The sequence below is a fragment of the Hemicordylus capensis genome, chromosome 1 (genome assembly GCF_027244095.1).
Source record: "Hemicordylus capensis ecotype Gifberg chromosome 1, rHemCap1.1.pri, whole genome shotgun sequence".
Taxonomy (NCBI): domain Eukaryota; kingdom Metazoa; phylum Chordata; class Lepidosauria; order Squamata; family Cordylidae; genus Hemicordylus; species Hemicordylus capensis.
The window spans coordinates 106093813-106237991 of record NC_069657.1 but is presented as its reverse complement, the minus strand read 5'-3'; the positions used below and the strand labels follow the sequence as shown (position 1 = coordinate 106237991).

At 43.5% G+C, this 144179-nt stretch overlaps 1 protein-coding gene across 3 annotated transcripts; it reads right to left on the bottom strand.

The window, feature by feature from the left end:
• Nucleotides 1-80639: 80639 nt before the first annotated feature.
• Nucleotides 80640-143886, bottom strand: BBOX1 (gamma-butyrobetaine hydroxylase 1). 3 transcript variants are annotated; one of them, XM_053285838.1, is made up of 8 exons: nucleotides 143863-143886; nucleotides 124394-124858; nucleotides 123994-124108; nucleotides 100888-101086; nucleotides 92455-92560; nucleotides 86719-86915; nucleotides 86328-86494; nucleotides 80640-81649 (listed from the first exon to the last, which is right to left on the bottom strand). In XM_053285838.1, the coding sequence occupies exons 2-8, from the start codon at nucleotides 124784-124786 to the stop codon at nucleotides 81489-81491; spliced, it is 1338 nt and encodes a 445-aa protein (XP_053141813.1). In that variant the 5' UTR covers nucleotides 124787-124858; nucleotides 143863-143886; the 3' UTR covers nucleotides 80640-81488. The 3 variants fall into 3 exon arrangements, with proteins under 3 accessions (XP_053141813.1, XP_053141812.1, XP_053141814.1); XM_053285837.1 differs by lacking the exon at nucleotides 143863-143886 and adding an exon at nucleotides 143304-143572; XM_053285839.1 differs by lacking the exon at nucleotides 143863-143886 and adding an exon at nucleotides 142972-142993.
• Nucleotides 143887-144179: the final 293 nt, after the last annotated feature.

Below are 144179 nucleotides of genomic sequence, written 5' to 3'. Positions count from 1 at the left end.
AGATAGTCCAGAAGGATACCATGGTCGATGGTATTGAATGCCTCTGGGTCCAGCACAACCAACAGGGACACCCCCGCTCCACACGTCTACTTCCCAGCGTAGGTAATCCACTAGGGTGACCATGGCAATTTCAGTCCCAAACCCAGGGTGGAAACCAGATTGAAAAGGGTCTAGATAATCTATATCATCCAAGATCCTTTACAGCTGCACAGATACCACATGCTTTATCACCTTGCTTAAAAAGGGAAGATTTGAAACAGGCTGATAATCATTAAAATTGGTGGAATCAAGGGAGGACTTTTAAAATAATGGTCTTACCACTGCCTGCTCAAGGTACAAAGCTAGGTGGGCAGATTTGGCTTTTTAAAAGCCAAATTCTGGCTTACAGCCCATTTGACCCACAAGTATACCCCTTAGGTTCTGGCCACCCTGGAAAGGCATCTTGCTCTCCCTTAGTGAAGCATTAATTTGACAGCAATTGTCTGTCAAAGAGACTACTATTCTATCAATCTTCAGTGTTTATGATGGTCTAAACCCAGCGTAAGATAAAGCAGTAGAGCATGATTAAAGCAAATTATGAAATTATAAAACTGTTTTAAACTTCAACTCTAAAGCTATAAAGCTATAATATAATACTAAAAGGCTACTACCCTTAAAAAAGAGGGTAGCTATAAAATTATTAATATCATAAGCATATAAAATGTGGAATATATAAAATACAAAAAGCAGTGGCTAAAACAAAGTATATAAAATAAAATATCTAAATTGATTAAGTGCTGTTAAATCGTTGTTGACTCTAAGCGACCACATAGATCATCTCCAGGATTATCTGTCTTCAATTTGGTCTTTAAGGTCTTTTAGTGGTGCATTCATTGCTGTTGTAATCGAGTCCATCCACCTTGCTGCTGGTTGTCCTCTACTTCTCTTTCCTTCAACTTTACCCAGTATTATAGACTTCTCAAGGGAGCTGGGTCTTGGCATAATGTGTCTAAAGTATGATAGTTTGAGTCTGATCATTTGTGCCACGAGTGAAAATTCTGGACTGATTTGTTCTGTGATCCATTTGTTTGTTTGTTTTTGTTTTCCTGACTGTCCATGGTATCCTCAAAAGTCTTCTCCAGCACTAAAGTTCAAAAGCGTCAATGCTTTTTCTATCTTGCTTCTTCAAAGTCCAGCTTTCGCTTCCATAGAGTGTCACAGGGAAAACCATTGTCCAAATGATTCTAATCTTTGTAGGTATAGACACGTCACAGCATTTAAATATCCTTTCCAAGGCCTTTATTGCAACGTTACCAAGTGCTAGTCTGCGGCGTATTTCTTGACTGCTGGATCCTTTACTGTCGATGGTCAATACTAAAAGGCAGAAGCTATCCACCACTTCAACATCTTCATTGTCAATTCTGAGGCTGGTCGCTGTACCCATTGTCATTAGTTTAGTCTTCTTTACATTTAATTGTAGTCCCATTATTTTCACTGTGCTGCTTGACCTTCATTACTAGAACTTGCAGATCATCCACATTCTCAGCTATCAGAGTGGTGTCATCAGCATAGTGCAGGTTATTGATGGCTCTTCCTCCAACTTTAAAACCATGCTCATCTTCTTCCAATCCAGCTTTCCTCAGTATATGTTCAGCATATGAATTGAATAAAGAAGGAGAAAGTATATAGCCTTGTCTTACTCCTTTGCCGATCTGGAACCAGTCTGTTTCACCATGTTCTGTCTGGAATGTGGCTTCCTGTCCTGTGTATAGGTTTCTCATGAGAACAATGAGATGTTCTGGGATGCCCATTTTCCTAAGGATATTCCACAACTTGACTTGGTTGACGCAATCGAAGGCTTCTCTGAAGTCAATAAAGCACATATTGACTTCTTTCTGGTATCCTTTGGCTTTCTCAATTATCCAGCATGCATCAGCAATAATGTCTCTGGTTCCTTGGCCTTTTCTGAAACCAGCTCGAACATCTGGCATCTCCCTTTCCACATAGGGCTCTAATGTTCATTGGATGATCCTGAGCATTATTTTGCTAGCTTGTGAAATTAAGGATATTGTGCGATGGTTTGCACAAACTGTTAAGTCTCCTTTCTTTGGTATGGGTATGTAAACTGACTTCTTCCAATCTGTTGGCCATTTTGTTGTTCTCCAAATTTGCTGACATAGTTTGGTTAGAGCCTTGACTGATTCTTCTTCTGTTGCCTGCCATATTTCTGTAGCTGTTCCATCAGTTCCTGTAGCCTTCTGACTTGGTAATGACTGGAGTGCTGATCTAACTTTGTCTTCCGATACTAGAGATTCTTGCAAGTAGGGAATATCTTCTAGAGTATCTTGGAATTGGACGTCCCTGCTGTACAGATTTTCAGTATACTTCTTCCATCTCTATTTGATCTTCTCTGAGTCAGTTACTGCCTGTCCTTTTGCATCCTTTAACATACCAATTCGAGGTTGGAACCTCCCTCTAAGTTCAGAGATCTTTTGGAAAACTTGCTTTGTTTTTCCGTGTCTATTTCCATTCTCAAGGTCTTTATAGATGTCATTGTAGTACCGGTATTTCTCCTTGTCTCTTCTAACTGCTTTCTGAAATTCCTTGTTAAGGTCCTTCCAGAGGTCTTTATCTTTTTTTACTTTGGCTTCTCTCCTCTTCTGGGCAATTTCCACCATCTGTTCTGATATCCATTTTCCTTTCTTCTGTTTCTTGGTCTTTGGCAGTTTCTTTTCACATTCATCCTTAACAACTTCTTTGATTTCATTCCACAGTTCCTCTGGTTCCCTATCAATGAGGTTCAGAACTTCAAAGCGGTTCCTGATGTTCTCCTTGAAAATGGTGGGTACATCAAGATCATATCATGGAAGCTGGATATCTTTGTTTTTTTGCTTTAGCTTGACTTGGAACTTGCACATGAGCAGTTCGTGACTGATTCCACAATCTGTCCCCAGCCATGTCTTTGCTGTTGTAACTGAGCTCTTCTACCTCATTGCACCAATAATGTAATCAGTTTGATTTCTGTGTATTCCATCTGGTGATTTCCATGTATATAGGCACCACTTTGGTTGTTTGAAGAATGTGTTAGCAATGAAGAGCTCATTGGCTTGGCAGAAACTAATAAGTCATTCTCCTGCTTCATTTCTTTTTCTTAGGCCATACAATCCGACTGTGTTTCCCTTCTTACCTTTTCCAACTTTGGCATTCCAGTCTCCAACCAGCAGCATCACATCTTGCTTGCATGTTCTCTACTTCAGTCTGAAATTGACAGCATAAAACTCATCAACATCCTCTTCTCCTGCACCAGTTGTTGGGGAGCTTGAAGACTTGAAGAACTGTCATGTTAAAGGGTCGTCCACGAAACAGGGGCATAACTCTAATAGGGCAAGGGGAGACAGTTGTCTGGGGGCCCACTGCCTTGAGGGCCCCCAGAGGCAAGTCACATGACTGACTCCCCTAGCCACGCACCCACCCAGGCTTCCTTCAGTTGTATTCATCCTCTGAAATTGATATGAGCGTTAAGACCTGGAGCTACCAGAACAGCATGTCCTTCTTAAATGACTTGCATCGTCTGCAATTTACAAAACCTTTTAAAAAATAATTTGGGATATGCTTTTTCTTACCACTATTCAGCCTCAATTCAGATTTTTACATCATGAGCTGAGCTTCAGTGAGGGGGAGGGCATTTTAAAATCTTGCTACACCCCTGCCATGAAATATAATTGATATTAGTCAGTCACTGACCTTATTGTACCCAAGTACTGTCATTGCTATATCCTTCCTGACTATGAAAGCAACACCGTTCCTTCTTTTGTTTTCATGTCCTGAGTAGTAAACAGTATGATTTTCTGACTGAAAGTGTCCTATTCCAACTGCCACACATTGAGTTGACACTTTCAATGAGCTGTCCACCATGACCCCAATATCCCTCTCCTGGTCAGTCACTGACAGCTCAGATCCCATCAGCATATACTTTAAGTTGGGGGTTTTCATCCCTATGTGCATCACTTGACACTTGCCAACATTGAACCACATTTGCCACTTTGTCGCCCACTCACCCAGTTTAGAGAGATCCTTTTGGAGCTCCTCACAGTCCATTTTGGATTTCACTACCCGAAAGGACTGTGCATCCTACCACCTGTCCCTTGCCCAACTTGGCTTATTTCATCTGCCAATAGTACTATTAGAGAGAGTCTGGAATACATTTTAAATGCTTCTCTGAGGGAGGGCAGGATGCCTCCTTGCCTTAAGGAGGCTACTATTAGACCTTACTTAAAGAAACCTTCACTGATTGCCAGTTATAGACCTGAGTTAGCCAATTGTAGACCTGTCTCCAATCTTACATAATTGGGCAAGGTGAATGGGAAGGTGTTGGCCTCTCAGCTCCAGGCAGACTTGGAAGAAACCCATTTCAAACTGGCTCTCAGGCAGGCTATGGGGTTGAGACTGTCTCGGTCAGACTGATGGATGATCTCCAGTTGGGTATTGACAGAGGGAGTGTGACACATCCAATCAACAGTGGATCTCTGGGTGGCTTTTGATACATCGACCATAATATCCTTGTGGATTACCTGAGGGAGTTGGAATTGGGTGGCACTGTTTTACAGTGGTTCTGTTCCTACTGCTCTGGAAGATTCCAGATGGTGTTACTTGGAGACTGTTGCTCTGCAAAGTGCAGGTTAATGTCTAGAGTTCTACAAGGTTCCATACTGTCTGCAATGCTTTTTAACATCTACATGAAACCACTGGGAGAGGCCATCAGGAAGTTTGGTGCAAGGTGTTATCAATATGCTGATGACATCCAAATTTATTTCTCCATATCAACTTCATCAGTTAATGGCATAACTTCACTAAATGTCTGCCTGGAGACAGTAATGGACTGGATGAGGGATAACAAACTGAAATTGAATCCAAATAAGATTTTTATTTTATTTATTTTTATTTATTAAAACATTTTTATACCACCCAAAACTTACGTCTCTGGGCGGTTTACAAAAGAATAAAAACAAAGTAAAACATCGGTTAAGACAAAAATGGAGGGGGCACACACATTACAACAATTTTAAAATTTTAAAATAATATTTTGAAACGGCATTAAAACCATTAAAACAACATTAATTAAAAGCCTAGGTGAAGAAATGTGTTTTTAAAGACTTTTTAAAAGCTGTCAGAGATGGGGAGGCTCTTATTTCACTAGGGAGCGCATTCCAAAGCCTCGAGGCAGCAGTGGAGAAGGCCCGTCCCTGAGTGGCCACCAGACGAGCCGGTGGCAGCTGCAGACGGACCTCTCCAGCAGATCTCAGTGGGCGGTGGGGTTCATGCAGAAGAAGGCGTTCCCTTAAATACCCAGGGCCGAAACTTTTTTGGGCTTTATAGGTTATAACCAGCACCTTGTATTTTGCCCGGAAACATATCGGCAGCCAGTGTAGCTCCTTCAATACAGGAGTTATATGGTCTCTCCGAGATGACCCAGAGACAAGCCTGGCTGCCGCATTCTGGACCAGCTGTAGTTTCCAGACTACGTACAAGGGCAGCCCCACATAGAGCACATTACAGTAATCCAGTCTGGAGATTACCAGCAGATGTACCACTGTTTTGAGGTCATTCATCTCAAGAAACAGATGCAGCTGGTGTATCAGCCGAAGCTGATAAAAGGCACTTCTGGCCACTGCCTCAACCTGGGAGACCAGGGAGAGGCTCTGATCCAGAAGCACCCCTAGACTGTGTACCTGTTCCTTCTGGAGAAGTGTGACCCCATTCAGAACAGGCAGATCAAAATTATCTCTTGAGTTCCGACCCCGGACAATGAGTGCCTCCGTCTTAGCCGCATTCAGTCTCAGTTTGTTATCCCTCATCCAGCCCATCACCGACTCCAGGCAGGCAGTTAGGGAGGTTATGCCCTCTCCCAATGATGCTGACATGGAGAAATAGATTTGGGTGTCATCAGCATAATGGTAGCACCCTGCACCAAATCTCCTGATGATCTCTCCCAGCGGTTTCATGTAGATATTAAACAACATTGGAGACAGTATGGAGCCCTGGGGAACACCATACAAAAGTTCAGATTTTGAAGAACAGCAGTCTCCAAGGGACACCATCTGGAACCTGCCCGAGAGGTAGGAGCGGAACCACTGCAAAGCCGTGCCTCCAACTCCCAACCCCCACAAATGCTCCAGAAGGATACTATGGTTGATAGTATTGAAAGCCGCCGAGAGGTCCAGAAGGACCAACAGAGTCACACTTCCTCTTTCAATTACCAGTTGGAGATCATCCATCAGGCCAGCCAAAGCAGTCTCCATCCCATAGCCAGCCCGATAGCCAGTTTGAAATGGGTCAAGATAATCAGTTTCATCCAAGAGTGTCTGGAGCTGGGAGGCCACCACCCTCTCAATTACCTTGCCCAGCCACGGAAGGTTGGAGACAGGCCTGTAGTTGTTAGATGGAGGTGACTGTGTGTGTGTGTGTGTGTGTGTGTGTGTGTGTGTGTGTGTGTGCGGGGGGGGGTGCGGTTCAGAACTTGAAAGATGGTTTAGATCTGCCTGTACTGGATGGGGTTACACTTCCCCAGAAAGAACAGGTATGTAGCTTGGGAGTGCTCCTGGATCCAAAACTCAGGTTGAGGCAATGGCTAGGGGCACTTTTCATCAGCTTTGGCTGGTACATCATCAAATGCCAAGTTTTGGAGTAAAATGGCCTTAAAACAGTGGTACATATGTTGGTACCTCCAGGCTTGACTACTGTAATGCACTCTACATGGAGCTGCCTCTGTACATCATCTGGAAACTACAGTTGCTGCAGAATGCAGCAGCCAGACTCTTCTCTGGGAGACCATATAACTTTGATCTTAAAAGAACTGCACTGGGTGCCAAAATGTTTGAGTGAAATATGAAGTGCTGGTTATTACCTATAAAGCCCTTGGGTCCAGGGTATTTAAGAGAGCACCTCCTTTGTCATGAATTGTCCCACCTATTAAGATCATCTGGGGAGGTCCAGTTACGGCTACCACTGGCTCCTTTGGTGACTACTCGGAACTGGGCCTCCTGTGCTGCCCTGGGGCTCTGGAATGCACTCCCTGTTAAAATTAGAGTTTCTCCATCTCTGCCTGTTTTTAAAAAGACCCTTCAGACACACCTGTTTTCTCAGGCTTTTAACTTAATTGGGTTTACATCATAATTGATATAATCATTTTTTAATATATATATTTGCTGCATTTTAACTTATGTACACTGCCTAGGGAACAATGAAGGAAGGAATGAAATATACCAGAAGCAGAAAACCTGCCAGGGAGGCAGCTGGACCCTTATACGATGAGGATGTGGAAGGGATTATTAAGGAAGATAAGGAGATTGTAGAGAAACTGAATGAGTTTTTTTGCATCTGCCTTCATGGTGGAGGGTACTGACGAATTTCGCTCTGGAACTGAGCTTCTCAGGCTTGTAGGTTGAAGAATTGGGCCAATTAGAGCTGACTAAAGAGGATGTTCTGAACTGTCTTGAGGGGAAAAGACAACAAAAATTTGAGAAATTGCCAGGGCCTGATGGCATCCATCCAAGAGTTACACAGGAACATAGGAAACTGCCATATACTGAGTCAGACCATTGGTCCATCTAGCTCAGTATTGCAGTCTATTGAGTACAGACTGCAGCAGCTTCTCCAAGGCTGCAGACAGGAGTATCTCTCAGCCCCATCTGGAGATGCCAGGGAGGGAACTTGGAACCTTCTGCATGCAAGCATGCAGATGCTCTTTCAAGAGTGACCCCATCCTTTAAGGAGAATATCTGACAGTGCTCATACATGTAGTATTCTATTCTAATGCAAACCAGGGAAGATCATGCTTAGCAAAGGGGACAATTCATGCTTGCTCCAAAAGACCAGTTCTCCTCCCCAATTTGAGTTCTCTTAGCAAAAATAGCTAACTTCTCCCTACAGTCAGGCTCTGTACCAGAGGCTGGAAAGTAGCTAACACAATCCTGATTTTCAAAAAGTGGTCCAGGAGGGATCCGGGAACCTACAGGTAGGTTAGCTTAACCTCTGTGCTGGGTAAATTGATGGAAAGCATACTTAAGGACTTGCGGAAGGAGAACCAGCATGGCTTCTTCAAGGGCAAGTCTTGCCTCACTAACCTTTTGGAGTTCTTTGAGAGTGTCAGCAGGCATGTGGTTAAAGGTGACCCAGTTGACATAGTATATTTGGACTTCCAAAAAGCTTTTGATAAAGTTCATCACCAAAGCCAAGGAAGTAAGTCTTGCGTAAACTTAGCAGTCATGGGATAAGGGGACAGGTTCAGTTGTGGATTAGGCACAGACCTTGGGGTGCAGGTCCATGGCCTTGATGCCTCTTTCCTGGAGGGCCCCAGCACACCTGCCTCCTTACCCTGTGGTCGGCGTGGGCTCTGCAATGTCTCCTCTGCATCCTGCACACTGGCAGCATGGGACTGGCTATGAGCAGGAGGCTTGCCTGCCATTGGAAGGCTCTCCACATGCTGGGGCAGGCTGCTAGCTACAACTGCCCCACCTGACTAACAGCTGTTCAGTGGGTGGGCAGGGCTTCCGGAGGCCTCTCTGTTGGCCTTCCTGAAGTTCTCCAGTGTGGGATGTCAGGCTGCCTGCAGCCAGCAATGAAGAAAAGAGGCAGAGTGGCCACCATTAAAAATAAATAAATTTAAAAGTCCTATAAGTGGCTTGCTTCATGGCAGAAAATGATAACAACTTTTGGACCTGAAGCCTCCCCTTGGACCATCATTCTACCCCCATGTGGAGGAATTTGCCCTTTGCCTTAAAAAAAAAAGGGTATAACTCCCCCTGGAATGGCTTGGAATAGGGCTTTGATATTGAGCACAGATGTAAGGCAGGGTGGGAGAGCTATGTGTATTTTAATTTGAAGTGGATCAGCCAATTCATTTATTTTTAACAATTTTTAACCTGCTGAAGTAAAGCTGCCAGAAAGAGTTATCACTATCCATAGAGTACATCACACCCTCTGAAAGTGGAGCTAACTACATATCCAAAATAAACAAACTATATATATTTTTAAAAATGTACTATGTTCAAGTTGGTTTGCAATCCAGAAGGTGTGACTGAGAACTGTGAAGCAAGTAGCATGTGTTGTGGTTTTAACTTTTTCCTTTACAAGAGTACTAAATTTCCAAGAGTTGCTGCCACATTTGGAGTACTGTATACAGTTATTGTCAATGTATCTTAAAAAGGATATTGTATAACTGGAAAGTGCAGAAGAGGGCAACTAAGGTGATCAGGGGCCTGGAGCACCTTCCTTATGTTGCAAGGCTACAGCATCTGGGGCTTTTTAGTTTGGAAAGAAGATGATTACGGGGAGACATGTTAGAGGTGTATAAAATTATGCATGGAGAAGAGAGAGTGGACAGAGAGAAAAATTTCTCCCTTTCTCACAACGCTAGAACTAGGTGTCATCCTATGAAACCGAAGACCAGGACATTTAGGACTGACAATATGAAGTACTTTATCACACAGGGCATAACTAATCTATGGAATTCTATGCCATAGGATGTGATGATGGCCACTAGCTTGGATGGCTTTAAAAGGGGCTTAGACAAATCCATGGAGGACAGATCTATCAGTGTCTACTAATCTGGTGGCTATAGGCTACATCCAGCCTCAGAGGTGAGATGCCTCTAATTGCCAGTTGTACGGGAGCAACAGCAGGAGAGAGGGCATGCCCTCACCTTTTGCCTGTGGGCTCCCCAGAGGTGGACCACTGTGTGAAACAGGATGCTGTACTAGATATTCATTCATTCATTCAATTTCTATACTGCCCTTCCAAAAATGGCTCAAGGCGGGCCTTGGGCCTAATCCAGCAAGGCTGTGCTTCTGTTCTCTTATGGAGAACTGTGGTGACATTTTCATTCCCCCTTCTTCTCTCCTCTTCAAACAGTTCATTTTAAAAATTTATCTGACCAAAATTGTAGCTTTGTTTTAGAGTTGTTCCATCAGTTCAAACTTACATTTGCATACAGATGTTAAGCACACCATTGTAACTTTTAATGAAATGACAAGTCTCTGAGTACTATTAACCTCCATTACAATATAACATAGTCAGTATTCAGTTCATTGGGTCTAAATGCCTTCACCTGAAAACCTCTCTCATTTGCCCACTTCTAATAACACGATAAGAGTCCTGTTGGATGAGACAAGAAGTTGCTTACCACAGGGATCTATCAGATGCATCTTAGAATTGGAGCCTGAAGACACTGAGATTTCATGAGTGCTTAAATTGTGTAATGCATCTCAGGCCACTGTGGTTAACCCAGGGCTAGCCCACAAATGACCCCTTGTTAAGCAGTCACCTCAGGAGGCAAGGTGGACCTCACTGCAGCTAATTTCCCCACTCTCCCTGTCTTCTGAAAAGGCAGGGGGCAAGGTATCGAGCAACAGGAATTGTGAACACACACTTCCTGCTGCTCATCTCCCTGGCTTTTCAAAAGGGAGAGTGGCAGATAAGTGGATGAGTTGGGTGGGGCTGCCACCATCAGATAAGGGGCAGTGAGAAGAGCGCTAGAGGAAGTGGCTGTGTGTGGGTGGAGGAGAAGAAATGGGTGGGAGCTGTGGGTTGGGGGGTGGGAGGAAGAGAGAATTCTGGGTTATGGTGGGAAGGATTAAAAAATGAGTGGCATGCTTTGCATTCTATGGGGATGGAGCTGTGGGTTGAGAAGTAGGAGGAGAGAGGTTTGGACTGTGGTGGGCAGAAAAGCATTTGTGTGATGGATGGGGTGGCTCACCAAGCTGCTTCAAGCCCTTTGGGTCAGGCCAGGATTGAGCAATGAGTAGAGTAGAGTGGTTGGGTTTGACAGATCAAGGTTCAAATTATAGTTTGACTAAATCCTCAGCTCACTATCTGTAAACCAGGAACATTAAGCAGGTGTCCTGAGGGTAAGTAGTTTGTTTTGTTTAAATAAAAAAAGGTTGTAAATCACTTTGCACATTAAAGGTGCTATGGAAATTAATGCTAGTTATGTTAGATAGTGTGCAATTCGATTTTACCTTCTGTATAACACAAGTGATAGACTGCTGCTGCCTTTAAAAAACAAACAAACAATACCCCCTGGAACAGATGAGCCATCAAACTGACTCATCTAAATTCTGAAATATTTAACACTGTTTTTTAATATTCTCCCTCTACATAAATTTTATAGTGTTATTTGTATAAATTGAGAGAGATAATAAAAAGAGACAGGCTAGATACATATATAATTTGTTACCCAGGATATGTGGTAACACAAATTGTCACAACTATGATCCTGTATCTGCATGGCGATTAGTGGCAAAATCATAAGCAAGGAGCTAGAGCAGAGAGAAAAAGGAAGGCTTGTAAATTCTGAGCAATATCTCAAATACATGTAACTTCCAAATCATTCTAAATTTTCCTCCCACTGATGAATAAATACTTGAGGCCGAAGATCCAGTCCATAGCCTTCCAGTTCTGAATTCCTTTGAATCATTTGTAATACCTGAAGTATTACCCCTGCTAACTTGGCAAAGAGGCACCTTTTAACATGGTGATTCTCTTTTATTTAGCAGGGGGAGAGTAACTGGCCCTATTCAGCCCCAGCACAGTACTTCCAGTGACTGTTGCTGGTGTCTTATCTTGTGTTTCTTTTTAGATTGTGAGCCCTTTGGGGACAGGGAGCCATCTTATTGATTTATTATTTCTCTGTGTAAACCGCCCTGAGCCATTTTTCCAAGGGCAGTATAGAAATCAAATCAATAAATAAATCAAATAAATAAATAAATATGAGCACCTGTTCATCCAGTCCCTGGAATTCCAACATGGCACAGGATTTTCCAACTGCTCATGAGTGGGGCCTATCTGTGAACAATTTATATATTATGCTTATGCATGAAATTGGAAAAGACCCTAGAATATGATTCATATTGGTAAAATGTAAAATCTGAATTGGCTTGAGTTGAGATACTTGTGCCTTTCACAGAAATATGTTTCTTCTGGTTGTTCTTTGCTCAGAGTATTAAGAAACTTTGTAAAGCAAGATCACACCCATGTATTTTCTATATTAACTAATGGGTATTGGAATCACTCTTTAGTTTTGTACTTGCTCTCTTTAATACACATTAGAATTCCTATTTTATGAGTATATTTTGAAAGAGCTGGAGAACCATTCCTGAATTGCCTTGATTGTGAGTGTGACAGAGTGGGCAAAGGGCATTAAGGAGAACTAACCTGCATTAGTTAATTGGAACTGAATGCACACTCAAATAAAGTAAAGCCCTACTCAACTATCCTAATTTAGTTGACTTATAGAACAGCATTTCTCACCGGAGATTCACAAATACCTGCTTGTGTGATATCTTTGAACTTTGGGGATCAGTCATTATGACAGGTGATTTATTTACACAGACACACTGAAGCATCAATGAGTACTCGAGATTTCACTAACTAAAAGCCTTATGTTGTTTGTTTAACCATTTGAGTGATGTTCCAGATTCAAATATATCAGTCTTGTTTTGTCCTTTTTTCCTCATTATAACACAGACTCTATTTTAGCAAGAGGTTAATAAACAAAGCTGCATTCTTACCTAGGAGTATGGTCCATTAAACACAATGGGACTGACTGCTGAATAAATATGAGTAGCATTGTGCTGCACTTCAGCATCTCTCTTCTTCAGTGGACCAGTTCAAGTGATACGGTTGGCAGCACATTTGAAGAAGAAGGTGCTGGTTTAAACAAATATTTGTAGTAAGGGTTTAGGGTCCATTTGGATGAACAGCCCCCATATATGATCAAAGGTTGCAATGGGAGGCCACTCCCTTTATGTGTGCTGCTGGCTGCATCATTTGAACTGGCCCACTATATATTTTTGGAAACCAGGAAGTTTTTCACATGGTGCTTTTAAAGCCCTTTAACTTGTATCTCTTCCAGAGTGGAAGGGGTACGTTCACATATCGGCGAGATTTCCCCAAAGTCTCTGCAAGCTATTGGGTAGCAGTTCACACACAATTTGGGTTTTTCACTGCACATTAGAGTGTAGCCTGATTTATATCCGGGGTAAAAAAAATCCACTCTTTGCGTCGATTTTTGGGGACAACTTCAAATTTGCAGTAAAGCCTCCTTGTAAACTCGTGGTAAAGCCTGCTGTATGTAAAAATCGCAGGAACTGGTAAAGGATTGTTTTCCTGTGGCTGTTTTTACCAAGACCAGAAAAGAGAGTGGCAGGTGTCTTATGTAGTATGGATCAATGTGGTTCAGGCTATGTCCCAAATATTAGCGCTGTATCCAGAGCTGCAGAGAGGTAACATGAGGCCCAGGGCAAAACACAGAAACTATTCACATGTGTGTGCAAAACTGGGCCCGGTTTTGCACGCACATGTGAACTGCCGGGATCGGGCCTGATCCTGGCAGGACCACAGTGGCAAACCCACTTGTGGAGCCTCCCTCCAAAATGAGGTTAGGAGAGTGAGCACTCTCCTAACCTAGTATTTTATTTTATTTTTTAACCTATCTGTCATATGCAACTGCAGCTGCCAGACTGTGGCACCCTCGGGGAGGAGAGATCCCACTCCCCATTACTGGAGCTCTGGTGGATGGGGAGATGTGAGGCAACGTGCCCCAGCAATAGCACTTACATTTATATACCGCTCTATAGCTGGAAGCTCTCTAAGCGGTTTACAATGATTTAGCATATTGCCCCCCAACATTCTGGGTACTCACTTTACCGACCTCGGAAGGATGGAAGGCTGAGTCAACCTTGAGCCCCTGGTCAGGATCGAACTTGCAACCTTCTGGTTACAGGGCAGCAGTTTTTACCACTGCGCCACCAGGGGCTCCTGAAGAGCTACTGGCAGCAGCCAGTGCTCATCTGGGTGGGCGATCTGCCCGCCCAAAGGAAGCCTAAGGATTGTCTGTAGGGAGCTAAGCTCTTCAGGGCTTCCTCCACACAAATCCTGCAGCCTTTTCTCACTGCTCGTGAGAAAAGGCTCACACAGTCAGATAACAGTAGTAATAGTACATTGAAGGCCCTCAGCTTTGTGAGTTCTTGGGACTGCCCCTCTACTCATGATGTTATGGACTCGAGTCCTGCAATTATTCTGGCTGATGTAGACGAGTGCATATAGTCTTTTTTAAAATAGATGGGAGCATCTATATAGGAGTGGCAAAGCACATGCTTTGCATACAGAAAGTCCTAGATCCAATCCCCAGCAGCTGCCATTAATATTATATTGGATAGAAGGACTGAGATTGGGAACACAGGGAAATGCTTTGTGTCAAGACAGATCCATCGATTTCTGTATTGTCTATATTAACTGGGAGAGACTCCCTGGCATTTAAGGAAAAGATATTTCCCAGCTGCCGGCTCGACCAGCCCATCTACTCGGCAGACCTAGATGGTTGCCTGTGCCACAAATTCATAGGGGGAGGGAGTGGGGGGTGAATAAATGGTTCCAGAATATTGCACAGCCAATTATTATTTTTCTTTCTTGTATTGCACCCCTGCAGTACTGCACAGTAGTATAAGATGTAATACTGTACCCTGCTTTCCACATAAGAACAGCCCTGCTGGATCAGGCCCAAGGCCTATCTAGTCCAGCATCCTGTTTCACATTGTGACCAACCAGATGCTTCTGGGAAGTCCACAGGTAAGAGATGAGTTCATGCCCTCTCCCCTGGATGGTTTTCACACATGGCTTTATGCCTTGGGGTATCTGAAGAGCATATCTGCTTTGCAGCAGATTTGAGGGATTAGATGGACCATTCGCATAGCCATCAGAGAAAGCAGAAGCCTTGGAGTTTTTTTTTCCAAAAGCTGCTGGAAATAGAGCAGTGTCTCTCAACCACCAGTCTGCAAGGTGTTGGGTACCGCTCCATGAGGCATCACTAATAAAAATCACCCACCCCCAAAAACCAATTTTGGGTTGGTGGGGCTGGCAGGAGCTCTCTGGAGCTCATTCCCAGGCAGCCCTCACTGCTGGATAATGTTCATTTCACTTCCTCGAAATGAATATCATCCAGCAGTGAGGGCTGCCTGGAAATGAGCTCCGAAAAGCTGCCGGAAATTTTTTTTTTTGGGGGGGGTGCCTGGGGTGGGGTTGGGGGTGAGGGGGGCAACCCCCTTACTGACTGCTGGTCCAGGAATCTGCACATGAATAACGTACTGGTCCATGACTCCAAAAACATTGAGAAACACTGAAATAGAGGAATTTTTTTTACCCCAGATCTAACTCAAGCTAAGCCAGAATCTGCAGCCTCCCTTCAGAGAGAAACAAAGCCCTGTCTGTGCTGGTCCCTGATAGCCCACAGGGAGGTTGGGTTAAATCCAGAGAATATGTGGACTGGGACATTCCAATCAGGAGTGGATTCGGTGGGGGGGGGAGCCCTGTCTGTAAAACCACCTGCTGTTGCTCCCCTGCAATTGGTATTTAGAGACGTCATCTTCCCCTCTGAGGCTGGAGGTGGCCTATAGCCACCAAACAAAAGATACTCTATGCCCCAAAATACACAATATGCTCATTGCACCTCAGCCCCTAACAAATAGCTAGTCTCATAAACTGCACTCTTGAATATGAATGGCCTGATTCACCATTCATTTCCAAAAAGAAATAGTTTCAGACTGAATTTCCAAATTGACAGCAGCATATTTTCATCTCTGAAGTGTTAGAGCTTTTACCCCAATAATAGCCTGGGAACTCTTTCCCACTGTCTCTTCAAACCAGCGTGGTCTAGTTGTTCATTGGTCATCTGTACAGGCTGATCATTTGACATGGCAAATGAGCAGTGTGTGTGGCTCAAGTTAAAGCCAGGGCTTCACAATTCTCAGTGGGCAGGGGGCAAAGTCAAACTTCACCCAGAGAATGAACCTGGGACTTTCTGCATGTAAGTCCATATGCTCTATCATTGAACTCCAATCCCTTCCCTCAAAAGACAGTCATCTGTCTTCCTGAGCCACTACCAATCAGTGTACCTAACACTAGGCATGATGGACTAAACGGCTGGTTTGGAATAAGACAGCTAGCTTCATATGGTTTATGTGACTCTCTATAAGCAGACTGCTATTTCAGACATTGTTTATGGAGCAATGTTTCCCATGACTGCTTCTATTAGACCTGTAAAGAGAGTCTGGAACATTAAATTTTTAAATCCTAAGGGGCAATCCTTGGGGCAAAATATGTGGAGAAGTTAATTTTGGAACCTTATGTCAAAAAAAGAAAAGAAAGCGGGGGGGGGGGGGAGAGATGGAGGGGGCCGGTTCCAACAGGCAAACTGGCTGAGTTTTTTTCTCTCCACATAATCACTGCTAGCTAACTTCAGATATGAGTTTTCATAGAGAAACCTTCATGTGAACTGGACTGATTGCACTATTTGCACGACCCATTAATACAATTAATCTGAAGAACAATTGCCTTGTAGTGGCCTGAGGAATTCATGCATGTTAGCACATGTACTGTTTTTTGTTTTGTTTTAAGACATTTGAATTTCCCATGTGAATAAATTACCTGGTTAGGCTGCATTCCTTTGATGCAGTTCTATGCACAATCATGGGGATGAAATACATTTTTAAAGCTCATTTGCTCACCGGAGAAAGCATCAATATTGTTTGACTTGGGCATGTTCTGGCACAAGCGATTAGATGAGTCTGAATTCAGAATGAAGTTTGATTTGTACACACAAGTTGAATGCCAGGGCTGATATGCAATTTGTTCATGTTTGTTTATCTGTAGCCCTGATATCAATAAAACAGCTGAGATATCCCCAGGACTGGGCATGTAAGTCTCCTGGGAAGTTTATACTTATTTCACTACTCAACTAGATGTAGTGTTGCTCTCATGTTAAATACTGTTTATGGATGGTTCCATACAAACTGTGAGTGAGAATATAAAGATGGACAACTTCCACCAATGTCGTCCATGCCAGCCTCAAACAAATGTGAAGTCCTCTCCCTAAGTTAATGATGTGTTCAGGCTGCAATTCTAGGCATACTTATTTGGAAAAAAGCCTTACTGGGTGCACCATGGGACACATTTCCAAATAAACATGCATAGTGTGGTGTTGGAAGGCAATAAAGAGTGACTCTAGATGGTGTTCCAAAATTGGAATACCAAAACTGGTAAATGCTGGTACTTTAGTTCCTCCTGGGAGTTATTTGCACTTGGCTTCAGGCTTTGGGGTAAACATTGAGCGAAGCCACTTCGAAGTACACTCACAGCAATGAGGGAAGCAGCCCCTCCCCTCTGCTCTCATTTTCTTTTGAAACAAGTCCACATGTCATGCTCTGTGTTTTCCTTCTAGGCAATGTGAATTCCTTCTAGGCAAGGTCAATTTCTGAATGATTCATTCACATATCACATCCACTTATGCCTCAAACGACATGCCATTTTTGTAAGTCTTTTGCCTCTCTCATTTTATGTTCCGGACACCAGAGCTCCCATGCTGCCTTTTGAGATGATGCTTTACGCTATGTGCAGTTTATTAAAGTTACTCGAGTGCACACAACAAACTTTCCTGTAGTCCTGCAGCCAAATGTTAACTTTTTATTAAGTTTTATTATCTTCTGTGTGTCCTCCCCCCCCAAATGTTTTTAGGATGAGCACATGGTAACCTTATCATATGGTTGTACTTGGAAGGTTTAACAGCGGTATGAGTCCCCATAGCCTTAGACTGCTTGTCTTGTATGCATTTCTGTGCAGTATTTTCTGTCTCTTTCAACCCCTAAAGTTGCACTGAGCAATCAAACCACAAAGAGAGGTGTGTTTATATTTAAGAGAGTGCTGCATTTCTGCATTCTGCAGCTGGGCTAACTTTACAATCCTCCTTACTCATCACTTTTTAAAAATTGAAAACATTGAGAGGGACTATAAACACAGACTGCCTGTTGCTTCTGCTTTTCGTGGATCCAGTCCTACATTCCACAGTGCTTGTGAGTACAGCACTGTACTATGAATGTTCTTACTCTTGGGTGGCCCACAGGTGTTGAGTCCATGAAATGCCTTTTAATGGGGGCTTTTCATACTTTCCATGTTCTGTGAACTTCTTTCACATCAACTTGTTTGCTGAGGAACCCTTGCATGGCTGCCTCAAGACTTTTGCATGTTGCAAAGGATTCTTGGGCATCTTATGAAATGCACTCCCAGCACTGTCTAAGCCTATTGAGCACATGAATTAAGGGCAACTTGGAACATCTGCAATGATAACTAGAAGCAAAGTGTTCTTCATGTGGGTGCATAGCAAGAACCACTTCTGGGAGTACTGTACCAGCAAATCACGGAAACATAGGACAGTAGACATTTTGAGGTCAGTTTATCATAAGAGTCACACCACAGTACTGAGTACAAGACTAGGTACATTATTTTATTTTCCCACCTCAGCCATCTGTAGAATCATTTCATAAGGCTTTCAGCAGCAGCAGCTATTCAAAGATCTCCTATAGACCCTATGGCTCTGTATGGATAAGGGGAAATAGTCACGGGCAAGCTATTTCTAAGGAAACTTGTTTGCTATTACTGATCTTCTCACTGAAGAACTCCTGAAAATGGTTCCCTGGAAAACTGTTTGAAAACCACTGTCTTCTTATCTGTTACTATTCAGCTAGATTTTGATTGGATCCAGAAACTGGCTGAGCATTATATTTGGGGCTGGAAGGGAATTTTCTCTCATGTCAAATTTAGCTAGTGACTCTGGGAAATATTGGGGCTGTTCTTGCACACAGGCTAACCCAGGCTAGGGATGCCCAGCCCAGGTTAAGGTGTGTGTAAGAACCACCAGGATCCACATGGTTCCAGGTGGCCCCTCTGCAGCAAACCCACCACAGAAGCTCGTGTGAGCTGAGGTTATGGATGTGCTCATGCCCATAACCGTGTTTAACTGCTTGTGTGTCAGCACCGGCACTGCGGGGCTGCTGGCTGGTGCTGGGGGAATTTCCAAAATGTATTGTGTGTTCGTGCAGTGCATTGTGGAATTTCCGGGTGCCAGGATGACATGTCCTGACCCCCATCCCTCCACACTGCCAGAGGCAGCAGCAGGATCACCTGCAGGGCCTTCCCCGCCACCTGCCCTCAAGCCCTCTCACGGGATCATGCGAAAGGGCTCATTACCTTTCCTCTGCAGCATTTAACGTCTTGCTTGCATGGAGTGCTTATTCTGTAATCATCTCTTGCACTAGATCTGGAGTGCACAAGTTGATCTGTGTGTTGAGGAGGGCTGATGGGTGGATCATCCTACATTTTGAACTACTGGTTGGATCACATGCTCTTCTAATCTGTTCTGACAGCAGTATTCTGACAGCAGTATTCCAGGCACTGCCACAGAAGGCTCCCTGAACCCACTATCCCAGATAATGTAAACTAGAGATGCAGTGGATGAACTTCAAGTGGCATGTGCAAAGCATCTGTTCCACTGTTCATTTATCCCTCCTACTGCAGCCTTAAATAGAGTTCTGATTTCAAAAATACTGACCCTGGTTTTCATGGTGATATGGTCTGCACTAGAGGAACATGGCTACTGAGAGGCAGAAGCAGAGACAAATTTGGCAAGTCAAAGGTGAACTTGGGATAGAATTTCATAGGTGGAACCTGGAAAAATCTAGAGTTTACTAGTGTTTCAGACCCAATACTGGTTACGTGAAGAACGGTTTTATATGTTGAATCATTAAAATTCTGGGTGCCAACCCAGCTTCAAAATATCCCATTGCCAACAGTTGCCAACGGTTGAATGAGCCAGTGGTTGGCTTGTTCCCTTGGCAACATCTATGAATGAAGTCATCTGTTTCATCCTGATACAATCTGCACTAGAGGAATTGTCTATATATGGTAGGGCAACCAGTTAACATTGATGGCTACACTGGACTCCAAATGGCCCATTCTAAAGGCCATAGTGATCTCTGCCTAAGCCCCACACTCTAACACAAGTTAGTGTTAATTTGTTTTCAAATAATAGCTGAGATTTCTCCTTCACACTTCAATTAATTCACAGTGTATAGGAACTGTGTCTTTATAATCCACCAAACACACACTTTCCATTCTCCTCAGAATTGAAATACAGGCTAGTACATGTTTTAAACAGGTTGTTAACGGAGCAACTGACCTTGAGTTTGTTTCCCTCTCACTTGCAGGAAATCAGCTTGGAAAAAGGAGATATCTGGAGGGGAGGAAATGATGACCAAACTGCTAAAGAAGCTGTAGTGTCATTTTTCATCTGGTGTAAATCAGTGTAAATCACTGGCAATTGCTGAGCCCATAACTTACTTTGTGATATTGTGGTAACGCTTGGCTGGCTTTCAGCCGGCCTTATCATTTTTCTTTTTTCTTTTCTGTCTTTCTTTTCTTCTTCTTCCTTTTTTTTTTTTAGGGGCAGTCAACTGGTTTTATTTAAAGAATTAGCTTATAAATTGGTTTTGTTTAAAAGCTAAGTCGTTCTTTTAAAGCTAACCTTCAGTAGTGAACAATAAGGGTTTATAGTCTGTATAGATGTCGATATATTAATATGTGCACATAAGTAGTAGGTGAGTTTTCTTCCTCTGGAAAATATAATGATCTACATTTCCTCATAGCATTATTCAGGCATTAGATACAATTACCTAAGCAAGCCTTGTACTGATGTGTTATGTAATTCTGAAGAGACACATGCTGTACCCAGGGATAAATGCTATTTACAGGTTCCTAAACGTGATCAGGAATACTGGGACACTCAGATGTCCTAGAACCCTGCCAGACAGAGATCTTAAGGGCAGGTGTGCTTTCACATAGCATCCAAATTTATGCCGAAGTGCCTGTGAGCTATCGGGGAGCACTCCATACACGATTTGGGTTTTTCATTGAGCATTGGAGCTTAACCCAATTTATGTCCAGGGTTAAATATTCCACTTTTTGTTTCAGGTTTTTGGGCAAATTCAAAATATCATTCTATATTGGGGAATCCGGTAGACCACTGAAAGATAGATATAACGGACATCTAGCAGATATGAGGCACTGTGTACAGAGAATGAAACCCTGGTCATTGCATATGAAGAAAAAGAATGAAGGCAAAATAGTGCCTACTAAAATATTTATTTTGTGGACTGAAATGGACCTACAAAAGAGGAAAATAAAGGAAGTGTTATTTATAGAGAAACTGTGACCTGACATTAATGCTCAGGAGGCAACTTTTAGTTTTTCTTTTTTGCACAATAAAGAGTCTTTTTATTGAGAGTTGAGGAGTTATGCTCATTGCATCGCCGACCTATCAGTTTATATCTGATATGCCCTGTAACTCACAGTATTTCACCCCTCGTAATCCTGCGGTAAAGCCTGCTGTTTGGGAAAGGCCCCGATAATCAGCATGAGGGAACATCTTCCTTCAAACACTAAATTCATGGTCAGCATGGGGAACAGGGCTTGCCTGGACAAGTTGTAACCACGTCTATTGGACACAGTTACAGTAGCCCCTGAACAGGGCTAATATGAGTCTAAATTTCAGAATAGGTCTCAAATGCATGCAGTGCTGTGAAACCAGAAATGAAGTTTACTGAAATAACAGAAGTATAATGCAGATTTTGAGTATTTGGAAACCTTGGCAATGTCAGGAATATAGATGCTTCCCAGAGATTATGCTGGCAACAATACAACAAAAATGGCTATGCAGCAGGCGAAGGGGAGGAAGAGTGAGAGAAGGATGGTTAAGTAGGCCGGGAGGTGGGTGAGAGGGAGGAATAGAATACATAGAGGCTATTCTCATGGCCACAGTGAAGCAGGCTAAGGGAGCCCAGCTTGCTTTCCTTCAGTCATGGGAAACGCCGGGAGCTGTGCGGCTCCTGGTGGTTAGACCGCTTAAGTTCCCCTCCCTTAAATAAGGTTAGATCCTCTAACCCCATTTTGGTGATCATGAGTTGTCACAGTGTGAATACACACACACACACACACACACACACACACTTTTCACAATATATAATCATGTGACTTGCCTCTGGGTGCCCCCAGGCAGCCGCCTCCCCTTGCCTCATAGTAGTTACGCCCCTGCCTTGCGCACTTGCACGGGGACTTCCGGGGGCAGGGTGGCCCCTGATCTCTGCAGGCCCTACTGGCTCCATGATGGAGCTGGTAATTGTGTGGGTACCCAATCCAGCTGTCTAGGGCTCCGTGGGTGCTTGTGTTGTAGGAGAGCAGGCTTGGACCACTCTCCCCGCCTAACCCCATTTGGCTCTCCACACGGCTCATGTGGAGAGCCTCATAGTCAGAAGTGGAGAGCAAGCTCTTGTTACCTCTCCTTAACCTGTGTCTTCTGTATGACATTAGGGAGCACTTCCCATCCATAAGGAGAGCTGGGTTCCCTCATTAGTTCTTCCTGGCATATCACAAGAATAGGCAATGGGGTACAGGCACATCACCCAAGACTGTAGCTCTATGCAAGGTTACAGCAATCTGGGGGAGCACTGTGATCCCCAAGCAGTCAGGCACAAGTGTTAAACTCACAGCAAACCTGCTTTGGGAGAGACTTGGCCTCAGAAGGGTTCTTGCCAAGTTTTCTGCTCAGGGACTCTGAGGCAGCCAAAACAGAAAAATAACCTTGTGGAAGCTTGACACTGGGAATTTCCCCAAGGACTCTGGCATCTGAGGATACCCAAGTGTCCCACTCAAGGTGCATCCAACGCAAGTGACTGAGTAATTCTGGATTCCACAATCCAGGTTCCAGCTGGGGCTCAGCAGTCTAGTAATTTCAACTCAAAGGGAAGGGTTTAAGAGCAAAGCATAGTCCTGTGCACAAACAAAAATATCAGATCAGATCCGATACAAAATAAAAATCAGAATTGGGTTTAGACCCCTTCAAAATGTTAGAGTCAGGCCTGGAAACACTTTGAGGCTGTTCTCACGACCGCTCGAAAATGGGCCAAGGGATCCCAGCCGGCCTTTGAGCGGTCATGAGAACCACTGGTCTTGTGGGTGATGCCGGTGGTTCAGCAGCAGCTAGCCCACCTAAATACCCCTCCCCTAAAATGAGGTTAGCGGAGTGAGCGCTCTGCTAACCACGTTTCTGTGATCGTGAATCGCCACGGCACGGCTCTGCACTGGGGCGACTCACAAGGAGACCTTTGAACAGGAGGCTAAAACAAGCCTCCCAGCATCGGGGGTCCCCCAGAATGCCCCGCACACTCAATGGGGCATTCTTGGACTTCTGGGGGCCAAGTGGCCCCTGATCCCCACAGCCCCAACCGGCTCTGTGATGGAGTCAGTACTCATGTGGGCGGCCGATCCGGCCATCCAGGGCTAGCCCCCTGATCCTCTATGGGGAGAGAGCGCTTGATCTGCTCTCCCCCAGAACCGTATTAGCCTCTACACACCAATTGTGTGTAGAGCCTCCATGTCTGAAAGATGCCCCCAGACCTGGTTTTTAGGCACTGCACCCACAAAATCAAGGTGTGAGAGGGCATAGGTAACCTTCAGCAAGCACCCACTGTCCCATTGGGAGTTTGTGGGGGGTTACCTTAGTTCACCACCCCTACTTTTTTGGGGGGGAGAGGCCTTAAAAACTGGGTTGGGAGCAGGCAAGATTGGGAGCAGACACTCTGAGGGGCGACTCTCATGATCAATAAAAATTGGGCTAGCAGAGGCTAGCCCAATTTTTGTTGACCGTAAGAACCACCGGGCTTGCAGCCGAGCCCGGTGGTTCTCGAGTGGGTAACCCGCTTGAGAACCCTTGCTAAAAAGCAGGTTTGCGGAGCAAGCACTCCAGCAAACCTGCTTTTTAGGATCATGAGTAGCCGCTGTGCGCCTTCATGCCTACTCATGAGTAGACCCCAGGCTGGGAGGCAAAAAGCCGCCTCCCAGCTCCGGGGGTCTCCCCAGAGCATATTCCCTAGAGCTCATGCAGGGCATACTGGGGCTTGCAGGGGCCATGCGGCCCCCGCTCCCCCCACACCCCGCCAGCTCCGCCACAGATCTGGCCATCATGTGGGCAGCCAATTCGGCTGCCCAGGGCTCCCTGCTCACTCATGAGCGGGGAGAGTGGGCTTAGCCCGCTCTTCCCGCTCACTGCTCCAAACTGGGTCTCACTGATCGTGAGACCTGGTCCTGAGGCTATTCACGTTCATGTGCAAAACCGGGCTAAGGGAGCCCAGCCCAGTTTTGCACACGCATGTGTACTGACTGGATAGGGCCTGATCCTGGCGGCACCACGGTGGCAAACCTGCTTATGAAGCCTCCCTTTAAAATGAGGTTAAGGGAGCAAATGCTGCCTTAACCTCATTTTTATGATCATCTGTCAGCCGTGGCTGCTAGCAGACTTGTGGAGGGGAAGGGGATCCCCATAATTATTTGAGCTTTGTATGGGTGGGATGATGTCCCGGCACCCCAACCCTCAGAGCTGCTGGCAGCTGCTGGTACCTGTCTGAGTGGACGATCCCACCCAGGGAAGGCGGAATGATAGTCTGCAGAGAGGTAAGCTCTTTAGGGCTTCCTACCTGCAAACCCTGTAGCCCTTTCTCACTGCTTGTGAGAAAGGGCTCTTTCTCTCAGAGTCACTAGGGTTTTTTAAGCAATATTGCCAATACCAGATCAGATAGTTCCAATCTGATATAGGCTTCCCAATATCAGATCGGAATTATAATCGATAGGATCCAAAACGGGGGATATTGGATGGGATTCCCAATCCAATATTGTAGGCCTAGCAAAGCGGGGTCTTGGCTGGGTGAAGCTCTGGTGCAGTAGTCAGCTAGCTTAGAGTACTGTGTCCCAAAGCAACTTAACAGGAATTGTGTTCACTTTTAAAATGAATGCAGGTACAGTCATTCACACAATAATATGTAGAAGTGTACAGACATCTTAACACTCATACAACACAATGAAACGCTTCTCACAATCAGTGAGAAGAGCTTCGGGCAGGTCTGCAGGGAGAGCGGGTTAACTTACCCCTCCCCACAGATGATAATGGAGCCATCCCTTGGCGGCCGGATCGGCTGCCCACAGGATTGCTGGCTCCTTCACAATAATCATGATGCTTGTTTTAGCTTCCTGGTCGCGAGTCTCCTTGTGAGTCACCATGGTGCGGAGCCATGCCATGGCAACTCATGATCAAAGAAATGGGGTTAGCAGAGCACTCGCTCCACTAACCTCATTTAAGGGGAGGGCTACTTTGGTGCGCTAGCCACCGTTGAACCACTGGGCTCTCCTGATGGAGGAAAACATAGCTGGGCTCCCTTAGTCCAGTTTTCCTCCATTGTGTGAATAGCCTCAGTGTCTTAATACATTAAGCTTTCTCCCTAATGTGGGAACTTCTGTAAGCTACATGCAAAACTGAGGTAGTGTAATCAATGCAAGATGGTTATTTTCAGTTGTTTTAAATGACAACTTTCCTCTCCAGAGGGTGAAGATTAGCCATACATTCTAAGTATATTGGAAGTGCACACTTTGTCCTGAAAACAAATGCCTCTAAATGCCACAACCACTTCCCCCCCACACTTTAGAATGTATAGCTGTCTTCACCCAACGGGAGTATTCCTTGAGGATCACACTCAGTATGGGAGCTAGTGATGATCTTCTTCCTCTGTGGTTGAAATCTCTGCTGTGTAACAGCCTAAGGCAAGATACTCTGCCACTGCACTAATCTGATTTCTGTTTAAAATAATTAACTCCCCGACTCTCTAAGGCCTTAGTTTAAGTCTTCTTCAGAAGGCATAATTATTCTATTGATAAGGAAAGAAGGTGTGAGGGAAGTTAACATCATAACCTGGCTTGTCAGCACCTCATTAGCCTCTGGTGTATTTTGATGATCACAAATCAGGTGCTGACAGGAGTGGCCATCAGGAATGTTTCAGTCTTCCTCAGAAAACTCGATTTCTGAAGCACATGAAGCAAAATAAATCTTGTCCAAGTATGTGATGGGGGACTTGTAAACAACTGTTAGGAAAATAAAAGTTGCTTGAGTGTGTTGCGTTACTTGCTATCAATACAGGTTTCAGTCTTGTTTGGGCCACAAAACTGAAGCAGAAAAGTCCTTTGTATTCTTTCACTTTCTCTTGTCTTGCAATTAAAAAACAAAAACAAAACACTTCTCACTGAAGTGTGTGCGTATTTGTCCTCCTCCCACCTGATCAGTTGCTGCTTATGTCCAAGAGTTGAGCCATTACTTACACCCTTTTTAGGTCATTCAAATTCTGCTCTGAATACCTCGTGCCATCCTGTTGAAAAAAATAAGGCAATAATTCTGATTGTAAGTACATCACTCTATGGTCGCCTTTGCACATAACCGGAAACTTCAGGTCCAGTGGACCCACAGTTTTCCCCTATTCCCCCCACAGTGCTTCCAGATGATCTGATCTGGAGTCTAGAAGATGGTGGGGGAGGTGGGACTGGTGGTGTGGGCTTCCTCCTTTTTAATGAAGGACAGCCAAGGCAGCCAACCAGATACAGAGAGAAGGAGGAGCTTCCTACCCTCATCTCTGGTTAGAAAAAGCAGCCGCCTGTGGATGACACAACACCACTTTCTAAACGGAGTTACTGCCTGCAAAACCAAAGATAAACCGAGGGTACAAATTTTTGGTTTGTGACCTGAAACCTCGGGTCACTTTTCGAACAGAACTGAGGGTTCCTGCATACAAACAACCAGAAACTCCAACCTCTGGCATGGTTGCCTGAGTTTGAGGCATGATGTGCTACGGCAACCTATATAAAATCAGGTTATTGCACTTTAATAAGTGAGGAGACGTCATTCAAAAACTTTGTTGCTGAGTAACCTTCTCTGCTTGCTGGCAAATGAATAATTTAAGGTGGAATATCTGGCCTCCGGTCTTTCATTTTCACCCACTTTTGTTTTTCTTAGGACTCCATGTTTTTGATGTTACCAATGCTTTTAACAACCCAAAGTTGTATGGTGTATCTCTTCTTAAAAACAAGCCAAAATCCTCACACAAATACAGTAGATAAAATTTGGCTTTATTAAACAACACAACAGTTGTGTTTTCTAGGTGTTTGACCATGAGTGTTTTAAAAGAAAGGGAAGTTTCAAGGTGAGTAGAGGCGAAAGGTGACTTTCTCATTACACAGTCCTATGCATGTTTACTCAAATGTAGTCCCACTGTATTCTGTGGGGCTTACTCCCAGCTAAATGGGCATAGAATTGCACTGTTAAGTTCCCAGAAATTGAAGGGATGATCCAATCTGATAACATTATTTGAACATCTCAATTCCAAATGAATATAAGCTATCCTGTCATTGTATACATACAAACTCTCTAGTTTGATAACCTAGAAAGTTATTCTGTTTCCACACAAAAGCTTTACTTTGTGCAGTACACCTCATAGTGGCTTGAAACATATGGAACTTTTAAGCTTAGCATTAAACATTTGTATTTTGATCTCTAGAATGTGAAAAATCAAGTTGATTTGCACTGCTTTGGTAGTGTGAACAAAAGGCGAGATGGGAAGCCATGGCAGCTTTTGCTTAGATCCATGCACATTTCATGTATAAGTTAAATACCTTCAGTGCCATAATATTTTAATTTTTAATCGGATTTGTTTAATATTTTTCACAATATTTTAATTGTGTCTTTTTTACCATCTTGTTTTTAAATTTTGCTGTAAACCGCCTTGGGATTGTTTCAATGAAAGGCGGTATATAAATTTAACAATCAATCAATCAATCAATCAATAAAATAAAATATCAATGTAGCCATTGTGTATCTCCCATACATGCTTTTAAAAAGTGCAATGAGTGGGATTCATTGGTCTGCTGGATTGCAAGCACGGCTATTTTGAATCATAAGTTTTCACGAACAATCTGTTATAAGAGAGTACAGTTTACATGTTGGCCCCAAGAGAGCCTTGCAATTCAGCACGTTCCCGTGCCATGAAGGTAAGGTCGGAACTCCCAGGCTGCTGGAAAAGACCATGCTGTGGCTCCTTTCTGTGCCAGCATTGTTCCTCAGAAATTGGGGCAGGAGCAACAGCACAGATTCCTCTCATGGAACCCGGGGCTTTGGTGTTACCTTCACAGCACTGGAAGAAGCTGTACTGCTTCGATTCCCCTGTCATGAGTGTAATGTGAAAAGGGGCCAGACAGCTGATCCACACATGGCATGGAATGAAGGGTAATGTTCTGGACTATGTGTCTGCAGAAGGGGGAGTTGTGGGATTTTTTATACTCTTCCCCCACCAAGCAAAGTGATCCCTTCATATAATATACCACATCAAAGAGGTGACTATTCACAACCTTTTAAAGTTCTGTTTTACCACATGTGATTTTTAATGTAATGAGCATTCAAAACTATGGTCCCCACATCTGCAGTCTGAATCAGTTCGATGCAGATTGCTGTCAGTGCAGTCTACAACCTCAGCCTGTGTAATGTATAGATGAGCTTTCAAATCAAGGTTTGGGTGAATGCAGTGGCAGCAACTGGTGAAGGGCAGAGGCAAAAAGCAGCTGCTTTTGCTGAGAGGTCACCAAGAGGAAGGGTGCCTTGCCCTGACCAGAGAATGTCTGTTGGAGGCAGCTCAGGCAGGTTTCACATGTAGTCAAAAAAGCACATACTGGGGCTATTCTCACGATCAACAAAAATTGGGCTAGGAGAGCATAGCCTGATGTTTGTTGATCGTGTGGTATACGAGCAGGTAACCTGCTCAAGTAGCCCTCCCTAAAGCCCGGGTTTGTGGAGTGAGCGCTCCGCTTTCTGATCATGAGTAGCTGGGCGGCTACTCACGAGGAGACCCCTGAAGAGGAGGCGAAAAGCCGCCTCCTGGTTCCGGGGGTCTCACCAGGCGGGCTTAGCTACAGTATTAGTATTGGCAAAAGCGGGTCTCACTGATCGTGAGACCCACCTCATTGACTTCTTTCTGGTATTCTTTGGCTTTCTCAATTATCCAGCATGCGTCAGCAATGATGTGTCTGGTTCCTCGGCCTTTTCTGAAACCAGCTTGAACATCCGGCATTTCCCTTTCCACATAAGGCTCTAATCTGCACTGGATGATCCTGAACATTATTTTGCTAGCATGTGAAATTAAGGATATTGTGTGATGGTTTGCACAATCTGTTGAGTCTCCTCTCTTTGGTATGGGTATGTAAACTGACCTCTTCCAATCTGTTGGCCACTGTGTTGTTCTCCAGATTTGCTGGCATAGTTTGGTTAGAGCCTTGACTGATTCTTCTTCTGTTGCCTGCCATATTTCTGAAGCTATTCCATCAATTCCTGTAGCCTTCTGACTTGGTAATGACTGGAGTGCTGATCTAACTTTGTCTTCTGATACTAGAGGTTCTTGCAAGTAGGGAATATCTTCTAGAGTATCTTGGATGTGGTTGTCCCTGCTGTACAGATTTTCAGTATACTTCATCCATCTCTGTTTGATCTCTTCTGAGTCAGTTACTGTCTGTCCTTTTGCATCCCTTAACATACCAATTCAAGGCTGGAACCTCCCTCTTAGTTCAGAGATCTTTTGGAAACTTTTTTCCTTGTCTATTTCCATCCTCAAGGTCTTTACAAATGTCATTGTAGTATTGTTCCTTGTCTTTTCTAACAGCCCTCTGAAATTCCCTATTAAGTTCATTCCTGAAGTCTTTGTCTTTCTTGACTTTGGCTTCTCTCCTCTTCTGGGCAATTTCCACCATCTGTTCTGATATCCATTTTGCTTTCTTCTGTTTCTTGGTCTTTGGCAGTTTCTTTTCACATTCATCCTTAACAACTTCTTTGATTTTATTCCACAGTTCCTCTGGTTCCCTATCAATGGGGTTCAGAACTTCAAAGTGGTTCCTGATGTTCTCCTTTGAAAATGGTGGGTACATTCTCAAGATCACATCGTGGAAGCTGGATAGCTTTGTTTTTCCACATTAGCTTGACTTGGAACTTGCACATGAGCAGTTCATGATCGGTTCCACAATTGGCCCCCGGACATGTCTTTGCTGTTATAACTGAGCTCTTCCACCTCATTGCACCAATAATGTAATCAATTTGATTTCTATGTACTCCATCTGGTGATGTCCATGTGAATAGGCACATTGGTTGTTTGAAGAATGTGTGTTAGCACATTTACCACTAGGACAGGCTTAATCCATGTTCAGAATTGTCTTGCAGCTTGGGAATGACAATGGCTAGATTGAGACGATTGCACTGAATTAATCACTTTTACCTTTGGAGACCAAACAGGGTTATAAATGCTATGTCTTTGCAAGTCACTGATTTTACTCCACCTATAGGAATGACATTTGTACCTTGCTTATCTCATCTTGTGTATTCCACCCATGCATTTACTATGTCAAATGACACTTCCCTACAATTCGGGCTCTTGAACTGTCTTTTATTTTTAAAAAGCAAAAACAAAGATAAGTCAGAAGAAGACTGTAGTTTAGTAAAAAATCTCACTATCTGTTTTGTTTGTTAGAATGCGTAAGTGTAAGTGTTATGGTGCTCTCCCCAGATCTATACTGAAATGAAAAATAAATATGTTGTTTAATTTTGATCACTGAATTTCATTCTTGGGGGAATTTTTTTTAGAGCCACAAAATGGCTCCGTGCTGCAAAATGATAGCCAGCAATGCCGCCAGAAGTTGTTTCCAGTGAATTTTGCCTGTTTTTTAAACACCACAGATCAAGAAACTAGGTCCCCAACCATACATGCGCAAAACTGTGGGTGTTGGGACCATGAACAATGAGGGCCACCTGTATACATATTTAACGGGGGTGGGGATGGAAAATTATCTACAGTGGCAGACATCCAGACTTATGCTGTATGTGTGCAGACAAGGAATCAAGCATACACCTGTTGCATTCCTGAGTAAAGAAGCGCATGTTTTCATGCAAGGGGGTGGTTTTTGCCCATCTCCCCTTCAGAAAGAAAGGCTTTTTAACACCTGAAACTATTCACAGCGGGTCACTCAGCTCACTTCCTTTGCTGCACTTACACAGAGCTACTCTGGATGTCGGCCATTATCATTGGATCAGAACAACAGGTTTCATTTAACATAAGAACAGCCCTGCTGGATCAGGCACAAGGCCCATCTAGTCCAGCATCCTGTTTCACACAGTGGCCCATCAGATGCCTCTGGGGGAATCCACAGGCAAGAAGTATATACATGCCCTCTTTCCTGCTGTTGCTCCCCTGGAGGCTTTACACACAGGGCTTCTGCCCTGAATCTCCTTTAGAAGTGTGTGTGTGTGTGTGTGTGTGTGTGTGTGTGTGTGTGTGTGTGTGTAAACTTACCTTGAAGTCCATTCGAGATTTTTGGACCCACTCCACACACAAACCGGGATTTGTGATGTGAATTCTAGCTTATCTTGACTATGTCCAGCTTTTTAAAATGCTGGTTTTAAGCTACTTTTTCTGAACACACAGGAGCAAATAGGAGAGGCACTGACGTACAATCATTAGCATGATAAGAGGGATACTCTCTTCAGAAATGCAGATCTATCTCTGCAGGAGCTCTCCCCATGCGTTGGCTAGAAGGAAAACACGGAGCATGCAATGTGAACTTGCAGAAACAAAACCTGAGAACAGAGGGGAGGGGCTGCTTCCCTCAGTGCTACTAATGTACTTCAAAGTGACTTCGCTCAATGTTTAACTTGAAGCCAAGTGCGAATAACTCCCTGCAATGGGTATTGAGAGGCATTGTGCCTCTGAGGCTGGAGGTGGCCCAAAGCCACCAGACTAGTAGCCACTGATAGACCTGTCCACCATGAATCTGTCTAAGCCCCTTGTAAAGCCATCCAAGCTGGTGGACATCACCACATCCTATTGCAAGAAATCCCATAGATTAGTTGTGTGCTGTATGAAAAAGTACTTCCACTTGTCGGTCCTAAATTTCCTAACCTTTAGTTTCATGGGGTGACCCCTGGTTCTAGTGTTGTGAGAGAGGGAGAAAAATTTATCTCTGCCCACTCTCTCCACTTCATGCATAATTTTATACACCTCGATCATGTCTCCCCTTAGTTGCCTCTTTTCCAGGGTAAAGAGCCCAGATGCTGTAGCCTAACCTCATAAGGAAGGTGCTCCAGGCCCTTGAGCATTTTGGTTGCCCTCTTCTGCACCTTTTCCAGTTCTACAATATCCTTTTTAAGATATGGTGACCAGCTGTAGGCAGTACTCCAGATGTGGCCACACCATAGAATTGTATAAGGGCATTATAATATTAGCATTTTTATTTCCAACCCCTTTCCTAATTATTCCTAGCATGGAATTAGCCTTTTTCACAGCTGCCACACACTGAGTCAACACTCAATGAGCTGTTCACCACGACCCCAAGATCTTTCTCCTGGTCAGTTACTGACAGCTCAGATCCCATCAGCGTATATGTGAAGTTGGGTTTTTTGCCCCAATGTTTTGCCCCACTTTACACTTGCTTACATGACACTTTAATGAAATCAAATTCTGGTGTTAACATTAATCTTAAATTTTATTTATTATTATTATTTCTACACCACCTGAAACGCAAGTTCTCTGGGTGGTTTACAAAACAATAAAAACAGCCAATACAAGATTAAAATATTTCAACAATTAAAATTAAAAAGTTAAAACTATTAAAACACAATTAAAACACAATTAAAACACAATTAAAACAGTGGGCCGGGTCTCACGGTCAGTGAGAACCGGTTTGGTGGGGTGAGCAGGGAGAGCAGGCTAAGCCCACTCTCCCCACAGATGATCACAGAGGGAGCCCTGGGCAGCTGGATCGGCCGCCCACATGGTTGCCAGTTCTGTGATGGAGCTGGTGGTGGCTGGGGAGCTCGGGGGCTGTGTGGCCCCCGGAAACTCCAGTATGCCCAGAGGCGTAACTAGGGAAAACGGCGCCCAGGGCAAGCACTGAAATTGTGCCCCCCCGCTGTGCCCCCCCCGCCACCCCTCCCAGCATACATCTGACTGACACACATGTTTCAGAAAACCTTTATTTTAAAAATTTAAAAAATTACCAAAATTACCAAAAATTTCAAAATGCGATAAATAACCAAAAATGCGATAAATAACCAAAAATGCGAACTCTCCCTCCAAGTAGCCCAGAGTGGTGCACTACATACTTAGGTTTTTCTTCACAAGCAACAACCCTGTGGAGTTGGCTTGTATCTCAAACAACAGAATTATGATGCAATGATGATACACACCACATTATACTTTGGTTTTTCCTCACAAGCTACAACCCTGTGGAGTTGGCCTGTATCTCAAACAACAGAATTATGATGCAATGATGATACACACCACATTATACTTAGGTTTTTCCTCACAAGCAACAACCCTGTGGAGTTGGCTTGTATCTCAAACAACAGAATTATGATGCAATGATTGATGATACACACCGCATTTATTTAGGTTTTTCCTCACAAGCAAGAGACAATCTCCAAAGGTCCTGGCATATAACCCCCTCCCCCATTTTTCTTGCCAAACTTTGTGTCTTTAGCAGGATACCACAGGCACTTGTTAAAGCTAACACTGCAGGTTTTTCTGAGATGGAGCTGTTATAGGAGCACTTCAGCGTAAACTGAGATCACAAGGCAAGCTTTCACAGTGCAAAAACGAGCAGGCCAGCAAGCAGAACTCATGGTAAAACTCTCTTGAAACACCTTGTAACAATGCACAGGCAGCTATGTTACACTGATTGAGTCACCTCACACTGCTGTACTACCCAGGCTGTGGGAATTGACTCTCAGTTCCATATACATGCATGCATTTAAGATTGAGTGCCAAAGAATCTTTATGATTGTTTTTATTTCTTTTGGGGCGGAGAGAGGAGCGTATAATGCAAACATTAACACCTGTTAGGCACCTGAGACCATAGTTGGGCAGCTAAATAAAAGCCTGATTCTTTAATATGTTTCTTTTTCACATGTGGCTTCTGTAGTTTTTGCAACTCATTCTCACCCTGACACTTGGTCTGCTGCTTCCACCCGCCCGCCGCCGAATCCTTTCTTCCATGCCAGGTGTCCATGTGTGTCCTCGTCATCCTGCCTGCGCCTGCTGCAGTGCAGCCCCAGCAATGACGCTTTCCTCCGTGACGGCGACCACGCCACCACGTGCAGGCGAAGAGAGGAGGACAGACGCACCGCACGCATGCGCAGCGCGACTCGGCACGCCGGCCGAGTCGCATGTGCGTGCGTCACTGACTAGAGACCACTAGAGGGCCTCTAGAGGCCACTAGAGGGCCTCTTTCTGGCTGTTCCAGACTAAGCGAGCGACGGAGTGAGAGAGCCTCAGCCAAGGGCAGGTGCAGTGAGCAGCATGAAAGGCGCCCGCCGCCAAGCCAGGCCACTGACTGGCTGCAAGCAAAGCAATGGGTGGGCACAGGCGGTGCAGGAGGGACCGCTTGTGGGGGAGGGGGCACCGACGCGCTCTCTTGACTGCTGCAGCACTGCTGCACTGAGCAGGAGAAATGTGTATTTTAAAAAATGTGGTTTTTTTTTTTAAATTGTCATGGCGGCGCCCCCCACGTGACCCGAAAATATGGCGCCCGGGGCACGTGCCCCCCCTGCCCCCCTATATTTACGCCTCTGAGTATGCCCTGCATGAGCATGCAGGGCATACTGGGGAGACCCCCAGAGCGCACAAACCCGAGCTAAGGGGAGGGCTACAAAAGCGGGCTAGCTACTTGTAAGCCACCAGGCTCAACTGCGAGCCCAGTGGTTTACACAATCAGCCAAAATCGGGCTAGGCTCTCCTAGCCCAATTTTGGCTGATTGTGAGTATAGCCCTAGTATCTAATTAAAAGCCTGGGTGAACAAATGCGACTTGACTGCCCTTTTAAAAGTTGTAAGAGATGGTGAGGCTCTTATTTCAGCAGGAAGTGTGTTTCAAAGCCTCGGGGCAGCAATGGAGAAGGCCCGTCCCTCTGAGGAGCCACCAGATGAGCCAGTGGCAAATGCAGACGAACCTCTCCAGATGATCTCAATGGGTGGTGTGGTTCATAGTGAAGACTGGTTTCCTCTAAAACAATTTACTAAATAGAACAAGTCTTTTAATATTTAGCTGGTATATTAATCAATAAGTGATGTGACACAAATTTATGTAAATTAATATTTCAAGAGATACGTGGTTGGTGCAAAAACCGGTTGTTTTGTTTTCTTTCTCAACAGTAACACCTAAGTAACACCTGTCCAGGCATTCAAGAGAATGCAAGCTGTCGCATGCTTACAAGGCTGAAAGGGGGTTGGAAATCCCACACTCTGTAGAGAGGAATGCTGTAAGTGTGTCTGCCTCCATTTTCATGATTGGGAGGCTAGAGTGCCCCAGTCTCCCAGTCCCAATCATGGGAATGGAGGGAGATATGCTGACAGTGCTCTTCACCTCAGGCAAATGCTGCTCTAAGTGTGAGGGGCGGGATAGTGAATGGCACGCTGTGGATGGGACTTCTGACCCCCTATCAATCTTGTATGTTCAACTTGAATGCTTGGTGACATCACATCATGCATTTTATAGCACTGGTCAAGAAGGAAAGAAATGTTGGAGGCGAGGAGTTTGGCTAACCCCAATTATAAGAGCCAATGCGAGCATTAAAGTTGAGCCGATTAAAGAGTAATTTGAGAGATGTTTAAAATCCAAAAGCAAGTAAGCTTTATTGGGGAAGTTACATTCTTAGATAGAAAGCCAGGGGCGCTCCACTATTGAAGGGGAGCTCCACTGTTGAAGGGATCAATGTATAGTCCTACAGCACCTCATCAAAAAATATTCCTCCTGTAGGATGACTTCCCTTTATGCTGCCTTCATCTACCTTAAGGCAGTTTTTGACTCCATCTCACATGTAAAACTATGGGAGAAGCTGGAGGCCTCCACTATTGACTGGCACCTGCTGCATCTCATTCGAACCGTGCATCTTAACACCTCACTCAAGGTGAGGTGTAGCCCACAAGGTCATCTTACGAGTGCCGCCCTAACGCAGAAGGGCGTCAAGCAAGGTTGCATTCTGGCAACCTATTTAATTTTTACATCAATTCAACTCCTATTTAATTTTTACATCAACTCAATGGTGGACCAGCTCAGCAACACTGACTTCCATCCTCCTAAGCTCGCTGGGAGACACCTAGCCACCCTACTATACACAGATGACGCAGTCATCCTCTCAAGAACTCCCATTGGCCTTAGAAGAGCATTGAGGGCTCTGACACTGCACTGCAAGGAAGATGGTCTGGAAATCAATTATAACAAAACTAAAATAATGGCCTTTGCTAGGAGGCCCAAGATCCATTCCTGGAGGATCGAGGGACATAAAATTGAACAAGTGACTCATTTTAAATACATGGGCGTAGTCTTTCATTCAAGTGGCTCCAGAAAAGCCCACGGAGATTATGTGGCCTTAAATGCCCAGAGAAGCTCCTCCGTTATTCTTCAGTTTATGCACACAAGAGGAGGCCACTATGTCCCTGCAGCTCTTGAATTGTTCCAATCCAAGTCATTAGCTCTAGAGTCATAGTACTCTATGAGTCATTAGCTCATAGAGTCATAGTACTCTATGGTGCGCAATTGGGTCCTTTTCCCAATATTGTGACTTTGGAATGGGTACAGTCCAAGTTCCTCAGGGCAGCGCTGCATGTACCAAGATGTGTTTCCAATGCTACATTACGCCTGGAGACAGGCCTGATCAATACTGATGCTAGGGTATGGGTGGCCACTCTCTCCTATTAGCTTAAACTATCCCTCAGTCCAATTGGTTTTGCCCCTCTAACCCTTCATGACGATTACCATTCTATATGGGCTCAGGCAATTGAGATGAAATTAGCCACCCTGGGCCTCGCCTCTCTGTCCCTGATCAACATGGGATATGATCAGGCAAAAGCTATCATCAAACAGCGCATCACAGACACTGAGCGTCAAGCGGATCTCAGCAGTGTCCCAAAGTTTTGTATAAGTGAGGAGCTTAGATATATGGCCTCTCTGGCAGCATACCTTTCTCAACTGGAAGCCCCAAACCACAGAAGGGCGTTCACTCTGGCCCGCTGCCATGGTCTCCCCTCAGCAGTAATAGAGGGTCGATTCAGAAAGATCCCGTACACAGAGCGATTATGCCCCTGCGGCTGAGAGCAAATTGAAACCATTGAGCATGTCCTTCTGTACTGCCTGTTCTACAGAGACATTCATGTCGCTCTTATTTCTCCACTGCTGAACAAGCTTCCGGGGCGTACGAATCACTTCTATATTCAAATGCTGCTATCTGACTCTAACCTCCACACCACAAAGATTGTTGCCAAATTCTGTGTGGCTGTGATTGGCATCCGGCGAAAGATGATAGCTGATGGGCTCCCCCAATTTGAGTCCTGATAACACTCGCCTCCATAGTCTTCGTATCATATTAACTGCACCATGGCAATGCATGATATTTTATTAGATTAATGCAGTGCAACTTCACCATTTAGCGTATTTTAGTGTATTGTAGCATTTAGGGCAATTCCATGTAACTTTATAGGGATGTGCGAACCGGTTCAAACTCGAACCAGTTCAAATTCACACCGGGGTGGTTTGGTGGTTTGAATTTGAACCAAACCAGCCATCAGGTTCGAGCTGCAGGTTTGAATCGAACCAAACTGGAGGTGCTTCGATTAAAACTGGTTTGAACAGGTTCAAACTGGTTTGAACCTCCAAAAGTGGGTGGGGTGGTATCTGGCACCCATGGGTACCTGCCACCCAAAACCCAAAGCAATCGGACACTCGTACAATTTTTTAATGAATTTTTGAAATTTATTTTTATTTTTTTCTCATAGGGTATAATGGGACTTGAACCAGATCATTATTCCCTATTGTGGAGCACCCATGGTTGCCAACAACCACCCAAACCCCAAAGCAATCTGAAACCCCTATGATTTTTTATGAATATTTGAAATATTTTCAATTATTTTTCTCATAGGGTATAATGGGACCCGAACCAGCCCATTATCCCCTATTGTGGAGCACCTAGGGGCACAAAAGTGGGGTGGGTGGTAGGCACCCAGAGGTGCCTACCACCCACAAAACCCCAAGGCAATCGGACACTCCTCTGATTATTGGTGAATTTATTGGGGATTCGAACTGGCAACCTCTTGTAACCACACATTACACGTGTCACAATAGCAATTTCAGGAGGTATTCTTTTGCATTCTTAACCTTTTCTCTGTAGCTTGGCATACAGTAGAAAACTGAGAGGCAGGGACAGGGTGTCACAACACTCTCAGACATGACTGCTTTATTGATTGATCTACAGTAATAACATGGTGGCGCAGTGGTAAAACTGCCGCCCTGTAACCAGAAGGTTACAAGTTCGATCCTGACCAGGGGCTCAAGGTTGACTCAGCCTTCCATCCTTCCGAGGTCGGTAAAATGAGTACCCAGAATGTTGGGGGCAATATGCTAAATCATTGTAAACCGCTTAGAGAGCTCCGGCTATAAAAGCAGTATATAAATGTAAGTGCTATAAAACAGGTCTCAAATAACAAATAGAAATCCTACACGTTTTCTGTGTCTTAGGCTCTGGGTGAACTGTATGAAGCAACTTAGAATTCAAATGGACCAAAAACTGAGGAAGTACTTTACGTTTTGAGCAACCAGTTATACATCATTTGATAAATCCTAACATTTCAGAGGGTTTCCCTTCCATGTTTGAGTGAAGTGCCACATATACAGGTATGTATTTGTTCCACAGAAAAACACCACCACCCCATTACGCTTCTTAGCATCAGCATCTTGGCTCATAACTAAGTTTCTTTTCCCTTGAAGAGAAGTGTATTTCTATTTGTGTGCTGCTGCAGGGGTAGGGGGAGATATTTTTGCTGATCTCCTCTGCGGCCTTCTGCAAAACAGCTCTTGAGAGATGGGAAGCCCTCTGGAGCAAGACGGGATGCAACAGGAGGGCTGCAACCAAGGCTGGCCTCCTCATGAGGTGGATAGATGGAGATTGAATCAGTTGGTGGATTGGTGGAGACCACAGAGACCACTGTCTGCTGTCATCTACTTCAGACTAGCTTTGCTTTGCTGCTGCTGCTGCTCCTCCTCTTTTTGAATTCCCTGGATGTAAAAAGGAAGTGGGGAACAGAAGAGGAGAGCCCACCACTCCTTTGCTCCATTCCACCTCTTCTGCTCCATTCCCCTTTTCCTCTTTAAATCCAGGGAACATGAGAGGAAGAGGAGGAGAAGGGAGTAAGGGGGTAGACATTCTGTGCCCTGCCTCATTTGCGAGCTGATACTGGGCTAGTTTTGGCAGCAACAGGATGGGGGATGAGTGAAAATTTCTGAACAGCTCTATCATAGAAGAACAATTTATGATACAACCCAATATCATTTCAACTTGGAATCTATCCTTAATATAGATAATGGTAGTGAATGATGGTGGTAAGTGATAGACATTTGGCACAGAAAGCATTCGGTAGACCAAAATCATATGCACAATTGCCAGTAGGCTTTCCTTCCTTAAATAGATGTTTATAGCACTGCCCTGTGATATTTCACTTCTGAACATTGTTTAACATAGTGCTTCAAAGATCTTCCACTGGTTAACCCTTGTTTCAACATGCCCTTTTGAAACAAGGCATCAAATAGTGGAGGTTCTGTTTGAGCTATGTTTATCATATGCGTGGAACATAAACCGGGATGCTGATAACAAGACCTTGCTTATCAAGCTGCATTTCAAGAACTCTTTTAATGGTAGCCTTTAAAAAGCTGGAAGGTAACTCTCCTTAATACTATGAACTTTCTGGTAGCCTATGCTTGCTTTCCATAAAATGTTAACATGCAGGTTTTCCTGGCACTCATGCTTCAGAATTGGAATTACTCTGGCAGTTGTCTTGTGTATTGTTCTAGCTTCATCTAATCAATGTTTGGTTATTTTCTATGGGATCAAGATAGGTTGTGACATTTTAGAACATAATATTTAGAAATAAACCTTAAAAATATAATTTATAGACTAAGATTAAGTCCATGTACACCGCAGCAAAACCAAAATTCCAGGGCAGCCAAGTTGCGGCATATATCCCGTATATTATAATGTGTCTGCCTGACTAATATAACTTTAAACAGTTTAACATTGTGGCCTTTCTTCTATAAATATGTAATATGTTTTGGCATCAAAGTTGTGGAAGGAAAGGCTTTAAAAGTCTGTTAATTATTACTGCTGTTTATTTGACACGGTTTTTAAATGGTTTTAAATTGTGAACTACCTAGAGCCATCTGGGTTGGACAGTATTTTAAAAATATAAATAAATAAATAATATAATATTAGAGCAACCAGACTCTCTAATAAGTCCCACAAATGCTTAATTTAAGTTAAGGAACCTTATTCTTTTTCTCTCTCCCCCCGCTTTTAATCCAGGAGATGAGAAAATGTTCCAATTAAATTTTTTCGGGAAATGTACTCATTGTCTTCTCTCATGTATGTATATTTTAAAAATGCTTGGTGAAATTGTAAGTGTACAGGTATAGCACCTGGAAGAATGGCTAGGAAAGAAAACAACGAATATTTCTATACCGCTACATTCATATGACCCATTTCAAACTGACGGGCTATGGGGTGTAGAATGCCTTGGTTGGCTTGATGGATGGTCTCTACCAAGGAATGGACAGAGGCAGTGTGACTTGGTTGGTCCTTTTGGATCTCTCGGTGGCTTTCAATACTGTTTACCATAGTAACCTTCCGAAATGTCTGGGGGGATTGATGGTGGGAGGCACTGCTTTACAGTAGTTCTGCTCCTAACTCATGGGTAGATTCCAAATGGTATCTCTTGGATACTGTCTGTTGTTCTTCAAAATCTGAACTTTCGTATGGTGTCCCTCAGGGATTCCTATTGTCTCCAGCTTAGGCCCTGGGTAGTTAAGAGAACATCTTCTTTGCCATGAGCCCCACCACCTGCTAAGATCATCTGGAGATGTTCGCCTGCAGCTGCTGCCAACTTGTCTGGCAGCTACTCGGGAATGGGCCTTCTGCATTGCAGCCCCTGGACTTTGGAATGTACTCCCTGTTGAAATAAGAGCCTCCCCATCTCTGGCAACTTTTAAAAAGGCACTGTAGACACATTTATTCACCCAGGCTTTTAATTAGAGTTATAGTTTTAAATAATTTTAAAATTGGGTTTAAAATGTTTTCAATCTTTTAAATGATTTTAATTGTTAATTGATTTGAAGTTTTAAATGATTTTAATTGTAAATCACTCAGAGATGCAAGTTTTGGGCAGTATAGAAATATTTAAATAAAACAATAAAACAATAAATAATATGAGGGAATGATTTACAGTTACGTCAAGATGGTGATAGAAAGTGTGCCATTCAGACAGTCAATGACATTATTCAGCTTTTCTCCTGACAACTTGCAGTTCCTGCACATTATATGCCTCCTAAAAAAGTAGCACTTTGGTGCAGTGCTCAAAATGGCTTAACTTTAGGCCCTTCCTGCCACAGTAAAGCTGCTGATCTGGGAAAGCCCCAAGAGAGTCTTATGGCTAAGTAGAGACTTGAACCTAGATCTCTGCATTTCTAATTTTATCCCCTAACCACTACACAATACTAGCAGGAGCAAACTTAAAAAAAAAAAAAAAACCCACAGAAAGCACAGAAAGCCCACATCCAGCTCACTCTCTTAGGTATGTAGCCCTATTGTCTTGCTTGGTGACTGCAAATGAAGCATAAAGAAGCTAGTAGCACCTATATGCATAAGATGTTCAGATCTACTCTGCTGCAATTAGGAGATGTGCAACATCATTCAAACCTGATTTGAATGTGAAATTCTCTGAAATGTGTTCACATTTTACTCCACTGGAAGAGAAAATGGAGTTTAACATATACTAGCTGGCCAGGTGCAGAGCTCATTCTTGGCCCCCTACCTTGGCCCCTTGTTCTCAGCCTTCCCCCCCTCCTCTTCCCTCTTCCCCCCCTCCAATGTTTTTTCTCTCTGGCCGGTCACCTGGCCAGCCGCTTGTTCCTGCCGGCCACTGCTTTCTCTCCCCGTCTGCCTGCCCGTTTGCTGGCCTGTCCATTGGCCTTATGTTCCCCACTGCCGTCACTTTCCTCTCCCCCTCCCCTTGTTCGTGAACTCTCATGAGAGCTGCCACGCATAGGATTAGCCAGGGGTACATCTTAGAGAATTATATATATTATAATTATACACAGAGAGAGAGAGAGAGAGAGAGAGATGTTGAATCTATTTCTCTTTCTTAAGGTATTAAGCTTGGATAATTATGCCACACCAGTTAGACAAGTTCCTATTTCGCTCCCCTCCCGCCGCCACCACACACTTACCCCAATGCTGAAATGTACCTAAAAAGTGAGAGGACAAATTCTGTCAATTAAGTGCTGCCATTTGATGATTATGAGATTTGTCTGTTGTGGTTTCAAAGCCCAAATGCCACATGATCTTGAGATGCAATATCTGATTTGCTTTGCACAAACTTTGGCGTGTGTGTGTGTGTGTGTGTGTGTGTGTGTGTGTGTGTGGTGGCGGGGAGTGTTGCTTTTAAAAAAAAATGTTTTCAGTCTCATGTTACTCTGTGGGATCATTGTTTTCTTGTTCTTGGAGAAATGTTCTCAAAAACACAATCCTTCAAAACTTTCCATTACTTTCCAGGCAGGTCTGAGGAGTCAAAAGAAATTGCATTTAGTGCCTCAAGGAAGCCTTGTGCAATTTGTCTGGCATGTACGCTGCTGCACAATGTAAAGCCAGTCACTGCAATTTACAGTCTATTTCCTTACTCTTTTGCCAGTGGAGTAGTAAAGATGGAAAAGGCCATGTTTCATGCCGCTTGGGTAGATTAACCATTAGCTAAGTATGAGATAGAGTGGGTTTTTAGCCTCAGCCACTCTCTGGTGTGAAGAATGTGTTTATCTTGTTCGCTGCTCTTGAGTGTGCTAAAATTTCCCACAGCACAAGCTGTTGGAAATTCTCTGTTGGTGAGAGAATCCCTTTTCAATATAGCAGAGTGCACAGAGGCACAAACACAGCGGATTTAGTTATGCATGCATGTGTGCTAAGAGTAAAGTAACTTGGAGCCAATTGCTAGTTTCAAATCAATATAAAAGGTATTTATTAAGGAACTCCATTCTAGATAGGAAAGTGAGGATTTAGGATCTCTAATCTATCTATCTAAATGGATGCAGATGGATTCACCATCTTCTCTGCACATATGGTGCAGGGCAAGAGACTTGCCATGTTGCAAGGTCAACAGCCAGGTAGGAAGAGAGAGAAGGAGGAAGGAAGTTGAATCCCCTAAGATTAGCAATCTACATTTCAAAGGGATAGCATCAGAGCAGCAGGAAGTGATGACCAAATGTCTTTGACCTTCTAGCCCTCTGACTTACTAGTCTGTCCTCCACTGTCTGAGGCAAAGAGACAGCGCAAAGTCCTTTCCTTCCAACACCCCCTCTCGTTGTCTCGTGACTCAGTTCACAATATTCATTTTCTCTCTCAGCTTTTCAAAGCAGGGTCTTGGTAGTGGCTTAGTGAGTAAGTCTGCGAGCATTTCATTTGTCGGGCAGTAGAGCAACTTGATTAGTCCATCTTTCTGCAGACTTCTCACTACATGGTACTTCACATCAATATGTCTGGTACTCCTCTTTACATCTTCTTGTTTGGAGAGTTGAATGCAGCTTTGGTTGTCTTCATACACTGGTATGGGCTGTGGTACATCTGTACCTAGGTCCTTCAGTAGTTGACACAGCCATTGTATCTCGTGACAGCCCTGTGCAGCTGATACATATTCCGCTTCAGTGGTTGATGATGCTACTATGTCTTGTTTTCTGCTTGACCAGCTTATCGCTCCATCTCCATAGAAAATTATGTGACCACTGGTGGATTTCCTGTCTGTTATATCTCCACCCCAGTCTGCATCTACGTATGCTTCTAGTTTTGGTTCACTATTAGCTGGCAGCTTGAGCTTAAAGTGTGCAGTACCCTTTAGGTACCTAACAAGTCTTTTCATTGCATTCCAGTCCTTGACTGTTGGTGATGCAGTCTTTCTACAAAGTAAACCAACAGCTGTACTAATATCTGGCCTAGTGAGTGTACTAATGTATAAAAGCTTACCCAATGCTTCACGATATCTATGGTTGTCAGATAGTGGCTCAGTTTGATCTTCTTGCTTTATGTAGTTCACTTCCATTGGAGTTGGTGTAGGATTTGCATTTTCCAGTCTGAGCAAGTTTATCAAGTCTTTAACTTTCTGTTCTTGGTTGATCAGGAAACTTCCATCTTTCTCTCTTTGTACTTGAATGCCCAAGTAGTGTGCAATGTTGCCAAGTTTCTTGACTTCCACTTCTTTGTTCAGATGATCCATTATTTCCTTGCTGTCATCTGGATTTTCATAGGCAAAAATCAAATCATCAACATACGCCAAAATGTAAGTCCATTTCCCATCTCTGCATCTCGTGTACAGGCAGGGATCAGCTTCACTTCTTTTGAAGTTTGCTTGAAGCAGCATATCATTCAGTTTTATATTCCATGCTCTGGCAGCTTGTTTTAAACCATAAATGCTCTTTTGCAGTTTGCATACATAGTCCTCTTTGCCTTCCTGTAAGAAACCTGGTGGTTGTTGCATGTAAATGTCCTCTTCTAGTTCACCATGCAAGAATGCAGTTTTCACGTCTAGGTGCTCAACATGCATTCCTTTGCTAGCAGCAATACTTAACAGAGTCCTTACTGTGGTATGTTTAACTACTGGTGCAAAGGTTTCATCATAATCTTCTCCATATTTTTGTGAATATCCTTTTGCTACTAATCTGGCTTTGTAGCGCTGAATCTCACCATCAGCATCATGTTTGAGTTTGAAAACCCATTTGCAGCCAATAACTTTTCTTCCTTGTGGTAACTTAGTAAGAGTCCAGGTTTTGTTTTTCTGTAGAGCCTCAAGCTCTTCAATTGCAGCCTGTTTCCACTTCTGGGCTTCTGGTTGTGGTAGCTGGGATATTTCCTCCCATGATGAAGGTTCTGGTTGTTCCGCTGTTCTTGCGAGGTAGGACAGCCTCGGAGCTGGAACACCTCTGTTTGAGCGCGTTGATCGCCTCACCTCACCCTCTGTGGTCCCTTCTATCACCTCAGGTGCGTCTGGTGGATCGCTGGGGGTCTCTGTGTCAAGTGTGGTTGGATCTGGATCTGCTGTCTCCTCCTCCTCCTCAGTTCCTCTGAGATCAGGAAGCATAATCCAGTCATAAGGGTGCTTGGTCTGGTTGCTTGCTTCAGTGTAGGCCCCCTCTGAAGGTGTAGCTCTTTCATCCTCTTCAAAACACACTGCTCTGCTTATGGTTATCCTGTTGGTGTCAGGATCCAGAATTCTGTAGGCTTTGGATTGTGCTGCGTAGCCTACAAAAATCCCTTTTGTGGCCCTAGGCCCTAACTTAGTCCTTTTTTCCTTTGGGATGTATGAGTAAGCCGTGCTTCCAAAGACACGCAGATGCGTCATGGACGGCTTATGACCATGCCAAAGTTCATAAGGTGTTGTTTCAATAGGTTTTGTGTTCATTCTGTTGTGTATGTATGTAGCAGTCATGATGCCTTCTCCCCAGAATTTCTGTGGGAGGTGTGCGTCAGCAAGCATGCATCTTACCATGTCCAGTAGAGTTCTGTTCATTCTTTCTGCGATTCCATTTTGGGGCGGGCAGTAAGGCACCGTAGTTTGATGCACAATTCCATGTTCTCTCAAGAGCTGCTGTGTAGCATTGGACATGTATTCTCCTCCATTGTCTGTGCGCAGGATCTTTGGCTTCCAGCCAAATTTGTTGCTTGCCATCGCCACATATTGTTTTAATTTCTCCAGCATCTCTGATTTTTCCTTCAGTAAATAAACACACGTGTATCGTGAGAAATCATCTGTTATAGTTAGGAAATATTTATGATTACCTATGGTCGCTGGTAGTGGTCCAGATATGTCACTGTGGATCAGATCCAAGGGTCCTTTCGTCTTCCTTTCACTCTGCTTTGGGAATGGCTTGTTTACTGCTTTGAACTCGAGACAAGAAACACAGTTAGTTACAGTGTCACATGGTACAAAATCAATGCCATTAGCTAATCCCTGTTCCTTCATGTTTTGAATTGATTCAAAACTTCTGTGTCCTAGTCTTCTGTGCCATAATTGTAAGCAGTTTCCATGCTGACACAACTTGGCTAGGTTCATTACATTAGGCTGGTATGCCTCAGGTCTGGACTGGGCTGGTCTTTCTCTGTCTGTAAATTGCTCTTCCACATGATAAAGACCTTGAAATTCCGAGCCCACAAGGCAAACTTCTCCATTCTGGGTAACAACACATTGTCCATTTTTAATGTACAATTCACAGCCTTGTTGCTCTAGCTTGGATATTGAAATCAAGGAGCTTGAGAATTCAGGGATATACAAAACATCTCTCAGAAAAAATGGTTTAACAGATCCATCCAGCAATTTGCAATATAAAATTCCTTCGCCCTTTTTCTTTGCTTTAATTGTAGTATTATTGCCCAAATAAACAGTCTCTTCAGGAATATCAAACAGTTCAGTATAGAAACTTAGATTTTTAGAAATATGGACAGATGACCCAGAATCTAAAATCAGCTTTTCATTATTTTTCATTAAATTAACACTATAGTTCTTGTTGAAATGTCTGTCTGTATACTTGGAATCTCTATTTTCATTCTCCTTTGTTTGACTGATATTCCCAGACCTCCTGGTCTGATTCTTGGGACAATGCGCCACCCGGTGGCCAAATTCGTTACATAGGAAACACCTGAAGGCTTTGTTTCCAGCTTACCTCATTTCAGCACTGGCGGTCATGTGACCTCTCTCTCTGGGCTGAGTTTCTCTGGTGTAATCTGCTCTCTTTGTATGCAAATATGAGGTGCCCATGCGGTTCCCTCTTGCAGCATTTCCTCCAGCATTCCCTCCCCATCTCGGGTTACGTCTGGAATGATCAATTGTTGCTTTAAGAGCAAAGTTGCTAGCCAGTTCACTTTCATAGCGTGAGTTTAAAAGGTTTCTTCGGTTAGCCTCCGAAGACAATGTTTCTACAGCCTTTTCAAAGTTTAGATTGGTGTGGGTTTCCAATTGCCCAATTATAGTGCTATAGGAAGCAGGCAAGCTCAAGAACAGAGTCTCCAGCTTTTGACTCTCTGTAAATTCCTCTCCTGCTTGTCTAAATTGAAAAAAGAAATCTTCCAAAGTCCCAATAAAAGTAGAGAAACAGTCCCCATCTTTATATTGGAGATCTTGCAATTTTCGGCGTAAATTAAACGTGTATGCCCATCCTTTCCTCATATGCATAGAATCTAGCTTGTTTAGCATCTCCTTTGAGGTTCCAAGATCACAAATAGCATAAAGGAAAGTTTTACTCACGGAAGCTGCAATCATCGCTTGTGATATTCGGTCCTTAATTAGCCAGAGTTCCTTCTCCTTTTTCTCAGCGTCCGAGGTTCCATCTGGCGGCGGGTCTTCCTCAGTAACTTGGTGGAGTCCCTCTGCTTTCAGTGCAATCCTCAGTCGAGTCTTCCATTCCAAGTAATTATCCGCTTCCAGGATGGTAAGCCTGAGTTTTCCCTCCAGGTATGCAGCCATGCTCACCGGCTCCAAAAGGCAGTTGCTGTAGATTAGCAATTCAAAGTGTCCACGCTAGATCTCAATGGATCTCCTGGAACAAACCTAACTCTCTAGTTGCAGCACACGCAGCTCAAAATACTGCTCCCATAACTGGCTGGGGCCCATAACCTGTTGGAAATTCTCTGTTGGTGAGAGAATCCCTTTTCAATATAGCAGAGTGCACAGAGGCACAAACACAGCGGATTTAGTTATGCATGCATGTGTGCTAAGAGTAAAGTAACTTGGAGCCAATTGCTAGTTTCAAATCAATATAAAAGGTATTTATTAAGGAACTCCATTCTAGATAGGAAAGTGAGGATTTAGGATCTCTAATCTATCTATCTAAATGGATGCAGATGGATTCACCATCTTCTCTGCACATATGGTGCAGGGCAAGAGACTTGCCATGTTGCAAGGTCAACAGCCAGGTAGGAAGAGAGAGAAGGAGGAAGGAAGTTGAATCCCCTAAGATTAGCAATCTACATTTCAAAGGGATAGCATCAGAGCAGCAGGAAGTGATGACCAAATGTCTTTGACCTTCTAGCCCTCTGACTTACTAGTCTGTCCTCCACTGTCTGAGGCAAAGAGACAGCGCAAAGTCCTTTCCTTCCAACACAAGCCACATCCAGTCATTCTTGTCTGTCTATATTGTGAAAGTGTGAAGAGGAATTAGGACCATGCCCCCAACACAGTGTTCAGCTAAATATATGGTTAGGACCCCCCACCCCCACTCATGTATTTAAGAAGTGGAGAGAATTTCAGGATAGCATTACCCAGTCTCCTAAGAGGGACTTCTGGCATGTGTAACTGCAGTAATGGGATGGTCATATTTTCCAACTCTCAGTTTTATAAAAGTATGGGAGCTGTATCCCTGTATTTAATCTAACAACCTAACATTAAAGGATTGGTTTTATGTCGAGATTTATCGGTATGAGTATCTGAGGAATGCAAATGTTAAAATTTGCATTGGAACTATTTCTCACAGTTGCAGCTTTGTTGCCACCCAAAACATGAACCACACACCAGCCAACAGTTGAAAAGGTGAAAGCGGTAGAGAGATATTTCTGCTTTGAAGCATGCCCTCTGATGTTTAAATTAAGGCTGCAATTTATTGGTTCAGAACTGCAAGTACTCTCATGGTACCCAAAAAGAAAAAGCTCACCCTGATTCTTGGAAGACAATGAGGCTCTACACATGATCCATTTGTAGAGCCTGGGAGGGTTCTGTGGGAAGAGCGGGCTTAGCCTGCTCTCCATGCAGACAAGCAGCCACTCATTGCTGGGCGGCCAGATTGGCCGCCCACACGACTACTGGCTCCATCATGGAGCCGGTAGGGGCTGCAGGGATCAGGGACCGTCTGGCCCTCAGAAGTCCCAGGATGAGTGCACGGGGCATCTTGGGGAAACCCCCAACACTGGGAGACTAAAATGAGCTTCATTTTAGCCTCCTGGCAGGGGTCTGCTCATGAATTGCTGAGGCACAAAGCCACACCATGGCAACTCATGATTGGGACCCCGATTAAGGAGAGGGCGTCTTTGGCGGGTTATCTGCCTGAGAACCACTGGGCTTGCCCACGATCCTAGTGGTTCTCCCATTGTGAGAATAACCTCAAAGTCTGGGGGCAGAGAGGATTGGCAGGATTACCTTGCTAGATTACAAGTTCACTCTAAGAGCTGTTGCTAAGTTTGAGGTGCTACACAGTAGCTACACAGTAGCCTTCGACAACTCCACCTGCATGAACTCAGCTCTATGTTCATCTGTCATGGTCATTGTATGGTGTGCTCCATCAGGATCAGAGAAATCTGAGAGAATTGCACATGCAAATCTACTGACTGGGGGAGGGGAGACCTTTTTGTAGCGTTTGTGTGAATTGGAAATAAGTGCATGTTTTATAAGGCACCAGGGGGTATTTCTCAAACTACATTCTCCAGTAGATAGTTTCTGGCAACTATATCCTGTGCCACCAGGCAGGTGCTCTAATTACTTGGCAAGCTCAACAGATGGATATACCCTTCAACATTTCAGTGATGAAAAAAGGGATGTGCCTGTGACTGTGTAGGATCATGGCCAAGCAACCTGGGAGGTATGGCATACAATTTTGACTGCAAGCATGTGTGCCACAAATGGAAAGCACGTAATAAAGTGCATGGAGAGCACCTTAGTCCATATTACCAAAGCAGATGAGCCAAGTCCATAACCGCCAATGATTTGCAGGTTAAAATAAAGATAACTTGTGACAACAAATTCTCGTACCAAGAATTACTGCCCAAGTCCCCCATGCACTAATATGCATCGCTGAAGACTGGATTTCACCCACTTTATGTTGTGCACTGCATAAATCCTTAGTGTTGTACGTCAATAGACATGAAGGCAAGGAAAGCTGGTATTGTGGTAGCAAGCATGACTTGTCTCCTTAGCTAAGTAGGGTCCACCCTGGTTGCATATGAATGGGAGACTTGAAGTGTGAGCACTGTAAGATATTCCCCTCAGGGAATGGAGCTGCTCTAGGAAGCGCAGAAGGTTTCAAAGTTCCCTCCTTGGCTTTTCCAAGATAGGGCTGAGAGAGATTCCTGCCTGCAACCTTGGAGAAGCCACTGCCAGTCTGTGAAGACAATACTGAGCTAGATAGACCAATGGTCTGACTCAGTATATGGCAGCTTCCTATGTTCCTATGTACTGCATGCTCAGAAGTTTGGCTAGTGAAGATGTATCCCCATATTATTTGGATTTTAAAACGTTGACATAACATGATGTATGTGGACTTTGCTGATTTTGTTTGCTTAAGCTATACTTAGATTGCACATGTGAAAGCCAGCATAGTGTAGTGGTTAGAGTGCTGGACTAGGACCGGGAAGACCAGCGTTCGAATCCCCATTCAGCCATGGAACTCACTAGGGTGCTTTCCAGACTGGCTGCTCATCAGCAGCCATGAGACTACTTGCGGTTCTGATCCAATAAATTGCAGCCTTAATTTAAACATCAGAGGGCACGCTTCGAAGCAGAAATATCTCTCTACTGCTTTCACCTTTTCAACTGTTGGCTGGTATGTAGAACCTGAGTTTAGAGCTAGCTCCTTAGTCTGATCAATTTGTCGGTGAGGGCAGTTAGAGTAGACCTCACTCTGCCTGTCTTCTCTAGAACTCGACCCTCAGCCTGGCCCCAATTATGCATCTGCCTCTTGAATCCTGATCTGCCTTGACCTTGCCTGTTTGGGTTGTGCCCTAGCCTGGGCAGTAGACAACTCAGGGCAGACCTCTGCTGAGGCCTTACAGTTTTGTATGTGATGCAACAGTGTCACAACGGTGTTTTTGTACACCACCCAGAGCCTCTGGATGGGGCGGTTTATAAATGTAATAAATAATAAATGTAATAAAATAATAATGACAGTGTGTGAAGTGTCTATAAATCTTCTCCCAAACAAGAAAACACACAGAGGGGTGTGTGTGTGTGTGCGTGTGCGTGTGCCCGTGCGCACAAACATTCATCTGTGTTCACTGTCATGCACATGCATGCAGACACACATTTGGATGAAAGTAAGGAAATGGGAGGAATTTCTTACTTAACTAATAATTGCAAGGTTTGACATATTCCTGTACTTCAAGTTTGGAGCAATTGCACTCAGTATAAGATTTAAAATAACTGAAATGCTATAAAGATGTCCAGGCAATGAAATATGTAATGTTGAACTGAGACACTGATATATTTGACTTGCAGCAACATTTTGGATAACAATTTTTGCTATGGTAATAGAGCTGTTAATGTACTTAGTAGCTTTAGCAGCCACAGTAAGCAAGTGCACAAATGCCCTCCAGTGGTGAAAAAAGAACATGTACTCTGTTTCCCTCCATACTCTTTGTTTGGTCTGCCCGTTGTTTGGTCTGTAGCTGTTGAAGAGGTTTTCCTGATTTTGATAGTTGCTGTTGATGGGGATTTGAACTTGTGTTTATTGTGGCAAAACTGTTGGTAGGATAATTTCCTTTGATGTAGGGAAGTTTTACTAGAAGAAAAACTTTACTCTCTTAAAGAAGAGTGATGTCCCGGGCAACAATTAGCAGGTAGTAGCTTAGTTTTTCTGATTTCAAGACTAATGTACTTTCTGTATGTATTTTTTCAAGTGCAGAACAATTGGGCCCAGTTACTAATTGGGGTGGGCATGTCTGTTTTATCTATTTCAAAATCTGGTTGCCATGTCTAGATCCAAATGGGTCTGAAAAGAGCCAAAATGACTTGGATCACTCAGCCTCTTTGCACACCCAATAACGTTGTTACTGGGGTCTAGAAGCTATTGTGCTCTTCCTAGAGCAGAGTCATTCAGGGTGACTGGGAGGACCTGATACACCCTTGGCGAGGTGCAATAAGTGAAAGGGCCCCTAGGCCTTTTCTCTTTGGGTGACTTCATTGGGATTTAGAGGTAGTTTTGTAATTAATCCATGATGCAGACTTCTGGGTAACTCACCCTGTTTTTCCAGATTCTTTATGAATCAGACAATGGGCACTGCTGTCTCTAAGATGATCCAGAGGTTTATTCAAACCTTACAAAATCATAAGACATGATTTGCCCAACAGATCTCTCTTTCCTTTGGCTAAGGGGCAAATGGATGAAAATAAACAAGGAGGGATCAGGCAGTTTCGGAGTACTTTTAATTTGCCTGTCAGTCGTGATGCTACCCAAGCCATATGCTTTAGAAAAAACTGCAATTACTCTCTTGAGTCTTCTTGGTGCAAGGGATAAGGTGTGCAATCTCCTGTGTGGAAAAAAAGTTCTGTGGCACCATGCATACTAGCAGATGTGTCATAGCATAAGCGTTCATAGGCAACAGCCTGCTTCATAGTTATCTGATACATCTGATACATGAGAATGATGCTGATAAAAATCACATCTGTCCAGAAAATGACTTGAGGGTTGAAACTTAAGTTCTATTTTGCCTCGAGCAGTGTCAAGGTAGAAGTAACATGGAAAGCATGCATAAGTTCTTTGAGATCATGCAAAGAAAAAGTGGAGGGCTAATATAAAACATGGGTTTTTTTAAAAAAGAAAAGAAAAGTTCATGCCATGCCAGTTTAATATTTAATGAGTTAAGGATAGATTGTTGGAGACTTATGTTTTCTTTATAATATTAGCATTAGTAATAGCAAGGTTGTTTCAAGCAGCAACATGGTTACATCAGATCCCAAAAAACCAAACCTGCAAGATGCTTCAGCAGCCTGCCCAGTTCCTCCATCCACGCTCTCCAAAACTCTGTCTGGGTCTGTTTCACACCTTCCCTGCAACAGCTGTTTCTTTTCACTAACCAAGCGTATACTCCTGGCTAGCAGTGGGGGAAAGAATGTCACATCAGCCCCTTCTATCTGGTGGAAGATACATACATGCTGATACACACACGCGCAAAACTGTGCTAAGGAAGCCCAGGTTGGTTTTGCATGCACATGTGTACTGCAAGGATCGGGCCTGATCCCAGCAGCACTGCGATGCGAACCCACCTATGGAGCCTCCCACTAAAACAAGGTTAAGGAAGCAAGCGCTCCCTTAACCTCATTTCGTCTGTCAAAATGAAATGAGAGACCCTAGAGCTCTCAGGGGAAGGAGGGGGATCCCCATAATGCACTGCACACTTGTGCAGTGCATTATTGGAGCTCGGAGGGGCAATGCAGAGCAATGCGTCCTGGCCCCCTGGCCCTCGGAGCTACCAGCAGCAGCTGGTGCTTGTCTGGGCAGGCGACCCGCCCGCCCAAGGAAGGGGAACCACTCATCTGCAGGGAGGTAAGCTCTTCAGGGCTTAATCCCCACAAACCCTATTGCACTTCCTCACTGGTCGTGAGAAAGGGCTCACTATCTTACAAGAGTTTTATGACTTGCCCTTCCAGGGTGATCTCTCAACCATCTGCTCACCTTGGAAGCATACACTGGCCTTCTGAACAATGAGACAGTGATCTGCCGTACGGAAGGGTAGCTAGCATTAATGACTGCAAACTTGTTACAATAGGAACACACAAAACTGTCTTCTACCGTTCATCCATCTAGCTCAGTGCTGTCTACACTGACTGGGAGTGGTTCTCTAAGGGTTCAGACAGGAGGCTTTCCCAGCCCTACCTGGTGCTTTTACAGACAGGGCTGTTACCCCAAATCTCCTCCAGAAGAGAGTGTGTGCATTCACACACCAGCCAAACATACCCCAAAGTCCATTCAAGATCTTTGGAAGCACTCCACACACAAAATGGGCATTGTCTTCTGAATTCTAGCTTATCTAGATGTATTTCTGGGTTTTTAAAATGCTGGTATCAAGAGAGTTTTACTGACAACGTCGGAGCAAATAGGGATAGCCACTGATATAGAATCATTGTGTTCCTGTCCAAGGAGCACTCTTTCACTTGCTCTCCCCACAACTGGCTAGAAGGAAAACATGGAGGCATGCAATGCGAACCTGCATCAAAAGGAAACTGGAGAGCAGAGTGGAGGGGCTGCTTCCTTCAGATGCCTTGAGTGTAATTCGAAGTGTCTTCACTCAACATTTAGCCTGCAGCATGAAGTCATGTGTGAATTACTCCCTGGAGATGCAAGAGATTGAACTGGGACCTTCTGCAGGCAAAATAGATGTTCTGCCACTGAGCTGTAGCCCCATTCCCAATACCAGCACCAGCAAACTCTTCTGTGGTCTGAATAGGACCAACAGGTGAGTCTCTACATAAGAGAATTAGCGAACACAAATGGAAAATGACTACATTAATGAATGTCAGTATTAATAAACATGTAGAACACTTCAAGTGCTCTGTAACTGACCTCAAAGTTTCCATAGTTCATCAAAGCAGAGATCAAAGGAAAACTCGGCAAATTCAATACTAATAGACTAATTAGTTCTAATCGACTAACAGTACCTCTAGTGACTGTTGCTGGTGTCTATCTTATGTTTCTTTTCGATTGTGAGCCCTTTGGGGACAGGGATCCATCTTATTTATTTATTATTTCTGTATGTAAACCACCTTGAGCCATTTTTGGAAGGGCGGTATAGAGATAGAATAAATAAGTAAGTAAGTAATTAGGACTGTAGGGTTTCCAGTGTGCGCACACATGCACAGTCACACACACACACACACACACACACACACACACACACACACACACTCTGTAGGTGTGAAATTAGCATAACATCACTAGAAAGATGGGATTACCTCCAGTGACTGCTATTAAGAATAGTCATGCATTTGGGTTCTGCATATGGCTATACCTTACATTTTGGCCCCACTGTTTACAACATCCCACCCCACCCCCACCCCCCTCTTTTCATGTATGTTTGTTTATATGGATGCATAATATTTCATGCATCTGACAAAGTTGGTTCTAGTCAATGAAGCCTTATGCACCGGTGTTTATCTTGGACTTTGACATGCCCCAATACTCTATTATTTGTTGATTTTTGTTGCAGCAGACTAATATGATTCTCTCGTTGGAACTTATGAAGTGTTTACTTCAGCAGAAGAGTCTAGCACTGCAGGTTTACCTCCTCTTTCAGACTGTAGACTTGTGTCCTAAATGGGAACAAGCTTCAGTCTGTTGTTCCAAAAAGCCTCTCTGCTGTGTCGTGCCTTCTACTTAGAACAGCAAAGCTGAATTATAATTGCATGGATCCATTCTTGTCTCCAAGAGCACATGGCACTGTAAGTGTATTCACAGGGTGATCAATGGGCCATGAATTAATTAGAATGGGAAGGGTGGATTGTGTGGATGTAAACACAGCTGCTCTTTTCTGGGTATGAATGCAATCAGTGACTGAACAAACTTGCCGGCAAATAGACTGCTCTCGTTGTTTCCATGCTGCCTTAATTTGACTTGACAGCAAATCATCTGGAGTGCGAGCCAAGGTCAATATAGTCTAACTTCCTGGAAAGCAGCACCAAGGATGGCTTCTTCCCAGTCTATTTTTGCTCCAGTATGGGCCATAAATTAAACATCTGAAAGTTGCATTAAGTGCAAAAGTCTCCAGAAACAAAGTACAATGGCACATTTTTAGTGCATAGCACACTCTCTTCTTCTTATATTATTATTATTAGCACACTTTATAATACTGTAGCTGTCACCTGCGTTTGATCAGTTTTGCCACTGAAAATACTTCTTGCTGTTTTCCTGGCAAGCTCTGCTTGTAAATACCTCGCTTAGATGATGGCTTAATCATGCCATGTTGTCACAGTTGAGCTCATTGGCAGTGGAAATTCTGCTGGAACATGAGAAATACCTATTCATTTGGTGTAAACCCTGAAACTAAACACATTTGATCCAACAGGGGTGATCTGTTTGTGGTTATAAGTTTATGCACATAGAGAGCCTTTCTGGATCTGATTCCATGCACAGAGATTGAGGTTCGCATATCCAGCACAACTAGGAGTGTGAAAGTAATTATTAATTAATTAATTAATTAATTAAATTAAGTTTACTTTAATTTACTTTAATAGAACCAGCCAGGAGTGTGTGTTCCATGCTCTTATATGCAACGTTCAGCAGAAACAACCTCTTCAGTGATGGACGAAAGGGAATTCTTATGATCAGCAATAGGCATGAAGCACGTAACTGCATAAAAGGAGTTTGTGGAAGTACACACTGTTAAATTTATGAACATTGCGCTCATATCATGCGGCTAGCATCAGGGAGCATATCACAGTACAGCAGTCATGTCATTTTTAATCAGACCATGAGCACAGCCCTGAATCTCTGAAAGTCTGCCTAACTCTTTAAGTATTTTGTAGTTTGTTTTGACTTTTAAAGTTTAGGTGGCAAAGCTGTCTGGCAGCCTAAAGGCATGAGAACTGGGTGGTGTCAACAGGCACTTAGTACACTCTGGAATCTTTCCTAAGATGGTGACAGTCCTGGCACAAGAAACAACATGCTGGTGGTATTAACATGCCCAATGGCCTGGCCTTGATGCTGTCTAGCCGGAGGTGTCAGAAACTTCCACTAAGTGGCATGTAATATCGTTGGAAGTTCTCCTTCACAAAATAATTTGGGGCTCATATTAAGTAGCTGTATGGAAAAAATCATGCTATGGAAAATGGGACAGTCTCAGGGACTTCTGAGATCCACCTAATGTCTGGCTTTCCTCTAAAGTGAAGGATGTGCATGGTATAAAGTCACATGCCAACTTTAGTTCCCAATTAGGAGTATTGCGCTACAGAGGTAGATCCCCCCCGCCCCGCCCCCGCCACTTTAGGGCTGCTGATCTGACCTGTGAGTCTCAGCCAGAGCCAGCCCTACCACGAAGCTGGGTGCAATGAGCTGCTTCAGCCAACCTTCAGGGGAGCACAGCAGTCCATCCAGTACCTGGCCCCCATGGATGGCCTGCAGATGAAGGCAGGTAAATTGCATTACCCTGCTCTTCCTCTTCCTCCCCCTCTATTAGAAAAGGCAAGAGGAGAACGAGATTCGAAAGACAGAAAGAATTTAGGGTGAGATTTAAATAGAAAAATAGAGAAAGGGGAGGAGTGCCATATGTTGCTCTGTTTCAGGCAGAAAAACGTCCTGGGCTAGCACTGCTCCCTCCCAGAGCAGAGGTGGCTGGATTAGGCCATCCGCAAGTGTCTGGTCTGGCCTCATGCACTTATTATCCCTGATCGAGTGGGCTGAGCTCTCTCCCTTCATTCCTTTACTTCTATTGGAAAATGGAGTAGAGGTGCAATGTAGCGTATACTGACTTTTTTACACTGAGCAGAAGCAAGGAAATAAATACCCCCTTGTTTGATGCAGTAGACATTTCATTATCTTTTTATCTTGCTCTTCCTCAAAAGATCTCAGAGCAGCACACAAAGTTATCCCCCTGCACCCACGTTATCCTGACAAGAACCCTGTGAGGTAGATGAACCAAGGTCATGGATCAAGTTACCGGTCCAAGGTCACACTACACCACACAGTGTGCTCCTGCTGCTTGGTTGGTGGGCCTTCACTCTAGCTTTACCTTTTAGCACTGAGCCACCACTTTAGCCCTTGTCATTATGTTCCCCTCCCTCTTGCCAAAGCAGCGCTTTTGTTGTTTTCTGTTAATCCCAGCTAAAGGATAAAATGCCTTGCAATTCGATTCACATCATGTTGCTTTTTTGCTGAATCCCTGTGAGGTGGCATAAACTAAAATAATCTAGATGCCCATCCAAGTAGTAACTTCTCATGACATACATGTAACCACAGCCAGGAACTCTAACATCCTGCCAGGTGATGAGGATAGTATTATCTATTTCTAGGTAATCTATAGAAGAGTATAGAAATCTACAGAAGTAGGGGATTTCCCTTCATCACAAGATGTTACAGATGATCAGTTTACCAAACAGTTACATGCACATTTGTGGTACGTTACTATTGGGTAAACAGATGTCTATATTCAAGATTTTTTTCAAGGCCACTCAGTGAGATTCATCCTTTGAGTGAAAATGTGCATCTTACTCCTTCATGACCAGACCCAGTACTATTCCAGTGTACCACAGAGGCTCTTGTAACTTAGTTCAGTCATTCCAAAACTAGGAACCTTGCACTCAGATGGTGGGGAGGGGAACAGTGTGTGGGCTAGTCCCACCCTGTGGCTAGTCTTTAGCCATGGCCTCTGCTCTTCCTAGGTTCAGAGCTTGACTGAAGATGAAACTTAGTGAAAGAGCTTCTAGTTTGCATGCAGAAGGTCCCAAGTCCATCTCCAGGCAGGGCTGAGAAATACCCCCCAAACCTTTGGCTCTCCAGTCAGCATAGACAATCCTGAGCTTGATAGCCCAATTGTAGGTGGACCCATTTTTATGTAATCTAGGAGGCCAGTGCTGAATCTGGGGATGTTTCTTGCATGTGATTTAGAATCTAATTAAAGAAGCTCTCTGCAAACAAACATTGAACTTGGAAGAGCAAGGAGTGTGTCAGCAGTGGGGCACCTGGGCTGTTCTGTTCCCTGGACATAATGAGAAAGATTCCAGATAACCAAGTGTGTGCTGTGGGAGCCCTTGCACTGCTCTGCTGCGTGCTGCTCCCCGAGCACAAATGTTTTGGAGGGCTCTATTTTAGAGCAATTGCTCTATAATAGCAAATGCGTTCCCTCTATTATAGGGTGTTTCTGGAGCATGTGGGACCCTCTGAAATACTTGCATTCTTACACAGTTACACAGTCGAGATTCAGAATGCAATGGAACTGCTTAGGGACTCTCACTGCGTCCACGCAACTGCATGGACTATGCAATTTTCAAGAACTGGTATCTCAGCCATACACCCAGTTTAAGAACAACTGAATAGGGCTACAGTAGGGAGTAAGTGTGAACTCTGCAAATGAAAGGCACTGTAAATGCGGGGTGGGTGGGTTATCAGACTGTTTTACACTGGACTATGATTCCCTTGGGAGAAATGTGATAAGGCTCTTATCCTAACCTACTGGTCCCATCTTCTCTCTCATGGATTATTTTCTCACTCAGGGGCCGTCAGCCTCCATCATTGTGGTATTTAACTTGAATTCAGCTTGGAACTACAGTTTGAGAGGAGAGGGGCTATACCTCAGTAGTAGAGCACCAGCTTTGCACACGCAAGGTTCCAAGTTCAATCCTGGCATCTCCAGGTAGGGCTAGGAAAGATCCCTGTCTGAAACCCTGAAGAATTAGCTAGTGCAGATAATACTGAATTAAAATGACCAATGGTGTGAATATGGGGCAGATTCATATGAAGGGGTGAAATCTAGCTGCCAAACTACAGCAACATTGTTGAAGAGCATTTTGGACCAGAGACTGAACAGGGTTGTTTTTACGTCCAAAGGCTTGTACAGATATTAAAAATCAGTCCCAGTAACCCTACACACAGTTCAAAGTGTACTGAATTACACTGGCCGACCTCCAGACTACTTGTAAACAGTCATGGCTAACATTCTCCATTAATTTCAGTGGAGCTCCTCTTCAGTGGAACTACTCATGAATAACTTCATCTGGATGTCAGCAGTTGAGATCATGCTCATTAGTCATAGGAGGAACAATCTGACTTCTCTGTGACATTTCACATTTACAGGTTACAGCAGTGTTAAATATTGACTCTTCAGGCTTTAGTTTAACATCTTGTTCTTCCCACAAAGCTCAAATATTGTTAGGCAGGGTAAAAGGGTAATTTCTGTTGACCTTTCAACTAAAACCCATGTTTTTTAAGTGCAGCGGTCAACACTTCTTTGTGTGTGCAAATATCTCAGTTTGTTGACATAGTGTTAGCTTGAGTAGGAGAGAGGAAAATGGAGGCCCCTGTTGACACAGTTTCATTTGCAAGTAAAGTACAGACTTGCAGAGATAACATTTACCAAGAAAAATGACATCAATATTGGGTTGTTTAAAAAAAAAAAAAAAGGACAGCTGATACTGTGCTTAAAAGAAATTATCCTTAACTTGGTGGGGGTGGGTATGTCAATGTTCACTTTGGAACCAATTTGTTCTGGGTGGTTCAGCAGTTCATAGCATCCATGATGATTATGGATCTATTCCAAGCAATCTCTGACCAATACACATTGCAGGTCACACGCTTGATCTGATCAAGGTGGTGTTCCGTGGGTAGGGACTTGTGTGATTTCCCTTGTCATAGACGGACCACCATCAGGTTAACTAACAACCATGTCCCACCTCCTCAGGGCTGAGGGGTCTATTAGGATGGTCTGCCTGAGAAGGTTATTGGATCCAATAGGATCCCAAGAAGATTTGGAAGGATTTAGTGTTGGCTCTGCCAGTGATCCTGTTGATGCCCTGGTGGAGAATTGGAACAGCAAACTCAGCAGGGCAGTAGACGTGATAGTTCCTAAGTTCCTCTCTGACCCACGTCAAAACAGACCCCATGGTATATAGAAGAACTAAGGGGGCTGAAGTGGCAGGGTAGATGACTGGAGTGCAAGTGGAGAAAGACACTACTCAAATCTGAAAGATTACAACATAGAGCAGATTTGAAAATCTGTGCTCAGGCAATGTGTGTGGCAAAGAAGCAATTTATTTTCTGTCCATCTTGCATCAGCAAGCTCATATCCAGCGGAATTGTTTAGGGTTGTGAGGGGGCTAGTACGTGCCCCTCCTACCATGAATCAGAATTTGGAACCATCAATTACCTGCAGTGATGTTTTTAATGAGTTCTTTGTGGATAAAATATCTTGTATTCGGGCTGACAAACTCAGACCCCACAATTCCTGCAGTGTAATTACTGCAGTGATGCAGAGGTGTCCAGCAACTCCTCTTATGTGGTTAGGCTGGATCAGTTTCGGTTTGTGATTCTGAGGATGTGGACAAGCTGTTTGGAGTGTTGTGGCCTCAGAGGCGTATCTAGGGAAAATAGCGCCTAGGGCAAGCACTGAAATTGTGCACCCTGTCCAAACATCTGACACCCATTTTTCAGATAACGTTACCATAATATCAACTGAAAAATACAAGTCAAGCTCATTAATCTTTTAATATTTCAAAAACTATTTAGCAGTGGACGTAGCTAGAACAAAAAATGCTGGAAAACTACAGATTTCAGTATGCTGGGGCTCATGAAATACCCAAATACTATGTGGAGTTGTTCTTGAAAAACTAAACAGAAGTGCCTGTCTAATTCTCTACTATGCATTGTAGCATCACTATTATGTAAGTTTTAAAAATAAATGGAGAATTTGGCTTTTCCCAGATACTCTGAAAATAATTAAAGGATACGCAGAGTAAACTGTGTCACTGCTTGGAATATATTCTAGTCTTTCAGAAAGACAGTTAAAATGAGAGAAAGAGAGCAAGAAACTCCCAATGGCCTTAATACTAAGGATTTCACACAGATTCAAAGACAAACTCTCCATTAAATAGCCATATTATTAAGGCATCACATTTAACTCACTTATCACAAGAAGCAAATGAATACAATCCTAGCTCATAAGCTTCAGCTCAGTATTCACAAGCTCTGATTCTCTGTACATAGTTCCAAACTAAATATGTGTACAGTGACATATTATATTATAATTTTTTATTTTTTTACTTGTAGCCCCTTTGGGGGGCTTCCTAAAGGCTGTGGGGGGGAGGGTCTGCAAAGGTTCCCCCTCTCCGCGCTGGCCTCTAGGGCCTCCCAGGGACCATTTGAGCATGCGTCCTGGCCATTAAAAAAAAAAAAATTTTTTTTAAAGGGCACTAAAAACATAATGACTGCCGCGCATGCTCGAATGGCCTCTGCGAGGCCTGGCCTGGCCTAGGGCCTCACAGAGGCCATTTGAGCATGTGCAGTGGCCATTTTGTTTTCAGTGGCCATTTTAAAATTTTTTTTAATTTTAGAAAATGGCGCCCCCCCTTCAAGTGGCGCCCAGAGCATGTGCCCTGCCTGCCCCACCCTAGATACGCCCCTGTGTGGCCTACCACCTATTCACTTGACCCTCATCTGATATGGCTTATACTATCTGCCAGGGGGGTTGTTGTAGAGGGCCTGGTAGAGATTATAAATACTTCTCTGAGGGAGGGCAGGATGCTTTCCTGTCTTAAGGAGGCAATTATTAGACCTCTTCTGAAGACGCCTGCGTTGGATCCCTCAGAGCTAAGAAACGATAGGCCTGTCTCCATCATCATCTCTTCATCTGAACTAATATGTGCCTTTTGGGGTGGCTGACATCAGTAGGGATTTAGGAGGTTGGTTCCAATCAAGTAAGTTTTGCATCTGAATCATCGGGTGAACAAAGAAGTTGTCTAGATGGAAATTTGTTTGAACTGGAATGTTGATTTTCGTGGGGGATGCACTCTGTCTAAATGACACACATCCCACTCTACCACAAATAGCTCTCAAATGCGTGTTAAAAGGAGAATAAAAAACCCACTCACCTTTTGCTGTATTGAATGCACATTTAGCCTCTATGTGTGTTAGTTGCAGTGTGTAGACAGTACAATGCTGGCAGCTTTTGATCTACATACCTCTCAGTTTTTACTTGAATAATCTGAAACAGTGTAGGGAAGCCTGAGAAAACAGTCTGGCAAAAGACTCAGTAGTAGTATCTTATCTTGTGCTTTCAGGATTGGCCGTTTAGGAGGTGAGATGAGGCAAGGTCACCTCAGGCAGTGGATGCAGCGAGGGGTGGGTGAATGCTGTGCCCAGCCTCTTCACGCAGCACTCTGCCTGCCTGCTGTCTTGCTGCTTTCTTTCCCACCTGCCTTCTGAGGCATGCTTCACATGGGTTTCATCTGCCACCTACTGCTGCTGCAGCTCCTCTGTCTCTAATTTCATAATCCTTCCAGAGATGGAGGAGTGGTGGTGTTGCACTCATGTGGAGTCTGCCCCAGCAGGATGTGTGGAGAAGAGGGGCAGAGGAGAAAGGTAATGCCTTGGCTGTGGGGAGGGGGGGTGAGAGGAGGTGTGCCTCTGCAGAGGGCAGAAGGGAGGGAGGGAAGAAAGCATGCCCCAGTGGAAGGAAGGGGAGAGAATGTGTGGGTAAGTGGATCACATCAGGAAAACAGTACAAGGGGGAAGGGTTAACCAACCTCCTACAGCACCACAGTTCCAAGCCAACAGCTGCTTTAAAAATAAATTTTAAGTGGCAGGCGATCTAATTATAGATCTCCAATGCCTCCCCTAGTTTGGGACAGACATTAATTTGACTCCAGTGTATGCCCATGTCTTCAAAAGTCCCACAACCAAGTGTCTCTTGTGGTTTTCCAAAGTCAGGCTCTCATTTTCTCCTCTTGGGTGCTTTCCAGACTAGCTGCCCATCAGCAGCAAAATGCCTCCATTCGGGCAAGCCACATTCAGAAAGTAAACAGTAGGGGGAGCAGTCTTGCAGCAACTAACAACCCGAAAAAATAGCAACATTTCCACGCCAGATATACGACATCCTAGCTCTTTTTTGCAGTGATTAAATTCGAAACAAGGCATTGGAAATGTGAACTGCACCCTGCTGTCCGTGTAGGGACTGCGGTGTCACAATGCGGGAAGTGTGGAAGCACACTTCCGAGATACATCCTGACCCCATTGTAGGGTCTAGTCTGGAAAGTGCCCTGGAGATGGGCTTTCAGTTTGATTGCTGAGGGTTGTTCTACTAGATCTTTCATCAGTGCAATGGCAAGTCACATTTTATACCACCAGGTCTGTCTATTCAGTGCGTAAAGGAAGTCAATTAACTAGAAATCTTGACTCTAGTTATCTTTATTAAGCTGCTTTTTATTGTTCTTCTTGCCCACTTTCCATTGCAAAAGAAAAATCCATATGATTTCATCCTTCTTAGCTGTATTATAGGAATCATTTTCAAGACAGCATTTCCCCCCATGCAGGAGTAGCAGAGAGGAATGCTTTTATGAACAATACTGTTGGGCCTCTGGGAAAACTGTTATCTTTGTTGCTAAACAAGACATTTAGAAGAGCACCAAAATAGACAGAGAGGCTATTCTCACAAGCGAGCAAAACCAGGCTGGGCTCCCTTAGCCCAGTTTTGCTCGCTTGTGAGAACCAGTGGGCTCGAGGACTAGCCCTGTGACTCCACGACAGCAAGCCTGCCTATTTAGCCACCCTCTTTAACGAGGTTAACGGAGTCAGCGCTCCATTAACCTCATTTTTCTGGTTGAGTCTGTCGAGGGGCCTGCCGAGGGAGGGGGAGGGAGGGGGATCCTAGAAATGCACCACACACTCATGTGGTGCATTACTGGGGTGCTGGAGGGGGGCTTGCTGCACAGCAGCGCTTTCCTTCACCAACCCCTGGAGCTGCCAGGCGAGGCACGGCAAGGCGTGGGCATCCGGCAGGAAAGCCGCCACTCTTCTGGGCAGGCAATCCGTCCACCCAGCAACAGGTAAGTGATCATCTGCGGAGAGAGCGAGTCAAAGCCGCTCTCCCCGCAAACCTCCCCTCAGTCCGTCACACACTGGTCCTCAGTTACATCAAACACTACTGAAGTCATTGGCACGGGTTCAGATGTACCACTAAACAATGTCACCATTTCAGTACAGTAAAATATTTCCTCACTGACCTATGTGTGCAGGGGTCATTACTAATCCTGCAGGAGCACAACGACAGCTGGGCCCTAGGTATGCCCATTCAATCAGTGGCTAAGAGTTGCTTTGATTGCATTGAGATGTGATGATTAGTTAGTCCTTTGGATGTCTCCATTATCCTGGGATCCTCACTTGCTGGGCCGGAGAATTAGCCTCAATGCAAATGCAAGTGCACTGGGCATACTCTGCAGCCTCAAAGCACAATACACCTGACTATATCTGTGTATAGTCAGTGAATGTATAGGCACCAAATCGGCATGTTGCAATTCCTCCTTCCTGTCTCCACAGGCCGTCTATGCAGTTGTGCTGCATAGTCCCGAGACCTGGACTACCGTTTGCTGCCTGAAGCATCCTGCTTCATGGAAGTGCCACCCCTGCACTGTATAGCATTATGTGAAAAAGTCTTAAAGGAGCTGTGGGTTCTCACATGCCTCTCTTTTTTTCCTCCTCTTCTCTCACACATGGTTGGGAACAAACCCCGGCTCCATACAGTGAAACTCGACAGAACTGTGGTTTGTTAACCAACAAGAATTATGGTGTGTTTTAACTTTAGTTAGTTCTCTCCAGGCTCAGAGGCAGAATGCATCTGAATACCAGTTGCAGGGAAGCAACAGCATAGAGAGGGCATATCTTCATATCTTGCCTGTGGGCTTCGTAGAGGCATCTGGTGGGCCACTGTGTGAAACAGGATGCTGCTGGACTAGATAGGCCTTGGGCCTGACCCAGCAGGTCTGCTCTTATGTAGGCATGTTCTTGTAAGGCTAACTAATGGCCTAATGTTGCTTCACTCGCACTACTTCTATGAGCACAAATAATTTATAAGCCACCTTTAATAGACTGAGTGGAAATTCATGGGGAGAAAAAGCAAACTTTGAAGGCAAGTAAGCCCTTTGTCACAACCAGGTAATGTTTGTTCAGAGGAAAGAAGCAAACAGAGGTCTGTGCCCACCCCTTGTCCCTGCCCCAACTTCCAGATGGCTACTTCCACCACACTGGCATTTGGGATCATGCTACTAGTTACCTGTTACCAGGTTTGCTCTGAAGTGTGGCCGTTACCATTCTTTGTGACTATGCTTTGGCTTAACGTGGAGAATTTAACTCAATTCAATGCAAAACTAAATACAGCCAAAGCTACTCGTGAAGCTAATCATAGAAAGGATCCATCCATGTTACTCAGAGGGGGACACAATATGAATACAGAGGTGTTCCTTTAAAGCATGGTTAGAATTTTTGGAAGAGCAAAGATTTCGTTACAGGCACTAGGAAATAGGGGAGAGGGAGAGAGACAGATCTATAGCTACCAGTCTAGATTGAGGGAACATGAGTTCCAGGGGTTAGTTTTAATTCCACTTCCTCCTCCTCCCATGAGGGGTGGCAAGCGGGGTTTTCTATATTTTCAAAGTAGCCTGAGGGCATGATACTCTGTGCATCCATTATGCATCTTAGTGGCATAATTGAGATAATTTTTAGATAAAAGGTGTTGACGATGGCTGGGTTGTGTGCTCTCCACCTTCTAGAAACCTGATCTTGGTATTGATGACTTCTGGTGGTTGAGCTATTGTTCTTTTGGGGGGGCAGGGCGAGGTGGGGCTCCTAAAGGTGTTACCACTATGAGTGTTCTCTTAGACATTTCTCTCACGGCCAATGGCTGAATAAGGGTCCTCCAAAGGAGGCAGTCTGGATACTGATTTTCAGCATGACTCACTTGATTGGATCTAAATGCCTTAACAGAGGATGCCCTCTGAATGGCCCTGGCTTATTTAATTTATTTATTAATTTAAAATATTTCTATATCACCCAAAATTTGCATCTCTGGGCTGTTTACAATTAAAATCATTCAGAACATTCAAAACATTTAAAACCCAATATTAAAAATTTTTAAACTATAAATCTAATTAAAAGCCTGGGTGAATAAATGTGTCTTCACTGCGTTTTTAAAAGTTGCCAGAGATGGGGAGCACATTCCAAAGTCTAGGGGCAGCAACGGAGAACACCTGTCCCTGAGTAGCCACCCAATGTGTTGGCAGCAACCACAGCCAAAGCTCTCCAAATGATCTGAACAGGCAGTGGGGCTCATGGCAAAGAAGATATTCTCTTAAATACCCAGGGCCTAAGCTGTTTAGGGCTTTATAGGTAATAACCAGCACCTTGTATTTTGTCCGGAAATGTATTGGCAGCCAATGTAGATCCTTCAACACAGGAGTAATATGGTCTCTCCTAGATGACCCAGAGACCAACATAGCTGCTGCATTCTGAACCAACTGCAGTTTCCGGACTATGTACAAAGGCAGCACCACATAGAGTGCATTGCAGTAATCCAGCCTGGAGGTTACCAGCATATGTACCACCATTTTGAGGTCATTTATTTCAAGAAATGGACGCAGCTGGCATATCAGCCGAAGCTGATAAAAAGAACCTCTGGCCACTGCCTCAACCTGGAAACACCCCCAGACTGCGTACCTGTTCCTTCTGGGGGAGTGTGACCCCCATCAAGAACAGTCAGATCAAAATCGTTTCCCAAGTTCTGATCCTACACAATAAGTACCTCTGTCTTCTCTGGATTCAGCCTCAGTTTGTTATCCCTCATCCAGCTTCCAGGTAGGCATTATTGCCTCCAGGCAGGCATTTAGGGAGGTTATGCCTTCTCCTGATGAAGTTGATGTGGAGAAATAGATTTGAGTATCATCAGCATATTGATAACACCGTGCACCAAATCTCCTGATGATCTCTCCCAGTGGTTTCATGTAGATATTAAACAACATCGTAGACAATATGGAGCCCTGAGGGACACCATACAAAAGTTCAGATTCTGAACTTCTGAACAAAAGTCTCCCAGAGACACCATCTGGAATCTGCCCGTGAGGGAGCAGAACCACTGCAAAGCGGTACCTCCCACCCTCAATCTCCTCAGATGTTCCAAAAGGATACTATGGTCAATAGTATCGAAAGCCACCGAGAGATCCAAAAGGACCAACAGAGTCACACTTCCTCTGTCAGTTCCCAATTGGAGATCATCCATCAGGCCAACCAAGGCAGTCTCCACCCCATAGCCCGCCTGAAAGCCAGTTTGAAATGGGTCTAGATGATCAGTTTCCTCCAAGACTGCCTGTTGCTGGGAGGCCACCACTTTCTCAATCACCTTGCCCAGCCATGGAAAGTTGGAGGCAGGCCTGTAATTCCTTAACTCTGAGGGATCCAAGGCTGGCTTCTTCAGAAGCGGTCTAATGAATGCCTCTTTAAGACAAGGAGTCATCCTGCCCTGCCTCATTTATAATCTCTAGAAAGCCCTCCCCAACAGCCTCCCTGCTAGATAGTATAAGCCATGTCGGGCAAGGATCGAGAGGACAGGTGGTAGGCCACACTATTCCAAGCAATTTGTCCACATTCTCAAGAGTCACAAACTGAAACTGATCCAGGATCATCACATAAGAGGAGCTGCTGGACACCTTGGCATCAGACTCTGTATCAAGAGTCTGAATCTAAGTGGGCCAATTACGAGAGATTTTGTCCACACAAAAAAAAAAAACTCATTAAAACATCAAAGTGAGTAATTGTTGGTTCCAAGTACCAATTCAAGGGGCAAGAGGCGCACATTAGCCCCTTCACAGCCCTGAACCACTCTGCTGGACGTGAACTTGCGGGTACAATATGGGAGTGTCCGCTTGTAATCTGAGTGTCCGCTTGTTAGGAGAGGGAAACTTAATTCCAATTTCAGTGCTTCAAAGCATTGTCTGTTCTGGTGCTCTCTGTGCATGCTCTGGAGCTATGACTATCAGAGTAGTATCTTTTAGTCCCTTTTTGATTACACTAAGTGACCTGGGAGCACTTAAGAAAAATCTGGCCAGAATGACTTAGTGAATTGGATGATTGCACTCAGGTGGAAGCTTCCTTGTTCCTAGAAACAGTGATATAATCATTGCAGACAGCCAAGACTTAGAGGGTATTCTCATGATCCGTGGAAAGCAGGCTAAGAGAGCTTAGCCCACTTTCCACAGATAGTGGAAACCACCAGGCAAGCCCGGTTTCCCCAAAGCGGGTCACCCGCTTAACTCCCCCTCCTCTTAGCCCAGGTTAGCATAGTGAGTGCTCCGCTAACCCAGGTTTTTTGGCTGTGTATTGCCACGCCACAGCTCTGCTCCATGCCAACACATGAGGAGACCCCCGCCGGGAGGCTGAAACAAGCCTTCTGGCTCTGGGGGGGGTCTCTCCAGGATGCCCTGCACGCTCGCACGGGGCATCCTAGAACTTCCTGTGATGGAGCCAGCAGTTGTGTGGGTGGTTGATCCGGCTGCCCAGGGCTGCCTGAATGATCGTCTGCGGGGAGAGCGGGCTAAGCCCGCTCTCGGCGAGTCTCACTGATCATGTGATTCGCCTCCTTCTCTGGCTGTAGTAAGGGTGCACTGAGGTGCAATGGAGTGCATGGCAACACTGGTCTCTTGTCTAATGACAACAGAACAAAAAACATTTCCCATGTATATTTCATACTTTAAGTAATACAAGCTATTTTTTTCAAATAGTAATTGTGAAGTTACTGATAGAGTTGTCCAATGATTTGTATAGCGCAATCTACTTTTACTCACAAGAGAATGGACATCCTTTGCTTTATTGCACAGGGCTCTATGTTCTTAACTTGATATCTTGGCATTAATAAAAAAAGGTAACAATACTGGTAGTAATAAATATCTCACACTCCTAAATAATTCTGTCTTTTTATATGTCAGGGGAAACTTCAATCATAATACTATTTCAAACTGCAGCTCATTTCAGACAACTTCCTGACAACTCACAGGAGAGGGGGCTACATGATGCCTAATTCCTTGGCTCACATGCCGTGTAGTGTTAGATGGGCAACAGCACACCACCTGCGCTGCTGTTTGAGTTGGTAACACAATGTTGACACAGTCGCACAAGAATGCTCTTGTACAACTGCCCCCCCCATTGCATGAGTGCAGTTGTACAACTGGGCAGCCATTGGAAATAATGGCTATACAGTCACACAATGGAATTAATGCAATTTCTCATCACTTGTGCAAAAGGGCTCTTGCAGTGTGCTACTGCCCATCTGACATGGCACTGCCTTGTCTGTTTCCACCTGCTCAGGAGTGGAACTGGTGGTCTCCCACATTTTGGTCTCTTAGAGGGTGCAGCATCAATGCAGCCAGGAATCCAGCTGGTGTAGCAGGCTGGGCCAAAGCAGGTTGGAGAAAGGCTTTGGTCAACAGCTAGGTGGAAGAAAGCAGGGTTGGAGCAAAGCTAGTCAGGAAGGTTTGGTTCAGGTCAACAAGGTTCTGCCTCTCTAGACTGGTTCAGCAAGAGCCAAGAAACTCAGCTAAGGGAGTTGTTTTACCAGCAACTGAAGGGCTGGAACTGCAGGGTTTAAATAGGAGCTAGGAGGTCTCCACCCACCTCCTGCCCCTCCTCAGCCCCATCTGATGCAGCTGGACCTATTTGTCCCCCCACCTCTCGAGACCTTTCTTGCCACAAGTGATGGGCTGCTAACTATGCACTGCTGTAGCTCAGACCAAGCTTCTATGGAATCTCTGCCACAAGATGTGGTGATAATCACCAGCTTGGATAGCTTTAAAAAGGGGGCTTAGACAAATTCATGGAGGATACAGATCTATCAATGACTACTAATCTTGATGGCTGTAGGCTACCTCCAGGCTCAGAAACAAGATGTCTATGAATAACAGTTGCAGGAGAGAAGGTATGCCTTCATCTTGTTTTTAAGTTTTTGTATATGTTTTTAACTGGTTTTATGTTATTGTAAACCACCCAGAGATGAAAGTTTGGGGCATTATTTATTTATATAAATTTGATAAATAATTCAATAAATAAATAAAATAATCTACTGCTTGTGGGATCCCCCGCGGCATCTGGTGGGCCACTGTGCATATCAGGATGCTGGAATAGATGGGCCTTGGGTCTAATACCACAGATTTGTGTTTGTTCTTATGAGCTTGGCAACAGCACCATTCCCAGGAGTCTGGTGGCATATGGGGTAATATCACCATAGGGGTTAGGTCCACGACCCTCACATCACCATCCTTCATGTGGACTCCATCATCCTATTGATTTACAAAGCAGCAAGGGGTGGTGCTAGGTTCTGACAGACTTCCAGTTTGATGGAGACACGTGTACTGGCTGGGTTTCCTCATCAGAGGACTCCTCGGGGTTGTCATTGAGGGAATTCCTTTTTTCTTCTTCACATCTCTTGAAAATTTCTACTGTTACTTGACTTGGGTTATGAAGCATGGGGTGATTCCTCTTCTTGTCTTTAATGTAGTGATGCTATGTACAAAGTCTTATGAGAGAACAATGCTGTCTGTTGAGGCTGTGGTTCTTGAGCAGTTGCGTGATATAATTGACAGTATATCTGTTAGACTTTTCTGTCTACAGAATAGTGTCTGATAAGCTCAGGGCTCTATATCTATTACTAGCTACTGTTGCTCCAGAAATTCTGAAACCTCACTAAGGAATCATACCTTCAAGGAGAAAATGGCTATCTTAATTATCTTATCATTAAGACGATGGATCTGAAACCTAAAGGAATTGTATACTAGCATTTTCTTTGTAAGTTTTCTGGAAAATATGTGGAATTTTTGTTTGAGCATTTGTTTAGGTATTAATAGTAAACTCAGTGTGGTGTGCAGATACTTACTGGTGCTGAGGGCTTCGTGGAAACCAAAAAAGAAGGAACAATCCAACAGTGCCTGCATCCTGTCCTCCAAGGCAGGCAGACACACTTAGTCTGCAGTGGGGAGCTGGTCTACCTTCTGACCCCAATTGGTAGACCAGCTCTCCCCAGAAAAACAGCACAATTTTGAGGGCCATTTTTCCAGCTCTCCCTGGAAAAATGGGCCTCAAAATGGAGCTCAAATCATTTGAATCAATTCAAGTTATATTCGGGCAATTCTATTCAACCTTGAATTAGGTCCTTTATTTTAAAGGCAATTTGATTTGGGGTCAAATCACTCAAAACGCCCTGATGTGACTGAAATTGATTCAAAGTCCAATTGGTCTGCATATCTACTAGAGATGATCCTTTATGGTTGGGAGATATATAGAAATCTTTCTGGAATGTTCTGAACAGGCAAACTATTGAGCTTGTAAGGTGATGTACATGACTCTTCCCAGCTAAAGGGAAGAGGCTTAGCTAAGCTGGTGTGTGAGTAAAGGGAAATTATATCTTGCAGGTTAGGCAGAGAGTGACTGAAAGATTGAGGGGGGTCAAGAAAAGAAGCGACTGCTACTACAACAAATATTTATATACCGCTCTTCAACCAAAGTTCTCAAAATACATAATAAGATGGCCCCCTGTCCCCAAAGGGACAATCTAAAAAGAAACATAAGGTAGACACCACAACAGCCACTGGAGGGATGCTGTGCTGGGGTTGGATAGGACCAGTTGCTCTCCCCCTGCTCTCTCGCAGCTGAGAGCTGACGCAAGTGTCTTGGGGTGCATGGCCCTTCCCTGGGGATCTGGTGTGATCTGTGGTGTTTTAGGGGAGCATATGCTGCTTCCCTCCACCTTCTGCTCACCTTGCATAGTTGTAAATAAACTAAATGTTACAATGACAGCATAAGCCTCCAGTGATCTCTCCTCCAAAGGAAGGCAACACCTGGGCGTTGTTGCCCCTGGAACTTCTCTCCACTCAGGATAATGTGGGGTGCATAATAAAACAAAATAGATCAACTAGATCTCACAAAAAATGCTGGAATTTAAACATGATTCAAGCCAGCAAAAGAAACGCTTCAGTGGACCAGAGAAGAGTTTTTGCAGACTGTGTACAGTTACCCAGTTAGACCACTAGATGGAAACCCTGCCTTAACTATCTTTATTTAGCAGCCAGAAGCATGTCTGGCTGAGTTTTAGCCATGATGACGAAATACTTGGGGCTTTAATAAAGGCATATGGAGGGTAATCAGAATGGTTCCCTTGGAGGAGGAACTATGTTGAGATAAACTAGTTGAAATCCACATATTGGTTACTCTGAATTATTTTAATGTAAGTAAATAGTATTAGATTCTACTCCGAAGTGAAGTGTCTTAAACATTGCAATACTAGTGTGGGTTGCTAACTTTGCTAACTTTTATCACTTTGCAAATTATTTTCACCGGCTCAGATACCATGCAGTGTTCTGTGGATGTTTGGCACACTGTGGGTGCTGCTCTGCCTTCCAAATGTAAGTTGTGCTAGAGCGCACTTGTACTCTTGCTAAAATCGCAAGAGGGTTGTGCGATTGCATGGCTATTGTTTCCAAAGACCTTGCAACTGCGTTACTCCTTTGCATGATTTCATCATTTGCAGAGGCGTAACTAGGGAAAACGGCGCCCAGGGCAAACACTGAAATTGCGCCCCCCCTCCCAAGCGCCCAGAGCCTTTGGATGGATAGGGCGGTAGTATTTTATAGTAATAAAATAGTAGTAGTATAAAATAAAATAGTAGTAATAATAATGTAATAAAAATAATAATAAATACCACAAATGTGTGTCCTCCGAGGCGAGGGGATGGCTGTGGGCGGCGGGGGAGCAAGCGGAGTCCGGACCCGTCCCCATAGCGGCGGCTGCCACCAGAGCAACGCCGAGGTCTGCCGTGTGGCCCGGCGTCGCTAACCAATTAAGATGAGGCAGGAGCGGGGGTGAGCAAGCGGGAAGCAAGGTCCTTGACTTGCCGCGGCAGATGTAACACAGAGCCGCGGCGGATGTAACACAGACGCTGAAGCCTGCCGTTTGGCCCGGCGCCGCCCACAGCCATCCCTCGCCTCGGAGGAGTCAGAGGACACACGGCAGCAGGCAGAGGGACAAAAAACTTTAGGCGCCCGCAGCGGTGCTGCGGCGGATGTAACACAGAGCTGCGGCGGATGTAACACAGAGCCCGATGCCAAGGCCTGCCGTTCGGCCCGGCGTAGCTTCTGAACTGCAAGGCGCGCCTGCTCTGTGTTACATCCGCCGCGGCACCTGTGTTACATCCGCCGCGGCACTGCTGCGGGCACCTAAAGGTTTTTTGTCCCTCTGCCTGCTGCCGCGTGTCCTCCAACTCCTCCGAGGCAAGGGATGGCTGTGGGTGGCGCCGGGCCGAACGGCAGGCCTTGGCGTCTGTGTTACATCCGCCGCGGCTCTGTGTTACATCCACCGCGGCAAGTCAAGGACCCCGCGGTGCCCAGTAGCCAGCCGGAGCCAGGCAATTGGGGGGGGGGCGCCAGGACCGCTCATGGGGGAGGGGGCGCCATGCGCTCCTTTGCGCAAAGGGCGGACTGTTGCTGCGCTGGCGCTGCCATTGAATATATATTTTTTTAAAAAATATTTTTTAATGGCACTTTTTGGCGCCCCCTACCAAGTGGCACCCAGGGCACGTGCCCTGCCTGCCCTACCATTAGTTACGCCCCTGATCATTTGTGCAAGAGTGCTTTGGAGTAACTTGCATTTGGAAGGCACAGCAGCACTCACAGTGAACAAACTGCTGCACAGTAAGTGAGTTACTGTATTGCAACAAAACACTGGGCTTGTGGATTCAGCCTCTTCAGAACTTCTATTTGATTTTCAAAACTCCTTTGGCACTACAGGATCAGACACAGTTGTGACTGATTAGTCTATATGGTTTAGTACACCTTCCCCAGTCATGTTATTAGGTCATCTGATTTGCCTGGCAACTTCATTTAGTCATTTTGTTCTGTTATATGCCCACAAAAGGAGTTGATTTTTAAATATAGATATACAGTACTAATATTTGCCACTCAGAGACCAAATAAGCAAAGTACTGGGGCAAATGTTTGGTTGCCAGTAATTCTAAGCAATGGTTCTAAACCTAAATACCACTTTCTTGGTGTAATTTAAGGGCTAAGATTTCAGTTCAAGGTGGCTGGTGCACATTTTCAACTTGAACACTTGCAATTCAGGATTGCAAAGCAATTTGACTTCCACAGCCAAAGATGACTACAAATATTTATGTATCACTTTTCAACAGTTCTTAAAGCAACTTGTGTAGAAAAATAAATAATAAGATGGTTCCCTGTCCCAAAAGGGTTCACAATCTAAAATGGGGGGCAATGCCTATTTATAGAACACAAGGCCCTTCTGATCTTGCTACACCACTGTGTTCCTATTTTCTTAAAAGTAGTAGAAGAGAATGAATGGATTAAGATATAAACTATATATTGCTTCTGCATATAAGTGGTTGCTCAATGTATGGATTTCTCTTCTTATCAGGGTGTGTCAGTTTTGCAGTTCATGTTCCTAAAGCAGAAACCATAATAATAATAAAAGTGAATACATCAGGAGAGTTAGACAAATTCTAAAGTCCAAACTCAAGGGTGGGAACACCATACAAGCCATAAACACCTGGGCTATACCTATTATCAGATACAGTGCAGGAATAATAGACTGGACCCAGGCAGAGCTAGAGACACTAGATCATAAGACCAGGAAAATGACAATCAATCATGCTCTGCACCCCCTCAGTGATGTAGATGGGCTATACCTCCCTCGCAGCTCAGGTGGAAGAGGAATGCTGCAAGTCCATCAAACAGCAGAGGAGGAGAAAAGAGGCCTTGAAGAATATATAAGGGACAGTGAAGAAGATGCACTTAAAATGGTCAACAATGAGACATTATTAAACACCAATGAAACAAAGCAGGCCTACAAGAAAGAACAAGTCAAGAACTGAGCAGAAAAATAAGCCACTGCATGGTCAATATTTGCATGATATAACCGGAAAAATCAAACATCACCAAGACCCGGCAGTGGCTCAAGACAGGCAACTTGAAGAAAGAAACTGAGGGTTTAATACTGGCTGCACAAACAGGCACTAAGAACAAATGCAATAAGAGCAAAAGTCAAAAAATCAACATCAAATAACAAGTGCCGCCTTTGTAAAGCAGATGAAACAATGGACCACCTAATCAGCTGTTGTAAAAAGATCGCACAGAGTGACTACAAACAAAGGCATGACAAAGTAGCAGCAATGATACACTGGAACATCTGCAAAAAATACAAGCTACCTGCGGCCAAAAATTGGTGGGACCACAAAATTGAAAATGTTGTAGAAAATGAAGATGTAAAAATATTATGGGACTTCCAACTACAAAAAGACAAACATCTGCCACACAATACACCAGATATAACTGTAGTTGAGAAAAAAGAAAAACAAGTCAAAATATTCGACATAGCAATACCAGGTGACAATAGAATAGAAGTGGAAAAAATAACAAAATACAAAGATCTACAAATCGAAATTGAAAGGCTGTGGCAGAAGACCAAAGTAATACCAGTAGTAATTGGTGCCCTAGGTGCAATTCCAAAACATCTTGAAGAGCACCTCAGCACCATAGGGGCCATAGAAATCACCACCAGCCAACTACAAAAAACAACTTTACTGGGAACAGCCTACATTTTGTGGCAATACCTATAACAACAACAATATTGATAAAAAAATTCTGGCATCCCATGTCCTTGGGAAGGATTCGATGTCTGGATAAAACAAACCAGTCAATAACACCAGTTTGTGCAAACAAGAAATAACAACAACAACAACCAGCAAGTGCCGCCTTTGTAAAGAAGCAGATGAAACAGTGGACCACCTGATCAGTTGTTGTAAAAAGATCGCACAGACTGACTACAAACAAAGGCATGACAAAGTAGCAGGAATGATACACTGGAACATCTGCAAAAAATATAAGCTACCTGTAGCCAAACATTGGTGGGACCATAAAATTGAAAAAGTTGAAGAAAATGAAGATGTAAAAATATTATGGGACTTCCGACTACAAACAGACAAACATCTACCACACAATACACCAGATATAACTGTAGTCGAGAAGAAAGAAAAACAAGTTAAAATGATCGACATAGCAATACCAGGGGATAGCAGAATCGAAGAAAAAGAAACAGAAAAAAATCACAAAATACAAAGATCACAAATTGAAATTGAAAGGCTGTGGCAGAAAAAGACCAAAATAATCCCAGTGGTAATTGGCACCCTAGGTGCAATTCCAAAACAACTGGAAGAGCACCTCAACACCATAGGGGCCACAGAAATCACCATCAGCCAGTTACAAAAAGCAACTTTACTGGGAACAGCCTATATTTTGCTATGATATCTATAATAACCAACAGTATTGATGATAAAATTCAGCCATCCCAGGTCCTTGGGAAGGACTCGATGCCTGGATCAAACAAACCAGTCAATAACACCTGTTTGACAGTGTAAACAAGAAATAATAATAATAATTTGAATTTCTATACTGCCTAATATAGAAAACTTTAGGCAGTGTACAGATTAAAACATAATATAAAATATAAAACATTTAAAATTCATAAAACCAGATAAAAATCACAATAGATAAAAACACATTAAAATTAAAATTTTATAGTGACCTCTGCTCAACCCTCCCGACTCCCCAGTGTTTGTCTCTGCACTCCCAATGAAAAATGTCTCACTATACCCGAGTGGCATTTAGCCTCATATGGCAAGGAAATGAACTGTGAGGCTTTTCTTCCTTTAGACCAGGCAACATGATGGAGAAATGGAAAGCTTGTTCCATGATTGAAACAATTGGGCGACTGTCATTGCAATACAACTGCTGTAGAAGATGGAATAAACAGGGGAGTGTGATGGTATTGGAAATACTGGCATATTTCTGAATACAAAGAGGACTTTGCGGGGAGGGGAGAGAAGTGACAAGGCAAGTCTCCTGCACAGTTAGTTTCCTGGCTGCTTGGAAGGACGAAGCTCTTGCTCCATCTTCATATGCCTGTGCAGCATCTCAGCTAATGACTTTTAGATGAGGATTATACATGTAGAATAAGGTGGAATTCTTGGCAAGATGTGATGAAGCAAATTTGCTATAGTTGTGCTGCAATGTAATGTAGCATTTGCAAAAGCATCCTAGTGCACTAACATTGCCAAGGCCTGCTCTAAAGAAACACCATTGGATGACTGAATTCCTGTAACAGAGGATACACTGCCAAAAGCAATCCTCTTACACTTCACAATGCCAAAACTTTCCTTCATGTAGCTTAATGGCTTTCTATTTAGAGTGAATAAAAATCTTATCTCAACAGAGCATATCCGCAAGTTCAGCTAAAACTTTTGATGATTACCTCTGAAGCTTTTGCCTCTGCCACTATCTTTATTCCAGCATCTGTGCAAGCCATTGCTATAGTAGAAAATGTTCTGTGAGTAGACAAGAATTCAGTAGATTAACTGGTTCCAAAATTAGATTTTAACAACATATAAGCACCAGAACAAAAATGTTTCTCAGGTCCAGAGTTAAAAGTAAAAAAATAATAATTCCAAAACAAAAACAGGTGAATTAAACCAAAGAATTTTGTGTTTTGTTTTCTTCTAGGAAAACACAGTCCTAATCTCAAATATTTATTGTTATGGTCATTCGACCAGCAAAACTGTCTTAATATTGTAAACATTATAGTAAAGCTGCCTTGTGGTTAATAGGGATGTGCATACAGGTTCAATGTTGAACCGGTTTGGTTCGATGGTTTGGAGTTGAACCTAACCACTCCCTGTTCGGTTCGACCCCAGACTGAACCTCCCGCAACCTGTTCAGGGGGTTTGAGCTTTTTTTTAAAAAAAGTAATGTTTTTGTTTAAACTTATCCCCTCCAGGGGTGTTTTCCAAGGTCATAGGGTGGGCTGAATTCCCCTCTTCCCCCACTGGCCTCCCTTCTGTCCAAAACAGGCCCGTACTGGGATTCTTTGGCCCATTCGGTCCTTTCCCCCCCACATGGTGGACATTTTGGAGGCTGCCTTACCTGTGCAATGGGCCTCTACATGGCCTGGCATGACCCTGGCCACACAGAGGCTCATTGGGTAGGCATGGCAGCCTCCAAAATTGCCACTGGGCTGGTTAGAAAGCCCTGAACGGGTCAAAGAATGGCCAAATGGGCTGGTTTTGGACAGAAGGGAGGCTGGAGGGGAAACCTCCGCGGAACCCCCCGCCTCCTTGGAGAATAGCTCCGGAGCAGGTTCATTTCAATTTTAATTTTTTTTTTAAGTTCATGAATGAGGGGGTGCCGGACTGAACTGGCCCAGTCCGGGCTCAGTATCAAACTGAATCGGTTCCATGCACACCTCCAGTGTTTAGATGTAGATTTTTGTTTTAATACAACCATCGCCCACCACCTGCCCTGAACGCAACATCAGATGTTTTGGATGGAAAATAAAGGATGCATTAGGGGATTCAGCAGCAATAAAAAGCCCAAGGTGGTAAGTACATCAGTTTCTGCTGTACTTTATCAAACTTCAATGTGATGCCAACATTCAGGAAGTAACAGACAGCTACTATTACTTCCATAGTGAAAAGTCTGCATTCCCAAATTCAGTTTTAAATACAAACCTTCAGCAAGGCATCAGGTTATCCTACTAAGACAAGAAAAATGCCAGGAGGTACCAGTCATGAAGATAACACATATAGAATAGGTTCTCGGCCATGGAGGGCACAGGGAGGAATTAAGTCCCTTTAAGACTAGCCAAGAGCTTTTCCAGACAGCAGGCTTTACCACAGGATTAAGAGGGGTGAAGTACAGATATTTTGAATTTGCCTAAAAAACTAACACAAGAAGTGGTTTTCTTTACCCCAGACATAAATTGGGCTAAGCTCCAATGAGCAATGAAAAACCCAAATAGTGTATGGAGTGCTCCATGATAGCTTGCAGGAACTTTGACTTAAAGCTGGATGATATGTGAACACACACTTGCCTTCCTGTGGTTAATCAAAAGTAAAATCACCATCTGGGAATGGTCCAGGGGGCTGCCACCCCATGGCAAAAGAAAAAAGAAAAGACTGCTGCTGTAGTAGCGATGTGCATGTTTCGGAGGTTGCCTGTTCAAAGGTGGAGGGGATAAGGACTGGGGAGGGTGCTCTCCCCCCCCACCCTGGTGCTTTATTCCCCGCTGGCACTATTAAAATCAGTCCCATGGGGCAGCTGCCCTGGTATGTCATGGACCAGAAGTTTCTGCTGCATGTGCGCATGTATGAGAATGACATGTGCATCCGCAGTGGCCACTTGTGGCCACTTCCAGTCTGTGACATACCGGAGCGGCAAGGAGGTAGGTTGCTGCCCCATGGGACAGATTTCAATCAATCAATCAAATAAATTTGTACACCGCCCCAAACTTTCATCTCTGGGTGGTTAAATATAACACAAAGCAAGTTAAAACATACACAGAAATCTTAAAACAATTTAAATAATCTAAAAGTCAAAAACAGATTAAAACTTAAAAATTTAAAAAGCTGAAAAAGCTCGGGTGAAGAGGTGGGTTCTCAAGTGCTTTTAAAAAATGGTCAGAGATGGGGAGGATCGTAGTTTAGTAGGGAGTACATTCCACAGTCTTGGGGCAGCAGTCGAGAAGGCCCACCCCTGTGTAGCCAGCAGCTGAGTTGGCGGCAACTGGAGATGGACCTCTCCAGACGACCTCAATGGGCGGTGGGGCTCATAACGAAGACGCTCTGTTAAATACCTGCTTGACAAACAAGCAGAAGGTTGCCAGTTCAAATCCCCACTGGTATGTTTCCCAGACACCTATTTTGGGCAGCAGTGGTATAGGAAAATGCTGAAAGACATCATCTCATACTGCGCTGGAGGAGGCAATGGTAAACCCCCTCCTGTATTCTACCAAAGAGAACCACAGAGCTCTGTGGGTGCCAGGAGTCGAAATTGACTTGACGGCACACTTTACCTTTAAGCTGTTTAATGATGGCGTTGGCAAGGGAAACGCGGTGGGGATGGTGGTAAGTGCATCCTCCTCAGTCCTTAAAAGTTATCCCCCCTACCTTCAAACCGGCCGAAACGTCAGACGAGGTCCATAAAGGGCCTCCGAACCAGTTCCATGCACATCCCTATGCTGTTATCAAGGGCAGGGTTATTGATTAGAGAAGGAGAAATGCAGCCCATTGTGTAGGACCTAGCCATTAACTGCAGAACCTTGCTTGCTACATCTTGGGGCCAGTGATTAGTCGTAAAGCAGAAGCTGAGCAGAGTGTGGGTGGTGAGGGGAGAAGACTCCAAGTTGAAGGGCTGAGAGCTGAACATTGAGCATCCAGTCTTCTACAATATTCACGAAGCTAGGCCCTAATTACTTCAAATAAGCTTTATTATAATCCTAGTAACTGTAAACCTAAACCTGCATTTATGGAAGTACATTCTATTAAAAACTGTATTCAAGTACCTTAAAGCTCCAGGCTCTATATGATAGATAAAATTATTTGCAGTGAGGACCACACAGGAAACTTACCAAGAACCTGAAAGGGAAGTTCTTACAGTGTATATTTTATAAATGCAAACCAATACATGTTGCACAACTAAGATGTATGATGTGTTTAGGCATTTATTCACAATTCTGAAAAGCAGACATTTTGTTGTTTAAAAGTGCTCCCCTCCAAAAATTAACAACTTCTCTATGGAAAACACAAATGTTAATTTGTGTCCAATATGCTATGAAATTAAAAAGAAATGTAAAATTAAAAGGACAGTTATGAATTCTGTACTTTTGCTAGCTAAAACAGAAACATACTTGAACCAATATGAAATTCTGCTCCATTTCAGTAAAAAAATTACGTGTCTTTGAATCTAATTCCCAAGGGAATTCATGTGTTAGCAGAGTTGTGTTTCATGATTTCTAGGAAAGTCACAGTTACAGCCACCCATACGCTGTGATAGCACAGGCTGAATATGAATGCAGAAGGAAGGGGGAGTTAAAATTGCAAAGAAAGGAGACCGACAAGACAAAATCACTCATTTAACAAGATGTGACTACTGATGTTTATATTACATTGCCATCCTCACTGCTACAGCATAAGCCTTCAAATGAGCTCTAAACCATGCTTGCTTGGCCTTGTTGAAAATTTTCTACCACTTCTGTGCTAGCGATCATCTTTGCTGTTTCATTCCTCAGAATTCCCCAGGAAAAAAATGAGTTGCTTAGGCTCTAGTTAGCAGGAAAGGACAGCTAGGTGCTGTTGAGTCAACCATTGGGTGAAAAACCAGGTTAATCTCCAGAACAGAATAGGATAAGATCTCTGGGAGCTATGTCAATCAGGAGCTTCCTCAGGATGGTCTGGAAAAAACCACTGGATTATTTAGTCTTCAGGACAGAGCACCCAGACTGGCCCCCACCTCTGTACAGGCTGCAAGTCCCCAGGTGTCCAGCCTTCAAAGATTACTTTCTATTCAGGACATTCTTCCGTAGAATTCGGAGCCTTGACATCACCACATCCCAGTCTGCATAGGCCCCTTCAAGGTGGCGTGATACTTCTGTTCCTGTCTGGTAGCTCTGTCGACCGTGAAGTAAACGCCAGTTGTCAAACACCACTATTTCACCTAGAAAGAAGATCGAGTGTATTTTATGATGCAAATTATTAGCAAAAACACAAAATTATCGAGAGTGTGATATTCTGAGGGAGCTCATTGGCCCTAAATTTCCAGTTGGTGAAGACAACTCCAATATCATTTTCAATATCATTTTCTTTGTCATTTGAATGCTGTGATATGTCTTGGCAGATTAATTATGTTCTGGCTCAGTTTATGAAATCTAGATTGCAATAGGGCACAATGATTTGCCAATCTCATCATGGGTCTGTGGGGGAACAAATGACTGGTGAGTCCTAGAATTGTTGCCATTGTCAATGGTAGAGCTCAGCTCTAAACATGCAATTCTGTCAAATCTGTATTGAAACTGCCAGCACATCTATCCAAATCCACAATGCTGCTACTGAAACAGCTGCTAGGCAGCGTTTTAGGGTTTTCAGTGCCAGAGTATTCAGCATATAGTGTTCTTGAGATATTTAATGTTGTATTGCAATCCACCTTCCTATGAATAGACATTCACCACTGGACTTCTGGACATGTAATACCCACCTTGGGTAAGCAGTGAGCAAGAAGTCTTACTCATACTGGTCAGCTCTGGGGTAACCTGGAGAGACCATATTACACCTGTTTTGAAATAATTGCACTGACTGCCGATATGTTTCCGGGCAAAATACAAAGTGCTGGTTATTACCTTTAAAGCCCTGAATGGTTTAGGCCCGAGTTACCTCAGAGAGCGCCTTCTTCTGTGTGATCCCCACTGCACATTAAGGTCATCTGAGGAGGTTTGTCTCCAGTTACCACCAGCTCGTCTGGTGGCGACTCAGAGGTGGGCCTTCTCTATAGCTGCACCAGGGCTGTGGAATGCGCTCCCTGTGGAAATCCGTAATTTAAGTGCCTTCAGGAGAGCACTTAAACCGTATCTGTTTGGCCTGGCTTTCCAGGGTTTAAATCATTTTTAATATTTTAACCTGGTTTCAGGGTTTTTAATTACTGCGACTGTTTAATTGTTGTTTTAAAATGTTTTTAAATTGTAAGTTGTTATATATATATATATTTAATTTTTGTTTTAGCTCTTTACTGTTTTAATGGTTTGTTTTAATTGTAAACCGCCCTGAGCCATTTTGGAAGGGCAGCATAAAAATCAAATCAAATTAAATCAAATCAAATCAAAAAATAATATTGGGAGGGGTAGTATGATACACCAAGGCCTCTAGCAAATACTCAGCTCTTCTGTTGAAATGAATGGAACTTCAAAGTTTGGCTGAATCATAGCTCTATTTATTTGGATATGAATTATATGAATGTGGTTCTCTGCACTCTTAAACTTAGTTTCCATCACTGTGACCTTATACTGTCTGTAGGTTTTCAATGTGTCTTATGCTGTTTTATATTATGACAAATTGTGTTTCAGTGAAGAACTGCAAATGACCTTTTTCCCAAGTGAAAGGCAGGATTCACATTTCAAAATAAATACATGAACTAATATACCAATATTGGCCAATGTGATCCACAATGCTCAAGCAACAGCATGTCTATACTGAAGGTTTCTTTGCAAAGTCAAGAGGGAATAGGGAGGGAGTGATGTTCATAGGAACACAGGAAGCTGCCATATACCGAATCAGAGCACTGGTCCATCTAGCTCAGTATTGTCTACACAGACTGGCAGCGGCTTCTCCAAGATTACAGGCAGGAGTCTCTCTCAGCCCCATCTTGTAGATGCCAGGGAGTCATCCTTCTACATGTGAGTATGCAGATGCACTTCCCAGAGCAGCCCCATCCCTTCAGAGGAATATCTTACAGTGCTCACATGTAGTCTCCCATTCAAATGCAAACCAGGGCAGACCTTGTTTAGCAAAGGGGGCAACTTATGCTTGCTAACACAAGACCAGCTTTCCCCTCCTTCCAAAAGCCTTTTACACTTGTGAAAAGATTTATACAAGTGTAAAGGGCTTTCCCCACATCTGAGGTCATCCTTAATAATGGGTTGTGCGCCAAACATGCCTCAGGAAGACCGGAAATGGTTTCAAAAGTGAAGGCTTATATCCAGTAGTTAGGCAGGAGGCGACAACCCCCCTCCCCAGTTCCGTTCCTGTCTCGCCTCAGTGAACAGCATTTTGAGAGAGCTCTGCAAGTCCTTGTTCAGGCTTGTGTCTTATCCTTCTGGTTCTGCTCCCCCTTCCCCGATCCATTGTAGGAAGGTTATCTTTTTATTCATTTGCCAAAAAGTATCCAAACATTTTTAAAGTTTCCCTAATTCGGTCAATTGGCTCAGTTTGCTTTTACACTGTGTTGTTACTTTAGTTTCCTCTCCTCTCCTCATGGGGCCTTCTCATGCAGGGGATTTATTAGGGGTAGGACCTTTCTAAAGGCCCTGCCCCAGATCCCAAGGCATTAGCCCCCAAGGCACTAGCCTCTGCTAAGGAGGGATCCTATGTCCCTTCCCCAACCAAGGAGAGCTGCACCCCAAAATGCTCCCGTTCTCCTTCTTCCCTGGGATTGGGCGAGAAGCAGCCCTCTGCCCTCACACCTGCCAATCCTGCTCAGGCTTCCACAGAGGCCAGTCACACTAGGCTGCACAAGAAAGTAGCCAAAAATATCAAGCACACCAAGGAAGACCCCCCGAAATCAGCAAAAAAACTGAAGCAGCCCCCGGAGTGCTCGAAAAAACACTGGAAGCAACCGAAGCCTCCCATAGTGAGGCTGAGTGAATGGCTGCTGCTCCAAGCGGTCTGTCAGCAGTGCTTCCCCCAACACCTACCACACTTGCTCTTAGGAGTTCAAGGGGGCTCTGGTACTGCAGCTCCTCCGATGGGTACCCTTCTTACACATGCAGCAAAGACTTCTGGCAACCAACCGGGGGAGGGGGAACCCACCTTGGCGTAATTCCCCCCACTTCCCAGCGAGCAACACTACCCACAGCTGCTCAACCTGGGATTATTGAACCTCCCTAGACAACCAGACTCAGCAGCATACCAGCCTATCTTACCACAAGAGGATGTGAGTACCATCTCTTCGGGAAACCCCAGACCGCAGAATGGACACTCCACCCCAAGGTCTTCAACCAACTCGTCACTGAATTAGGCCTTCCGAAAGTAGATCTCTTTGCATCTCCCCTCAACCAGCAACTTCAGAGATTCTTTTGCCAGTTTACACTCTCCTCTAGTGGAAGCGATTAAAGCACTTCTAGCTCCATGGCCCCTGGGCCTCCTGTACGTGTTCCCTTCGATAGCCATCACTGCCAAGGTTATCCAAAAACTCCTTCTTAAAAAGGCAAATATCATCCTGATTGCCCCACTTTGACTCAGAAGACCATGGTTTTCAGACCTAATCACACTGTCTACCAGGCCCTGCTAGCCCCTTCTGTGTCATCCGGACTTCCTCTCTCAGGGTCCTGTCCTGGATCCAGAGTAGCTCCAACTCTATGCATGGAAGTTGAACACGCTGCTCTGAGGACCAGCGGTTACTCAAAGCCAGTTCAGGACACCATAATAGCTTCCAGAAGACCATCCACCAATCAAATATATCAAGCCACTTGTGCAGCCTTTTCCCAGTGGACATGCCGAAAGCACCTGTCCCCGTTAACAGCAGGAATTCCAGAGGTCCTGACCTTCCTTCAGGAAGGATTAGACCTCGGGTTACGTCCCAAGACCCTATGCAGACAAGTCTCGGAACTCTCTCTTGTCCCTACAGGGTTCCTACTACCTACACACCCACCTGAGATGCTTCCTTAAGGGAGCTTAAGGGAGCGTTGGAGAGCAGGTAAGGACCTGCTCTCCTCTTTCTTAAAGCTCCCTCTCCCTGATCCCAACCAGGGCTCAAACTGCGGTTCAAGCACATCAGTAGCTACAGCCTTATCCCTGGCCAGGCAGCAAAACCAGGACTTTTTTTTTTTTTTGTTCACTTGTGTGAACAATAGATCTTGTGATCTGTGTATATCCTGTGTAAGTAGAGAAAATGCATGCAATTTAGTACTGAGCACAGAAGCAAGAATTCTGAAAATCTCTGTTCCCTATGTATTTTTAATAAAGCAAGTTTCTATCCCTTATGGTTATGAAAACAGGTTAAATATGTGGGCAACATCTGATGCAAACTCCAAAGCCAAGTAGGCCCGGACAGCTTCAGGGGGCATAGTTTCAATGTCCTGCATAGCTAGCTCCTTGAAATATTGAGAGCACTTTATTTTAGATGCATCTGCGTGCATGCATATCTACAATGAAAAGAAAATTAGAATTAAAGAAACAAAACCCCACAAGCTTTGCATGATGCACTTCCATAAAAATACGTTTTGTATCTGGAGGAAGGGAAGGTTTAAATCTTTCAAAAACACAAAAAGCAGCTAAAGAGATACTGATGAGACCCACATGGTGCGCTCTCTCTCTCTCTCTCAGCCTTCAGGAGGAGAGTGAAGACTGCCTTTTTATTTTTTTTAAAAAGCTATGTTTTGTTCTGTTTTTGTGTTTTTTTTATTGAGGTTTTTAAAAAAATAATAATAATAATCTGGTTTTTATGGTTTATTGACTTTTGTTGTTTTATCTTGTTGATAACCACCTTGCGGGTCTTAGGATGAAGGGTGGTATATAAACAAAAATTAAAAAATAAGATTGTGACAATACATCGTAAGCAGTCATACAAAAATTTGCTATTTTTACTAATGAAAACATTTAGCTTAATGCAGCAGTTTCTTTATTACCTGGTTTCATTTTGTAGGTATACTTATTATCTGCAGAGTTTAACAGATGAACATATTCCTTGAGAGCAGCATAAAACGGCTTGACTTTTTCAGCAGGTATGTCAAATACAGTGTCTCGGGTTGCATTGTTAAAATTGATACGAACCACCTGGCCTCTGTCATCTACACTGTAGGAAAAATAGAGAAAGCAAAACGTGTTATCTTGAAATGCAAGCCTTTCAGTTGCGTTTTCTTGTCCTCGAGGTGGCAGGCACAGACTTATAGATTGTTATTTAAATCTTTCAACAAAATTATTGCTGTTTGTAATTCAGAGTTAACAACTAGACAGCTCCATCAACAGAAGATAAGCTGCTATTGGTGTAGTATAATCAGATCCTTCAGTATTACTCACTCTAGAATTCTTTGTTTGGCTTGCATGGAGAAATCGCAGTAATCCACCCCAATGTCCATGAAGTCTACAAGAGTGGAGGTCAGGATTTGGAAGGCTTGAGGATTTTGCTCCTTAAGCTTGTTTGCTACATGAAATCCATCAACAACCTCACTCTCCCCTCCTGTGGGAGTCTGTTTTATACAGTGCAGTAACTGAACCTGTAACAAGTTAATGATACAATATAATGGAAATGGGCTTTGAACCATCATCAATCATAACCAAAAGATTGGTTATTAATATTTTTTTAATTTATTCATTTATTTAACATTTATATACCACTTTTCCTCTGAGGAGCTCAGCAGTGCACATGGTTATGTTTATCCTCACAACAACCCTGTGAGGTAGGTTAGGCTGAGAGATACATGACTGGCTCAGAGTCACCCTGTGCGTTATCTCGTCCCAACTTTAAGCAGAGAGGCATATTATTTTATATGCCTTTCTGCTTCTACCTATAGCAAACCTACCCCAAACTCGCTCAGAACTAATGTAATATTCTACTTGTTTGCTGGTCTATGACTGTAATAAAGTTTGAATCTGAATTTGAATCCAAACCTTCAATATGGGGTGGACTAGAAATGACAATAAGTAATTGTTTTTTTTAAAAACAAAAACAAAAAGAGCCTGACATAAGAAGTTGCCTTATACCAAGTCAGACGATTGGTCCATCTAGCTTAATATTGTCTACATAGACTGGTAGTGGCTTCTCCAAAGTTGCAGGCAGGAGTCTCTCTCAGCCCTATCTTGGAAATGCCAGGGAGGGAACCTGGAACCTTCTGCATGCAAGTATGCAGTTGCTCTTCCCAGAGTGATCCCATCCCCTAAGACAGGTCTGCTCAACTTTGGCCCCCCAACTGTTTTTGGACTACAACTCCCATAATCCCCAGTTAGAGTGGCCAATGGCCAGGGACTATGGAAGTTATAGGCCAACATCTGCAGGAGGGCCAAAGTTGAACAGCCCTGCCCTAAGGAGAATATCTTACAATGCTCACACATGTAATCTCCCATTCAGATGCAACCAGGGCAGACCCTGCTTGGCAATCGTGATACTTCATGCTTGCCACCACAACACCAGCCCTGCACAAGGCGCTGCACTGGTTTATATCTCTTCTAAATGTTGTTCTACTGGCAAACTGAATAAAATGAATATGGCTGGAATAAAAATGCATGCAGGCCAGCCCAAATCATTCATAGTAGATACTGAGTATGTGTGCATCTGATGTTACTGAGTAATTTCCAGAAATGAGAGCTGGCTTATTTGAGCAATGAAAGGAACTGCTGACCAGTAGCCATAATACAGCTGCTTGACTTGGCTTTGGCAGTTTCTCCAGAAAAATGTGAGCATCAGCAGCAGCCTTGTGTTTCAGAAAGCTGCAGTTAGGCTAACTAAAGCTGCAGTTAGGCTAACACTTGGCATACGTAAACAGAAATAACTCCCCTCGAAATCAATGGGACTTGCTTCTGAGTGAAGTGTAAGGGACTTAACGTCAGAGTGTAAGTTTGCACTATTTTATTCAAAGTTTGTGTTCTTACAAAGGAAAGTGTTCAAAGCATAGTTGTATGGGGGAAACAAATGCAAAATGATAGGACAAGTAGGAACTTGAAAATACAAATGTTGTGAAATCTATTGAGAGTTTTAGAAAATATTCCATAATTCAATCATATTGTGCTGGGAAAGGGATTGTGTTTGGGCAAGTAAAGAGAGAATGGTATTTATATAATTTCTATACCTTTAATATTTATGTATATACCTTAGTATTAATGGGCACTGAAAACCAGTTATTTCTACATCTAGGAATGCAAATCATTGGCAGGGCCAGGGCTAAAACAAGTAGGCTCTCTCTGTGTGTGTGTATGTGTGTGTGTGTGTTTGGCAGAAGTAGTGGGAGATAAAGCCTGAACATGTGGTGGGGGCCCTGGACCTTGGATTTAATGGGCTCATCCACCACAAATCCAGTTAGGATTGGGTCCAGACCAAAATTACAGGTCAATCCCACACAAGTCTGTTTTGGGCTCTCCCAGACATATGAAGTGTGAGGTAAAGATGGTATGGAAGGCTCCAGAGGTAGGAGGGCCTCAATCACATCCTAAATTGTGCTGCAAGTGCAATGACATAAAGGGCCTCTTGAAACCAGGGGAAATGTAGTTCCTATGATTGCTATCATCCCTAAATACTATTGGGAAATTAAGTTTGCATGTCCCATGATCCCCAGCATTTTTGAATGCTACTGCATATACCATGGAGGCATCCAAAGACACTGGGAACCATTGGAAGTACATTTCTCATGATTTCCAGTGGCCCTTGGCACTGCTGCAGATGTTTATGGTTGTATGTACAACCGAATTGGAGACTTGCGGAAAAGGTTCATGCTGGGGCACTGCAGTAGTTGTCCAATCCACAATGGCCCAATTCCAGACAGGACATTCCACAACATAAGTCAGGTCCCTGAGTTATTTCTGGTGTGGACTGAGAAGGGTGGTGGTCTTTCCATCTCCAGGCAGGAGAGAAACCATTTGATACTATTGAAAACAGCCAGAAATAGAGGAAAGAAGGTCTCCCCGCCCCTCTGTTAAAGAGCAAGCGGAAGCAGGAGCATAGGAAGGTTGGCAGTGCTTCTCTACCACGTATCTTTGGGAGAGGGAGAGAGAGCACTACCTGCACTGGTATGCTTCTGACCTTCATGCAGGGGGTGTGGTCACTGGCACTGAGGCACGCATGCACTGCCTGCCCTCTCCCAGCCACTGAGTTGTTTGATGGAAGTGGGGGGGGGCGGTGCCCTTGGTGGCCCCCATGGACCTCAGCATGTCCTCCTCCAGTGCAATGGTGGCTACACCACTGAGCAGAATGACTTCAAGGACATGCTGCTTACTTTGAATTGGTGCTGCTTTAAAAACTAGCACTGTTTGAATGCTTGCCTGCTAGGGCTGTGCAGTTGGGAATATCAGAAGAGCATGCAGTGGCAGCTGATCGTGGTGCAATTGCCCCAAGCAGTATAGTGGTGATGTTGGTTCTTTTAAGCATGACCCAGCACTGGTGCAGGGAAGTCTAGGTACGAGTGTAGGGAGGCTGGGAGCAGTAATTCCTCCCAGAGCTTCTCCCATCAGACTCACCACCACCACCACCACCACCATCACACTGCTTGGGGCAACTGTCCCGCAATTGGCTGCCTCTCTGTCGTGGGGGCAGGGAATGCTGCTACCAGAATTCCAAGACTTCCAACTGCACAGCTCTATTGCCTGCTCTTCCCATACTCATCTTGTACATTTGTAAATTAGTAGAGGGATTATAAAACCACCGTTAACCTCCATTACTCTCTTCTGACAAAGAAAGAGAGCCTGTAAAAGTATGTTCTGGAACTTCCTATGAGCTGGGAGTGTGAAACAACCACTGACATGATGATATGCAGGGCTACATCAACTAGAGCAACCCTGCAAAAGGCTGGAGTTTAACAGCGCTCCAGCCTTGATCCACATCCCAGCGGCAGCAGAGGGAGATGGAGTAGGTCACACTCTTTGCTTCTCCCACCCGCCACCCGCTCCCCACAAAAGCTGTTTTCCCCCCTTATCGGAAATATGTCTTTGAGAGCTTCACAGTCTTCCTGGACCTGTTTCTAGCAGCAGACACAGCTTTCGCAGGAAGGGGAGAGAAGCAAAAATCATGCCCAGCCCCTTCCCTGCTGCTGCTGGGATGCAGGACAAAACTGGAGCACTGTAAAGCTCCTGCCTTTTGTAGAGCTGCAGGGTTACTTCTGTTGATGTAGCCCTGTGTATCATGTCTGCTACTATTTCTGGATAACGTTTTGCTACTTTTTGCAAATATCTTGGTAAAATTTCAAAAAGTGTCATAACTAGGCAGATAAACACAAGCATGTAGTGGGAGCATGGAGATGGCAGATTGCTTCCAAAATGTTTCAAACCTATTTTTGTTTCCTACAAGCACATTAGAACTGAAAAGATTGTGAATAACATCATATGGCAGTGTATGATTCTTGGCACAAATGGTATAATGAGGTAAGTCAAATTTTATTTCCCATTTGAGGACTACCCCTCCATTCTCATGCCATATTCCCTTGTACAGCAACTAAATGGATTTTCAAGGTCACAAATTAAGTCTGGAAGATCTGGACTGTGTTCAGAAGCACATGATGCAGGCCTGCTCAATTCATTCATACTATGATTGCTCCAAAAGTTTCCTATAGCATATGCACTCCTACATTAACCTGCTATCTTTGCAAATGCAGAGATTTTGTCATAGTTTTAGGGTGCCTAAGTAAAAGACTGAACAAAAATGCATTTTCATGATATCCGTTGAAATATCTTTGCTTCTTAACAAACAGGCGCTCTTCTATGAACAAGTCTAGAATGAATAAATTTGGGAAAGATGGGTTGGAGTGTAAAACATGGAGAACTTGGGAGCAGTATAAGCTGTACCAGAAAATATATTCACATTGTTCAATTTGCATTGCTTTGAAGTTGATGGAACTGAAGCAGGGACAATTATATTGATAGACCTTTGATTGCTGATCTTGGGACTGTGGAGGCTGCTGAATGCATGAGATATTACTCTTAAGGTCTCCCACTCTTTCCTAGCAGGTAAGTTCTAAAAGGGGATGTTGAATGATAGCTCTTCACGTCTCCGGAATCTTCTCTGTAGAATGCCACAGAGCTCCATCTTGTTCCCACTCCATCTCAACACATATGGTGGTGGTGGGCCACTGTGTGAAACAGGATGCAGGACTAGATGGGCCTTGGGCCTGATCCAGCAGGGCTGTTCTTATTTTCTTACAGTATATATATGAGGCTGCTGGGTGAGATCATATGAAGATTCAGACTGAGATGGTATCAGTACACTGGCTGACATCAGTTACTCGAGAGTTGCTGTAATGGACTACTTAATTTCAATAGGACTTCTGTCAAATAATATATCATTAGTCACATAATTTATTGTCAGTCAGTCAGTCACCGATGATATTAAGTTGCATCTTGAATTATTAATATGACAGTTCTGAGGGTTAAAATTGTTTTCAATCCAATTTGGCAGGAGAGGGATGTGTGTAAATACAGGTGAACTGATTGAAGCTGAGCCCACCCTGCGGTAACAATGAGTGGTAGATTTTGTGAACAGGCAGGAGCAGAGAGACATCTGGTGATAAGATTTGGTCTTCAGGCATCATGGAGGCTAGTATTTGTAAGACAGCAGTGACTGGCAGCTAAGAGAGATTTTCAACAACGAAATCCAGCCTAAGCTCAAAAGACGATGACTGACATGATGCACACAGCTAACGGAGATGGAGCAACTTGCAGAGTGGCTCCTGAAGCAGCAGTGCTGCTGTACAGAATGGGCGGTAGTGCTACCAGCATTACTGCACTTTTCCCCCATTCAACACAATGGGAAGAAATGGTAGTGTTACTGTCCAATCTCTGTGGTGGCACAGCTGTGTCATGACTGCAGCTGCAGCCCTGGAAATCACTTCATCTCTGTTAACTGTGTGCATGTTAGCCAATTACAGGTAGAAATGTAGATAATTTTTAAAAAACCGCACAATCACACACTCTATTTCAGAAATGAGATTTGATTGGTTCCACTGGTGTGTATGCTTCACCTGACATGCACTGTTTGTTCCTCAGCCTGAAATTTACAAGAACAATGCCACCCCGCCGCCCCATTCACTCCTGTGCCCTTTGCTTTCCCTTACTTACCCCAGGTGGAAATTGCAGAACAGGATAATCAGTGTGAAAACTTAGCTTCTCACTTGTGTAAGCGACATTGTTAGCATCCGCTTTGTCTTGTACTTGCCAAGTAGGCCTTGAGGAGAAAGAGAGGAGGGGGGATAACGGAAACAACAGTATGCCTATAAAACTCTGGAAACAAAAATTATTTTTAAATTGGCCAGTCTAAACTAAATACCAGGTGAGTCACCAGGGCCTCTCATTTCTCTGAAATACGGTGCTCCAGAACTTCTGAATCTAGGGATGAAATGTGGTATAACATTGTAAATAACGCCCCCCACCCCACACATGAACACACACATTTTGTCATAAGTTTGTTTTATCTCGTCCGAGTTTAGTGGTGGACAGTGCAAAAGTAATAATTATTTGAAAATAAAATGCTTGGGTACAGGAAATTTTCATGTGTGACCCTGGGGAGGAACAGAACTGCTTGAAATCTACTTATGGACCTACATTCTATACTAAATGTTCTCATCTGCAGGCGGAGCAGAGGGAAAAAAGCTCCAGTGAGCTGTATGCAGAGCCCTGACAACTGCACAAGTTGGAGGATTCGATTGTGTGCTATGGGGTCACAGACAGAACAGATCATTGGTTTTGTTATTAGGACTGTCACCTGATTAAAGAAATCTTAGTTGTTGTTGTAGTATGAGTTTTGATATTATAGATGAGATCATATAGGCACCTAGATCAACCCCATGCTTGATGCAGCCAATCCATAGCTAGAGCATTGGCAACAGATGGCTGTCCAACCTCTGCTTGAAGACTTGCAGCAAGGATAAGCCCACACTCTCTCAGGTAAATGGCTGCACTGCCAAATGTTCACCCAAAACCTACCCTCATGTAATATAATCTGCTTAGTCTAGTTCTGCCCTCTGGGGCAGCAGGGAACAAGTCTTTATCCTCTTCTATGTAACAGCCCTTCTGGTGTTTGAATAGTGCTATGACATAATAGCACCCTTCAGTCTTCTCTTCTCCAGGCTAAACTTACTCAGCTCTTTCATCCTTTACTCACAGGGCTTGTTTCCCTGTCCATCATTGTTGCCCCCCTCTGAACTCGTTCTAATGTGTCTACATCCTTCCAGGATGGGAAATAATCATTCTTATTAATATCATCATTCTTATTAATATATTTCTTTAAGACCTTCAAATTTATTGTGTAAAAACAGGTGATAAAACTTTGAAAAATGTTGTTTAAAATGTTGTTAAAAGCATAATAAAAACAGACGTTTTGGCATCATTCGCCAGCCTCAGTGTTGTTCCTACTTCTTCTATAGATCACCTGCTTATATGGTTCACAGTTTTAATTACACAGACTCTGGCAGTAATTTCAATCAACAAATGAGGTTAACAGGTGGTGGGGAAGGGATAAAGAGAGCCAAGTTCACATCGCTGTGTGTCAGTGTGCCTACTCCACATACTCCTTAGTAGCCAATATACTAAGTATATTGCGTTCTGCACTCCCAAAACAAACCATCACTCAATTGGGTGGAAGCTGAGTGTACCCAGCCTTCCCCCCTGCCACTGTCGTGCCTACCTGGTCGTGTGAACAACCTCACTATCTCACTGACTCAGGGATAAGAAGAACCCCTTGTTTATTTTCCAAAGGCTCTGTGGCTGCCTGGGTCAATCATAGTTTCTGCTTCTTCTGCCCAAAGCAGAATATTCCCCTTCTCTTTCAGTCTACATACAGTAGTTGAGCTGTGTTTTCCCTGACATGAATTGGAAATTGCATTTCAAAAGAGGCTTGCAATTTGTGTTTTGAAAAGAGGCTTTCTGTAAATTAGCATGGCTTGCACTTAGCAAGAATTCTAGGCTAAGAAATGGCACAAGAGTGGATTAAAAAACCTTTAACCCTGCACCAGCTGAGAAAGAACCTAGCCCCATTTGGGGGGTTGGATCTAGAACTCAGATATCACAGTTTCAATATTTGCTGAACTTTCCAAAAACATTACCCCCATGATATTCAAGGGCCTCCCATAGTACTTCCTCCTGACTTTGGCACCAGTTGTGGTTTTGTATGTCATGAGTGTTTTTTGTTTCTTTGTTGACCTTTTCCATTGTGGGCAGCTGTATTTTAAACTGTGGTTTTGAGTATTAGTGATGCAGTTTCTTAGATGCCCAGCAGATGTCACTGGTTAACACGAGCATTGTGAAACACTGAAAAAACAGAATGTTGCTGCCTGCTGCTTTTCCAGAGGTCCAGCTCTCCACTAAATAACCGCAACACTTATTTTAAGGGTAATTAAGCTGCTGAGATGGCTGTTATCTGTATAGGGATAAAGTGTACATTGGGTCTGAATGTTCTAAACCCTTACTTGTTTCAGTGTAAGGTGAGGAGAAAATATTGGGTTTTGGAGCATGAACAACCAATCCATTGCACACATTTGGAAGTTACATATGTTAGATGATTGACCACTGCTGTGTGTGTTCATGTTTATGTCTGGTGATATGTTTTATTTATTTTAAATTGTATTTTAAAATTTTATGTTTGTTTTATTGACTGTACACTGTTCTGAGCTCTGTGGTGGAAAAGTGGTTTAAAATTAATCTAACCAATTAATTAAGTACTGCTACCCTAAATATTATAATAGGAAAGAGATCCCTTGTAGGTTAGTACTATATTTCTTGTTCAGCAACATTTAACTTTAATATAGCATTATAATATTGACTTTCAGGTTTAAACACAATTCAGTTAAAAAGAATACTGATATACATCCCACTCTTTCCTTTATAGTAAGAACTAGTTGCACAGTTTCTGCTCCCCATTTTCTTTTGCATTTTTCAAGATGGGTGAACTAAGTTGAATGAAAGGGACTTGCTGGCAACAGAAACAAATTATAGACTGGAGCTACAAGAGCACAAAATGACAACACATTACAACAGTTACAAAAGTATTTAAGAGATAAAACATGGAGCTAAGGCTTAAAACCACATGCTCTGGTCTGAATAAAGTTTCTGTGATTAAATCATCAACAACGAAAGCACAATATAGAGATATATGAAACATTTGGGAAACTCATGGCAATATATGCAATCCATGTAACCATTTAATCTTAATAAAAAGAATTTAAAAGAAAATATAGCAACAACTTGGTTCTCTGGCTAAAGTGGCTTAGACTAAACATTCAGAATACTGCCCAATTAAAAAAACAACGGAGAACATGTATTTTTAAAGAAATCTCAATTAAACATTAATTGCTCAACAAGCTAATTGACCCTATTGTGTAATCAAAGTTTTGATTTAGGCTCAAGATTGGCAAGTGTAGGAACAACATAAAATCCTACAAGCAGACTTTGAAGTCTCTGGAAATAGTAGTTAATGGTATTCACCATAGTCTTTACGTGTCTAGGATAAATCCATAGGCTGCTATGGTACATTATGTTCTTGAGAGAGTATGAGCTCAGTTCTGAAATATGACAACCTCAACCACATTTCCACAGTGCTCAACTTGTGTCATTCTAGCTTGATGGTACTTTCTGGTCTCTTGAATTAAAAAGGCATGAAAGCAATTTACTGGTTCCCAAGCAATTTAATCCTTGTGAGTTCCTTCTTCCTTATAAATTGTATCTGAATGCTAAAATATAATTACATGTTGTCAAATTATGTGAAATCTGTTTACACAGAAATAGCATTCTGCATATCACATGATATGTAGATACTGCACATCTCATTCTGGAAGTAAACAGAGTAGGCAGTAACTAAAGGCCAACACGCAATTCAGGAGACATATGAATATATCTCTTGATGTCTTTTTCTGCTGCTAAAAGCAGAGAGGGAGAGTTGGATCAGGGACACTATGTCAGGGCCGGGGGTTTAGCCCTTCCCCAACAAGCTGTGGCCTCAGCCAAATCCTCCTCCTAAAGCTGCTATTAGCTGGGGGTGGGTGCAGAGAGCTGAATATCTCTGAGAAAGCAGCCTAACAGAAACTCCCAACTAATTGCACCAATGTGGCAGCAATTTTGATGTTTTCCTTCCACAGGAAGCCCTTTGTGCCATGTGAAAATATGTCATCAAGGACTGCACAACCCACAAGGATATATTTTCAGGTGGCACAGAGGGCTTCCTGTGGAAAGAAGGCATCAAAAATTGCCACTGCACTGGTGAAGTTAGTTGGGAATCTGGTAGGCTGCTCTCTCACTGCACCAGTGTATACTTGTTCTGTACATCAGCCTTCATGTTTTCTCCCTTCAGCTAATATGGCTGCTGTGCTGTGTTGAGCATGGCTGTAGCTATGTTCTATAAATGGTTTGGTTAGCTTTCCCCCCGATTCCCCAGGCTGCTTATATTTGCTTCTGCAAATCCCACTGCAGTGTTGTGTTGAGCATAGGACAGCTCCTTCAGGAGCTGGCATATCCTCCCTCAATGCCTGCCTGGAAGCAGTAATGGGCTGCATGAGGGAGAATAAACTGAAGCTGAATCCAGATAAAGACAGAGGTATTTATTGTGCGGGGTCAGAACTCTAGAGATGATTTTGACCTAACTGTTCTAGATGGGGTCACACCTCCCCAGGAGTAACCCATAGCTTTTTAAAAAATAACAGAGTTCTGCCAATGTGGACTTCATGTGTGTCATATTTCATAACTGTATGCCTATCTATTCTAGAAATATAAAAAGGGGGAGGGCAAAAGGAGCATGCTGCTAGCCCTTTTCATGAAGGCAAAGGGCAGATTCCTCTATATGCTTATAGGATGATGGTCCAAGGAGGGTCTTCAGTTTCAGAAGTTTTTGTAAAGTTCTGGCTTGAAACAAGCCAGATTTCACCATATTGAGCCATTTTTAACAACATTTTCAAAAATTCACCAAAAACCAGGAAATTGACCAATTCTTTTCAAATCCACTACATTGGGCCCTGACCTCCTTCCTCACAAGTCTCTAGGAGCAACCAGTAATTTTCCCCCGATTTCCCCATTCACCTCTGTGTGGGGGGTGGGGGAGAATGGTGCTGTTTTGTGAATTCCAAAATTCTGAAATTAATTTTGATATTTTGGAATTAATCCAATTTTCAAATAAATAAATAAATCAGATTTTACCAATTGGGGCAATTTCTGATAACATCCAAATTTTCTAATTCAAATTTGCACAGGCCTAGCAAAGACCACAGAATTTCAGCCTAGCAAGATAATGGTGGTGATTGTTTACTTTATTCACAGTTAGTTGGTTGAAGAATTCATTGGCTAACATACTGTGCAACTTTATGCCCACCTTGTATTCTTGTGTATGTGCAGTTGTGCAAGAGTGCAATTGTAAAAACTGCTCAGCTGGAGTTGTGCAACAATATGCCCATTATTTCCAGTAGCTGTACAATTGTGCAACCCCAGTTGCGCAATTTTTGATTGTGCAAATTTTGCTGCTGCACATCTCACAAATACAACATTACAAGGTGAACATAAAGTTGTGCAGTTTGGCAGCCACTGTCTGGTTTCAGACACAAGTTGTTACCAATATGAGTTAGCACAAACCTCAGGCTCATAAGCAAGGGAAAGAGGTTTAAAGCTTCCATTCTTGGTTCAATGCAAACCATAATTTCTTATTTCACCTGAACTTGTTTAACTAGCAGGGAAATGTGGTTTGTTAAAGCAACAGTTAATTAAAAAGTATCCTGGTTTGACATCCTGGCTTGTTAACCAAGCGTACAAACCACAGTTTCCTGAATTTGGACAAAATGAGAAACTGTCATTTGTATCAAGCCAGAAAAGGACACTTTCAGTCTCTGCCCCTTGAGTGGGAAAGGGAGGGGGAAACGTCCAAGGCTCATGGCAGCTTATGCTCATAAAAACCAAACATAGTGGTTGTTTAAATCCAGTCACTGGTTACATACATGCATGTCTGTAAGATGTATGAGAGGCAATTGCTGCTTTGATCCACTCTACAGCCTGCCCTGCTTTCAGAGGTGGGGCTCCAATGGGAGTAGCATCACAACTGAGATGGCACACTGGTTAGAAGGCATAGAGCAGCCCTACCTCCACAAACTCTGTGGGAGTATCATGAAGTGTATCACAGCAGTGCACGCACCGCTCTCTTAGATGCACTTTGCATGGTATGTCAGCCACTCTCTCTTTACTAGCAAGTAACAGATTAATGAGGGAAGGATCTCCTTTAATCATTCTCATCAGAGCTGGCCATTTGGATGGACATATTTCTCCTCATCGTCACCATACAATGTTTAGGCAATGCTGCATATGTCAGTACAACTCACATGTAGCATTGTACACAAACATTATCAGAGGGAAGTAAATCGTTGTTGCTTCTGTGTTCTAATCAGGAAGGAATGTGGATCTTCTGGTCAAGCATGTGCACACACATACACACACAATTTGTCTCTTTTTTGAATAGTTTCAAAAAAGGGCCATTTGTTGTTCCCACATTCCTTAACTTTCGAACTGAGGGATGTTTAGCTGGAGTAATTTATTATTATTATTATTAATTCAATTTCTATACCGCCCTTCAAAAAATGGCTCAGGGTGGTTTACACAGAGAAATAATAAATAAATAAAATGGATCCCTGTCTCCAAAGGGCTCATAATCTAAAAGAAACATAAGACAGAAACCAGCAACAGTCACCGGGGGTGGGGTGGGTGGGTACTGTGCTGGTCGTAGATAGGGCCAGTTACTCCCTCCTGTTAAATATCTGAGTTAAGGGAAAAAATATTAAGGATCCTTCTTGGCTGGGAACCCCTGGATGTCCTGGCTCTTGCGGCTTTTCAGAAGAAGGTAAAATCAGTTATAGATTTTACAGAAATGACAAATGGCATAGTTACAGCTGGTAATATTTAAATGTAGGATGTCTTCTCTCCCTTGCCTTCCCCTATTGCAAGTCACAGGAGAAAATTAATCATCAGAATGGCTATGTATGTTTTGACAATGGTTTTACAAACATTTGTGCTGCAACAAGACAGAGCAGCCTTAGGATTTATGGAAGGTCCAGTGCAAGAGGGAGGGACCCATCCCACGGAGCAGTTCAGGCTGTCAGAGACCTCATGCTTACACATGTCTCAGCCACAACAGGGGAAGCAGAGGAAGGAATGTCCAGAAAGACTCTTGTGTGGTTCTATCTCACAAGAATCAGTTGCTTAGTAAATGAGGTACACTGATACTGAACAGGTCAAAGCTATGAGACCAGGGTTCTGTAACCACCCACTGTAGGGAGTTATTACTTCATTTTTACAGGAGACAGTTATACCAATTTCTTCTGTTATCTGAATATAGATGAGGATTCCAGACTGGCTTGAATTATTAATGTTCAAATGTTAGTTTCCACACCCATCATTCTTTAATATGGGAGAGAACTATAATTCCAGCAAGTCTAGATAGTTTCTTTATGAGAGAATGGTGACTAGCAATAGGTTACATGCATCTTTAAGGGTTTGTTTCACTATAAATGTAAAACTAGTGGCTGGCATACTGTGCAATGTTATGTGTGCCTTGTAACATAGCATTTGCGCAGTTGCACAAGAACACTGTTGCACCAAATGCCAAAAATTACACAGGTGTGATTGCACAATTTTTGCATTTAGTGCAACTACACAAATGTTATATTGCGTGGCACATGTAATGTTGCACAATATGTCAGCCAGTTTCCACAGAATCCTGGGAACTGCAACTCTTTGAAGTGCCAAGGCATCCCTAGCAAAGACTCAGCACTTCCCTAAGATTACAATCCCTATGTTTCTCTGGGGAAGCCATGAGAGATAAACCTGCTCCTGATCAGTTTCAAACTAGGTTAAACATGTGTGGTAGATATGCAGATTTTTTTTATTCTCAGGTTCAATTGATGACATTTTTAGTTACAAGAATCTCAGGTGAAAGAACTGGGAAAGATCACAGCTGGTCAGTGTAGAGCTGACCAGCTGGTCCATAGTTAGTACTGTGGTCTGACACATGAGTACAGAAAACCAAGTTAGATGATAGGAAGGGAAAATGTGTTATGGAAAACAATATGGGAATGTTTGAAAATCTCTGCCGTTCTATCAACAATGATAAGTTTTTGCTAGAAGGTTTTACTGGTGACTCAGTTTCTACAATTAAAAATGTTATTGTTGTCCGATTCAGTGCCAACACATTTATTACATTTATCTCCAACGTCTCTTCCATCAGGGAATTCAAGGCAGCATGTATGGTTTTCCAGATGATCATAGTAAGACCTGCTTAGCTTCAGCAAGGTGGCTGTATCATCTGCCCCTAGCTTCATGTTTCCTCAGACCATAGTCTGGGGACATTTGAATGGGCCTGAAACCAGTACCTCTGAAATGGCATTACTCTAATCTTCTCTGGCTTCAATCTAACATGATAGATTTTAATAAACCAACTCCTCCCTCAACAAAGATGTCTGATTCTGAGAAATCAGGAAGCAATGTTGATGGCAACAGTGACAAAAGCAGGAAGATCAAAAAGCTGTAACTTACCCATAAAATGTAAGGCGAAGGAAACCAATCCGCTGTCCAAGTTTAAGCAGCTCTCCCTGTCTAGTAGCAGCTCCTGTTAGCAGCACAATTCCCACCTTCTTAAGAGTGACCAACCACTTGTATGCACTTTCATCATTGTGCAACACTTCTTCAAATGTCATGGTTGGAAGCTGTAGATCAGAACCCCAGTACTGACGTTCTGTAAAAGTTAAACAAACAAAAAATATATTTTAGATTTATTTTTTTCTGAATGAAGCACTGGAATCAACCAATCCACTGAGTACTTCCAGATGGGACAGTGTACAACACCGGTCTTAGGAATAGCCTATGAAGCCAAGAGGGGAAAAGAAGACAAATGCACTTTGAGAGTCTGCAAAAGGCTCCCCAACCTTCCCCCCCACCTACCGCCATCAGACTGACCAAACAGTCCTGAAGACTTCCCCAGATTCAGTCTTCATTGCCAGTCCTTCCAGAACACATTTTCCACACTCCATGAATTCCTGCACATAAGCACCAAATGGCCCGGTTCCTCTTGGATCTGCACTAAAGCCTCCACAGATCTCCGGAATTCCTCCTTATGATACTCCTGACATCCCTGTGAATCCCCGTCTTTCGTACAGCTCCTGTCATAACACCTTTTGAAACCTTTTTGTTCCCTTAAGCACCTCTATTGCCTTCCAATAGGGTGTCAATGGACAAAAATTAACACAGGAAGCCAAGCTAGCCTCCTTTCCAACCCTTGTATTCTATATAAAACACTCTGAGAACTTTTTTGTTGGAAAATGGTATACGAATGCATGCATAAGAATAACTACACTATACCTAAAGAGGGCAGTTCCGAGGACTAATTCTGGAAACTGCTAGACCTGCCCCCTCCCCCCGCCAGCTCTGACCTTTTGAATCATCTCACCTGAACAGGTGACCCTCCCTACCATGGCCCTCAGGAGTCTTTTACATCTCCTCCCCCGCACCCAGTCACCTTAAGTGGCGCAGCAGGGAAATACTTGACTAACAAGCCAGAGGTTGCCAGTTTGAATCCCTGCTGGTATGTCTCCCAGACTATGGGAAACACCTATATAGGGCAGCAGTGACATAGGAAGATGCTGAAAGGCATCATCTCATACTGCTCAGGAGGCGGCAATGGTAAACCCCTCCTGTTTTCTACCAAAAGAAAGCCACAGGGCTCTGTGGGCGCCAGGAGTCAAAATCGACTTGACGGCACACTTTACCTTTACCCCTCCCCGCCTCATTTTCCTTTCCCATCCCATGATGATGTCTTTCAAAGTTCCAACCAATCAGGCAGTCTATTTTTCACCAGAACAACAGAAGAGGGATTTTCCCTTTTCCCATGGGGAGAGCTGTGCCACTTTTCAGTGCCACCTGTGCCTAAGCCACCTTCCCTGATTGCCAAGTTCCCATAAGTCTAAAATAGTCCTCCACTTTGCTGATGGTGCTCACTGGCAATCCAGGGACTGCCTCGAACTCAGGTTCTCAGTCTCAGCATCCACTGCTTCCCTTTCGTTTGCATATCCATGCCTTAGAACTAGCTCTGCAGGAAGCCCAGCTAGTGACCTTCCCTTCTGAGAATGAAGCCATTTCTCCCTGATCTTTTCTAAATTGCTTACCAGAACCTATTCAGGTTCAATTTGCTCCCATTCCCATTCTTGGCAGTTCAAATAGGGTCGATCAGGTACTTCGTCTACCTGAACTCTTTTGGGCTTTCTCTGCTCTGTCTCCCACTCCCTTCTTTTGCCCTTCTAACTCCCCGATCCAGGGGCGTAACTACCATTAGGCAAGGGGAGGCGGCTGCCTGGGGGTCACATGTGAAGTGAGTGTGTGTGTATCAGCGAGGGGCCAAGTTTAAAATTTTGTCTCTGGGCCCACTCCAGCCTCGTTACGCCCCTGCCCCGATCCTATTCAGACCCCTATATCTCTGCCTTCTGTGCCCTCTGGTTCTTTGAACTAGCTGCGGAGCCAGCCAAATGGCGGCCTGGGTCCATCCCCACTCAGAGGCCCTCTCCACATACACCCATACACATGACGTTATGCATATGGAGGTGTGGCTCAGGCTCCAGAGGAGCCCAGAGTGAACTCCCCCATCCCACCCAGGCTCCTGAAAGCCCGAGCAAACATTATTTCAGGCAGCGCTGGCTGACTATAGGATGTTTTTCTCTTTAGACGAAGCCCTCACTCAAAAAACTCACTTTTTCTCTCCCTCCGCTCCGCCATAGCAGTTTCTCCCTCACATGACCCCTTAAAATGTGGAGGCGAGACACGAGATTTGAAGAGGATTCGGTGTCATTTGTTTTTAACCTCACCCTGGTCCTAAACATGTTTACTTGCAAGCAAATCCCACCGATTATACTATCACTTACTTCCACTGAAGCATAGTGAGGACAATGATCTGTCTCTTGGCTTAAAGTGTGAGAAATTCCACAGAGCTAGGACGTTGACCGGGCTGGGTTGCAAGGGGAAAAAAGAAGGCGGTGACTGTATTGTGGCAGGAAATCATTTGCTAGGCTATGGCAGAGGAAGCAACAGCAACAGCTACGAGGCAGTAAAATACAGCATGCCCTCAGCTTTCCTTGCTGTTGGAGCAGACTCTCTGGCATCTCGCTCCAGCAAGTCATAACGCCACATTAATCTGAAATGGCTTGCTACACAAAAAGGTGTTGCTAATTAGGAAGCTGATGGGAAGAGGGCAAGGGCGCTGTACTTTGTGCTAGCTAAGCTGCCTGTCGTGTTGAGAAAGCAGAAAAGATAATCGCCAGCACTACAAACTATTCTGGTCTTTTATTAGAGTAGCCAATACCTGGACATGCAGAAGAGAGGCCCACATGAGCGTTAACAGCATGCTCTGGTGACGCCAGTACAGCCCCCCGATTGAAGCTCAGCCACGCTCTCTCGGCCCCAAAGCTTCCTCCCGCCGCGCTTTTCACCAGCTTGCCACGCCATGTTAGGATCTGACTGGTGCGGTATGGACTGCTTCAGTGGAGGAGGGGAAGAAGCAGGAAACCCGGAGCATGGCCTGGGCTGCCGAAAGCCTGAGCGAGTTCCGGAGCTAAACTAGCACCGCACCGGAGCTAAACCAGCACCCCCTGCGTTTGACGTCAGATGCAGGGGGCGTAGTGGCCGTGAAGCGCAGCCCCTGATTGGTGGCGGCCTGGGTTCTTTGAACCTGTTCACTCAATGGTGTGTCTGCCCCTGCTTTGAACCAACCCTCCATGTGTTTTTTTCATGTTCCTTGCTATGTCCCCACTTCATCTCTATACCCTGACTCTGCCTGTTCTTTGCCCTTGGCTTCTTTTGGATTTCTCTTTATCCTTTAACTCCTTCCCTTCCCACTTCCCTGCCCCTCATCCTATAACTTATACATTGAAGCATCCACATCCATCACAATGACAATAGTCCATCGCTGAGGTTAAGTGTGAGCACCCAGACACAGGATCCATTTTGCATGTTCTGAGTCACATAGGAATGCTGTACTATTGCATATAATTCAAGCCTTAGGGGGAGAGCAACTGGCCTTATCTATCCCCAGCACAGCATTCCTCCAGTGGCTGTTGCTGGTGTCTAATATAGGTTTCTTTTTTAGATTGTGAGCTCTTTGGGGAAAGGGAGCCATTTTATTTATTTATTTATTTATATCTATGTAATCCACTTTGGGAACTTTTGTTGAAAAGTGGTATATAAATAAATATTTGTTGTATTCATGTTGTATTCAATAAAGCTTATTTTTATTTGGATTTTAAGCTGTGGTTGTCAGTTCTTTTTGGAAACTGCATGCTGTATAACCTTAGCCTTCCAGTCCCAAAAAGGGGCACAATTAACACCCTCTTGCTAACAAGGGACAGTTGTTATACCACTTTCCAACTACCTAGCAAAGATGAAGCAGTTCACCGCAAGGAGGACATTCAAAGCTGAAGAACTAAATTATAAAAGAGGATCCCCTCACAGTGCTATTGTAGGAATCTGTCAACCCTCTATAAAACAGTGCAGCTGATTTATTTCTTTGCATCACAAAAGGCAATTACATCTGCCAAAAAAGAAAACTTTTTTCATTATTAATGTATAGGGAGGAAAAGTTCCAAAAGTTACACTTGGGAAGCTTCCCAAGAAAGAATCTTTCTCTTGTAAAGTGTGTACATAATGCTGCTTATTCTGTAAACAGACTCAAACTTTTAAACCAATTCTAAAAGGCCACTTTCATCTTGTGTTACAAAACCATTCAGCACATGGTTCTAGCTGTAGATTCTGTTCTTTACTCCAAGGAGAAGTGAATTCAGTCCTGTCCAGAGTATTTTTCCTTCCGTACATGAGGATGCTGGCGCAACAAAACAAAAATGCATACATGTCCAGGTTCAGAGATGGGATGCCTCTGATCAAGAGATGCTGGACACAAGCAAGAGAAGGTGGTTGTCTTTGTTCCCTGTATGTCAGCTTCCCCAAAGCATCTTCCTGGCCCTGTTGCAAACAAGATCGAACAAGAGCTCTTCTTATGTTCCTCTGAAGCCCTTTCCATGTGCTTTCCCAGGATTATGCCACAATAAACTAGTCAGTGCTTTTGTTCAATTTACTTTCAGCAGTAGGCATGGTGGTGCAAATATCCCCCTTACACTCTAAGGATCTCACTGCTGCTGGATCATGAAGAGAGTAAAAAAGATTTTTTTATTGCAACCATCTAAATAAAATACCAGTTGCATAATACAAGGGAAAATGTACACTGCCCCAACAGAAGCAAATAAGTTCAAAGTGAGTGCTCATGCAGTATGTGCTAGCATGCAGACCCAAAAAGTGACATGACTTCATTGGAATTTTTCTTTTCCATTTTAGGAAGCAGTTTATAACAAATGCAGACAGCCAAGGGAATTTGTTAAGTATCCTTTGCCAATTACTTCACTTCTAAACAGGCAGTTAGATTTTGACAGGGGAAACATGTCCTGTAGTGGAGGTGGGGGGAGGGGGAGAGACCAAGGGACATAGGTGCAAAGGGAGCAGCATTGTGTCTGCCCTGCGCATGTACAGTGAGGCGTGAGAACTAATTTTTACAGCAAAAGTGTGTACATAGATAATGGGTGTCAACTTCCTCCCCTCTACATTACTGTACCATGGCCCAGCCTGCCAAACAACTTTCTTCTGATCCAGCTCAAATACCAGATGCATGCTTGGCTGGCAGAAAGGTGTATGTGTACTGTGCAACATGAAAACTGAAGGTGTTGTGCAGTAGGGTAGTTGCTCAATGACTTCCAACAGCATCCACGCAGCTGCATAGTATTACTTCCATTGGAAAACAATGGCAGTTTCCCATACATATCAGGCTGCGTGAATGTTTATATAATGGAGTGGTAAAGCACTTACACTGGAAAGCACTTAAAAACAACAACAACCTGAAAGCAAAAATAAGCCCTAAAAAGAATGCCAAAAACTGGTGGTGTCAACGATGTCACAAGCACTGTATTTCAGCCTCAAAAACTCCTGTCACACAGAGACGTCTTAACAGCTATGTGGGGGAGGGAGCATGGGGAAGGGGGAGAATGTCCAGCTATTGTCTGTCAAGTTCTTGGCGGGGGGAACTTTCCCACAAGGCGGATGCAACATGGAGAAAAGACTATTCTACTCCCCATTTTAAAAAAGAAAAAAGAGTTGTAAGTGTTATAGCATTTCTCAAAAAAAGAATTGATGTTACAAGACCTAAATGTGTCCCTCATTTTGAGCATCACCCTCATTTTGTATCTTCTATTTTTCAACAGCTTTGGAAATTTTGACCCACACCAAATGGATCTATACTGATGTGGGCTGATAGCCACTTGGTTTAAACAAAAATGAATGCTTGCAAAACAGCTGTGAATGTATAATACATGCAGTTTCTATGATCCAATAATTGAAGCCAATGGACCACAGCCATTAAAAGAAAAGTGGGGGGGGGAGAGATCAGGTATCCTCAGTTTTGAGACTGCCAGCTTTCACATTTGGCCTGGAACTCTTCTTATGTACTCATTGCAGATTTTTGAGCATATTCCTGCACTGGCAACAATATACAATATTTCTAGTTTTGGATATGCTAAAGTTTTCCTTAAAAATGAGATGACATTATCTGTGGTTCTGATTACTTTGGTTTATTACATATATCATCACCTGACTATTATTTAGGGAAATAAGCTTGAACATGTTGCAATAGAAACTATGGAAACTGCACAGCCTTACAGCATGAGAGGCAACTTGCAGTATCAGTCCCACAATTGGCAAAGATAGAAGGAGGTGGGGTTGTGGAACCCCTCTCTTGGACAGGAGAACAACAGAGAGCAATGTTCAGTTATGCAGCAAGAGGCAGCATCCTTGCAGACAAAGTCATCCCAAGCAACAGAATGCACATTTGGGGAAATGTGGGAGAGATTTTTCACTCCTCTCCCCTGCCTCCATAAGTGCTATTTGCCTTTGACAAATATGCCTGACTGCTGTGCAGCCCTCAGGGACATATTTTAGGATGACAAGGAGCACTTATGGAGGCAGACAAGATCAGCAAAACTCTCTCCCCACAGGTGTGCTCTGCTGCTCCAGAAGACCCTGGCTTTGTTAAAAGCAAGCCTCTCTTTGCATCATTGGAACACTGTTCTGGGTGTCAGCCAATGACTCACAGACCTGCTACTCAATACAGAAAAGTAAGTAGCAAAACCAAGGCTCATATAAGTTTTAGTGCAGTCTAAAGTGATGCTATTCTGGGCTTGATTTGAGACACACTGGTCATAAAAGTTAGGTGCCACTGACAAACAAGCAACATACCGAAAGGTGCCTTTTACCGAACATTTTGGTTGGAGTTGAACATGCTTGTGTCCTCCCCCCCCCCTTACTGGGTAATACTCTATGGATTTCAGTAGGAAAGAAACCAAATTAGATCAAAGCTTGCCACACTAAAAATATCAGGCTGTGAACCTGAATTGTGAGCAACACTGTAATGCCATACAAGATAAAATGCAAATTGTGTCTTCTGCTTCTTATGAAAATGAAGAACTTTCCTTGATTTAAACTAGTCTGAGGGGATGAAAGCACAAAAAGAATAAAATTATTCAATTATTTGTGAAAATATTCCATAGGCACATCTCTGAGACTAACACTGAAGAGTTGATATAGAAAACTAGATTGTTTACAGAAAATTACTTTCTGTAAAGCAAAAAACAAACTATAGCAAACTAACCCGAACAACACACACACAAATTAAAATTTATAATGGCTGTCACTTTCTTCATAGTTGTTGTAAACTGCCATATGGAACAGCTAAAGGAAGCCTCCAAGAATTAACTGCATAACATTTCTTGCTGAATCTGAAGCCTTCAGGAGTGAAGCCATTTTCATCATAAAAGGCATATTAGTTATTGCACATACAAGAAAACTATCTGAAAATACTGTTGTTCCCTTGACAGGCTAAAAATATTTAAATAATCAAAAATATTCTGTAAGGACCAATTCAGCTAGGCAACTGCAAAAGACATAATCTAACTTGTCACATTGTAGAGAGGAAGCTGCAGTTAGCTAGGACCCAGAGCAGTAGTTTCATGAAGGAAAACTGAAAAGAGTTGATTTTTAGAAGACAATTTCCAAGGGTTTGGCAACTGCTGCATTTACTGTACTCCAGAATCTGCTGATGAACTTGATATATGCTTATTTCAAATTGTATGCCACACTAAATAATAAATAAAAACACCCAACTTGCTAACATCTAATCACCACATGATCTTGAACTGTATTTGTAATATACTGATGGCCCCTCTCTACCTGAACTTTCCAGGCATGATAGTTACAATACTTATTTATGGTGATGGTGATCCACCACGGTCATGGGTGCAAGTTTAAAGGTCAATGCTGTGTGCACAACTGCACTGAGCTTTAGCACAGCTCAGCAAACACTTGGGTTTGGCTGTTTGCTGGGATATGGTAGAACTCAATGCCTGCAGAGTTCTGGGCATATACACCCCTTACACAACCACTCCTATTTGTGGAGTGGGAACCCATCATTAAGGCAAGGGCTACAATAGCATGAAAGGTCATGTTGGAAGGCCTTTTTGGGGCTCTCTCCCAACAGTGTGACAATTCAATGTCAGAGCAACCCTGGGTGAACAAATCTTGTATTTTAAAAACACATTTGGACAGTAGTTGGAATCACACTTGTTTAATCACTCATTTCTGACAAGGTGGGCCCTGGAGAGTTCCTTCATGGCTTAGGACTCCTAGCACCTAAAGGGCTGGGCTCACAAAGATTGTGGGCACCAGTCTTCCCTCAACAGCTGTCCAGCGACCTCTCTCTGAAGCAGGTAGCTAACTGCCTCCTCTGGTGATCCACCTCCACCCCTGATCAGCTCACTGGCATTTTCAAGACAGGTTTCAAGACCAGGGAGGAATTCAGAATGAGCCCAGCCTACAAGATCCAGGTCCAGTGATGGATATGGCTGAATTACCCAAAGCAGCTCTCATCTCTCGTGCCTATCTCACCAGGCAGCAATTCCCTGTTCCATAGGTATTAAAATAGGAGCTTCCACCTGGATAGACCCCCATCACCTGTGCATCCCCCTTGTTCACACCTTCCAGGTTCACAGCCCTCAAATGTAGCAGCTTTGGCAAAACTGGCATACAAATTTGGTGATTCTGTTAAGAGCAGGTAGCTTTTAACAACGACCTAAACTTGGTTTTCAAAAAAATCGAGGGCTTTTTTAAAAATTATGAAGAAATGTTTAACATTTACTTTTAGCTAATGAAATTAGCTAGCATTTGCAACATTTAAATGCATCATTCAAGTGTGAGACAAGTAACTGGGGCTGCTCCCACCCACTCCTTATCTCCATCGCCCTCATCTGAATGCAGAGGCAAGTGTTCGCCTTATGGGAGGAAGAGAAGGATGGGTAAAAGGGTCAGGTAGGGAATGGGTGGGAACAGCCACAGCAACTTTGTTACCTGCTTGATTGGTGGTGTATTTAAAAATATACACTCCTCCTCAGGATCGTAACCTGGCAGCGCTAGCCAGAATGCACAATTTGTATTTTAAGCTTAAAATATCTTAACGTTATTTTTTTAAAAAACAAACAAACCAAGAACTAACAGTTTGGACAACTTTTTTTTTAAAGTTCAAATCAGCTAGCTAGCTACAATCTTGGACTGGTTCAGCATATGTCATTACAAGATTGTGGTCTGCACCTTCAAAGACCACATAAGCCATTCACAGACTAGAAACTCCAGAGCAATAGCGGGTAGAAGTTTCTGAAATGACTACTTGTTTTCTTCTCTATAAGGAGGGCTGGGTGGTCTAATAATGCCAATGTCCTCAGCAGTTTGCCCAGAACCCACCCAAGCTCAAAACCAACAGCACAAGATGCCTGCAAAGCACCTCTTTGGAGCTCAGCCCAGCTCTCTGCTCTGCTTGTATGTTCAACAGATAATCCTCAGGCAAATGAAAAACCTTGAAGTGAAGCTACGTGACTGGACCTTGTTTGAGGAACATTTCAAAATCCAGAAATGATGTGGCAGGAAAAAAATGTCTCCAACTCCATTATTACACTCTGCTATTAAGCACCAGTTATGTTGGGAGAACTACAGATGCAGAAATCTTTCAGACTTCACTGGGTGTGAATTCAGCAGCCCACCTTAAAACTTAAATGGTAAGCATCCAATTTTTTTTTTCTGGGGAAAAAAAATATTCCACATGTGTGTTTCTTGAGGCAGGTACACATCACACTGTAGTCAGCAAAAGCTGTCCTGAGCTGACTACTGAGAGTAGTAACAACAATTTTCTACATTTGCAAAGTTTGCACTTTCCAACCACAAGTAGCATGTCTGATTCCGCTGGCTTAAGCCTGTTATAGGGAGAGTCCAAGAAATACATCCTAATATAAACCATCCACACAGACCATCTTTTATATTAGCCTGGTGTTTCTAAGAAGCTGTGGCATGACTGACAAGTTGCTGATTTTTTTCAAAATATTACTAAAATGAAAAAACAGTGTGGTCCTTGAAGTGAAGTGTAATCATACCTTATTAAATTCTTTAGATAATTTATTCCATCACATATTCCTTAGTGTTCTATGTACTGAAATCAATATATTGGACTTGTATGTGTGTGTACACTTCAAAAAATATATCTTTTGAAGCAACATTTCTTTCTTTTTTTAAAGACACAAACCCACACACACCCGGTAACGTTTTTGGTTCCTTATGGGGGTGGGGGGTGCCTTAATATGAAACCATCTTGACTGTAAGTAAATTACCAAGCAATCTCTATAAAAGATATATAAGATTCATGTGTTTCCCTGGGTGCATCAGTCCTGTGAAAATAGATGGTTTCAGCAGTAAACTCTCTTTTTTGAATCATGCCAGTAAAAACCCCTTTAATCTCCACCATACAAATACTATATAGAAAAACATTAACATTGAAAGAACAACTGGACAAAGATTAAATCTTAAAAACAAACAAACCACAAATACTCTTGTTAAAATTCAAACTGTTTGTGAGTCCCACCCAGTCAATCTGAGAGATGGAAATCTGCCATCTCACATGCACTATGTACTCTGTCCACCCATAGCCCTCCCTTCCATACATTCAAGCTGGATTTTGTGCTAATGTCTAGCCAGATTCAGTGCCCCACCCCTCTCTCTCTCTCATACACACACACACACTCTCTCTCTCTCTGCATCCTACTTTGGAAAATAAAATGGATTTGTAGTTCTCTCCAATACTTGAAAACATGTGCTTGGATTAGTATAGCTTTTAGACAATGCCGTCTGCATTTTTCCTGCTCCTTCCAAAAAGCTTGGTTAGTGGTAGAGATCCGAACAAATTGTATTTTGCTATTCAATTCAAGCTCGATTCAAATAGCAAAATATTCAAATTGATTTGTCAAAACAGCAACCATTGTCGCCTGTTTTGGTGAATCAGCGCAAATCCATTCAAGTGATTCGGCAATAGGGAACAATGGGAAAGCTGAATCACCCCATTCTTCCCCATGGGTAGATCCTAGGGACACCAAAGTGGATTGGATTGTAGGGCATGATAGGTGCTATCTACCACCCAACCCACAAAAGAAATGAGCCAGCACAGCGTAGTGGTTAGAGTGTTGGACTACGAAGACCTGAGTTCGAATCCCCATTCAACCATGAAACTCACTGGGTGACTTTGGGCCAATCATGTATCTCTCAGCCTAACCTACCTCACAGAGTTGCTATGAGGATAAAAATAACCATGTACTGAGCTCCTCAGAGGAAAAATGGGTATAAGTGTGTGGAGATAAATAAATAAATAATTCTAACCTTTCCCCCCAAATCCCATAGGATCAACACACAAAAAGTCACTGGGGCTGCTGGTACAATTTAAACCAAAAAATAGAAAAAATAAAATAAAAGCAGTTGTTGGCACTGCAAATTAAAAGGATTTTTAAAAATTTGAAGGATAAGCCAGCAGGCACTCTCTGTCTTTGATTTAAAAGACAAGCCAGCAGGTACTTTCTGTCTTTCTCTTCACTCACTGGGCCAGGCAGGCAAGCAGGCCCAGACCACCATCAGTCTCTGCTCTCAGTGCTGCTGTTACTGCAGTCTCTCTGTGTGATTCTTCTCAGTGTCTCTCTGTGATTCTTCTGCTGGCAGTCCGAGCATCCATATGACTGAGTGGTGAAGGAGGAGGGTGCATGTGTGCTCTCCTCCCTCACTTTTAGCCCGGGTTTTATACTTGGACCACCCAGGTAGAGCTCATTGTGAGGACAGCCTCAGCATGTTACTTGTAATGGGGATAAATAAAAGGCTATTCACCCTCCCCCTCCACAGTGTCTGTCACCAAGTCTGGTAATTTTGTTTAGTGTCCACTGTCTGGCTCCAAAAAGCTGAGCTGGCTCCTTGATCCAAAGAAAATTTATCAAGGCCTGCTGTAAGTGGAACTCAGAGATCTGGGAGCTTCATATGGTATTATCTCAGTACCCCAGCCATATAGAACTTTAAAGACAGCAACTAGCATCTTGAACTCCAGAAGCGAATGGCAACCAATGAAGCTCTTGTAATATTGGGTAATATGCTTGCAGTGGTAAACATCTACCACAAGTTTGGCATTTGCATTAAAAACCAAATGAATTTTCCAAAAATTTCCAACTAACTTCAACAGTAGCCCCATGTACAGTGTATTTCAGTAGCCTAGTTGAGAAGTCACCAGTGCACACACAGCAATGGGCAAGTTTCTTCTTCTTCTTCTTCAAAAAGGGACACAAGTGGCATACCAACCACAGCTGACAGAACACACCCAGGTGCATTTGCAAGCCAGAAACCTGATCTTCTTTTTGGGTGGGAATGGGACAGTGAAATCCATCCAAAACTGGTAATTCCACTGCTATCTTGGTTTTAGGACCCCGCTCCATGATTGCAGCCAAGTGTTTTTATATAGGTTCTGATAACATCTGACAACACAGTTTCTTAGAATTCTGTTTCTGCTTGGAATACTTCTTCTACTGCATGAAAAAACAAATATTGTCAACATGGATGAGGAGATGAAGGTAAGTTATTTAAGGTGACAACTAATATAAAAACAGACTTCATCCACTAAGACTGACAAAACATGTTCCAAGTACTGGAAATAACCCAGCAAATATCAGTTCAAGCTGGAATGCACAAACAGATAATTTTGCTATTTGAGTGAGAAATAAACTGGCTGACAAGCAAAATAGATTTGTCCTGCAGACCTGTATAAGAGATACAATGATAAACAGTTTCTAAATTGCTTAGATTAGAGTTATAAAAATACAATTTTTATAAAAGCTAGCTAGCCATCATTTGTAGCTAGCCAGATACTACAGAGTTTAACTGTTTTTCCTTTGGGAGAATCTATACTAAAATTCATCACTGATCACATCTGAAAAGCACACACCACCTGGCACCTTCAAACCTGACCACCTACTCTTGAAACTGCAGCCAAATTAGGAGGGAGCAACATGGTGACTAGGCAATGCCACACAAAATGGCTGCTCCATTCTCTCTATATGATTTTCTTCCCTACCTTGGTGACTGATTCTGTGGTTGTCACCCACAAAAGTTTGTAGAACCCTATTTTTAAGTGTATAGATAAATGTGCAACTGTGCAAGCCTATTACTATTACATAATAAGCACCAAAGTTGATCTAAGCGCCATTTGCAACCAGTAGAATATTCAAAAGCAGTAAAGGGAAAGGTCAGTGTAAAATGGCACTAGGGCCAATACTCTTGGAACACCATGGCAACCATGAGAAATAAGAATAGGGTCAACCTGGGATCTCCAGTGTTAAACAGTGTAATATTATGTTAGGCTTTAGTGGGAATGATGATCCTTCAGTTGGTGGCATTTACAATTGATTTCAGCTAAAAGCTAAATGAACTTATAGTCAGCCCTGAACCACAGAAAATACACAGTGCTGACTATGTCTTATATGCTAATTTTTGCTTTATGGTGTTCATTAAGGTGGTGGCCTAATCACCAGAAATGATGTCTACAGCAGTAGTTCCCAATCTTTTTCTTTATGTGGACCACTACATCATTATTGAAAACTTTGGTGGACTACCACATAAGCAAGCCATTTTAAACATTTCTAACATAGCCTATGGATGATGGGAGTCAAACATATCAAGGAGTATTAAAATGCAGATATTTCTAATGATTTATTATGCACATTCACAAACATATTGCTCTCATCACAGTACATTTGCCTGCACTAGGCCAATCAGTGGGAAAGAGACAGCATTTACCTAATGGGAAGACTGAAAATGGAGGTGATTTTCCCCAATTCCCCCCTTTCTCCAGCCCAATCCCCCCCCCCAAAAAAATCTGCTCCTGAGGGTTGGGGGACCCTCCAGAGCAGAATGGCATATGGCACAGGAGCCTACATAAGACACACAGAATTTAGATTTTTGTATATATTACTGTAGTTACTACTAAATTGGTATTCACCTCTTTTCATGTAAACAATGCAAAGATTATGGCTTGTATTGAACAATTTACCTCCTTTCACATAAACAAGGCAAAGATTATGGCTTCTGTTGAACAATTTCCTCAGGTTTTCATACTGCACAAGAATTCATCAGGTGCAGGACTTCTGAGCAAAACTGATTCTCCATGGTGCCTTGTACATCCCCCCCCCCCCCTTCTGAGAACAAAGAAACTTGTGCAAAGTGAAATTAGCTGGACTGTGGTTCAGTTAAGGACCAATCTGAAGAGATGGACTGGAGTTCAAATTTTGAGGGGAAATATTTGAAAGATCTATGGAATTCTAACATTATATGACATTTGGAAATGCTACGTGATGACCAACTGGCCCTTCAGATTCAGATGGCAACTCCTCATAGTTTACTTCCACTAAGCCATGAAGCTTACTGCTCTTGAGCCAGTTGCTATCTCTCAATTCTCACAAGATTGCTGTGAGAAAAATGTGGGATACTATGTACTATGTATGCTACCCTGAGCTCCTTGGAGGAAGGGTGGGATAAAAATATGGGGGTACCATGCTAAAACCAATTTGCATTTATGTAAGAGAAGTCACAAATTCCTAATGAAAAATAATAGTGTCTCTGTAAAAGCCACCTAATGGCCCAGCAGGGAAATCACTTGAATAGCAAGCCAGAGGTGGCTGGTTCGAATCCCTGCTGGTACCTATATCGGGCAGCAGCGATATAAGAAGATGCTGAAAGGTATCATCTCATAGTACGTGGGAAGAGGCAATGGTAAACCACTTCTGTAATCTACCAAGAAAACCACAGGGCTCTGTGGTCACCAGGAGTCGACACCAACTCGAAGGCACACTTTACTTTAACAAGAATTCACAGGGATGCCTACTTGACCAAGTGATAAACCTGACTCTTCCTGGTTTAAGTCTAACATACTCCATCATTACATCTATCGCCACTAACTGAAAAGGCCATAATCCAGGACTGTGGAGTGCACTTCCTGCTGAGATTAGAGCTGCTCCATCCCTGATGGCGAAACAACTGAAGACACATCTCTTCAGCCAAACTTTTTAGTTAGTTGGTGTTTTTATGGATATTTTAATCTGGTTTTTATATATTTTAAAATATATGGTTTGTTTTATGCTGTAAACCACCTAGAGACTTTTGTAGCAGGTGGCATACAAATTTATTAAATAAATAATCAATCAATCAATCCTGGCTACATGTCTGGGGATATGACGACAATTCCCCTACATAACACTAGTGGGGTGCTGCCGAGTAGACAGGGGTATTCTTGCCTGAGTAGACAAGCAAGAAGGCCTGAAATAACAAACATTCCAAACAGGGATGATTCCTTATAAGATGGATCAACTGATCTTACACTTGGCTAAAGTTTTTTAAAGAATTGCTATTGCAATCTTGATTATTATCCTTGCCCATACTCAATCATATCTGTTTGTAGAATGAGATCTCAACATTATTCTTTGCTTCACTGAACAATAAGGAACATTATTCCTTTAAAAACAAAAAAAAATTAAGAGGAGCTACATCTTGAAAATCTATTAAGCAAGAGTTCTAAACAGGGATTGTGTTTCTTGCCAGTGTTTCCTGGTGGTAAACCATCCCACTCACATTATTCATTATTCCACCATTTCAACATGGTACATTATTTCCACTATTTAACCTCACTCAATATAATTTCTATTTTGCTACTGCTGCAGGATAGAATTGAATGCTACAAATTATAAAAACTGAGTTGCTTTTTAAAAAAAGGCCATGAATGCTCCGACAGGCTTCCTTCTCACTTCCAAGGCAGCTCTGAAATAGCTGCATTGAAAATGTGTTTATTTTTCAAGCCATTTTCAGGAAACTTTAATAGCTTAGATTTCAGAAGGAAGTCCAATAGAGCTCAATCATGCCTTTCAAAACCAATTTTGTTAATGCAGATGAAAAACAGATCTATGTACTATGAAGAGAAAAAGAAATACTTTCCAAAAGACTGCATAGTTCACGGACTTATCAATGAGCTATAGTGCTTCTCACATTCCTCAATAATATGTCATTCACTAGATAAACTGATTATATCAAGATTTTTTCCTCTAGACAATATCTACCCAATAGTGATTAAAGAGCACATGCAACAGCTAGCACATCAAGCACAAAGCATGCTAGGTCTTGGAGAGGAGAGCTGGTCTTGTGGTAGCAAGCATGACTTGTCCCCTTAGCTAAGCAGGGTCCACCCTGGTTGCATATGAATGGGAGACTAGAAATGTCAGCACTGTAAGATATTCCCCTCAGGGGATGGAGCCACTCTGGGAAGAGCAGAAGGTTCCAAGTTCCCTCCCTGGCATCTCCAAGATAGGGCTGAGAGAGATTCCTGCCTGCAACCTTGAAGAAGCCACAGCCAGTGTGTAGACAATACTGAGCTAGATGGACCTATGGTCTGACTCAGTATATGGCAGCTCCCAATATTTCTAGGATTTATTTAAACAAAAACAGGAGTGGAAAATCAAAAGTGTAAAATAGAACAAAAAAAGGTTTCATGTCAGGAACATTCAAACATGCAACTGCCTCCTAATATACTGCAGGCTTCACTCAGTGCCCCTTATGTATTCCATATGTGGGGATGAGTGGAATCAAGTAATTAACCATTCATTGTTGGGAGTACTTAAAACTTTGTGTGTGGGGGGGAGTTTCTGTGGGAGGATGGAGGGGAGATTGCTGATTAACAACCCTCGAGTCTTGATAGAGAACCTCCATCTTTGTCCCTGCCTGTAGCAGTTGATGACCCAGGAATCCAGAGCCTACCAAGAGTGAAGCTATGCTTGGACTTTTAGAAGTTACAGGAGCAGAGGCTCCAAAGCAGCTCCAGGAAGGCGCCTGGAATTCCATCAAAGCCAGCCTCACCAGAATAACTCCAGTGTAAATGGGTGTCTGTCACCAATGCTGCTAGCTGCATGTCAAGGCATGGGAGTGTGGCAGCAGGAAACATTTCTGAGGGGCATCCTGGTTCTTTTGTTGCTTAGCAACTTTGGCCAGCAGGGTCTCCCATGTATGCAAAGCTCTGAAATATATACTCCTGTACCAGTTGGTTTTTAAAAGGAAACTTTAACATGTCATTATCTTGAGGGCTCCAATTTCTCCTTGCACGTTTTGCCCCCAATGTACTTTCTATCAGATAATAATGCATCACACTCCACACATAACAGTTCTTGTCTTAGGTAATGTCATCTTACAGTTTATGTGGACTTACAACAGATAGCTCACAAGCACTGAAGGCTGTCAGCCTCTATCTATCTATATAATTCTCTAAAGATGTACCTGTGGCTAATCCCATGCATGGCAGCTCACGAGAGTTTGTGAGCAGCTGCTAGGAGAGGAAGAGGAATGCTGGAAAGTGGAGACTGGCTGGCCAAGAGAAGGCGCTGGCAGAACTGGCTGAAGGAGGAGAACGAAGTGGCTGAAGGGATGTGGTGGGGAGAAGAACAAAGTGACCAGAGGAGAGTTGGTCTTCTGGTAGCAAGCATGTCTTGTCCCCTTAGCTAAGCAGGGTCAACTCTGGTTGAATTTCGATGGGAGACCACATGTGAGCACTGTAAGCTATTCCCCTCAGGGGATGGAGCCGCTCTGGAAAGAGAAGAAGGTTTCAAGTTCCCTCTCTGGCTTCTCCAAGATAGGGCTGAAAGAGATTCCTGCCTGCAACTTTGGAGAAGCCATTGCAGTCTGTGTAGACAATACCGAACTAGATAGACCAATGGTCTGACTCAGTATATAGCAGCTTTCTATGTTCCTATGTTGAAGGGATGGGGGGAGAACGAAGTGGCCAAAGGGATGGAGACAAAATGAAGATGGGGCAGGGAACCGGACTGGTTGCTCTGTATGTTTGTGTGTGTGGTGGGGGGAGACAGGGAGAACTTGGGGCGCAAATGCTCTGCACCAGGTCAGCTAGTTATTAATTTTATTATCATTATTATTATTATTAGTCATCACATTTCTACCTTGCCAAGGAACTCAGGGCTGTGTACAAGATTATCCCCCAGGCCCTCCCCCAGTTTTATTCTTACAACAATCCTGTGAGATAGGTTAGGCTTAGAGAGGATGATTGGCCCAAGGGCTTCACAGCTGAGTGGGGCTTTGAAGTTGAGTCTTCCTGCTCCAACTCTGTTTTAGTTTCGACCATTTCTTTATCGAGGCAGCTCCTACTAATGAATAGACTTTAGCTCTTTACAGATGTTCTAACAGGGAGTAACAAAAGCAGGAAGGGGGACTGAAAAAGCAAGTCTCCCTCTCCCCCACCCCCACCCCTTGCCCCAGCCTATATGTGTAAGGACCTCTCCACATAATTGGGAGCCCTGCTTTAGAACCATGAAGGATGCATATGTTTTTCGGAGCACCTTGTTCCTGCACACAGGGGAGTTCATTATTTTACACAAGTAGAAGCTGGCTTAGTTATTTTAAAGTGTGGCTCAGATGGAGGTCTAGGATTACAAGGCATACTTTCAGCTCCATGGGCCTGTGGTGTGGTGGCTAATGTGGTGAAGAGGGAGTGTGCTTTAAGTAAAGCTTGAGGAATGAAGAAAGCCAGGTTGAATTCTCATGAGTGTGTGTGTGTGGTGGGGTGGGGTGGGGGGTTGCCAAATTGTTGCTTTAGGGAGCTGGATCTGCAGAGAACAGACTAGTGTTCTTCCCACCTCTATGTGTTTTTATCTGTTGTATTGTTTTTATGCCTGTTTTTATATGTTTTTATACTTTTTAGCTTGATGTTTTTATTGTCTTTTTATTGTATGTTTTAACTTTTGTAAACCGCCTTGGGGTTGTCTTTTAACGAAAGGCAGTATATAAATGCAAAAATAAATGAATGAATGAATGAATGAATGAATGAAAACTACTAGAGGACAGCCATGGCTACTGTCTTAGTGTGGCAACCCAACAACCTATAGACCCACAACTTCCTGGCTACTATTTTACTGGCTCATATTCTTGTGTATATTATATGATATCCTTTTAACGCATATTAACTCTTATTATTTTAAATGATGACTGTCATGATTTTATATGTTTTAAATCTTTAAAAAACTTTTCTTACTTTATAAGCATGCAATGCGATCTTGGGTACTGCTACATGGTTTATTCCTATGCTTCTTATTGCAGCCGTAGTTAAATTGGTAGCCCAGAATCTACTATGTCTCTTATTAGAGCCATAGCTAGATTTTTAGTGCAGTCACATGCTTATTTTTTATATTTTAAATCATTTTATGTTAGTAATGTATTTCAGCATCTTTTATTTTTCTTATTGTATATTTTAAATCATCTGATGATAGTCTTAGAATATAAAATCTATTGCTACTTCGGTTTTAAAATGTACTTTATGCTGGTCTGTGACTGTAATACAGACTGATTGATTGGCTGGTGTTCTGGGCTCAGAGACATGGGATTAACTGTGAATATCTCTTGGTTCAACTTGAGAAATGCTATGAGATCAGCTACTGACACTGATTCACAGAAGGTAGCCAGGAGCAGTAACCACAGTTGTTTGCAACCCATTTCCATGAAGTAAGCTTTGGCAGAGTGAACAGTCCTGAATTGATCAGCAAGGCTCTAGGGATCTGGGTACTCACTTGTTCCAGGAGTCTGAATAGCTTGGATGGAAATAGTCTTTAGGAAGGTGTGGCGAATGGCTATGAAACCTGGCAGGTTGATGGACAAGGGGGAAAGCAAATGAGGCAAAGGCAGGATTAACCACAATGGATGTGGGTTAATCAGCACAAGGAGGCATATGGGAAGATGTCCAGAAGGGCCACCTCAGGTAAGACTGGGATATGTTATTTATTTGTTAGTTTGTTTGATTTATATACTGTCCTTCCTAAAGTGGCTAAGGGTGATCAAACCCACATAACAATTATAATCAAAGATCATTTTAAAGCAGATTAAGATTAAAACTAGAGGATATCAAAAGCCTGGCTATAAAGATGAGTCTTCAAGACTCTCCTGAAGGCCTCCAAGGAAGATAATCCTCTCATATCTACATGTTCCACAACCTAGGGGTGACAACTGAGAAGGCCTGATCCCAGGTTACCATCAGATGATCCAGTAGCACCTGAAGACAGACCCCTCCTGACAATCTTAATGAGTGGTAGGGATCTTGTAGAGAAAGGTGCTCTCTAAGTTAACCCAGACCTAATCCATTCAGGGCTTTAAAGGTAATAAACAGCACTCTGGCAAGGCTGAGCAGCCCAGTGGGTTGTCTGCTGTCTACTGCAGCAACGTATGGCACACTAACAGGAGTTGCAGGCAGCTTCAATGGGGACCCTAACTCAAACTCATTTGTCCCTGCAAGGGAAAATGGTAAACTGTGCAGCTCGATTAGCAGAGCTGAACTGTAAGTCAAAATGTTTCATTGGCACATGTCAGTCTCCCATGCGTTCCAAACAGAAAGGGATGTAATCACTGAAAAGCTCATCGGCACACAGGCATGGTTAGAGCAAGTAAAGATATTAGAGCAAGTAAAGACATTAAAGAATTTTTGCTAGTATGATTACTCTAGGAACCCGAACCACTAAGAATAACACCAGTAAAAATGGTACAGATTCCAGGTGTACAAAGGCTAATATTTTTATCAAAGAATTTTGGAAAATTGAAAAAAAATTCTGGCTGAAAACTGATCTTTCAAAAGCAGCAATTATCTCTTTAGAAACCTTTATGTTGAGACTGAGCACCAAATCCTTGGCCAGAGCTCCAGTGTAATATACACTGTACTCTGACATTTTCTTCATGCTTATGTAAGCAGTGTTGTGGGGCTAGAAAGGAGGGGTCCTACTGCTCTCTAGAGATAAGCAGCATTTGGCTCTCTCCATCTAAAAAAAAAAAGTACTCTCAAACTGCATAACTCAAGCTTCCATCTGGGTATAAAATCTGAGGAACATTCCAAAAAGCTGCTCACTTTAGGCAACCATTTCCTTTCTTGGAATTCAGTTTAAGAACACTGTGTTAATGCTCAGCTTAACAGAGGCAGTTTATATTATTCAATTAAAGCATTTATGAAGAGTTTTCTTCATTAGTCTCAAGAGAGAACCAAGTTTCTGAATTGTGAACAGCTCTGACAGGGGAACAAAATAGCTCCTGTGTTTTATATTTTCTATGTGGGTTTTTTTGTTTTGTTTTTTGGAGGACTCTGCATAGCAAGAATGCAGTACTGGCCTCCAACTAACAGCATGATATCTGCTTACTAATTTGTCCATAAACACTGTGTAAGTGTGTGTACATGATTGAAAGCAGCCACCTTGCACATTTATGAAAACATTGCAAACATTTTGGTCCTATTGACCAAAGGAGGGGGGGGCAGAATCTGTTTTCTCTAACTGCTCCTCATACATTTTTAATCTGTTAGACTGGCAAGTAATTTTATCAGTTCAGTTAAATGTTCATAAGCAGAAACATTTCAATGGTCACATGTCAACCACAAGTCATATGCTGAAAAATGTAAGGAGAGAAAATCTATCTTCTTGGTCAAATGTTCAACAGTAGTAACAGCATTTTGTGAGGCAGTTCTCTCATGGAACCACCCAGTGCCAATGTGAGGTAGAGAGGGGAAGTCCAGTTATTATTGGTTAACTCCTGGAAGACAGCAGTGAACATAGGGGCAGGGCCGATTTGATTTAAATCAAATTGATTTAAATAGCTTCACAGAAAGACTCAATTTTAACGATTTAAATCATTGGTCAAGAAAATAATCATTTTCTAGTAAAAGTACATTCTTGTCTAATATAACTATATATGACAATAAATATTCAGAGATAGAGATAGGTTTCATTTTTAGAACTTACGTACACACCTTTCAGAATGCTGTTTCATTTGGGCAACCAGGCCTTAAATTTCTTTGCTGCATTTCGCATACATGCCCATTTTATCCACAGAAACGTCATTAAAATATTCCCAAATGGGGTCTCTTTTACAGCCTGCTGCCATGATAGGTGTTTCCCTTCTACAATGAAGGATACACTCCAAAAGAGTTTCCTCAGGATTGCATGAATATGTTTTGTTCACTTTTGTTTTCAGTGTCTATCCCCACCCATCCCTTCTGCATTTATAACCAGACTCCTCCTTGCTCAGGTATACTTCATCCCCCCCAAATCATCTATTCATTTATTGACCACCTTTGCCTTTGAGCATTTTTTGGTGGGGAGGGCTTAACTGTATGTGTGTGCTGCATGTACACCACCTACACAGTAGGATTTGATCAAGTCTGTTATCTCTCATCCCCATATACTGCTCTTAAAATGTTCATAGAATATAATGAGAAGTTATGATTAATATTCATGATGCTATCTTTGACTTAGGTTCTTTTAATTATTTTTTTTTAAAATTAAAATCCAATTTCAATTAAAAATAAGATTTAAATCAAACAATTATTTATCGATTTTTATCAACTCTGCATAGGGGGTCTCACAGTATGATACAAGCAGGCAGTTGCTTGCCTAGGTTGCTGATGTCAACCATGCTGCTAGCTAGTCAGCATCTGTGTGCTTGTGTTGTGCTGACTGAAATGCCCCCTGGCTCATATTATTGGGTGGCAATTTTCTGAAGAATTCTAAGGTAAACTCATTATGCCATGGACTGGACCAAGGATGCACTGGCTGTGAATTTTCTAAAAAAAATCTCTTTGCTATGTTTGTCAATGTTGTGCCTTGGAACACCGGAAATGCTTGAGTTCTGTAGTTTGCATGTGCAACCTTTTTCATTAGGCTACACTAGAATCATTAGAAAAATTGTCTGCATAGAAGACAACAGGGAAGTGGCATAATGTATATATCATATTCTAGAGTTCTTGGTGCCCTCCTGCTCCTTCAAAGTTCCCACATGCAGATAGGATCCCATTCATGTCACTAAAGGAAATAGACATGGTGTACTCATTGCTTTATGCCCAAGGTGATGGTTTTATTTTTAATTAACGAGGAAATCATTTTGGGAGCAGGAATTTCATGTGTACAATGTAGCCCTGCCCTACAAGCTGAATGACTATATCAGTGTTATAGGTGGTATGGGTCAATACTGAGATAAATATGTGAAGCACCTGCAATACAATAGAGTAGTAGCTTTTAAATTATTATTTTTTATAATTATTTTTAATATGGGTGGCTTTAATGCATTTATCACAGAGCTGTTATGAATCCCTACCTGATAAAAACAATTCTTCTTGTATTTTTGCCCTTGCTTGTTCAGAAAAACATCTCTTCTTCAACCATTCGGCCTCAAATTCACTGGTATGGTCATCTGGCCATAATACGCACACCTTATTCCATAAAACAGAAACAAACATATAATGAAAACTGGCCAAAGAAATTTCACAGATCTGGGGGTGGGGGGGGGAACCCCAACAGATACACTATTTGCTTTCCTTGCTTTTTTGCTGTCAGAAACATCTTGGTGCGTAAGTAACTGGTATATATGTTATTAATAGTCTCAATTTGTATAAGAAATACAAAGTCTCAAGCAATATAGGGACATAATAAAATGATTCTATTGACTAATTTTCATCTATTAATGCAAAAATTATGATTTGTTTTCAGAAAGTTACCTTTTTGCTCTCAGTCAAAGTGACCCCCTTTGCTGCAATGTTGACATCCAGATTTTCAAGAAGCAGCTTGCGTGCTTTAGCAGAGTGCAAGAAACAGTCAGGGCATTGGCAGTTGTCCCGTAGCCACACAGAAGGATAAAGGCTCTCACTCCCATCTTCCCAGTGAACACAAATATACTGACTTGCATCCAGAGCTTCTACTTTCTGGATGGTTGCACTCATGTTGAAGGCCTGAACTGCCTGTGCTGTCCCAGCTGACTGTTGCCAAGGCCTCCTGCTCAGAGAGAAACACTTTTGATGAATGCATTTGCCCTTTTGTGCTTGCAGCAGAGTACGAGAACAGTCTGCATGGACTTTGGTGCGTAGTAAGCATTTTGCGATAGCCGTCCACATCTTTTCCTTCTCTTGTCTGATCTTTGGCACATAAATTCCTTTGCCCTTTTCAAAGCTCTCTTCAGGTCAGTGCTGTACAAAGAAAGCATGTTGTTGGAAGGGGAGAAGTTAAAAGACTTCTGTTCAAAGAAGTGCTCCTTCTACTAACTGTCCTTTTTCTTTAGCAAAGGAGTTCTGCACTTATTTTTTTTGTTTCAATATAACTTTTTGAAAACGTTTATTTTAGCATAGGGGCATCAATATTTCAGCCTAACTTAGACATGTGACAGAACCACAGTTTTGGAGGACAGGCATCAAGCAGTTTTTGCAAAACCAAGTGTTCTTTAAAAAAAACCAAAAAAAAAAAAAAACCATTGCAAAGCCATCCAAAAAGCAATTGTTAGACAAGACTGCACCCATGGATTCCTTTTCCTGCCATCCTCTCTCTTACAGGATATTGTACTGAACAACATGACACATTTGGTAAATTTGGGTCCATGAGAACACTATTCAACCCACAACTTCCCTCCTACCCTCTTATAGGCCTATACAGGCAAACCTCGTTACCCATGGATTTGCTATCCATAGTTTTGCTTATCCGCGGTTGGATAATTGACACCTGGCCTAGGGATACGCATAAAAAATAGCAGAAAAGATCACATAACCACAGGTCAGGGTGGCTGGAAATATTATTATTTACATTTATATCCCACTCTTCCTCCAAGGAGCCCAGAGCATGCTTACGTTTCTCCTCACAACAACCCTGTGAGGTAGGTTAGGCTGAGAGAGAAGTGACTGGCCCAGAGTCACCCAGCAAGTATCATGGCTGAATGGGGATTTGAACTCGGGTCTCCCCAGTCCTAGTCCAACACTCTAACCACTAAAGGGAGCCATTTTGTGGCTCATTGAGTTTTTAAAACCCTTCTTTCTTCATTCCGGGGGGCATTGCCAGACTGCTGGAGGCCCACAGAGCACGTAGGGCACTTTATTGCCCCCCCCCCCAAGATTTGCCCATCTTTACCACAGTTTCCCAGCCTCCAGGAACCTAACCAGCCCATCCCCATTGACTTAATGTCTTGGTATTTGCGGTTTCATTATCTGCAGTAGAAGCAAGGAATGGAACCCCACAAATACAGAGGTCCACCTGTGATACTACATCAGGGCTGCTCAACTTCGGCCCTCCTGCAGATGTTGGCTGACAATTCCCATAATCCCTGGCTAATGACTGCTGTGGCTGGGGATTATGGGTGTTGTAGTCCAAAAACAGCCCTGTACATCATCATCACTTAGGGAGAGAAACTCTATTTATATATCATATGACCTATCTTCTTGGAGCCAGGGAGGGCAGGCGGAGAGGCAGGCTTTTCCCTGCCACACATGATCACTGTCTTCTCTAAGCTCTGATGCTCTCCATGGCACATGTGTGGTGCTGCGGTGAGTGGCAGAGTTGGAAGCTGGGGGAGGAAGTCCTCTGTCATCCTACAATGCACCGTGCCAGGAGCATGGTGCACTGGGGATTTCCTTGCTGGCAGATGCTCTTGCTGCCTGGGTCTGTTCACGCTCTAGCTGAAGGCAGCCTGAACATACCCAAGACCAGGGAGTGGGGTTGAAGGGTGCGCTTACATCCTTCTACCCCACTATTAGACTGGGTAAAAAACCTGGACTACCCAGCTGTGGAGCATCAGGATCAGGACAGATCCTGGAGCTTCTCACAACCTTATTGGACACTTTATTGTATTATTGCTCAGGAAATTCTTACTGGATGACAAATTTTCCTGTTGGTTTCTTATCCCTATCAGCACTATGCAGGATTTTTGTTCAGAATCACAGTAAGAGAGAGAGAGAGAGAGAGAGAGTGCATGCGCATATGAGAAAGACAAGACAAGCAGATGGAAGTGTAGCTAAAGCCATTAGATCTCATCTTATGTAGTATCATTCAAATACTTGGGCAAGGGACATGGTGGAGAACTTAAAAGGTCAGAATAGATATATTTTGTCCAGGCTTTATGAAATAGTATGAAGATGCTGATTGGAGCACAGACCGATCACAGTAGGTATTTATATATAGTCAAGGAATTAAGCATTGAGAAAAGATTTACCTATTGTGTACTACACACATACACACACACTTTTGTAAAAGTTACATATGAACATCCTTTCTCATTCTCTGATAGAGAATATACCCTCCCTCCCTCACTCTCTCTCTCTCTCACACACACACACCCATGCACACACACCCAAGAACACACACCCAAGCACACCTCCACCAACCTGGCTGCTGGAGGCTCTTGGGCTGAAGGTCAAAGGGCTCAAGCAGGAGCTGGTGTGGGTAGCTACAATGGTGGTGGCAGCAGGTGGCTGTGCCAAGCCGCCCACCACAAGCAGAGCTTGACACAGCTTCTCGACACTGCCTTTGCTCCTGCAGGGAATTCTCCACACAGTACCACAAGTTTTCTGTGAGGCTTTACTGCAAACTCAATGCTTTTTTTTTTTAACCAATGCAAAAAGTGGATTTTTTAAACTGCGGATATAAATTGGGTTGCACTCTAAAAAGCAGTGAAAAACCCGACGTGTGAAGTGCTTCCCAATAGGTGAATGAGAAAATGGGCAAATAAAATTGCTTCTACTCCCCTTGCCTAGCAACTAAAAGTGGTGGGGCTAGCAGAATCCTCAAATTGGTACAAGGGATCTGCTCTTGGGCACAAAACAAAAACCTCACAGTATGCAGGTTGTGACAATCCCTACCATGCACATGCCATCGAGTCAGTGTTGACTCCTGGCAACCACAGAGCCCTGTGGTTGACTTTGGTAGAATACAGGAGGGGTTTACCATTGCCTCCTCCCACACAGTGTGCGATGATGCCTTTCAGCATCTTCCTATATCACTGCTGCCCAATATAGGTGTTTCCCATAGTATGGGAAACATACCAGTGGGTATTTGAACCGGCAAACTCTGGCTTGCTAATCAAGTCATTTCCCCACTCAATAGTAAGCCCCTCCTGTATTCTACCAAAGACAACCACAGCCAGGAGTTGACACCGACTCGGCAGCGCACTTTACCCTTCACCATTCATGTAAGAGAGTTGACTAGGCAAGGGTCACTGTCTAGCATCATCCAGTTCCCTTTCCACCAGTAGCACATGGTGTTTAGGTCTTTAGGTTCTGCAAATGATTCCACTTTTCATGTGGTCCCTCTTCTCTGATTCCTCTGTGCCTCTTTACCTTGGGACTTGGTCTTTTCCACATCACCAGGACTCTCCTCCTTATCATACAGGTGGTCATTCACATGACCAGGTGGGCAGGGGAGCACGCGTGCAGGGAGAAGGCTGCACGAAGCTTACCTTCCCCCAGATGAGCCAGGGAACATTGCGCAGAGCTCCAAAGGTCAAGATGACAGGTCCCGGCCTCCAGGTATCCCACAATGCACAGCACACTGTGAGCGATGCACTGGGGAATTGCTCCAGGAGATGAACGCTCTAGGTGCCCGTCTCTGTGTGTCCTCAGTCTAAATGTAGCCTGAGGGGAGACACAATCCTGGAGCCTGGGTTAACGGGCTAGGTGGTGCTGCCCCACCAGGCCTGATCCCAGCAGCTCTCACACACAGCCTAACTCCAGATGGGCTTCTCTAGCTTGGGTTAGCCTGCATGTGAGAACAGCCTCACACTCTGCTCTCCCTTCCTTCAACCACCCTGCTCTTAGTCTCCAATCCCTGCTTTTTGCCCCAGGTCTCTTCAGCCAACCACTCTCTTGGGATCTCTGGGAAGATTTGTTTCTACCTTGCTTTGATCATATTCAGCTACCCCATTAGTTCTGTTTCACTTTAAAAAAGCCTCATATCCTACTAATTTTAGGTCAGCAATAAGAAAATAAATTGTTTCCTTGCAGCCCAACCCAATACAATGCATGTTTCTATCAAGTATACCTGATGTAACCAATCACTACATACCTGCAACTATAACCAGTAAGACATATTGTATAGCAAAAAGGGGAGTGGAGTGAGAGTGAGCAGGAAGTAAGAGAGAGAAAAACTGTCCTTTCTCCTGCAGCTGACAACATCAACTTAAACAATAAGGTTATTCACACAGGCATGTATGAATAGCGAGGAGGGCGAATGGGGAGGCATGATCCAGGATACCTTCCCCTAGCTGATAGTTGGTGATGTCTTGGTCATGCAGCGACATGCCCACACAATCCACACTGCTCCCGGCAGCTCAGATCAACAGAGGCCGGGACGCATTTTCCCAGCGTCCAGATATCCCACAAGCCACCATGCAACAAGTACAGTACCTTGAAGGATTCCTCCATCAGACAGGTGCTCTAGGCAAGCAGCCCAAGCAAACACACAATCCCAGCTATGAGCCAGGGCAAAAAACAGAGAGGCTGCTCCTGAAAACATCATTAATATGTAGGAGGGGGAAACAAAATACGTGCCCTTTGCCCTTTTCACAAGTATTCACCATTTCATGTAAATTAGCTTGTGTGTCTAGATGACTGATTCTTTCTCTCAAAGTAACTCAACTATTCAAAAACCCAGTATTCAACTGCAAGTGTTCTGCTAGCTGAACCAAATTTAAAGTCATAATTTTATAAGGTCTTTGTAATATGATTTTGTTTTTGGACAAAATCCAAAAGTAGTCTGCTGGGATTGGTTTAACTTATTTTTTAATCTACAATTTTAAAAAATAGACCCTGCTTCTAGTAATCTATCAAAATAAGGACTTATTCAGAATAAAACTGAATAATAATCTGGTCACAAATAAAAGAAGAAGGCTCCTAATATGCTGAAAAACTGAACAATGAATTATTATTATTATTTTTGTTTACACAGTCAGACAGGTGTCATTCACTGGTTTGTTTTATCCAGACATCTAGTCCTTCCCAAGGACCTGGGATGGCTGAATTTTATTATCAGTGTTGTTGCTGTTATTATTATAGATATCGTCACAGAATATAGGCTGTTCCCAGTAAAGTTGCTTTTTGTAATTGGCTGGTGCTGATTTCTGTAGCCCCTATGGTGTTGAGGTGCTCTTCAAGGTGTTTCGGAATTGCACCTAGGGCACCAATTACTACTGGGATTATTTTGGTCTTCTTCTGCCACAGCCTTTCAATTTCAATTTGTAGATCTTTGTATTTTGTTATTTTTTCTATTTATCATATCATCATCTTCATCATCATCATCATCAATTCCTTTATCTTGCCTCAAAGCATCTAACAGCATTTAAAACATCAAAATTATACTGTAAGAGAATCAAAGATATGTAACAAGAACAGAAAACAAGCAAATTAATATAAGCAGTTCAGAAGAAACTCAAGAACAAACAATGATCAGCAGTGCAGGCAATAATTCATTGAGGAAAGGAAAAGGACAACAAAATGTGCTGCTCTCAAAGGCTTCTTAAAGAGCCAGGACTTTTACCTGACACTGAAGGTATACAGTATTAACACCAGGCATTAATAGTGTCTAATATTATTATCAACTGGACACAAATACAATCTGTTTATTAAGTGTCAACCCCTGAATATGAGACACAGCCATTCCAATGTGGCCACGTAAGGCTGAGACAGAACATAAGAACATAGGAAACTGCCATATACTGAGTCAGACCATTGGTCTATCTAGCTCAGTATTGTCTTCACAGACTGGCAGCAGCTTCTCCAAAGTTGCAGGCAGGAATCTCTCAGCCCTACTGTATGCTTTGGTAGTTTGTTGGTTCAATAAAAAAATCTTGTCCTATAAAAAAAATCTTGTCCTATCTTGGAGAAGCCAGGGAGGGAACTTGAAACCTTCTGCTCTTCCCAGAGCGGCTTCATCCCCTGAGGGGAATATCTTGCAGTGCTTACACATCAAGTCTCCCATTCATCTGCAACCAGGGCAGACCCTGCTTAGCCATGGGGACAAGTCATGCTTGCTACCACAAGACCAGCTCTCCTCTCTCCGGGGTTCTCCTGGGATAATTTTCAGTTTGGAATTGGGGGGCAGGATTTGATTGCACCGAACCCAGCCCTCAGTTCCTCTTTTTTTCACTGCTTCCACCACAAGCTTGGGCAAGCAGCAGCCATTTTTCTTCAGAAGTGATCTTCATCTCATTGTGTAGTGTTGTTTCCAGAAAATTTTAACAAGGAAAAATTGTGACTGACAGCTGTCCAGAAAACTAATGCTACTACTCTTAAGTCCTAACTTGCCCCTTGTGCTTCTGCTGTTAGTGAAGCTCTACTTTTGCCCCTGAAAACTGCAGAAATGTCACCACCTCAGGGTGGTGTAGAAAAATGGGGTGAGGGCTATTTCCTCCCAGTCCTCGTTTTTACTGGTCCTTGTCAAATACAGATCACACAGGTGTGCAGCTGCCCAGTCAATACATACTCCATGCAAAATATACTTACTCTGCACTCCTGCATTACACACTGCCTTCATCTGCAAGTATATCTTACCATGCAAAAGGATGTACTGTTAGACAGCAGCTACAAGCACAAAAAAGTCTTAGCAAGCCAGAAGTCTCTGGTCTGAACAAGGCTTAGTTAGACACACAGCTCAGGTTTCTATGGTGGCTCAGTGGTCCATAGGAACACAGAAAGCTGCCATATACTGAGTCAGACCATTGGTCTATCTAGCTCAGTATTGTCTACACAGACTGGCGGCAGCTTTTCCAAGGATGCAAGCAGGAATCTCTCTCAGCCCTATCTTAAAGATGCCAGAGAGGGAACTTGGAACCTTCTGTTCTTCCCAGAGCGTGATTCCATCTTATAGTGCTCACATGTGGTCTCCCATTCAAATGCAAGCAGAGTGGACCCTGCTTAGCTAAGGAGACAAGTCATGCTTGCTACCACAAGACCAGCTCTCCTCTCATAAAGCTAAGGAGAATGATTAACAGCCATCTCTACTGAGAGAAATGACTGCTATTGGGAAGAATCAACTAAGCACAGAAGCATATCGTTGGAAGGGGCCTTGGAAACTGCTACAGCATCCTCAGCTGTCCAGCCTCCAGTGAAGAGCCTACCACTGCAAGAGGCAAACTGTTCCACCATCAAACAGCTCTTGCAGTTGTTCATCCTAATATCTAGCCTAAATCTGCTTCCTTGTAATTTCAACCCATTGTTTCAGGAACAAGTAAAAACTGCTCCTCCTTCTATACGACAGCCCTTCAGATACTGGAAGATAGCTATGATACCTCCCCTTTGTCTTCTTTTATCTAGGCTAAAGAACCTTTTATTTAGGTTCTCAGAGGTTTCCAGACCCCTTCACCATCATTTGTTGCTCTCCTCTAAACGTGTTCCAGTTTATCAACATCCTTCATAAAATGCAGGGTCCAGATCCAAATGGTATTCCTATCTATCTATCTATCTATCTATCTATCTATCTATCTATCTTCAATTTCTATACTGCCCTTCCAAAAATGGCTCAGAGCAGTTTACACAGATAAATAATAAATAAATAAGATAAGATGGATCCCTGTCCCCAAAGGGCTCACAATCTAAAAAGAAACATAAGCTAGACACCAGCAGCAGTCACTGGAAGTACTGTGCTGGGGGTGGAGAGGGCCAGTTATTCTTCTGATGCTAAATAAAGAGAATCACCATGTTAAAAGGTGCCTCTTTGCCAAGTTAGCAGTTAGCTGAATATTGCAGAATAGAGTGCAGAATTCTACTCTACGCTTCTGTTAATGAAGCCTAAGAGTGCATTAGTATTTTTAGTAGCAGTATCACACTACTGGCTCATATTCCACTTGTTGCCCAGTAAGACACATAGGACCTGTTCACATGTCTTGCTGCCAAGCCAGGTCCCCCCTCATCCTGTACTTGCACATTTGACATTTTTTGTGTGTGTTAACCCAAATGTGCTTTGCATTTATCTTTGCTGAACTTTTGTTGGCTTTGGCCCAATACTTGAGTCTGTCCAGATCAGATTGAATCGTTTCTGTCTGCTGAGGTATTAACCTTTCCCCACCCCGATGCCCAGACAATTGGCATGTGCTCCAATATATTCCCTCAGCTGATTATCCTATTATTCTGGAGACTTCAAAGGCTAATAACTCAAGAAATGTCTGGCAGTTTCCTTCTACATTCCATTATTGACCTGAATTATTGGTTACATATAAAGAACACATTTCCTTTAATTTTAATTTTACTTATTTATTTACTTACTTACTTACAGGTATGGGGAAGTGGTGGTGCTCTGTAGTTGCTCTGTGCCAAATTTCAGGCAGCTTGACAGATGGTTTGGATTTTATGACAAATGCGAATACAGGCACTCATAGTACGAATACTGTGCCTGTATAATCAAGCTAGCTGTGTCTAGGAAGGACCATATGGCAAGAGTAGCCACTGACTTCAGTGAGGAAGAAAGGCAACTCCATCAAGCCCCTTCCTTTTAGGATTCTTATTGCCATCAAGTCAGTAAGTCTCTGGGATGCAAGGAAGCCTTTGACTGCTCTGGATTTCAGCCACAAAGTTTAAAACCTGATCCTAACCATATTTATTCTGAACTAAACTTCATGGATTTCAATGGAACTTGCTTCCAGTCAAGTGTGGTTTGGATTGGATTTCAGCATCAACAACTTAATCTAGTAGATTATTCAATTGCAAATACAAAGTGAAAAACTGCCTTCTAAAGTATAGCTTAAGTATAGGAAGTGGTGGGTTTTTAAAAAAAAAAAATGAATTGACTTCTTTATTGTGTTCTGACCTAGTTTTTAATCTCTCTTTGCTTTGTTGGTAGTTAGGAACATTGTTGCCAGTCTGCATATGGAGACTAACAGCAGAATCTTCTCTAGGTTAGACAAATTCAGAATACAAGTTAGGAGTACAGACTTTAGCCCCATTAACCCAACTAAATTCCTCCCTAGCAGTAGGGATGTGCCTGTTCAGTTTTGCATTCAAGGAATGCCAAACAGGTTCGGAACTCCCGCATTCGAACCATTTTGAATGCGGGGCTGGGGGGTGGCTTTAAGGCACTGGAAGGGAGCTCTTACCTCCCCTGCTGCGTTTCCCAAGCTGAGACTGCTTTAAAAAATGCTGGTGCGGAACGGCTACCCTGGTCACCGTAAAATCGCTCGACGCTGACCAGGGTGGCAAGAGAGTATACAGCTGCCCTGTAACAGAATTTTTGAAAGCAGCGCCAGAGGGGGGAACGTGGTGGGGAAGGTAAGAGCACCCTCCTCGCACCTTAAAGCTGCCACTCCCAGCCTCCCGGGTGTGCATGGAACCGGTTCCATGCACACTCCTACCTGGCAGCACTGTACTTGACAGTGAGGTCATTCACACAATCAAAAAAATGTGTGCTACCCAAGTTTGGGAGCTGTGTATTGTTTGCTTGTACAGAAGCAAGCTAGAAGGAAAACCTGGGTACCTTGATTTCACACAATGAGGCTATTCACACGTGCATGCAAAACCGGGCTAAGGGAGCCCAGTCTGGTTTTGAATCTGCGTGTGAACTGCCGGTATCATGCCCAGTGCCAGCAGCATCACAGCAGCAAACCCGAGTGCGAAGCCTCCCTCTAAAATGGGGTTAAGCGATCTCCTAACCCTGGGTTTTTTAATCGCCTGTCAGTCATGGCTGCCAGAGCATGAAGAGCCCAGGGAGGGGAGGGGGAATCCCCATAATGCACTGCATACTCACACAATGCATTAAAGTATTTCGGAGAGGAAGGGACGCATCCCGGCACCCTGAGCCCTGGAGCGAGTGCTCATCTGGGCAGGTGATCTGCCTGCCCAGGGGAGCCTGGAGGATTGTCTGTGGGGAGGTAAGCTTTTCTGGGCTTCTTCCCTGCAGATAGGGTAACCCTTTCTCACTAGTTGTGAGGATGGGCTCAATCAAAAACTGTGTTCTATCCGGGTTTGTGAGCTGTATGTGCTCCCAGCTTTTGGTTGTGTGGAAGAAAGGTACCCAGTTACCCAGGCTTTCCTCCTACCTTGCTTCCACACAATCACTTCTACCCAGATTTTCCTCCTACTTTGCTTCCACACAACTGCAAATTGGGAGCACACCCAACTCCCAAATCCGAGTAGAACACAGTGAGGCCTTTTACATGATCAGGTGGACAGATGGGAGGAAGGCAGGTTTAAGCCTACCTTTCCCGCAGACGATCCAGACTGGCCTCAGATGTGTTGCTGTGCACACGATCACCATGGCAATGACCCCCACATGGATCCTGGCAGTTCTCATGGACAGCCATACCCTGGCTTGGCTGCCTAAGCCTGGGCTTGGCTGCTCATGAGAACAGCCTCAATTTCTGATTTTTTTAAATGAACTCCATGTCTTCTTAAATCCAATGGATTTTTTCTACTCATGGAAGGCTGTTTCCAGGGCAGTAGCAGAATGATGCATATGGAATATGATTCTAAGCCAAGAGGTGTAAAACCATCTGCATAAGCTCTTTTCAAGACCTTTTTATGGCTCACCAGAATGTACATGCTTCCCTGAGAACTTGCCCTTTCAATGATGTTTGAAATCCCTTTATAACATATAGTAATCATGATCTCTCTTCCTAATCCATCCATAGAACACAAGAACAGCCTTGCTGGATCAGGCCCAAGGCCATCTAGTCCAGCATCCTGTTTACACAGTGATCCACACTGTGGACTGTCCGCTTCTGGGGAGCCCACAGGAAAGAGGTGAGGGCATGCCCTCTCTTCTACTGCTACTCCCCTGCAACTGGTATTTAGTGACATCTTGCCTCTGAGGCTGCAGGTGGCCTATAAACACCAGACTACTAGCCACTGATAGACCTGTCCTCCATGAATTTGTCTAAACCCCTTTTAAAGCCATTCAAGCTAGTGACCATCACCACATCTCATGGCAAATAGCCCATCATACATTTTGGAGGATACATTTGGCTAAATATATTTTTATGTGTGTGTACCTGGATGTTTAATTTACCCAGTAATCTTCATTTCTTGTAGCTGTGCTATATATGTTTGCCTCAGAACTGGATGTGACATTTGTGATGCTGATCCATTGTTTTGTTCTGAATTAATGTTACCTTTGTGTTTTGTTGAAAATGTCAAAGACTTTTTTTGACCCTCAAAGACCCTCAAATCTGAAGTGTACATTCCAGAATTCCATCTTCTCATTCTTCACATAGTTATAGCCCTTCTAAAGCCCCTTCTTAGATTGGTGCTGTGGGGCCATAACAGTGCATCTCTTTCCATTCACCACTCAAGTAAGGAGAGGAGCCACATGTTGCACAGGAAAAGCTCATGGTGTGGCTGTTTCTCACACCAGTGTCTGGGAGGGTGGCACTTGTGTGGAGAGGAGCCCCAGTGCATGACCCTCCTGTGTGGCCTGCGGCCTCTCACATAATGAGGCGCTTCACACAATTGGTGTGAAGCGCCATTCGGGTTAGTGCAGGGACAGTGGCCTTAGCCCACTCTCCCCGCACATGGGCAGGGAGCCATCCCTGGGGAGCCAGATTAGCCGCCCATACAATTGCTGGCTCTGTCATGGAGCTGGCAGGGATCGGGGGCCAGTTGGCCCCCGGAATAAGGTTCCTGGAGAGACCCCCCCGGGGGCAGGAGACTTGTTTTAGCCTCCTGGCAGGGGTCTCCTTGTGTGTTGCTGTGGCCGCACCACGGCAGCACATGAGCAATCAAACGGAGTTAGGGGAGCGCTCACTCCGCTAACTTTTTTTAAGGGGAGGGATACTTTTGGTGGTTTGCTGCCGGGAGCTACATGGCTCCCGTGGCAGCAGACGACCAGGAGAAATTGGGCTAAGCTGCCTAAGCTTAGCCCAATTTATCCTGGTCGTGAGAATAGCTTCTATGTGTGCTATGCTGCAACAGTGCCAATGCCACCAATGTAATGTGAAGCCCCAAGTCTCCACTTCTTTACAATACATGTTTTAATACCACCCAATAGGGGCTCCCATAAACATTTCTAATTCCATGATTCTAAGCACATGTACCTAAATGTTTATTCCATATCTTAAAAACCAGAGTACTCTAGGACAGCGGAATAATCAGTAAGTTAATTAAAGTTTTAATCATTGGTTAAAATGTGATGCCTGCCCCACTTGATTAATCAGTGGGGCTGAGACTGATGGACATGCTACCATAAATGACTGAATGAAATAAACTTAGCCCTCCCCACCCCCACACACAGTTTCCCCTTCTTGTATCAATGTTGAATAAAAGAGCCTTGAAAATGGGTTTTCTTTCTAATCTGTATCCAGAACCAGCAGACACTTTGCTTCCTGTGTGAAATCACTATGCTTTTCTCTCTTGCAATAAGAGCTACAAGTAACTGATGTTCATAATGCTCAATGTCAATCTGTCTTTTAAATCTGGATCTTCTACACTTCTGATGGAATTTGAACATATGTATTTCTAAAATCATTTTGCCTCCGATAATTAGGATACTGTATACTACAGTTTTCCAAATAGACTATGAGATCATTCACATAAGATCATTCACAAAATCAAAAACTGTGCTCTATCTGGGTTTGGAAGCTGTGTGTGCTCCCAAACCCAGAGTGTGTGATTATGTGGAAGCAAGGTAGGAGGAAAAGCTACCCAAGTTACCTTGCTTCCAAACAACTGAAAACTGTGAGCACTCACAGCTCCCAAACCCAGGTAGAACATAGTTTTTGATTGTGTGCATGACGTCTATGAATATTAAAGGTGGCCTTTCATTGTAACAATCAGGCAGGTTTTGTTTATTAAGTCAAAGGTTATCTTGCTCTTAAAAACAATATTTTTCTTTTAATACTGTATTCTCAACAAGGCACCTATATTACTAATATGCAAATTAATTAACAATTTATTTATTTATTTATTAGATTTATAGACCGCCCTTCCGATACGGCTCAGGGCGGTTCACAACATGACAGAAACAATTAAAAACAAATTAACAATTAAAACCAAACTACCAAAACACAATAAAACCAATAAAACAGCTAAAAGCCCTGGAAATCAGGGCAACAATTTAAAACAGTTTAAAACAATCATTTAAAAACTCTGGAAGGCCAGGCCAAATAAGTACGTTTTAAGGGCTCTCTTGAAGGACAGCAATGATCTCAGATTACGAATTTCTGCCGGGAGTGCATTCCATAGCCCAGGAGCAGCTACAGAGAAGGCCCGCCTCTGCATCACCACCAGACAAACTGGTGGCAACTAGAGACGGACCTCCTCAGATGACCTTAACGTGTGGTGGGGATCATGTAAAAGAAGGCGCTCTCTTAGATAACTCAGACCTAAGCCGTTCAGGGCTTTAAAGGTAATAACCAGCACTTTGTATTTTGCCCGGAAACATATCGGCAGCCAGTGTAGCTGTTTCAAAACAGGCATCATATGGTCTCTCCGGGTTGCCACAGAGACCAATCTGGCTGCCGCATTCTGAACTAACTGAAGTTTCCGGACTACATAAAAAGGCAGCCCCACATAGAGCGCATTGCAGTAGTCAAGCCGGGAGGTTACCAGCTGATGCACTACTGTTTTGAGGTCATCCACTCCGAGGAATGGAAATAGAAAACACTCCTGGCCATGGTCTCCACCTGAGATACCAGGGTGAGGCCTGGGTCCAGGAGTACTCCCAAGCTGCGCACCTGCTCCTTCTGGGGGAGTGTAATCCCATCCAGCACAGGGAAATCTACTCATCCCTCAGATTCTGAGCCCCCACAATGAGCACCTCCGTCTTGCTTGGATTCAGCTTCAATTTGTTCTCCCTCATCCAGCCCATTACGGCCTGTAGGCAGGCATTTAGAGAATGAGTGCCATTTCCTGAAGATGAAAAGGAGAAGTAGATTTGGGTGTCATCAGCATACTGTAACACCCTGCACCAAATCTCCTGATGAACTCACCCAGCGGTTTCATGTTAATATTGAAAAGCACTGGTGACAGAATGGGGGACTCAATATAACAGCTCCCGTTTTCTACCTGAGAGATAGGAGCGGAACCACTGCAAAGCAGTGCCTCCTATCCCCAACTCCCCCAGGCGATCCAGAAGTATACCATGGTCGATGGTATCGAACACCGCTGAGAGATCCAGAAGAACCAGCAGAGTCACACTCCCTCTGTCGATTCCCCGGTAAAGGTCATCCATCAGGCTGACCAAGGCTGTCTCAACCCCATAGCCAGCCCTAAAGCCAGTTTGAAATGGGTCTAGATAATCAGTTTCCTCCAAGACTGCCTGGAGCTGGTCAGCCACCACCCTCTCAATCACCTTGCCCAACCAAGGGAGATTGGCCTGTAACTGTCCATCACTAAGGGATCCAAAGAAGACTTCTTTAGGAGTGGTCTAATCAATCCCTCCTTAATTAAAAGCCAGATGGTTAATCAGCTAAAATATATATCTGATTTGTTGGCAGTTCTTAGAATTACATGCTTAGTAAAATATACCTTAACACACAGAGTAAAATTATGAGGCAAAGAAATAGAGAGAGAGAGAGAGAGAGAGAGAGAGAGAGAGGGAGGGAGGGAGGGAGAGAGAGAGCCAGGATGCCAAGATATTACCATTTAAGAAAGTGGAAATTAAAAAATAAATGAGGTGAGATTTTAAATGTCCTTTTGAAATATGCTTTAAATATCCCCTCTTCAGCAGTTATACATATCTTTACAAATAAACCCTGAACAAGGCAAAACTTGGCAAGCTCATGCTATTATAGTATTTCATACTCTTTCTAGATTAGAACCATACTGACCTGGAAGACCACCTATAGCTTGACTATGTGGAAGCAGTCCATACTCTATTCATTGAACAATGTTTTTTTATAAATAAGAGATCAGAGGAGGATGAATTTTGTAAATGGTATGGGTAATTTTATGACCAGTAAAGGCATAATTATATGCAAAACTGAAATTCATGCTTTATGACATTAGCCAGAAATGGAAAATGTCTCTAGGTTACGGTGGGGTCAAAAAGGAAAATACTTCCACATTATGCAATGATGTACAATTACGCAATTGTATTATGTGACTTTGTGCCCTCTTCGTATTCTCTCAAGCAACAGCCGATAGTAATGAACAGGGTTGTGTTTCCGTTCCATTTGCATGAAAAGTTTCACTGATTTAAAGGATATATCCAAGTATATAAATATTCGTAGTAGTAGTGGTAGTAAATGAACCAATGTGTTAAAGAATGGTTTATAACACGGTTTATATACAAGCATAGGTGAAAGCTTTCATAGAAATGTGTGTATAAGACTTCCAAGTAATTGTGTTTAGGACCCGGATTTAAAATGGTTTAGGATCAAATTATTTTGTATTCTTAATAACACCCTTTACATTTACAAAGTAACAGTCTACTTATTCTGGAGCAGTCCCACTGATTTTAACAGAACTTCTAACAGGATTGTGCATGGCAGCTTCACTTTGCAAAGGAGTCACCTTATACAACCTCTCGTCCTAAGAAGACACTGAAGCTAGTCTGCAAGAAATCCTTTCACATTAAAACACAACTTGCAGTAAACACATTCCATATATTTTATTACCATAACTGTGGCAAGCATGTTTGCCTAGGTGTAGATGATTCCAAGAAGACATTTTAGGACAAGATGTAGCTGACTAGTTCCTAGTCCTGCCTGATATCTCCATCCAATTCAGTGCCAGTAACAAATTTGTATGGCACCACTATTCTACATCTGGTGGCTATTTCTGGCACAGCAGCACAGACCTATACTGCCATGCCTTGGGTGAGATGTCATGGTGGGCCAGCAATACCAGTATCAGCAGCTTATACTACCCAGTCATTAACGAGAAACTTCATAATCCTTAATTTAATGACCTCCTCTAACCTGATAGGTATAGAAGCTAAAACCTGGTTAGAAGTCACATCCTCTGATCTGGAAGCCTGTTTCCTGATCTTAGGTAATTTTGAACTGGTGCAATTGTTAATCGGTGAAGGAGATGAGCTATAAGCTTCTCTTATCTAACAATTCCTTCCCACCCCCCATTCCTCTTCAGTCTGTCCTGGGTGGTGTGGTCGCTGCTGGTCCGCACTATGCTGGTGGCAGCCACACCAACTGCACCAGCCATTAAAACCAGTGAACACTGCTTTACCCCCACTGCTGCTGTTCTGGGAGCCATGCCTGTCTCCTTCCATGTGCATGACACTGGAAAGAGACAGGCATGGTGCCCAGTGGCAGTGGGGAACAGCAGTAGCAGGGGTAAAGCAGTGCCCATTGGTTTTAATGGCTGCTGCAGTTGCAGCAGCACATGGGAGGATAAGAGGGTGCCCTATGGGAAGGAGAGCCCTGGTGGGCCCCACAGCCCAGGGACACTTGCCCCACCCCCGCTCCATTATTCGGACATGCCTGGTGTGAAATTAGTAGGGTTTGAATACTCTGGAGGGAGTTTACCTGCCCATTTTCCTAGCTGGCTCACAGTTTTCCCTGAAACCTACAATAAAAATGATCTTGGCTATGTCTTCTCACTGATTTCTAATGAACAAGCCCTGAGATAACTAGGTCCTCCTTACTGGGGTCTTTAGGGTGGTATTAAGGAGGTGATGGCAGCAAGAAACCAAAGAAAAGAGAAATCTGGCGAGGGAGAGGGTGGAGAACATCCAATTGATCCTCTCCCCATCAAAATCCTCATCATACCATTTAGTAGCCATTTGATATTTGTGGCATTTTGTGATTATGCTGGAAACAATTTAAAACAACAGTGCAGAAATTGGCCTTGAAACTTGACAGAGTACCTTTCATGTGTTTCAGATAGCCCTTTAGAAAACTAGTCTCAAACACACAATTTTGTGTATATATTTTTTTAGGGCCAACATCAGTGAGGAACAGAGTCAGTGGCAGAGAGTGAATAAATGGCTTCAGAAAAGCAGCGAAGTTGGCTTTCTAAGTAATAAGAGAAAAGTTGATATAGTAAGAATGATGCATCAGCCCATCAATGATCTTAATTTGAAAAACAGGAACTGAAGGTACCAAGTGCATGGTGCATCTCAAATTTATTGTTTTAGTGCCACATGGTACAAAATGTTCTGGTGCACCATCAACATAACTCTTTGTCCCTGAACAGCAGAGCACATGTTTTGTATGTGAAGTGCCTGGCATCTCAGCTACTCCACCTGGATGGGCTGTCACTGGGGCTGGGAAAGGTCCCTGTTTGAAACCTGAAGAATCAGTGTAGGCAAAACTGAGCTAGACTGATTAATGGTGTGACTCAGTATAAGGCAGCTTCAAATGCCCACATATTATCAGAAGCACAAACTGCATACAATGGCTGCAATACATGAGCCCATATAGATGATAAAGCTACCACACGGAGTGATTTCTCTCCCATAGGGGTAGCTTGGTTACCTGTTTCATTTTGCAAAGTGGAAAGGATGATTTCCCATGTTACAATTTGTGAATGTGTGGGGGAAATGGTAGTCTGATCATGATATTCAATGTTTAGTCTGAAAATGACTTTTTTGCATCCCATTCTGCATGAACGTACAGATGCAGTGGGGCAGAGATTCCCCACCGCCATCAGTCTGGGCCTTGCAGCACAATCTGCTTGGCAAACGGAAGCATGACACAGATCTGGCCAAGTGGGAGCTGTGCTCTGCCAGTGGCGGTGGCATGGAAATGTCTCATTGCCAGCGGCCTGGAGTTTAATCTGGTTTTTAAATGGTGGGGTTTTTTACATTTCAATTGTTTTATTATACGGTTTTGATTTAATCAAATTTTGATTGATGTTAACTGCCCTGAGCCACTTTAGGAAGGGCAGTAGAGAAACTGAACGAACGAGAGAATTAATAAAACAAACTTGGCCGGGCCCTGCAATGCACTCTGCTCGGCAAACCAGAGTGCAGTGCCGGGTTGGCTAAGTTGGAAGGGGGCTGCTATAGTGGGGCTCCACCAGCCACAGGGCCATAGTGCCCCCAGCCTGGAGCCCACTGGGTGCTCAGCCAACCAGAGTGTGCTGCAGGGCTAGTAGTCAGAGGGTGGCTACTGTGGCAGGCCACAGTCCAGGTAGCGGAGGCGAGAGTCCCGGCAGGAACCTCCACGCCACCATGGTGTGGCCACACACCTCCACTGCCTCTCACCATGGCCCCACGTACCCCTTCTTTTGCTCTGCACCCCCCAATGAAGTCCCTGCTGGGACTGGCTGCAGCTCCCCAACTTTTGAACACACCCTGGCAAGGACATGCCCTGTACAGCCTATGCGACAACAACAACAACCCTGCCCATGCTGTGTCGGACCTCCCCCACACATCATGCCTTTTTATAGCTACTGCACATTTATATATGGGGGTGGGGGGAGTGACGGACACCCAAGCTCACATGAAGGCTATCCTAATTCCGAAAACTGCTTAAAGGGTTCCCATTTCCTCAGAAGCCTTTACGAAGCGTGTTGCACTCGCTCCAAGTTCTTCTCCCGCCACCCAGGTCGTGGAGTCCGCAGAAGGACTTAACAGTTTGGGGAAAGGACTCCTGACGCGCTCCCGCGACCCCACGCTTCGTTCTGCGAGGAACAGAACCCGCCTCCTCGTCGTCCCCTGGAGAAGGGGAGGAGGAGGAGGTGCTCCCATATGTCGAACCACAGCTAGATGCATGACCGCTGAAGCCACGAACATTCACAGCGTGCGGACTGGGGGGACGCAGCAGCTTCTTACCTGCCAGGCGCTAGAGTGAGTAAAGCAGGCAAAGAGCCCTGGTCGCCTGCTTCGACTAAGGAGGGGCAGCCGAAAACGCCGCAGGCGGGCGCGCTATGCAAGGTCTGGCCGAAGGAGATAAAGGTCAACCCACAGCCTCGCCCACAAACCACAGCGGCTACGGCCACCGGGCCAGGCAGCGATGCAGGCGCGCACGGCCTCTTAGAAGGGGTGTGTAGTAGCAGAGAGCGAAACCGAGAGGAAGCGAGCAAACGCGTTGCACTCTGGGGCACGGCATTGCAATTATTGGCGTTCTTCTCGCCTGCTGCTGCCCTAAACTTATTGTTTGGAAGTGTTCGATTACTATCCCTTGAGCTTCCTTTCAAATGCTTTCTTTTCAAGACTGTATCGATGCTGTGAAACAGCAAAACATGAATTAAAGTGTTTGAAGTAACTACTTTCAGCCATCAAAGTTTTGCAGCCTTACTGTTGCGTTTTTAATAGTTCGGCTGTTCTTTAACATTTAATCCATATTCCGTTTAAACTAATGGAGAATTTCCTACTGGTTTTAATATTTCACCTGTATTCATTGAGGTAAGGTAGGATTAAGGAAAGGGCTCGTCCATACAAATGACAGGCTAGCAAGATCTCTTGCTAAAATTGGTGTAGTAGTGTAATGGCTAAAAGAGTGGGCTGGTAATCAGTTCTTATCCAATTGAAATCTCACTTCTGCTATGAAGCCACTCCCTCTCTTAGCTCTCCTGCTGCAATGTGGGGATAATACAATTTACATTACAGGGTTATTGTAAGGATCACATCAAAATAAAGCATGTGAGAAATGTTTTGCCCACTCAAAAAGTGCTATAAACTTTGCTAAGTGTTGTCACTCCTATAGAA

Excerpts from the sequence above, each read along its gene's own strand:
- BBOX1 (XM_053285838.1), bottom strand. The coding sequence starts at position 124,786 with ATGTGGACGGCTATCGCAAAATGCTTACTACGCACCAAAGTCCATGCA. Across the intron at positions 92,561-100,887 it reads CTTCGCCTTACATTTTATGG|GCCTACTTGGCAAGTACAAG; the intron begins GTAAGTTACAGC and ends TTTCTCCTCAAG. Across the intron at positions 81,650-86,327 it reads TACCTACAAAATGAAACCAG|GTGAAATAGTGGTGTTTGAC; the intron begins GTAATAAAGAAA and ends TCTTCTTTCTAG.